Consider the following 144,179-nt stretch of genomic DNA (forward strand, 5'->3'; position numbering starts at 1 on the left):
TTGAAGTACTTTTTTATGTCAATCTCGACTATTCAGATGCAGAGGGGGGGGAAAGATGCTGGGCGGGGAGCTGGGAGCCAGGAGGAAATAGTCCATTTTCCTCCTGTGAAACAGAAGCAAAACAAACCAGCCAGCTAAAACCCAAATTGAAATAAGCTAGAAACTGACTTAGCAAGATGAATTTATATGTGGTGACGGGGGAATCTTTAGGGTGAATCATTTAACTACAGGACTTTATTTTTTATTTTAATCTAACATTAGAAAGCAAAACACACACACTGTAGAATAAAAATATTATTTATTAACTACTTAAAATTAATTCCACTAGACTTCTTTTGGCTTATGTGGGAATCTCCTTGTCTGTGGCATGTTGGCCCAAGTCTCTTAGTTTCAATTTTGAACTCAAGACTCCATCTTAATTTGCATAAAATTGCTGGTTCATAACTTCTGCTGCTGAAGGAGAACAGCTCTTCCATGAACTGTCCTGCTTGTGAATAGAGGTCTGCTGGGAAGGCCCTTTGGGTGTACCAACACCTAGTGAAGTTCAGAAGGTCATTACTACAACAGGGCCTTTTCAGTGGTGGCCCCCAATTTCATGGGAAGCTGTCATATATATATACTTCTATTTATTTGTATGTTGCCTTTCTGCAGTTAAAACCACGCTCAAGGCAGTTTACAACAGGAAAAGGGGTTACACAATTCAAAACAATTAGTAATAAACAATAAATAGAACATCAAAAATTATACAACCAAATTGAACAGTTCTTTCATAAATCACTGTAAAGAAAATAATAACAATAACAATAACAATAACAATAACAACAACAATAATATCAATATCAATAACAGCAAAAAACCCATCAACAAAACCAATACCCCAGCCCAAGAGTTTGTTCAGCAGTCTCAGCATTTGTAGCTGAAGTCAGTCAGGACTCAGTTTTCCCAGGTCAGGTGGAAAAACAGCTTGCAAGGCATTGTCCATCATGTTCAGTGCAGTCGTACCTTGGTTTTCGAACAGCTTAGTTCTTGAACGTTTTGGCTCCTGAACGCCACAAACCAGGAAGTGAGTGTTCTGGTTTGTGAACTATTTTTGGAAGCCGAACATCCGATGGGGCTTCCATGGCTTCCGATTGGCTGCAGGACCTTCCTGCAGCCAATCTGAAGCTGTGCTTTGATTTCCAAATGTTTTGGAAGTCAAACGGACTTCCGGAACGGATTCTGTTCGACTTCCAAGGTATGGATGTATTGTCCAACCTCAGTAACTATGCATAGTTCAAATGGGGGACTTTCGCAACTTTACCTGAAGACACCAAAGACATAAAAAGTATTTGCTCTCCACAAAGCTATGACTCTTCTCTCAATTAGGTTTTCTTTGCCGGACAAAAATGCTTCTTCTCCCCCACCACCAGGCCTTTTTTTTAAAAAAAAAAGATGGATGGGGAATGTTTGTTTGTTTATTTCATGACATTTAGGTACCACTTGATTGTAAGAAGCCTCAAAGTTTTCACAGATGAAGAGAAGGAAAACCATTAATACAATCTTAACAGCAACAACTTTATTTTTAAGGCATCTTGTCTACCATGACTGGTATCTCTTCACTCAGAAAGCACTCATAAGCACCAGAATTTCCTTGTTAGGATACAGAACGACCACAATACACAAATTAGCCCATCCGTTTTTCAGTATGTGATCTCGGAGTTGAAAGTGGTCTTTTTCAAAGGCTAAAGAAAGACACCCTCCCAACCTGGGCAAATATACACACATATATAGATGAAGTTTGACAAATTTCTCAATATTATCTGTCTGGAGCACAGAACTCTTAACACCCTCACCAGCTCGGACTCTCATGTCGCAGGCCACCATGTGTAGATATGAAAGTATAGTAAACTGTTGTCAACAACCTAGAAAACAGCCCCCACCCCACCCTGGCCTCCGTTTTTATGAGAACGAAGTTTCACGGCAGTGTCTAAGTATGCAGACAGATTCATTCATGTGCATTTAACCTTGTGCCAAACCAACATTCCAGAGCAAGCCTTCAGTTAATCACAGCAACATCTGCCAAACTTTCAAGTAGCTTCATCGTGAATGATTTATTTGCTCTTGTTCGGTATCCTCCACCTGTGGTCTCCTGAAACTAGGAAGTATGATAAGCAAGGCCAACCATTTATGCTGTCAGCTGCTAGGCACCTCATGATGGTATTTGGAATTGTTTCCAGTGTAGCATTAAAGGATGGGGAGTACTGAAAAGCCACAGTGAGAGGAAGATAGGGCAAAACTCCACAACACAATGTCCTCTTGAGAAATCCCCAAGATGTCCATTGACAGGGCCGGCTCAAGACATTTAGGCACCTGAAATGAACCACAAAATGGCGCCCGCGCCAGACGGGGAAGAAGGGCCGAGTGAAGATCTACACTATTACAGTCTTGCAGATGATGCTTCCCTCTTCACAACTGGGAAATACCACTAAACTTTACAGGTGCTGATGTATTTTGAAGCATCCCTCAAAAACAGGGCTGGTGCTATGCAGCCCAAGTGAATTCTTGTTGGAATGTATTAATGGTGAATTAAGAACTATTTAAACTAACTTTCATCAACAAACCAGAAACCTTCCTTTTAGGAATGATGGTGGCAAATATGAGGAAGGTATCCATGTATGCAACCACTGCCGTGAGAATGCTGATAGCCAAATGGCGGAAGGGAGACAAAATACCAACTAAAATGGAGTGGCAGGCAAAATTATTTGATCAAGTATAATTGGCAAAGATGACAGGAACCAGACAAACCAAAAGTTTAACAAAGAATGGGATATATACATATTATGTTTAAAGAACAATGCTCCCATATGAAATCTTTGACATGCTTTGATTAACTTCTGCAATGTTATATGCTACAAAGATTATAGATAATTTATGATTAGTTAAAGGTCATACAATATGCAGCCAACAAGGAAACAAAGAATCCATACTGAGGATGTCAGAAATCTCAACGTATCGAAGAACTTTATTTTATATATAACATTTTTTTTTTTTAATTTGATGTGATTTGTTTTTTTCTTTGCTTCTTTTGTGGTGAATGGATTCAATATTTAAAATCAATAAACATTGAATTGCAAAAAAGAAGAAGAGTGAATTAAGAACATGGGGTGGCAGGAGTTGCAGTTTTGCTTTTCTCTTATGAGGTGAGAAATGGTTGTTGAGATGTGAGGTATTTATCCACTTGTATTCTGCAGATGGATTCTTGAGTGGCATTAAAAAGATGCCTCAGAATCTCTTCTTGTCTCCAGTGCAACACATTCCAGACTGACAAAATAGGTTAAAGATATTTTATACCTATAGCTACAACTGGAGAGGCAGCTCTTGTGTAGCCTATAGCTATCTATATCTATTCATCTATCTTTATAGATATAGATACACACACACACACACACACACACACACACACACACGTAACTAAAGGTACCAACATACAACAGGTAGCAGAATCATCCCCAAACTCAACAAACAAATTAGGGTACATGAAATTGGTCTGCCACCAAAGAGTAAACATGAGGAACTGCTGACAAATTTTAGACACTTTAATCCAAAATGGGCCCAAGGGAGGGGGCACATCTCAGTGTTGTGCTTCGAATATAGTAAATCTCAGATCTAATTGTTGGGATCCAATGCCGGATTTACGTATAAGCTAAACAAGCTATAGTTTAGGGCCAAAAATTTTAAAGGAAAAGAAACACTGGATGTACATTTCCAAAATATAAGATAAAAAACAAATAAAATAATACCTTCATACAACAACTGTGTTTTGTGTTGTGTAGGCTCCTATGATGTAAATAATGGGCCCCGCCTGCTAGCCTGCTCCCTAAAATATCACAATAGATAACTATTAGGTCCATAAATTACCATATAGCATATATTCAACCCCCAAAAAGGTGACAATTTGTTGTTGACAAAGGACAGCTGGACATATAAAGGGCCCCATTCCCTTCAGTAGCTTAGGGCCTCATCAAACTTAAATACGGCCCTGCTTGGATCTCTAGATTTTTTGCTTTTAGATGGTCTTGGGTTGGGAGATTGAGGAAGACCTATCCGCTTGCCTACCTTCCAACATTTCTCTGATGAAAATAGGGACATCCCATTCAATAATGATAATTTTACTCTTTATACAATACACATCATATTGGTTGCCCCAGCACTCTGGGCAGCTTCCAACAAATATAAAAAACATAATAAAACATTAAGCATTAAAAAAAACCCTTCCCTATACAGAATTGCCTTCTGATGGATCAGGGGTTGGATAAGTAATGTGTACCCATCATTCAAAATTTGCCCTTATCTGAATTTTGCAATGCTGTTCTCCAGCTAAATAATGTGTACCCCCCCAAAAAAATCATATATTCCCTATATGGATTGGTGTTTTTTTTAGGGAATTCCTTTTGGGAATTATAGGGACAGAACTACCCAAACTTTCAAAATTATGCCAGCTGAAGAAGTACTTCCTTTTGTTTGGCCTGAATCTCTTGAACTCCATAGTGAAAAGGAAAAGCTTGATATTCTGAACCCAATTATGAGGGGTTTGCCCAGCACTATTTCCTACCCAGTGGCGAGTGGTAGGAAAATTCAGACTTGTAGGGCAGAATGCAGGGAGACCAAGAGTAGGTGGGGCCGGAGCCAAGGATAGGTGGAGCCAACTAATTCTCAATTTGTCACCATCTTCTTCAAACCTGCTGAGATCTACAAGCGCAGCACTGAAATTAAGGAGGCGCAAACTGACAGCCCGTGGGCTGGTTGCAAGTAAGAGGGCAGGCAGATGGAGACTGTCTGAGTGCAGACTGGGATTGGGGGAATCATAGCATAGCATTGTAGAGGTGGAAGGAACCAGGGCTGTCTTTAGCATATGTGCCGCTGTGGTGCAAATATCTGCTCAGTGCCCCCAAATTCAGTTTAGCCGCCTCCTAATTAACTTTTATTGAGCTTTTTGGGGGGGGAGGGAGGAAGCCAAAGTTGTTAAGTTGTTGACCTTTTTTTAGGGGAGGTGAACTCATAGTTCTTGACCTTTTTGGGCAGATCATGAAGCTGAGGCTCTAATACTTTGGCCACCTCATGAGAAGAGAAGACTCCCTTGAAAAGAACCTGATGTTCTCAAAGCTACAGTGTTCTCAAAGCTACCAGCATGAGTTTGACCAAACTGCAGGAGGCAGTGCAAGACAGGAGTGCCTGGTGTGCTCTGGTCCATGGGGTCACAAAGAGTCGGACATAACTAAACGACTAAACAACAACAACAAAACGATGCAGCAGAAATAACTGCTTTTGTTTCCTGACTTGTCAGTGATATCTGATGCTACGGAGTAACAGAGTGACGGAGGAGGGGTGGGGACTTTCACAATATTGCTTTTCACTGCCGCCGATCGAGAGGGACCGGTATACAGTAGGTATACATTTGGTGCCCCCCAGAATTTGGCGCCCCTTGCACCCCCGGGTAAAGATGGCCCTGGAAGGAACCCTGACTGTCCTTTAGTCCAACTTCCTGCAATGCAGGAATCTCAGCTTAAGCATCCATGACAGATGGTCCTCCAACCTCTGCTTAAACCCCACCCATACTGTTCTCCCTTGACCCAAAGGTACCTGCCTCCACTGTTCCACCTGCATTTCTTTGAGAGATAAATCTTGCCATACGGTGTTACTGGAGGGTGAAAAACCAAGACCATTGTATTGAATGAGGTGCCCAAGATATCCTGGTGAACCTCTGTTCTTTTTCTAGGAGGGAGCACTATTATGCAGCAAACATTCCTCCTTTCCTGAAGCAGCTCTGTTGGCCCCGATAATCTCACGTGGTGAATATCCGGCATAACATTAATTATTATCATTATTTCCCTTGTAAGGCTTTATAAAACATTGCTAACCTGAGAAGCTGAATGGGGAATGCTTTTTGCCAGCAATCTAAGTTACGAGCAGAAAGAGCCTCTTGGAAGGGAACAGTATATCAAGCTCACAAGTGCAAGACACATATTTATTATATGATTCGCTTCAGCCTTGTAGAATGAAAGTGGGAGTAATAAAATGTGTGCAGGAGAGTGTGCAAACTGTTGCATCCTCTGAATTCATTGAAGATGACGTGAAAAAGTTGTTTGGATGCTTTATTATGTGTGGGGATCCTATTAAAAAAAAAAAAAAACCCAGCTTGGCTGCTTCCTGGAAAGAAAAGTGGTCAAAGATAAAGATGAACCTGATGGGGTTGACACCGCAATTAAACTTGAAAACATTTTTTTTTATGTGCGCATTAAAAATCATGTTCAAACCAATAAACAAAATGAATAAACACAATATCATTGTACGGGGATTATGTATCTATAAAAACAGAACACAAGGCTCCCGCTCTCCCTTGCTCTCTCCCTCCTGTCCTGTGTCAGCTGTGCTCAGTTTACTGCAAAAGATATGTGAGTTTATTGCAGGAGGACTTTGGGAAAAGGGATCCCTGAGCTTTGTATGAGCCAGTAAAAAAGTCTGTCAATCTGCTAACGCCAACTGTCAATCCACGCTCTGATTTAGCACTAGGAAGGCTCCATGAAAGACCAAAGGACCCATACTTAACGGAGAATCCATAATGGATGTCATAATGTAAAGGTAAAAAGATAAAGGTAAAGGACCCCTGGACAGTTAAGTCCAGTCAAAGGTGACTATGGGGTGTGGCGCTCATCTCGCTTTTAGGCCGAGGGAGCCAGCGTTTGTCCATAGACAGCTTTCCAGGTCATGTGGCCAGCATGACTAAACCGCTTCTGGCGCAATGGAACAACATGATGGAAACCAGAGCGCACGGAAACATCATTTACCTTTTTTCCCAAAACAGCCATTTATCTACTTGCACTGGCGTGCTTTCGAACTGCTAGGTTGGCAGGAGCTGGGACAGAGCAACGGGAGCTCAGTCCATCACGGGGATTCAAATCACTAACCTTCTGATCAGCAAGCCCAAGAAGAGGCTCAGTGGTTTAGATCACAGTGCCACCCGGTTCATATGCATTTCTTACCAGTTATGGAAGGAGGGGTGTGGAATGAAACGGAAATTCATGCATTCAAAACCCACGACCACGTCTCCATTGACATTCTGGAGCCTTTCTCTCCAGAGGTACAATGTTTATTTGAGTAGTTATCTATTTAAGATATTTTTAAGCTGCCTTTTAAGTCAACAGCTGTCACAAGGAGAAGCCCATTTAAAAAATGCAATAGTCATCATCAGACATAAAACATTTGGAACCAGCATTTAAGCCTACAATCCTATTCTTGTAGGATGATAGGAAGCTGCTTATACTGAGTTGGACACATTGGTCCATCCTGCTCACTATGTCCTGCACTGACAAGCAGCAGGAGATCTCCAGGGGTTCAGAGCTACCCGGGGATGCCAATGATTGATCCCGAGTCCTTCTGACACTGACCTATGACCCCTTTACCTAGGAGGGAATCATAGAGACCATAAGATACTTTGGAGCTTGCTCTCTAACCCTGACACCCTACCAGTGTTGGAGCTCAGGTACTGGTAGAGCCAGAGAGGGGCATATGGAGGGCAGTTTAAAGGTGTGTTGGGGAAGAGAGGGAAACATATTAGAGCCAACGAATCCAGAGTCCTTTCAACTCCTGTTCTCTTCCAAACCAGGGGGAGGCTTAGAGTACCTCAGGGGACTACCTGATCAAAATCTCTCTTCTTTTACTCTGTTGGCTTCAGCAGTGAAGGAATATGGGCCCTCAAATTTCAGCAGCACCCTGTGCAATTCTAAAATATGGTGCCCCCAGCCTCTTGCACTTCATTCTACAGTGTTGTTTCGATGTGCCTTGCACCTCTGACTCCAGAACCCATTACCCCCCCCCCCGACATGCCAGAGGAACAAAAAGGTTTGGGATCCTGCACCTGCCACACACCCCAGCAAGCTCCTTACTGCAAACAGGAGATTTCTGCAGGTGTATTGGGAGGAATTAGGTAGCATCTCATTAAATTAGGTAGTATCCCATTAAAATGCAAACGAAATCAAATGCCTCCCCACAACAGTCAAACACACCAGGAACAGATTAAGAAGACACACACACAAAGAGAAAGCAAGAAAGTGTGTGTGTGTGTGTGTGGTGTATTATTTCTCTGTTCCTGAATTATACACACATATAGTTTGCCATGCTCATGAAAAGCTGCCCAACAGAAGTCAGATAAAATAACTAGAGAGTTTAATATGATTTCCGCTGGAAGAAAAACTGGACCAGATTTTTTAAAAATCCATATCTTAATGATAGGTAAATAATCCTTTAGTATCTCAGATGTACATGCTACAGGCAGGAACTTTCTATTCATGAACACTCTTTTATTCTTGTATGCTATTACCACCCAAGATATTGCCATATTGGAAGATACATTCTTACACTGATAAATAGACTGCATAAACAATATGTGCCCCCACCTCCTTAAGCAAGATAATGCTAGCACATTTCAACAATAATGGCTCCCCTGCAGCAGACTAACCCCCCCTTTTTCTAAATGCTAAGAAGTACAGCTCTGAGGTTGCCCACGTAATGAAAAACAGGGGTAAAATAACCGCAGTGCATTGAATTTCCCATGCCTCGCCTCTTCCATCTTGGGCGATAATGCGGCTGATTTCTTTATCCCCATGTATTCGGATGGAAAAACGTCTGTGTGCTTATTTCTGCTAAACATCTTCCGCTTTCTCTCTCTCTATTTAAATAATTCTCAGTCAGGTGTCAATAAAGTTTTTGAGAGCCATGCATATATTGGCGGGCTACTCCATTTCAAAGGTTGAAAGGAGACTGCAATCCCACAGTCAGTAGTGCCACAAGTCCCTGCATGGCGCACTGTAGAGTAAGCCGCTAAGAATAACTTGCAGCTCTGCATGGGGCCACCACATTCTCTTTGCTAAGTTGACCCGAGAAAGCTGAACATAAATATGTCCATTATTGTCAGGAGTGGCTGAAGGCTGAGGGCAGAAGGGCTGAGTGGCTAAAGGCTGTCTCTGACTTCCCTTGCCTGCCTAGAATGTGTCACTGAACTGTCATAATGCCTCTTGGGGTGCATTCTGACATGGGGAATATTGTGCTATCTTTCCTGATAATAATGCTAGTGCTTCTGACTCATTTTCTAATGTTCCTCTTACACTCCAGTACCTGTTGTGTTGTTGATCGAATATATCAGCACGTCATGCATGCCCTCCAACATGTCTAGGCCCCGAACCAGGATGTGTGCATTTTGGGCTGAGCTCCTGGGCAAGTCGCTTGACCTGTGTGCCATTGTAACCCCTGAAAAAGTCGGGTTTTTTCGGGGTGAGATCACGGTGACCAAAATGGCTGCCATGCTCTCACACAAAAAAACAGGATGTCACAGTTTTCCCAGGACAGTTGAGGGACATGTGTCACATCACCCCCTGGGCTGGTTGTAAGTAAGAAGGTAGGCAGGCGGAGCCTGGCTGAGAGCAGACTGAATCTTGTGGGGCAGTGTCCCATTTGTCATAATGGACCAGCCCCCACTGATTTCAATCTACCTCCTTCCAGCTAAACAGTTGCATGTGAGTTTAAAAATTGAAGCTTTTGGTAAAAGGACAATAGCGGCCTTCAAGGACACATAAACACATATTTTGCAGAATAGCTACTTACCTGGTCTTAACTTTATTTTTTTTCTTCAAAAAAGTTAATCCCCAAGATTTTCTTGGAGAAAATCTAATTCTGGATAAAGCCTAGTCGCTTACCAGATGAAGCGGATTTGTTCAGCTCTAGTTGTTAGTCTAGAAAGCCATGAGGCCTTGGAGAACAATACCGTGATCTCCTATCAATGATCAGCATCTTTTGCTCTTAAATTCCAGTCTGTTTATTTTTAAATAATCTAAGGAGCCCAGTAATCACATGGCATCCTGGAGACCGTAGGAACACAGAAAGCTGCGTTGGTCCATAGAAAGCATTGGTCCATCTGTGTATGCCACCTGACAGTGGATTTCAAAGGTTTAAGATGCTCCCAAACCTACCTGGAGATGCCAGGAATTGAACCTGAGAACTTCTGCATGCAAGGCAGATTCTCTACCACTGAGCTACGGAAGCACCAGAGCTGCCGTTCTGCAGGCGTAGAGAGAAATCTCTGATGTCAGAGAGGGGAGTCAGGTGCCCCATCCTTGTCGCCGCAGACACCTCTGGGTCCCTGGCTGTATGAATCTTGGAGCTCTGAATAGTGTGTGCACTGTGGGCTGCTTGGGTGCAGATCAAGGGAAGCCATTGGATCCAAAGGATCCTTCCCGAGCTCCCCGGCACACCACCAAACCTGAGATCAAACTGCCAACCCAGGAACTGACATAGTTCAATCTTACTTATTTCTCTTCCATTTTTCCAAATGGTAGGGAAATTGTTTACTTTAAGAAGGAAATAGAAACGGATGGAGGAGAGAAGAGCACTTTTCTGCCCTTGCTAGTGAGAGCCTGGGAAAGCCACTGGAAGCAGAAATTTTAGCCACCTGCGGTTCTCCTCCCACAGTGCCTTTGGGGAAGGTCTTCAGTTCAGTGGTCGAGCATTTGCTTTGTACCCAGAAAGTCCTGGGCTCCAATCCCCAGCATCTTCAGTTGGCGTGGGACAGACCCCCTCCCTCCACGCCTGTAAAGCTGGAGAGCTGCTGGCAGTCAGTGTAGACAATACTGAGTTAGATGGTCTGGTTCAGTATAACGCAACTTCCTATGGATTTCATCTGAAAGGACTACAGTGGTACCTCAGGTTACATACGCTTCAGGTTACAGACTCCGCTAACCTATAAATCATCATCATCAACCTTTATTACGGTCCTGAGACCCAACAAATCGTTACAGCAATACATAATTCACACAGCCTACCTCCAGGTTAAACAAGCATTTCATTCAGAATATAAGGATCATTGGTTCTTGCAACCACCGATAAAAACTTGGCCACTGCTAATGTTCTAGCATTTGTCCGGTCTTCCAATAGGAACCTGACATAGTGAGCCTCTGATTTTCCCGGGAAAGTTATCAGCAAGGGTAATATCAGTTCAGCCCTGGCTTGCTCATATTTTGCACAGTGCAACAAAATATGTTTTATGGAATCAATGTCCTGAGCACACGAGCAAAGTCTGTCCTGGTAGGGAACTCCTCTCAACCTGCCATCCAACACTGCAGAAGGAAAGACGTTTAGTCTGGCTTTGGTGAAAAGCCTTCGATAATTTGGTACTGTCAGGTTTTTAATGTAAGATGTTAATTTAAAGACATGCCCATATTGTAGTCCTACTGCCAGTGGACTACAGACTACGTGTGAAATATTACCTTGGGTTAAGAACTTTGCTTCAGGATGAGAACAGAATCGCATAGCAGCGACGTGGTGGCAGCGGGAGGCCCCATTAGCTAAAGTGGTGCTTCAGGTTAAGAACTGTTTCAGATTAAGAACAGACTTCCAAAACAAATTAAGTTCTTAACCCAAGGTACCACTGTATTAAGAAACGCTTTATGGTATAATCTGGAAACGTGGTTGCAATGGCCTTCTCTTGAAAGACTCAGGTGCATGATGGTTTTACCCCAGGTACCTCGCCACTGCAGCTTTTGATCAGGTGTGGGCCACAGGCAGGTTGCAGGGACCCCTCCATGCAGAAATGATGTCAGGGGTTGAAATGGGAAAGGAGATTGCATGGAAACGGTGAGTGGGGTGTTTGCTTCCACACCTTTGCCCCAGGGACCACTTTCACCTCCCAATCTCATTTTCGGCAGCTCCCAACACCTCCTCATGCTTTCATCTCATCAGGCTTCCTTCCGTCCTTCTTTTCCCTTCCCTCATTTCCCCCCCTGGGTTTAAAAATATCTCTTTCTCTCTCTGACCCCACCCCACCCCTCTTCATCCATTTAGTTCAGAACAATGGGAAGTGTCAGTATATTGACTGATTGATGTTGTTTACAACCCGAAGTGTTTGTAACCTGAAGTATCTGTAACCCAAGGTACCACTGTAATCTGAAGTAGCTATGGTGAAAATTGAAGCAAAGTGGTCTCTATTCCTGATTGAAGCAGAACACTGTAGTCTTTGGCTCCACCCACTGATTGCATGTGGTCCCAAAGGATTACCCCCAAGGGAATGCAGCCCTCCAACAGAAGATAGTCTGTCCACCCCTGAACTAGTTGGTGACTGGGTATAAGAAGCTGTGCATGCTGACTTATGAAAAGAACTGAACACCTTGAGTTATAAGAGAACAGGACTGTATACTGATCAGGGTTTTAACCAGCCAATTACAAGGTGGCACAAGGGACTATTGTGGGGAAGATGATCAGCTGTGACATCTGTCCCTTCTATTAGCATAGGACATATTTCATTTAGGCCAATTACTAGCATCTGCTAAGAGCTGATTGGCACAACCCAGTAGGAAAGACTTTAGCTTGGGGACATGCTTTTCATGTAGAAAGCCTGAGATGGTCCCTGGCATTTCCAGCAAAAAGGGTCAATCAAAGTGAAAGAACTATGCCTTAAGGGAGCCCCTGCAAGTCAGAGCAGCCAACACTAGTCTAGATGTGCAAATAGGCAGGCATGTTAGGTGGGCACCATTGCCATTATAAGAGAACAAGGGAGGTGTTCATAGTGAGTTGCACTGTTTAGAAGCATTTGTTATGTGCCCTTTGCAAAAAGTCCAACGGCAAGATGCAACAGAAATACAATCGTATCTAAAATCAGGGGTGGGGAACAATTGGTCCTCAGGGTGCTGCTGAACTATAGCTCCCATCAGCCTTAGGAAACAAGGTGAGTTGTAGTTCAGCAGCATTTGGAGGGTCAACCGTTCCCCACACCTAAAGTACAGCTTCTGATACAAAAGGGGAAACTCACATTCAGCCATGGCTGAAAGCCTTGCTGAAAAGGTGCACCGTGGTGAAAGGGTGCAAAATAGACACCAACTGCACATCCAGGGACAGGGATTTAGAGCTTGGGGGCCACCACAGAGAAGTCTCTTCCATATGCTGCCACATCCCTCTCCAAGGATGGAGGAACTGCTAACAGAGGCAGCTTCCAATCTTCTTAATTTTGAATTGAAATTCAGTTCTAAATAGTGGATTAAAATGTTAGCATGAGGCTGATTCTAGCTGTTGGTGACCTAGACATGGGAAGCGGATACCACCCACAGCCAGTTTGGTATGTGTCGAGGACTGTGCCTCAAGGTCAAATCTAAAGTGGACATCAAAAGCCCCAGAGAAAAAGAGGGTCATGTGGATTAGCCTCCAAGCTATCACCATCAGAGGAATAATCTAGCAGGCTGTTAATGACTCAGGAAAATACTGCCTTTTTCCATTTTTTAAAATCAAGGTTTTTATTAATGTAAAATCAACGGCACAAAAGAAAAATCAAAGTTACAAAACATAGGAGCAGTACAGAGGTTTTATTTTTCTAAAAAAAGGTAGAAAGCAGATAATGTAGAAAAATAAAGGAAGAAAAACACACCATGAAAGCCACATTTCCTTATTGGATGAAGGGAAGAAAGTTTTGCATATCTGAATTTGACGTATGAGGAATGAAATGCCACCAAATGATGAAGAAACGTTCCAGGTTTTCCTTACCCTTAGAAACATGTACATTGTGAGTTGCTTTCTCTGCAATAGCCACATATTCCTGTAGCACAACAAGAGGTTTAAGTCACACAGGGCCTTCCATTTCTGGATCAAATAAGTTATCGAAAGCCAGCATCCATGTAAGAAGCTCCTTTGATCAGAAAGTTGCTGCTTGTCCTTTTTTTCTGATGAAATTGGCTGGTGGGCTTGTTGTTTTATGGCTTTTCACATAATGCTTTTGTCCATCTCTTCTCAGCAGACCACCCACCATTGACACTGTTGACATGCTATACATGTCATCCAGGAGGGAAAGTGGCAACTGGACTGGAAATGGTTCCTTATCCCTGCTCTGTATACATTGGTAAGGTAAAGGACCCCTGGATGGTTAGGTCCAGTCAAAGGCGCCTATGGGGCGTGGCACACATCTCGCTTTTCAGACCGAGGAAGCCAACATTTGTCCACAAACAGCTTTCCAGGTCATGTGGCCAGCATGACTAAACCGCTTCTGGCCAGCCTAGCAGTTCAAAAGCACACCAGTGCAAGTAGATAAATAGGTACCACTGCGGCGGGAAGGTAAATGGTGTTTCCATGCACACTTCTGTCACGGTGTTCCATTGTGCCATAAAATCATATCCTAGAGCTTTAAACAGTGTGAATGTGGCCATTGTCCCTTCCATTTAGCCAGGGCATCTGAATAGGGCTATTTGTGCTAAGTATGTGGTCTGGGGTGCACTCCATTGTTCCTCAAGACAAACAGGTGTCAACAAGCATAGCGTCCACCTCTCTTTTACTCAGAGTGCATCTGATGAAATGAAGGACTTAGCCGAGTCATGCTCATTCATTTTCAATGGGTCTACTCTGAGCAAAAACTAGCCCAAATTGTCAAGAGACCACAACTGAAACACGACACATCCAATTTTTCCTCTGGTCCTCAGCGGCTCCTGCTCGCTCCATCTCATGTGGCTGGAGAGGGGATTTTGAGAACTGAGCTCTCTAGTGTTTTTCAAGAGGAATAGATTTCTGATGGATTTTTGCTTCTCAGTAACTGAAAACATCTCAGGGCTCCCATTTACCTGTACTGTGACACTCCCCCCCCCGCCTTCCTCTGTACCAGCAGGTGGAGAGAAACAGCAACAGAGCCAGGAAAGAGTTGTTCCTTGCTAAAGTAATTGAGGGCAGCAGGTACAAGAGCCTGCGAGTGTTCAAATGTTAACAAGAATGTATGAGGAATATAGAGAACACTCCGGGAGCTACGGAAAAGAGAGGGGAGGGGAGGATGAGCTTTTTCTTCTGAGTACTTTAATATACTCCGGGAGATCTAGTGATCTATATTAAACAATTCTTTCTCAGCATTCATTAGGAAACATGACATCCTTTTTTTCCTATTTGAAAATGATTGAATTGGAGTACAGATTTGTAGCCAAGATGAAGGACTCTGTGGAGTTGATTGTAAACAGAGTTTAACAAGAACCCAGGAATTATATATCTTCGGGTGATGGTGGGGGAAAGGAGGTTTCAACAGGTCTGAGACATAATTGAAGTCGTAAAAGAGATGTATTATTATTGATCAGCGGATGTTGGTGCATTAGGGGAAATGGTGCTGCCCCACAAACCTCAGTTTGCCCCCCAGCCCCCCCAAGTGCCTTATAATTTATATCCAATTTAGGGGGTGGCACTAGCTCTTAACCTCCTCCTCCCTAGTCTCTGTTTTATTCCTAAGGAACTCAGCAGGGTGGAAGATGGGGATAAAACTAGACTTAGGGTTCATCTATACTTTCATTTGTCCCCGTTTTCTCCTGGGGAAACTTGCTCTTTACCAATGAATCGGAGCAAACGTCAATCAGATTTCCGATGGGTTGGTGTTTGCACTGATTCAGTGCTAAATAGAAGGTTTTCCCAGGGAAAGTGGTGGCGCAAATGGAAAACCACTTGGACCCATGCATAGAAATCATGGGGGCAAGCAGAAAATTGCTCAGACCCACACATTCTCTGCAAGGGGAGGGAAATAGTGAATGCCAAAAAAGTGGGGGGGGCAGTTAGGGGAAAAGAAAAGAGTAAAAGAGAGAGGAAGTTCTGCCGAGTGATCAGCAGCCCCGACTATTGCTACCGCTCCGAAAAATTAAAGGAGAAGCCTCCAAATTTGCTGCCTGCAAACTGGGCCCCCAAGACCACTGCTCTCAAAGGCCTCCTGTGTTTATATCATCCTCTTACCAGGAATGGGCTTAGTGGTACAGTGAAGGCTGGTCCACTCTAATGAACAGGGATTGGACCCACCAATCTCAGCCAGCTCCCACCTTCCTGCCTTATTACAACCAGACCAGAGATGCCTCTCTTGGCTGTCAGTCCTTTCCCCTCAGTCTTAGTTTTGCCCTTGCAGAACTCAACAGGGAGGAGGGGTGTGTGTGACAAACCTAGAACCATCTGCCTCCACCTACTGTTGGCCTCATCCCCTGCTGCCCCACCAGACCCAGGAGACACCAGCCACCACTGGGTACAGTACATTTTGCATGCAAAGGTCCCACATTCAATTACTGGCATCTTCCCACATGGGAAGACTCCTGTCCGAAGCCCCAAAGGGCTGCTACAGATCAATGGAGCAAGATAGACTAACGGCAGCTTGCTCTGTTGCCCCATCAGAAGTCTTCAGAAGTCTTTTTATCATCTAGTCCAGCATCCTGATCTCACAGTGGCCAGCCAGAAGCCTGTGGGAAATCAGCAAACATCACAACAGTACTTTCCCCTGCTGTGGTTTCCAGCAACTGGTATTCAGAAGGATGTATTACCTCTGATTGTGGAAGTTTCGCCTAAATGGCCAGTTGGGGAGATATTGCAGACCTACCTTGTCCTGTGAACTGGAGGTTCCCTACCAATGTTTTCAGAAGAACATATCATTTTATCCCAATGAAATGTTTGCAAAACCTTTTGCTCCACATTGAGAAGCAAAAGCCAATGAAAGGGAAAGAAATGGAGTCAAAGAGCAAAGGGAGCTTGTGCCAGGCGAGAAAAGACAAAAGGAAACCAGCAGGAGGGGAGGGTTTTGCTTCCATATTACATGCTCATCACACCTTTAACTTGAGTATTACTGATCCAACGTAACTTACCACAGGCAACCACAGCAATAGGTTGTGCATACAGTTAGCCTAATATAAGCACAGAGTGTACTTTGAGCCTTCTTTAATGAAGGCAATTTGTCGAATGTGCAAAACATTATTAAAATGGTTTTGAGTTCAGTTTTTTTAAAATGTTTCTTAAAGGAAAGAGGAGCAAGAGAAGGAAAGACATCAATTAACAGACTTGGTTCCAAAGGCCAGAGGCTGGGGGAAAGGGAGAAATTTGCGAAATCATTTTTTGACATGGTGGTGACGTACCGAGGCCACCACAAACTGACATTGCCAAGCATAGCAGCCTGCCATCACGGCTCAACACATTCTTCTTCAATCCAGATTTCAAAACATTTTCCAGGATGTGATGAACAGTGATCATGGGGAACACATTGTTGGGCATTCGCGAGACTCTTCATCACACTGAGAAATGAAAACTTCACCATACGCACACACAAAATGCCACATGGTAATTGTCATCATCATTGGCATGGACCCAAGTGGTCCCAGAAGCCAGGGATCAGAAGCCTCATGGCTGGGCATTGACTTTGGTCCTCCAGAATTCTCTATCTAAGCATTGGGTCTCTGCATCTGCAGATCACACCCCTCAACAGCACTGCTCCAGGCTGTCTCTGACTTCCCTTGCCTGCCTAGAATGTGTCACTGAACTGTCATAATGCCTCTTGGGGTGCATTCCGACGTGGGGAATATTGTGCTATCTTTCCTTATTATAATGCTAGTGCTCCTGACTCATTTTCTAATGTTCCTCTCACACTCCAGTACCTGTAGTGTTGTTGATCTAATATATCAGCACGTCACGCATGCCCTCCAACCTGTCCAGGCCCCGAACCAGGATGTGTGTGTTTCGGGCTGCGCTCCTGGATGAGTCGCTTGACCCGTGTGCCATTGTAACCCCTGAAAAAGTCGTTGTTTTGGGGGGTGAGATTATGGCGCCCAAAATGGCTGCCATGCTCTCACGTGAAAAAACAGGATGTCACAGTTTTCCCGGGACAGTTGAGGGACATGTGTCACATCGCCCCTTGGGCTGGTTGTAAGTAAGAAGGCAGGCAGGTGGAGCCTAGCTGAGAGCAGGCTGAATCTTTTGGGGGCAGTGCCCCATTTGTCATAATGGACCAGCCCCCACTGATTTCAATCTACCTCCTTCCAACTAAACAGTAGCACATGAGTTTAAAAATTGAAGCTTTTGGTAAAAGGACAAGAGCGGCCTTCAAGGACTCATAAACACATATTTTGCAAGGAGCTACTTACCTGGTCTTAACTTTATTTTTTTCTTCAAAAAAAATTAATCCCCAAGATTTTCTTGGAGAAAATCTAATTCTGGATAAGGCCTAGTCACTTACCAGATGAAGCTGATTTTGACTAAACGATTATCTTATGTATGATATAAGACCCTTCTAGTCTGCATTTGAGCAAGTTCATAAGCTTTCAATTATATCCCCGGGTGAATAATATAAATCTGTCTCCTGATCAAGTTCAGTGAAGAATGTATTTTTTTTAAAAAAGGATTTTGCAAACAAGGAAACTCATCACTTCAAGATTACCCTATGTCATTAGAAATATCAACTGTTTTCATTCATTATTAAGCCGAATGTACGAACAATTTGTAACAAAGAGAGAAGAAAGTAGATGGAGAGAGAAGCTGGGGATGATTTGTTTATATTAGACGAATCTGTCTCTTGCGCTTTCCTTTATGCATGGAAAGAATGAAAATTATTTTCACCATTTATATGCAATTATGCAGGCAGTGGTCTTTCCTCTCTCTTAAGCACTAAAATAGTGTTAATGATTTCTAAATGCTGTATTAGGCGTACACTATTATCAGCCCAATGGTAATTTGAAGTGGTGGGGGAACAACCCAAACCTGCATTGTGCAAAATATATCAAGTGTTTTAAAATAAATCTTCTCTGTAACATACCACAGGGAATGCTGAATCCCAGGTGGGTTAATAACATGTGAATGTGCAAGAGTTGGAGTGAACAATTATTAGAATGGAGCACTTGGATTTTAAGGATACAAGCTGTGGACAGTGTTATGAGCTCAAAAAGCAAATGAAAAACAAAGTCCTCTGGAGCTACTGTGCTGCTGCAAACCGTGTCTTTTCTGGACAGTGAATATATTGCAGGTTTATAACAGTGCAATGGGTGTGGGACACATATATGCAAATGTTTGGAAACAGACACTGGGAACAGCAAATGGCTGATGCTGCTGTGCTGGGTGAACTGAACCCATCGTAATTCGTAAGTCGCTCGGTGAATTGCAAATTCAACAGTATAAACTCAGAGGAAAGTTTTCTATCCTTGCAAGGTTTCAAAGTGTCTTTGAATTTTTGCACATGTGCGCCACAAAAGCACATCATGAGAAGGTGGTGTGTGTTCTTTTTGGCCTGTGAACCAAAAACACAGAATGGTGTGTGTGTGTGTGTGTGTGTGTGTAAGCACTGGTGATGCTCCTTGAGGAATGAAGATTCTCTTTAGCCATTATCACTCACATGTCTCCAGTCATTGAGGGGGGCACTAAAGAAGTGACTACTGGCTCTGTCCCTCTGTGACATTCATCATAACCCATCTTGCAGCCTCCTATGTGTTCAAGAGGCATTTCTGCAACAGGGAGACAGCTTTACTCATCCGGGCTTGCTGCATAATGGGCAGCCCTGTTAAATAGTGCAGGAAGCCAAGATGAGCACTGTTGGCTTCCACTAAAGATTTTTAAGCATCCCACAGAGAGGACTGTAAAGACAGGTTGTGTCAGGAATGCAGTGGAGGGAGAGGGGCCAATGTTTATGTCCCCCCTCAAGTGATTGGAATCACATATGTCCTTATTTTCCAGGGACAGCCCTGGCTTTGCAGAAGCCACCCCAATTTCTGATTTGATCCCAGAATGTCCCGCTTTTCCTCACGATGTCCCTATTTTCGCCGGAGAAATGTTGGAGAGTATGGAGTTATGCAACCCCTGAGCCAAGGAGATAAGTAATGATGCAACCTTTACAAGACAACTGAAGGCAGCCCTGTATATGGATTTTTTTTAAAAAAAAGTTCAACATTTTGTTATGTTTTTATATATGTTGGAAGTTGCCCAGAGTGTCTGGGGCAATCCAGTCCGATGGGAGGTATATAAAATCATCATCATCATCATCATGGAATAGGACATCCCTATTTTCAGTGGAGAAATATTGGAAAGTATGGAATCACCGGACAGGGAATGAATAGATATGGTTTTGTTGTGAAGAAAAGTGCAGTATTCTCCCAGCATGACTAGGGTAACAAGGAAACAACTGCAGGAATCCTAAGGTAGATTCAAGCCAGGCAAGAAGTACTTTTTCACAGAAAACAAACTATGAAATTCACTGCTAGAAGTTGTGTTGATGGCCACCAACTAGGGCTGCTTTAAAAGGGGTTCAGAAAAATTCACGGAGATAAGGCAATCAACTAGTTGTGACGACTGCAATACTACTTCCAGGATCAGAGTCAGTGTGCCTCTGAATACCAGTCAATGGGGAACAACGTGAGGCAGGAGCTATTGCATTTTTGGCCTGCTTGGCAGCTTCTGATGGGTATCTGGCTGGAGACCTTTGGGTCTTCTTAGGTTAAGGGTCCCTTAAGTAGAAGCACAGCATGTCAACAAAGTGATTCAAGGTTTCAACTTCCAGTCTGTGGCCTGAGAGCAGAATGTGGAAGATGCTCGTATCCAACTGGACACTTTCAGAATCTTGTGATAAACTATAACGGCAAATATATTCTGACAAGGAAGGAGGAAGGAAGGGCCTTTGACGAACGGAGGTAAATTAATATGCTCGCAGCTCCCTTTTGCATTGTGGTACCAGCCTCGCATAGAAAAGAGCAAGTGAGTTGAACGAGGCCCTGTTAAATTCCCCCACTAATCTGATGAGAAGAGGGAGAGACAGACAGCGAGAGTTCACTTGGCTAATTTTCTAGCCAGAAGCTACAACAATGTTTCTATTAGGAGATATGAAAAGAGACAAAGAGATATAATAACTATAGATTGGCATTGCTGGCCAGAAGACGAGCTCACTCTGCTTTAGGGTGGGAGGCCAAGCTCCTGAGGGGGAATTTTGTGTTTTAATACATTCTTTTTGGGGCTATTTCTATCTGCACATTAGATTAACACTGAATGAAAATAAAGGTTTTTTTAAAAAAAGAAAGAAAGAAAACCATGGAAAATTGTCTGTTCAGTTAGCTTGCATAAAAGTGAGACAAAAATGCATTGACCTTGCATTGTCCTCCCCTCTGAGGATGTGTGAAATTCAAAATCATATTATTCGGCTCACAGAGACAGGTTTCTTGCTTTTCCCCTTTTCATCTATTGTTTATTTTGCATCTATTCTAAGGGGAATATGAGCATCTGATGATCTGGGATACAAAACTCTTGGACCTTTTACATTTTTTATATATTTCACATGTACTCCTTAAACCAGTTGTTCTCTGCCTCTGCACTGAGTGGGCACACTAGGAAAGGATTCACTCAAACAATGAAAGACTCCCATGAAGTTGGAGGACTTTGTAGGTCAGCCTTCCCCAAACTGCTTCCCTTCAGATGTTGTGGGACTACAGCTGCCATCAGCCCCATCCAGCATGGCCGTTGTTTGGGGACAGCGAGAGTTGTACTCCAAAACATATGGAGGACAACAGGTTGGGGAAGCCTGTGGTAAACAAATTACAGTAGTACCTCGGGTTACATACGCTTCAGGTTACATACACTTCAGGTTACAGACTCCGCTAACCCAGAAATAGTGCTTCAGGTTAAGAACTTTGCTTCAGGATGAGAAGAGAAATTGTGCAGCGGCAGTGCAGTGGCAGTGGGAGGCCCCATTAGCTAAAGTGGTGCTTCAGGTTAAGAACAGTTTCAGGTTAAGAACGGACCTCCGGAACGAATTAAGTACTTAACCCGAGGTACCACTGTAATGGAAGGAAAGGTCTGTCAATAGCTCCTAGGCAAATACTGGTTGCTGGAGAAGGTCTACCAACTTCTTGTGGGCTTCCTGGAAGTGCCAAGATGGCCACACTGTAGCAGAAGGACTAATGGTCTTATTCAGCTGGATTCCTCCTCCTCCTCCTCCTCTTCTTCTTCTTCATCATCATTTATTTATACCCTGCATTTCCTCCTGACAGGACTCGAGGCAAGTTTATAGATCAAAACATAGAAAAATCAATCATAAAAAACAACTGAACATATGTAAGATTGAAACTATATACATATATAAAATTTGTTTGGAAACATAGAGATAATCACAATAAAAATAGTTTGGCGCCAGCCTTTTCATTAAAAGCAGTCAGTTTTGAAAAGCATGTTGGAAGAAGAAGTTTTTCACCTACTGGTAGAAAGAAGAGCAATCCAACCCCCTTTTCCAGACTGGACTGAGCACACGTGCCTCTCTGTCCAGTTCTGCTGGCCAAGCCAGCTTCCCACCACCAATACCTATGCAGAGCTTTGCCTTCTGCCCACCAAATGTGTGGTGCTGGGAGCGTCCACACAAGTGCAGGCCCTGAAACAGGATGTCCCAGGCAGAGGTGTATCCTAGTGATTGGCGAAACTGGTCCCCACTTGGGGTGCAGGCCCAGTGTGTGTGTGTGTGTTCGCGTGCACACGCGTGCACACAGAAATCAGCTACAAGACTACAGAGTGCATGACACAGAGGTGTGTTGTGACACAGGAGAAGCTTCCCATCCTTCTTGCACTGTGGCACAAAGGAGTGCACATTTTTGACTCTTGCCCTCCTCACTCTGGACCTTCAGTATTCCTAAAGGAGAGTCTCCACCCCCATCCTTCTGCCCGGACACTGAGGTCCAGCTCTGAGGGCCTTATGGCAGTTCCCTCCTGCAAGAAACCAAGTTACAGGGAACCAGGCAGGGGGCCTTCTTGGTAGTGGCACCAGCCCTGTGGAATGCCCTCCCACCAGATGTCAAGGAAATAAACAACTATCTGACTTTTGGAAGGCATCTGAAGGCAGCCCTGTGTAGCGAAGCTTTTAATGTTTGATGTTTTATCATGTTTTTAATATTCTGTTGGGAGCCTCCCAGAGTGGCTGGGGAAACCCAGCCAGATGGGTGGGGTAAATAATAATAATAATGTCTAATATGGCTATTGTGATTTTTTCATAGAGAGGGCAGCTCATTGTCAAAGGCTTATAAGCCGCCTTGAGCATGGTTTTTTTAACTATGGAAAGGTGGCATACAAATTAAAAATGATGATGATGATGATGATCCTAGGTACGCCTCTGACAGGGAGGAGCTGAGCCTTCCCGGGATTTATGGGATCCTGAGATGATCCCAGTCCCTGCATCAATACTAGACTGGTGCAGAGATTGTCCTGCCCCTGCTATGTGTGACTGAGGTGCGGATGAGTCCTTGGCACTACCACGTCAGTGCCAGGCGTTTGAATTGTCCTCCAATGCTGCAATCCTAAAACACTTTCTAGGGATTAACCCCCATTGAATACAATGGACCTTACTTCTACGTAAACTTGCATAGGACTATGCGCTTGTATTCTGGAAGAGACTTTTTAACACCCACCCACAGTCGTAGCTGGGTTCACTGAGAGTTGGAAAGACCAGATGCTGAAAAATCAAGACTATTTCTTGGGGAGAATTAAGTATTCCTTATCACTGCCAATTATTACCTGCATGCGACCTCTGCCCCACCCCACTCCCCGCATTACTGTGTCACAAAGGAAGCCTGGGATTGAGAACTCCAAGTTTCCCTTATATCTTCTCTTTCTGTCCTTAGAATATGTTTTTTTTCCCCCTTCCCTCACGCCCCACCTGCCACAAATATTTCCCTTCCATTAATTCACTCGGAGCAGGGATCAAACATGGCTTGAGTGTCTGATTGGACTCAACACTCGAATTCCTCACAAAGCACAAGTTGTGTGGAGGACAGCATTGTCACATTTCACAACAATGTTAACTTCAATATCATGTCTTCTTCCCCCCTCCCCACAATATCTCTCTCTCTCTCTCTCTCTCTCTCTCTCTCTCTCTCTCTCTCTCTCTCTCCTGAAAGAGAGAGAGACTTATTTCCCATCCTGCCTCTCCAGAGCACTTGCCTCGATCAAAACAACAGTGCCTGAAGCAACTCCTTTTATAACCTCGGTTTATCAGGACAGCTATGCTGGCACTCATACATGAGGGAACACATTTTGAGGAAAGGGCGTGCAACTGGAATGAACTAGGCAGAACTGGAAGCTGTTCAGGAAAAAACTTGTTTTCTGGAGATAGCCACACTTGATTCCAAGACAAAAGTCGCCCTCTTCACTCAAGGAAATGTCTCGCCTTTTGTGAGACCATCAGTGCAAATCCATGGCTGTTTCTACAAGTCCAAAGGAGTGTTTCAGAGGCCTTAGATTCTGTATTTTGGCTTGGATTCCAGCTTTGTGTGCCACACCAAGAAAGCATTGTGTTTCTTTTGGCTTTGGCTGTTTCCACAGTTATGAAAATTAGATCATTATACCTACCTGAGAGGAAGGAAACGAGGCCAAATACTCAATGTTGCACTTTTGTTAGTGTCAGAATCGCAGAGCAATTTCACACATTGTGTGTGGAGGGTGGGATAGGATGAAACACAATTAAATGATGCTTCCTGCTTTTGCCAGGCCAGTGTAACATTAGACGAGGAAATGACATGGTGGAGAAAGCTTATTCCCCATACAAAATCCCCTTCAAACCTTATGCAAGCTATGCAGAAATTAAAAGCTGCACTCTCCTGTCTTTAGACTCACAGAGTTGGAAGCTCAAAGATCCTATAGTCTAGCCCCCTAAGCAATGTAGAAATTGCTAAAGCATCACAGATAACGTGGACATCCCAGCATCCCATCTATAACAAAAGAGAGTCTACCTTTCTGCTGTTGTCAATATCAACCAGCTCATACTGTGCTCCTGATGTTTAGCTGAAACCCCCTTTCTTGCAATTTGACCATTGGGTCAGGCCCTACTCTCTGGAACATCAGAAGAGACAGTTTCTCTGTCATCTACATTGCAGCTGATCAAGTATTTGAAGATGACTATCATATCACCTTTTGATAATCCCTTCACCAGCATATCCAACTTCTTCATAGGACTTGTTATCTAAGTCCCTCAACATCTTCCAAAATAGAGTGGAACCATTACTTCTCATGATCTGGACATTACTTCTGTTGATGCAGCCTAGAATTGCTCTGTTTTTGAGTTTTCATTTTGTAAATCGCCCTGTGATCCTTGGATGAAGGGTGGCATAGAAATTTAATGAATTATAATATTAACTAATAATAATAATTGCATTAGTCTGTTCAGCCACTGCATTGCACTGCTGTCTCATGCTTAGCTTGTGGTCTACAAAGACCCTTAGATCCTTTTCATACAGTACAGCTTTCAAGTTAGGTGACACCCCATGCTATGTTTCTGAATCTGACTTTGCCTATCAATTGGAAAACTTTGCCAAAATCTCTTTTGAAATTTGTTCAGTTAGTTTTGACCCAGTTCTACATTCTGTCAAGATCACCTTGAATCCTGTTCCTTGTCTTCTAAAGTACCCCACCCAGTTTGGTGTCATCGGCAAATGTGATGAGCATCCTCTCTGCTCCTTTTGTCCAAATCATTTACAAAGATGTGGAACAACAATGGGCCCAGGAGAGACCCCTGCAGCTCTCCACTTGTCACTGCTCTCCATGCTGATGTGGAGCCATTAATGAACACTCTTTAGGTATGGCTCATTAACCAACTGCAGATCCAAATATCAGGTGCATCGTCTAGCCCACAAGTTTACCACCTTGTCAACAAGATAATTGTGTGGGACTGTCTTGGCACTCCAGCTTGCGCCATGTAGCACCATGTAGAGATGGGAAAGGAGATCTAGCCCAAACGGGAGTGTCCCTCTCTGTTTGCCCATGCTTCTCAGTAGACTCTTGCTGCCGCTAGGGGAATGAGTTGTTTACTTCTGACTGCTTTCCACTAACAAGCCTAAAACTTACTAGTACTTTGTGTCTCATTGAGAACCTGCAATACAGCCAGCGGCAGAGTCTGCCTGCCTCCTCCCACTCAGCCACCGTACAGTTCGGCGGGAGGCAGTGAGTAGACTGTTTGGGCAGAGCAGAGAGACGCATGGCTTGGGCGTGCTGCAGGTCCTGTGGTGAGTGCCGCCTGGCATTTTGTCACCCCCTCCCAGTGGTGACACCAGGGGCAACCCTCTCTCAACGCACCCGCCTTCCTCCGCCACTGAATACAGCGCAGAACTTGACATCTGGACAGGGGTGGCATATGAAAAGATACCACAGTGTGGTGTAGTGGTTAAGAGCGATAGACTCGTAATCTGGGGAACCGGGATTGCGTCCTTGCTCCTCCACATGCAGCTGCTGGGTGACCTTGGGCCAGTCACACTTCTCTGAAGTCTCTCAGCCTCACTCACTTCACAGAGTGTTTGTTGTGGGGGAGGAAGGGAAAGGAGAATGTTAGCCGCTTTGAGACTCCTTCGGGTAGTGATAAAGCGGGATATCAAATCCAAACCCTTCTTCTTCTTCTTCACAAAAGTTTTAAGAAACAAGATTAAAAGTTTACAAAAAGAATAAAACAGTAGTTCCGGGGGGGGGGGGATGATTTCACGTAAGAATGGCTACACACACAGCATAAGGACACAACAAGAACAAGCTGGATCAGGCCTCTGGCAGATAGAATCATAGAATCATAGAGTTGGAAGAGACCACAAGGGCCATCGAGTCCAACCCCCTGCCAAGCAGGAAACACCATCAGAGCACTCCTGACATACGGTTGTCAAGACCTCCAAAGAAGGAGACTCCACCACACTCCTTGGCAGCAAATTCCACTGTCAAACAGTTCTTACTGTCAGGAAGTTCTTCCTAATGTTTGGGTGGAATCTTCTTTCTTGTAGTTTGGATCCATTGCTCCGTGTCCGCTTCTCTGGAGCAGCAGAAAACAACCTTTCTCCCTCCTCTATGTGACATCCTTTTATATATTTGAATGTGGCTATCATATCACCCCTTAACCTCCTCTTCTCCGGGCTAAACATGCCCAGCTCCCTTAGCCGTTCCTCATAAGGCATCGTTTCCAGGCCTTTGACCATTTTGGTTGCCCTCCTCTGGACACGTTCCAGTTTGTCAATGTCCTTCTTGAACTGTGGTGCTCAGAACTGGACACAGTACTCCAGGTGAGGTCTGACCAGAGCAGAATACAGTGGCACTATTACTTCCCTTGATCTAGATGCTATACTCCTACTGATGCAGCCCAGAATTGCATTGGCTTTTTTAGCTGCCGCGTCACACTGTTGGCTCATGTCAAGTTTGTGGTCAACCAAGACTCCTAGATCCTTTTCACATGTACTGCTCTCAAGCCAGGTGTCACCCATCTTGTATTTGTGCCTCTCTAGATCTAGTCCAGCATCCTGTTCTCACTTTGACCAACTACAGATGCCTGTAGAAAACCTTCAAGCAAGACCTGAGCACAAGGGCACTTTCTCCTGCTGCCATTTCCAGCAACTGGTGTACAGAACAGCCCCTCTACTGCCTCACCTGCAGATGTAAAGGAGAAATAGAGTTGTGGGTAAGGTCACCAGCATATTGCTGACAAAGTAATCCAAAACTGTGAATGACCCCATGCAGTGGTTTCAGGTAGATGTTAAACAGCATGGGGGATAAGATCAGACCCTGAGGAACCCCACTTTGAAAACTCAATGGGTGCTGAAAAACACTCCCTCTGGAAACAATTGTCCAAGGAGGAACTACCACAAACCACCAGAAGGATATCATGGTTGCTGGTATCAAGACCTGCTGAGACTGAGGTAGAGATGAATTGACAGGGACACATTTCCCTTGTCTTTCTCCCGACAGAGTCATCATACAGGGTGACCAAAGTAGTTTCTGTGCCAAAACCCCAGCTGAAATGGATCTAGAAAATCAGGTTCCTCCAAGAGTGATTCGATAACACTCACAGAGAGAAACTGATTTGAGCTTGGAACATATGAAGCTGAGTCGGACCATTGGCCCATCTAGGGCCACATTCAGACCATACCAGTGCAGCACTCAGATACCACTTTTAAAAGTCATGGCTTTGCCCAGAGAATTGTGGGAACTGTAGTTTGTTAAGGATGCTGAGAGTTTGCAGGAGACCCCTATTCCCCTCCCAGAGTCCATTCCTCTTCCAAGGGAACTCTGGGAACTGTAACTCTGTGAAGGGAATAGGGGTCTCCTAACAACTCTCAGCACCTTTAACAAACTACAGATCCCATGATTCTTTGAGGGAGGCAATGGTAAGATTACCAGATTTTTTTTCCCAATGAATCCAGGGACGCTTTTCAACTTCCTACTAAATAGATTGTTTTATCAGGGGACTGATTCGTAAATCCGGGGATTGTCCCCAGGAAACAGGGACGTCTGGTAACCTTAGGCTATGGTATCCTCATGTTTTAAATGTGTGGTCTGGATGTGCTCTAGCTCAGCGCTGTCTAGTACAGTGGTACCTCGCAAAACGAAATTAATTCATTCTGCGAGTTTTTTCGTCTTGCGAATTTTTCGTCTTGCGAAGCACGGATTCCCATAGGAATGCATTGGGTATTAACGGTTTTAAGAAAAAGGAAACGTTTTCATCTTGCGAAGCAAGCCCATAGGGAAATTCGTCTTGCGAAGCAACTCAAAAAACAAAAAACTCTTTCGTCTTGTGAGTTTTTCGTCTTACGAGGCATTCGTCTAGCGAGGTACCACTGTATTCTGCTTCTGACAGTTGTGGGGGGGATATAGTCCTTATTTTCAGTTTCTTGTGGCCTGCATTTGCCGTCCGTTTCTCCCACCTTCCTTTGGGGTAGGAAGTCTGCAGAGCTCAGCTAGCACAGGCATGACATTTCCACCCGTTTATCCCAACAGAATCGCTGGTCCTCTGCGCTCTATTAAAATAACACCAATTAAATGTTCAAAACTGCTTGGGCATGAACGTTACTCTGGGTCACTTGAAGAGGCATGTCGCCGTGTCCGGCTTACTGTCAGCCACGAGAGCAGGAGAAGTTAAGAGCTGCAAGTTACAACAGAAGCAAAAACGAAGTCTTCCTCTCCTCCTCTCTCCACTTTTAACTTTGTGCTTTATTTTACTCTCTCTCCCCCCCCCCTTTCTTGAAACGCAAACGCATTTGCTTGAGCTTTTGAGATCTTTTTGGCTGGAAACAGGGACAAGGAAAAGGAAACTTACCTCTTTAATTGCTAGCCTATTGTTGGTAGAATTTATAAATTATGATATTGTTACCTCAGGGCTCACTGACAGACTGCATCGGTACTCTTCAGTCTGGCTCTAATCCCAGCCTCGATTCCACCCCCCCCCCCAAAAAAAACCCACACACCTCCTTTTGAATTCTGGAATGCAGACCAGTGGGGTGGGGTGAGGGTTTTCATTCAATAAGCTAAATTGTCTGAACCCAGGTTACTGTACTGTGTGTAACTACTGAAAAAGAAAGAATTGACATCAATCTTCATCTGCTTTCAAGCGATACTATAAAATATTATAAAGTGGGGGGGGAAGGTTCCTCCACAGAAGCAAAGGCCAGTTTGTTGTTATTATTTTTCTCCAACCCCCCCCCCCCAAAAAAAAATTCCTGAGCTGAAGCTGTGATGGACTTGCGAGAACGTCGAGAAAGGATCTTCGAAAACACCATCCTTTTGGATGGATAAGCCTTTGCGGACTATAGGCAAACACATTAGTCGCCTTATGGGGGAAAGTATTTGTTCTGTCTGGACACTCACAAATAAGAGCCCAATTCGTACAAATCAATCTGTTTCAGGTCACAGTGGAGGCACTGGCATTTTCCACATGAGATGGTGGGAGTTGTAGTATAACCCCCATAAGAGCATGGAAAGAGCCTGCTAGATCATGGGTAGGCAAAGTAAGGCCCAGGGGCCGGATCCAGCCCAATCGCCTTCTAAATATGGCCCGTGGATGGTCCAGGAATCAGCGTGTTTTTAACATGAGTAGAATGTGTGTTTTTATTTAAAATGCATCTCTGGGGTATTTGTGGGGCCTAGGAATTCGTTCATTCCCCTCTCCCCCCAAAAATATAGTCCGGCCCCCCACAAGGTCTGAGGGACAGTGGACCGGCCCCCTGCTGAAAAAGTTTGCTGACCCCTGTGCTAGATCATCCATTCCTGCATCCTCTTCCCACAGTGGCCAACCAGATGCTGATAGGAAGCCCACAAGTGAAAAATGGGGGGGGGCAGCAGCACTCTCCCCATTTGTGATTCCCAGTATTCCCAGGCATGCTGCCTCCAACAACAGAGGAGGAACATAGCTATGAGCCATTGATATTCTTGCCTTCCATGAATTTGTCCAATCCTCTTTTAAAGCCATCCAAGTTCGTGGCCACCTCTGCCTCTTGTGGGAGTGAGTTCCATAGGGTCACTAACTTTATTCTGTCTGTCCTGAATTATCCAACTTTCAGCTTCAGTGGATGTCCCTGATCTCAAGTGGAAAAAAGATCCTGCATTGTCTTCCTCAAGTTTCAAGAATATTGGGAGAAAGGAGGAGACGACCACTGGTCTACTCAACTTGGATGCAGAAGCTATTGCATTCTGGCCCTTGAAGATAAACTCCCCCCCCCATGAGGATTCAGGGAGGCCTGTTGGATGGTGGTGTGCAGGATCACTCCCCTTCAAGTGTTCTTCCCTCTTCCAGCCCCTCCCCTTGTCAATGGCAAAACGACAGCAAAGAAAAGAGTTCCCCGGTGCATGTGCAGAGGGCATTTCCTCATTACTGATAAAAATTTAGGTGGGTCCCCCATATCCATAATTGGAAGGTAGAATTCCTAAGCCAGAAGAGATTGGTAACCAAAAGGACTCCTTTATTTATAAATTAAGTGCGGGGGTCTGTCAGAGATGCCCAAGTTGGCCTAAAGTGCCCTGATAATTTATGATATAAATTATTGAACGTGTGTGTGTTTTATTTAAAGCAGATTAAAATGAACAATTGCAGCAACATTGAAAATCAGTAGAAAACTCTAGTGGAATAATGCAGAGTAAATTAACTCTGTGATGTAAATGAATGTACTCATTTAAACAGAGCAGATCTTGATCAAATAGAACAGATCTGCACAAGGCAGTCCCAAGAGAAAAAAGAGAGTCCCCAGCTATGTAAAAAATAGGGGCTTCAGAAGCTGTTTGTACCTAGTGTGTGGTTTCCCGTTTGCTTTCATGGTGGCACATATTCTGAACTGCAGCTCACGGAAAGTTGGGTGACTCGAAATTCCCTAGGCTGTCGTGAAACTGAAAAGTACCCATATCCCTATAATGCAGTTATCTGGTAGAAATGTACCAACCTCCCACTAAGAAAATTAGCTCTTTAATCATTTGAATCCAAGTAAAGAACTGCTATATCCTAAAGGCATGGAAGTTCTGCACTTCTGAAAGCGCAGAATATTTTCACAAACACAGTTAGAGGCATGGGGCTGTCAGGGAGAACTCTCCTCGTTAATTTTCTGTAATTAAAGAACAATCCAGGTAGGAGCCTAAGCTGTGTTTGTGCAATGCTGTTCTCTAGGTATCAAAGGGATCTGCCTTCCGCTCCTCTCATTGTAAGGTATAAAAATTGCGAGTTCAAAAAGAAAGGGCCAACGTGGGAGGCAGCAGTTACGAGCTATAAGTTCAACTGGATTGGCATACAGTACCAGTGCTACGGGTTGCCTTCATTGATAGGAGAGATCAGCATGTCCCACTGGTCAGCTACTGCCTGCCTTAAGCCAGGCAGCCCCATGTCAATATCCACAGCAGTGACCAGAGGTGGAACAACTACTGGGAGGTGCGCCCAGAGGCATAAAACCACCATGTTGAATCTGCAGCAGCGGAACAGGACACCTTCATCTGCCCCAACTGCAACACACAAGTAATTCACACAATAACCCTCTCTAACCAGGATTCCTGACTGTGCAAAACATCATGGGTGCTCAGCGGTAGGCATGCATAAAGAGGCCTCTTTAAAAACTTTTGCAAAGTGAATAGAGATTTGGAGGGAGGGTTGGACAGGCAGGTACTATCCCATTCCCTGAACATACAGAATAATAATAATAATAATAATAATAATAATAATAATAATAATAATAATAATAATTTATTATTTATACCCCACCCATCTGGCTGGGTCCCCCCAGCCACTCTGGGCGGCTTCCAATAAAACACTAAAATACAGTAACCTATTAAACATTAAAAGCTTCCCTAAAGAGGGCTGCCTTTAGATGTCTTCTAAAAGTTTGGTAGTTATCTTTCTCTTTGACATCTGGTGGGAGGGTGTTCCGCAGGGCAGGCACCACTACTGAGAAGGCCCTCTGCCTGGTTCCCTGTAACTTGGCTTCTTGCAGCGAGGGAACTGCCAGAAGGCCCTCAGCGCTGGACCTCAGTGTCCAGGCAGAACGATGGAGGTGGAGACGCTCCTTCAGGTATACTGGACCGAGGCCGTTTAGCGCTATGGCAATCATTCCAACACCACTAGCTTTTCCGCTCACCAGACAGAACAATTCCCCCCTCTCCTCTCCCCACATGCTGTTTTGGGAGTCCTCCCACCCTCCCCGAACCAATCATGGAAAGCATGCAAGGGGAGGAAAGGAGTGGAAGCTCTGATCCTCTAGCAGATATCCTTGCACAGACTTCCACTAGTAGGACTAATTAGTTGAGTCTTGCCCTTTGTCATTTTACTACTTGGCCATTATAGGGGAGAAACAGACAACAGAGCTGCAACAAAACTAGACAGAGACCCTGAGCGTTTAACTGGCCTCTCACAAAATCTGCCTGCGGCTGAAGTTCTTCTCCATGTGCTGCCTTCTTCTGAGCTTAGGTGGGTGACTCTTGGAGAACACAGGAATCTTTTCTGCGGTGGCACCTAAGGGAAGGCTCGTAGCTCAGGGTTAACAGAAAGTGATTTGCATGCAGAAGATACCAGATTCAATTCTAGGCACCTCCTGGAAGGCCAGGAAAAACTCCTGTCTGAGATCCAGCCATTGTTGGTCAGTGGAGCTAGATGGAACACTGCAGTACAAAGCAACTTCCATATCTGCTCACTCTTCCCATTAATATGTTTGCCTAGCACCTGTTTTGTTACCTTTCAAGTGTTCTCTATTCCATTCATTCAGGTTTTTAATTTTAATCAATGGGATTTGAACCGGAGACGTCTTAGTTTGTAACGTATGCTTTTCTTAGCAACTGCTCTGTGTGAGGAACAAGGGAAAGCAATGTCCTGAAATCTTCCTGATGCTACGCTGATAGTCATCCAAGTTCAAACAAATGACAGTGTCTCCCCGCACAATGATTGATGGGGCATTTGGGGGGTGAGCTTCTCCGAGTTGCAGTGTATGCTTGGATTTCCCTCCAACAACCTGAGTCAAATGTCTCCCTCATTCCTAGTTAGAATCTGCTGACCGAGGCCATAAATTAGACATGCAAAAATGAGCTGTAAAAGGGAAGAGGCTTGCAAGTCCTTAAGTGACCCCCCAAACACCCCAAAATGCCTCCCAGATGATTCCACAGTCAAATCATCTCCACATCATCCCTCTTCCAATAGCACCCCAATTACAAGTACGATTCCAAAGGGAGTCTTCATTGTCCTGATTGAGTGGTATGAAATCCATAAAATGGCAATTGTCTTCTTTTGATGGGTCCCTCACAAGTTGATGTGGGGATGGATGTCATCACAGGCTACTACTTTTAGCAGTTTGCTCCCCAACTTAAGATTGTACTTCCTTGGAGTAATGCTCAAGGACTTAAACTTTATGTCTGCGTTGCACCTACGAGCTGGACTAATAACTCCTTAATATGGTCTCTTTTATTTCATCTGTAATGAGTCACTCATTTCCCATGCTTCAAATGTCTCTATCCATCAGAAGCAGTCTCATTATTCTGGGTCCTGTCCCTGGTAAATCATGCTCTCTCTTTTTGTATTTTTGGAAAATATTTTTAGGGTGGTGTAGGGGGTGCTGGGAGCTATAGATGAGGCTCTTCAACACCTAATTATAACTGTTCCATGATAAGTGAAGTCAGTTATGCTGTGAGCATTAAAACCACCTATTAAACATTCCTATGTTTTATAATGATGTTTTAAAAATGTAAGCTACCTTGAATCCCAACTTGGGGGAAAGTGGGATATAAATACAGTGGTACCTCTAGTTGCGGACTTAATCCATTTTGGGGTGCTAATATCACCCTGAAAAGTACACAACTAGAGCGCCTCTTTCGTGCATGGGCGGAGCACGATCGAGCGTTTCTGCGCATGCACGAAGCGCACAGATCGCTTTTGTGCATTCATGCAGATCACTTCTGCGCATGTGCACGGGGTGAACCCGGGAGTAAACACTTCTGGGTTTGCTGCGTTCATAAGCTGAAAGTCCGTAACAAGAGCGGAATGCAACTAGAGGTACCACTGTATACTTAATTTTTGTTTTTAAAAAAGTTTCTTTTAATAAAGGAGATTGTTAGATCTGTTTACTAACACTTTTTTTTTTTTTTGCTTTAGAAGGCAGAATAGACCAAATGAGTGCAGATTGCAGTAAGCACAGAATAACCCTCCATGTGCAATAGTGTACACCTTCCAAGTGTCCCGGTTTTCGGGGACAGTCCCGGATTTAAAGAATTTGTCCCAGTTTCAGATCTGAATCTGGAATGTCCTGCTTTTCCTTAGGACATCCCTATTTTCATCAGAGAAATGTTGAAGGGTATGGAGTTATGTGCCCCTGAGCCAAGGAGATAAGTAACTATACAACCTTTAGAAGACATCTAAACTTGCAGCTCTATGCATAGGCTCCCATGCTTGAACAACTCCAAATATAAGACTATAAAGGAAGAATTCCAACCCAGCACCTGAGGCAAACCTCAAAATAGTGCCCTCTCCCTGCCAGTGAAAAAGTGAGGAGTGAAGATCTACACCAGAAACAAGGGGAGACCAAAGATCTACACTGGGATCTTCTGTCCTTGTGGATCATTCGACCAGAGGCAGTCACCTCGACCCATGGGTGATGAGTTGGCCATGCAACATGGCTCTCATTAGCCTCCCACATTGGGGTGAAATCAAAGAGTAAATCTTTTTGCCAAAAGGCCATGCCTTAATGCCTTCAGAAGCTGAAAAGAATCCACACATGATATTCCTGTACAGTACTTAATTTCCTGACTGAATTCGCTGTCCCTTTCCTATGGGTCCCTCCACCACCATGCCAAAACTATGCTGTTGTTATTATGGTGATTATTTCATCAACATCATTTTCTTCTTCCAAAATCAGAACCCATTTTAGTGGGGGGGGGGGGGGAATCAAAATCTGGGTTTAGTTAAACTTCCTCCACTGCTTCTGGCACTTGTCCTCAAAAAAAATAAAATAAAAGAATTGAATACGGGGTGGAAATGCTAATTAGCCCCTGTCACAATTCCTGCTGCTGATGAAAGAATTCGCCGTATGCAAATCAGGCTGCAGCTACCCTGAGCATGTCAGGCCTTGCCTCCCCTGATAGAAATTGACAATCGCCGGGTTAAAAGGTAAAAGATGATCTCTCCCCTTTCTTTTTCACAACACTGTTTTCTTTCCGCTCGGACCAGCCTAAGGTGCGCGTGTTAATAAAAGAAATGAGAAAGGCAGGCGGATTCTTCTCTATTAATCACACACACTTTGCTCTGCAGACTAGTCCCTACACTGAGGCTAAAATGGGGATTAGTGGCTTTCAAGCATACATACAACTTGTACTGGGCGAGAGTCTTTTCAAATGCATTTTAAAGGGGAAAAGAGGAGGGGCTGTATATTCAAAACAATCGTGCCAGCTGCTGTAAAATATATGAAAAGGAACAATGAATGGCTGATTCAGATATTGTGGGCTACTCTGAGCCTACGCATATGAGTGCAATGCATCTATATCTAGATATCTATATAATATTTATTAAATTTATATACCATCCGAGGATCACAGTGCGGTTTACAGTATAAAAACGCAAAAATACATAACATAATAACAACATCACCCTGTGGCATCAAATTCACAATTTAACTACCTGCTATGTAAAGAAGTAGGAACGCGGGTGGCGCTGTGGGTTAAACCACAGAGCCTAGGGCTTGCCGATCAGAAGGTCGGCGGTTCAAATCCCCGCGACGGGGTGAGCTCCCATTGCTCGGTCCCTGCTCCTGTCAACCTAGCAGTTTGAAAGCACGTCAAAGTGCAAATAGATAAATAGAATAGGTACTGCTCCGGCGGGAAGGTAAACTGTGTTTCCGTGCACTGCTCTGGTTCACCAGAAGCAGCTTAGTCCTCCTGGCCACATGACTGTACGCCGGCTCCCTCGGCCAATAAAGCGAGATGAGCGCCACAACCCCAGAGTCGGTCACGACTGGACCTAATGGTCAGGGGGTCCCTTTACCCTTTTTTAATGTAAAGAAGTACTTTCTTTGGTCTGTCCTGAATCTTCCAATATTCACTTTCACTGGAAGGGTTAGAAAAGGATGGAGGAGGAACCTGCAGGTCATGAAGAAAGTGTCATAGCCTGTGCTATGGTTTTGGTTTTTTTCCTCAACTGAGAGCGAACTAGCAGCGAATTACCGTAAGAGATTCCAACTTGAATAGACTATTGTGTGGGAGAGGGCAGGTAAGTCCTGCCCCACATAACTGATCACAAGATGCACTGCAAGCACAACAATTGAATGGCAATGTCCATCAACTTTGGGGGCCCAGTCCCCTCAAATATTTTATTGGGGTGGGGACAAGGGGACTAGGAGTTGGATTCTATGATCACCAGTGAACTTAGCAGAATCAGGGCTGAAGGGCTGAGCAAGAAGGGGCTCGGGGACAGAGGAGAACTGTAGCAGCTATAGATCGCTTTTGGAGTTCCTTGCTGGCTAGGACAAGCACAGGCCAAAGTTTGATGAGGCAGCTGGAAAAGATATACCGTAATTTTCAGGATCATCCAATGGCCCTGGCACAGGTCACTGAGTTAAGATTCACAACAGTGCCGGGGCCACTGGGTTGCCCTGTTAGTTATTGTATGGCACAGAACAGCTGTTGACTCCTATGGAGGAACCAACACCAAAAGAAGTTGTAAGCAAGGGAGCAAAGCTCATTCGGTTTGTGAGTGTGGGTGTCTGGTGGGATGCACAGTTGGAAAATCTTTTTTTAACCCCCCCCCCCAAAAAAAAAAACCTGACCCATCCAGCATGGCCAATGATGAAGGGAGTTGGAGTCCTACAACATCTGGAGCATATATGGTCAACATGGAATCCTCCAGATGTTTTTACATTCCCCATCATCCCTGATGATGGACCATACTGACTGATAGGCATTGCAATGCAGAAGATCTGGAGGGTCATCACATTGTCTCCCCGGATTAGAGCCACCTGGAAGAGGTCTTGCTCTGTGCAGATAAATCATGTGGCCTATCTATTCCCATTTATGGTTGACTCTCTCCCCCCCCCGTCTGCATTCTTGCTCCCCCTTCTGGATTAGTTCACAATTTAAGACTAATCTGAAGAGTCAAAAGTGCGTATGGAAAATATGTTATAATAATTACTGCACACAAGCTATAAGAGGCACAAAGTGTTCATAAAAGATCAAGATAGATGAATTTTCTTAATAAGTGGCTAAAACAGCCTCAGAATTTCCGGAGCTATTTTGCTGCTCAAGGGTTTCCAATGCAACGCTCTGATGATAGAAGAACCACTTCTATCAAATATTAAGCTACTGTAAATTTACTATAATTGAATAATTTGCCTCTTAGCTTTGGTTCACTAAAACTGTAGCAAGGTTCTCATCACTAAGTGATCGTTCTGCAGTCTGTTTCAATATATGTCATGTCAGACAAGGCTCATATATAGTACCATTTAAGATTTAGTAATTCCAAAGCCAAGGGACCTTGTAAAAGATCTGGATGATTGACCATAAAGTATGCACGTATTTAGTCATATTAAATTACGATTAGAGCTGTGAGCTTCAGATTTAAATACAAAATTGATAAATCTTTCCTACTTTAGAAAAGTACAATCTCATGCAACTCAGACTGAAAATGAGAAGGGATTCGTAGGAAAAAAGAGTGAGCAAACGCCATACAATTTCTGTAGATTTTATAGATTTGTTTGGCTAGGCTTGCTCCCACTCTGGGAAGGTTCTGAAATGCAGAGCTTTAGAATGGGATACTTTACACAATGAACTTGATCAAGCCTGGCCATATAGCATCCAGGATAACACACGGTGGGATGAAATATTTGAGCCAGTGTATTATTCCTTGATTTGACCCAGCAGCTAAAAAGAGAACCCATGGCAGCAGGAATCACATCTAAGAGTGATCTCTATGCATATTAAGTTCCTCTATAAGCCCCTCCCTGTCTCATCAAGGAATTGCTAGAAAGTAAGGATTGGTAGGATTATAACTCCATGAGGGGTAAACTACGTTGCCCAGGATTTTTTTTTGTGGGGGGAAATACGCTTTGAATGGGCTTTAAAAGTAGAGTCAGTACGCAACCATAGAACAGTAGAATCGCAGAGGACCAACAGAAGCATGGGGTTTTCTAATCCTTGTGCCAGTTCATTAATTTATGTAAGTACAGCAAGGAAGCTTGAACATTCATGCCCTTCTGCCACATGCACAAATTAGCATGTGACACTGTCATGTCCCAGTGCTGGCATGAGGAGGAGTGGTTCAGATGATAAACCAGTCATTCCACCCTTTCTGCACTGCTTCCATTTGAACTATCCTTGGGAGTCTGAAGACGTTCCCCTGACCCACCAGCATGCAGCACCATGTGACTACAGAACAGGTGATAGGTCCTCTAAATACTGATAACAGAAGTTCCAGAGAGATGGAATTGTGGGAAGGTCAAGCCCTGCCAGTCTTTTTAAGGGTTCAGTGGGCTAAACATCTGCTGAGACAACATACTCCAAAACCCAGTAAACGGAGCCCACTGAGAGCATCCCAGGACTTTGGAAAGCCCTTGAAGGACAGGTGCAGCCATGGCCAATGACAATGCATGCAACCCACCATTTTTTCATAGGAAAGGGCCTCATACCAATTGTCTGCATGCATGGCCTTACTGGAAATTATATTGCAGAAGTGTAGGAAGAATGCAAGCAACTGTTTTTACTATTCACATTTAAGAGGACAAAAGGGAAAGCCAGCATCACATTACAATTGGCTTCTTAAAACAGAAAGGGCAAAGCACAAATGAGGAAGGCTAATTTTGAGTTTTTTCTAACATTAGAGGAAACACCCAACTCATCATATTCTACCTACCTTCTAAAAGCCACCAATATAACCTTCAGAGGTGTTTCTCCATTGACCCAGCTAATTGGAATTGCATATTAACTTTCAATGTTGCCTGTAAACCACTTTGAGCATCTTCTTTTAGTTAGAAATGTAGGTATGGAAAAGAGCGGAATTGTACCTGAAGAGAGCGCATCGCTGATCAATCGGCAGATATGCCTGACAAACCAGATATGGCTGAAATCAAGAAATTTGACAAGTCTAAGTTGAAGAAGATGGAAACACAAGCGAAAAACCCACTGCCTTCAAAAGAAACAATTGAACAGGAGAAGGAAGCGGGTGAATCGTAATGAAACCGGCCCTTCCAAATTATGCACTGTACATTTCACAAGCATTGCCTTCTTATTTTACTTCTTTTAGCTGTTTTAACTTTGTAAGATGCAAAGAGGTTGGATAAAGTTTGAATGACTGTACTGCCCCTTTCACATCCAAAAAACCTTAAAGAATAGAGAGAACTACTGATGCTGTGAACGAAGGTGCTGCCCTTTCCATCTGCCTGTCCAGCTTGGTCCTGGTGGCACGAAAGAGCTTGCATGTGTCTTGAAAGACGATCCTGGGAAGGGACTACAGTAATCTAGTAACACCCGAATATACGCAAAGCTATACCAAGGTCCTGCAAGCTGTAAAATGCAGTTAACTGAGTGCCATTTTTTTTGGTTCAAATTATTTTTTTAATATTCAAAAATAAAATGTTTTAAAATCTAAAATAAGATAAAATGCAGGTATGAATGAGCTTGGCTCTGTATGTCTGGTGGACATCTCAATACTAGCAAAGCTTGAGGTCCAACCCAAAGCAAGACACATGTACATATAAAGGCTCTTCCACAGCCTTTACCAACGTGGTACCTTCCATATGTCGTTGGACTACAACTCTCATTATTCCTGACCATTGGCCATGCTGGTTGGGGCTGATGGACACTTGAGTACAAAACCTTTGAGGGGAACCAGTTTGGGGAAGGCTGATTGACTGCATCACTTAAGGCAGATTCCAATGAGTCCTCCAATTGGTTCCAATGAAAAATCCACCAAGACGGGAACCGCAGATTCACCGCTGAATTGCAGTAATTCCATCAGACTGTGGAAGGGGGAGACACAGGAAAGTGCTGCTGACAGGCTGGCTTCTCTTTCTGAACTGGTCAATCTCTAACTTTTAAGAACCGGTGCATGAGATTGCTTTTCTCCTCCTCGCCATCTCTTTTCCCTTTTGTGTTGTGTCTTAGGTTGTAAACCTGTCTTCAATTTCGTCTTTAAGTTCTCTGGTATCTTTTCTGATGGAAGAGCTGATGAGAGTCGGAATCCAGCCTGTTTTCTGACCCCAACATTAAACAAACAAACAAACAAACCCACCTCCCTCATGCCTCTGAATACCAGTTGCTAGCATGGCCGTTGCCATGTCCTGTTTTGGGGGCCACCTGGCTCTTCCTGTGTTCTTACCACAGCTATTGCTGGCATTAACAACCTCCAACCATCCCTTGTTTTCAATTTCTTCCCCCTTTCTTTCTGCTGCTCTGTAGCATAAACAGTGTTTTCCAAGAAAATAAAATCATAATGCTACCCTCTTAGAAGCCTGAGTGCAGCCAAGGGTGTTAGAGCACTTTTTGATTACATCAAAATTGCCTAAGACAAGACTGACTGCTTCATTGAGTTAATGCAGCTGTGGGATCTGAAAGACACTGATGGAAATAACATTGGCGCTTTCAAGACGGTTCTTTAAGACGAATGTAATGCCAACCTTGGCTGTGTTTAAAGATGAAAAATAGGCCCATGAAGGGTGAGAAATGGCAGTAAATGGCAAGCATGATTTTAATGGGAAAGCATCAAAAGAGTTTATTTTCCATAGCAAAAGAAAACTTGATAACCATTTAGCCCTACTGAACTCAATGCAGAAAATGCTAATAACTGTCTAATGAAAAGGCAGCTGGTACCTGGGATTTCAACATAAACATACAAATGAGCTGTTGCCAGAAAGCTTGCCACCTGGCACATGTCCAGCGTAACCTGTTATTACCGAACACAAAGTCTTCTAAAGGTTTCTGAAAACACCCAAGCCCCTGTCAGAAATTACCCTCCAAGGATGCATGGAGTGGGAGGTGGGGGGGCTCTGCCCCATGTCCTTATCTCCATTGTCTCTGCCCCAGACCCTTCTCAAATGGACAGAAGGTCTGAAGGGGGGGACCTCTTGAAAAGGTAAAAATCTGAAAGATTGAGAAATCTTTGACACACCCGGAAATGCCTACGACCACCACCACAGAGCAGTGATTAGCTCTCTGCTCTAAGTCTGTTGTTCATGTGAGTATCATAGAGAAGACTATTCCATCTGAAGAAGTATGTCCTTCTTCATGACTCTCTCTTGATAGCCTGGGCCAGGGCTGGATTTAGGTTTGATAAGGCCCTAAGCTACTGAAGGTAATGGGGCCCTTTATATGTGATATTTTAGGGAGCAAGCTAGCAGTCGGGGCCCATTACTTACATCATAGGAGCCTACACAACACAAAACACTGTTGCTGTATGTAGGTTTTATTTTATTTGTTTTTTATCTAATATTTTGGAAATGTACATCCAGGTTTTTTTTCCCTTTAATTTTTTTGGGGGGCCCCAAGAGAGTGGGGCCCTAAGCTATAGCTTGTTTAGCTTATATTTAAATCCAGCACTGGCCTGGCGTGGGGATGGTCTGATCAGTCTCTTACCATTCCATGCCAACCTCACATACATATATCTCTGATGGTGCCTACTATGTGGAATGCCCCCCCCCCTTTCCGGAGATCAGGTGGGCACCAGCTGCTGAATTCTTCTGTTGGCAGCTATAGACTTCTTCACTCAAGCTGACTGTCAAGATCAGCTTGTGACATTTCTGGCTACTGTAATTGTAACTGAAGTCTTACTATTGTTCTACGGAGAGCCCTTCCAGACGACCTGTTCATTGAGCATTCATCCCAATTTGATCGCACAAAGCTTACTCAGGGATTAGACAATGGTCTTCATTGAGCGGTTGTCCTGATTTGTTTGTGGGGAGGTTATACAACAAGAACCATTCATCCTGAAATCATCCTGATTTGATTCTGTGGTTGATAAATGCCTTCTGATGAATCACTGATTCATCAATTTAAGAAGGATGTTGACAAGCTGGATCGTGTGCAGAGGAGGGCAGCCAAGATGATCAAGGGTATGGAAACTAAGCCTTATGAGGAGCGCTTGAAGGAGCTGGGTATGTTTAGCCTGGAAAAGAGGAGACTTAGAGGAGATAGGATAGCCATCTTCAAATATCTTAAGGGCTGTCACATGGAAGAGGGAACCTGCTTGCTTTCTCCTGCTCTGGAGGGTAGGAATTGAACCAATGGCTTCAAGTTGCAAGAAAGACGATTCCGACTAAACATTTGGAAAACCTTTCTGACAGTAAGAGCTGTTCAGCAGTGGAACAGACTCCCATGAGAGGTGGTGGGTTCTCCTTCCTTGGGGGATTCTAAGCAGATGTTGGATGGCCATCTGTCATGGATGCTTTAGCCGAGATCCCTGCATTGCAAGTGGTTGGACTAGAATCTAGTCTGGACTAGATGACCCTTGAGGTTCTTTCCAACTCTCAAATTCTATGATCCCACACTTTTCAGAGTGTTTACCCATCACTTTCCTAACCACAAAGTCTTTTTTTTTTTTAGTGGATTTCTCACACTAGAGCAGACATGCACAGCTGGTCAGCCGTGATCGACAGGTAGGTCCCTGGGTGACACCCCCCTATAAAAAAACTCTGTTCACTTCTTCCCCCAAAAAGAAAAAAGCTCAGCAAGTCTGGCAATGACAATGGGTAGATCACTGCCAGTTTTATTTTATTCAGCAATTTAAATTTCTGGTATAAACTTCATGTCAATAGGCAAGGAGTTCCAATGTACACATTGCTAGAAGTAAATTTACACATGCACATATTTCAGTGCACTGTATTAATTTGCTTAAAAATGCACAACAACAACATTTTTATTATTTATACCCCACCCATCTGTCTGGTTTCCCCAGCCACTCTGGGTGGCTTCCAGCACATATAAAAACATAATAAAACATCAAACATTAAAAACATACTGAAAGAAATTATCTACCCCTAGTTTGGGGCAAATAGTTGAACATTCTGCAGTAAATCTTTGGAGATCAAGCTTGGCTATTGCCATTCCAGAAGCAACAATAATCCAACCCTGATCACTTGAAGGATCTTCCAATATTCTCATTATCTACAGGCTTGGAGAAGAAAAATAATTTCCACTCATCATCTATTTATATATTGATCATAATAATGACTGCAATCAACAATTAGAGTTGGTGCTAAATGTCACTGACATTACACATTTCCCCTCCCCCTTTAAAAGACATGACAATCACAGAAGTGTTATGCATGCAATATTTTGCTTTGACATTTTAATATTTTGCTTTGACATCCAGTAACATTTTTGGCCAACAAAGTCAAACAGCGATATGGAAATTCCTTTACATCTATTTGCAAAACTATCAATCTTAGAATGCAGTTCTTGAATCCTCAGATAAAACACTCATGAAATATTTTCTTAAGCGGAATATAAAGCTTGATGTGATGATGGTATCCCTCTCTACCGTTTGTATGGAATTCCCTAATCACCAATGATAGAATATGATATGAGTCTAGCATGTGCAAGATATGCAGCTGGAATTAATAAGCTGGGAGTGGGGTGGTAGATCCTATTCAATCTATCTGCCAGGGAGAGTGCACATATTGAAACTGTTAATGAACAAAGCAGTGGTCTGCAACCAATCAATAAAGTCCAATAGAGCAACAGCAAGAACCCTAACAGGGGAGCTGACTTGGGCCCCAGGTTATGGGTGCCCAGCCCACACGACAGCATGATGTCATGTTGCAACGTGATGTCATGACATCACGTGCAGGTCCTCCCCCCCGGCCATGGAACTTCCAGTGCCACCAGAAGTCAAGTTCTGAGGTCTCACAAGGCCTCAGACAGCATCCCCACAGGGAGCCCTGTGGTGTGGGTGCTGAGCACCCACAACAATATTGTTTGGGGTGCTCGGACACCCAGAGCCCCCTATAGTTGGCACCCCTGAACCCAAAAATTAGCAAAGAAAAGTTAGAAAGTCAGGGAGTGGGGACACTTCCCTTGTCACCCAAAGGATTTTCAAGGGTCTGCCAGTTGAGCATCTCTAGAGGGAATTCTCTAAGCATGTTCCTTCAATGAAGGAAGTCCTCTCCATAGTGGCAACCTACTTAGATTCAGATGTCAAGGACAGTGGGAGGAGGGCACCAGTTCAACGTATGAGTACTGGTTTACGAAGCTCTGAGTGGTTTGAGACCCAAAAGATTGCCTCCCCTGATATTAACCATCTTGAGACTTAAGATCAGCCCAGACAAGGGGCTGTTGATGGTACTGCCACTGAGTGCTGGCACTGATCTGTGACAGGACATTCTTCGTAGTAGTTCCTCCCTGGAGAGTTATGTCTGTCTCCATCAAAATTACCAAGTAACCAATTCCCCCTAATATAATACACTTTGTATGTTATTCTCACTAATATATGGGTGGTGTGTTGTTGTTGTTTTTGCTTTTATTTATTTATGGTTTTCAATTTTATACATTTCAATCATTATAAGATTTCAAAACATGACTTCCTTCCCCCACTTTCTGTTGTTCCTTAAATTTATTTTTAATATTTTCTGCATATCCAAATGAACTTAATTTGCTCATTTATGCATCTACTTTAAATATATACTCTTATAAAACTGCAGGTTGTTACAATAATCCTGCCAATGTTCTTAGTTGTTTACAGTTTATTTGTAAATATTCAATAAACCATTTCCATTCTTTTTAAAAAAGTTTGTTATCTTGATTTCTGGTAAGTTTTGCCATTTTTGCATATTCTGTAAGTTTTTATTTTTGGACTAGTAACATTCTTGCCGCTGTAGTCACATACATGAATAAATTTCTATACAACTTGGGTATTTCTGTCCCTTCAATTCCCAAAAGGAATTCCCTATTTAAAAAATCCATATAGAGAATATATGGATTTTTTTGGGGGGGGGGTACGCATTATTTAGCTGGAGAACAGCATTGCAAAATTCAGATAAGGGCAAATTTTGAACGATGGCTGTGTTTCATTTCTCATGTAGTTTCGGAACGTGTGAATTTGATGGGTTCCCCTTCAAATGTAAACCAAATGAAAGTTCTCTCCCACCTCCAGTCTAAATGGACCTTATAGTTGTTGAGACCATTATCTGAATGTATGGAAGTGGGCACTATCCTGCTTCCATCTCCTTTGCACACATTCACCCAACACACGTACTCTAGGAATATTGCTGTGCCAAGATCTCTTCCTAACTTTCTCCAAGAGGATACCATATTTTTCACTCTATAAGACGCACCAGACCACAAGACGCACGTAATTTTTAGAGGAGGAAAACAAGAAAAAAAATATTCTGAATCTCAGAAGCCAGAACAGCAAGAGGGATTGCAGTGAAAGCAGCCATCCCTCTTGCTGTTCTGGCTTCTGGGATAGCTGCACAGCCTGCATTCGCTCCGTAAGACGCACACACATTTCCCCTTACTTTTTAGGAAGGAAAAAGTGAGTCTTATAGAGCGAAAAAGACAGTATTCACTGTTCATTTCCACAACTCAACATGGAGAACCAATGCAATTCTGGGCTGCATCAATAGGAGTAGAGCATCTAGATCAAGGGAAGTAATAGTGCCACTGTATTCTGCTCTGGTCAGACCTCACCTGGAGTACTGTGTCCAGTTCTGGGCACCACAGTTCAAGAAGGACACTGACAAACTGGAACGTGTCCAGAGGAGGGCAACCAAAATGGTCAAAGGCCTGGAAACGATGCCTTATGAGGAACGGCTAAGCGAGCTGGGCATGTTTAGCCTGGAGAAGAGGAGGTTAAGGGGTGATATGATAGCCATGTTCAAATATATAAAAGGATGTCACATAGAGGAGGGAGAAAGGTTGTTTTCTGCTGCTCCAGAGAAGCAGACACGGAGCAATGGTTCCAAACTACAAGAAAGAAGATTCCACCTAAATATTAGGAAGAACTTCCTGACAGTAAGAGCTGTTCAACAGTGGAATTTGCTGCCAAGGAGTGTGGTGGAGTCTCCTTCTTTGGAGGTCTTTAAGCAGAGGCTTGACAACCATATGTCAGGAGTGCTCTGATGGTGTTTCCTGCTTGGCAGGGGGTTGGACTCGATGGCCCTTGTGGTCTCTTCCAACTCTATGATTCTATAATTCTATAACCTTGCTCACTTGATTCACTCTATTTTTTCAAACACCAGTGGCTTCTAAAGCATTTCTTTCTAAAGGAGAATTCAAAACTTCAGGAAATCATGCTCTGTCACCCTGCAACTCCTTAGAAAGTATCCTCAGAAAAAAAGAAAGGAAAAGAAAAAGAAAGGAAAAGATGTGAGCATGAACAGAGGGCTAATTCTCAACTCCCATTAGCCTCTACAGTTTCTTACCAAAAAGGGTTAATTGCCTATTTAATAAAGCCTTGGGAGGACACCATTCTTCTGTGTCAAATACTATTTTCATCCTGCTCAGGCTCATTATAATGACACACAACTGGACAAATGGGGAAAAACACCCATGGCACAATTTCTGCCAATGAATATTTCAGTAGGTGCCTCTTGGCTAAAAGTCTAGATAAAAGCCTTGCTCCAGGCAAATTAAGAATGGGAGAAAATACTTCTAAGTGCCTAAAGCTTATGAGAAAAGAAGTGGCATAGACCCCTCAACATGATCTCTTCAACTGAAAAACCAAGAGATCACAGCAAACGGCAATTACATTGGCTCATCCCTTGTGTTTCGAGCCTGTATTCTGCTGACATATACATCAGAGCGTTCCAACTACCAACTGTGCTCAGATGCATACATTCGAGTTGCTTGTTATTTGTTGCAAACATCATCACTACTTCTCTTCTTTTCCAGAGTATAGTTAGGGTGCTTTGCTAAACTCAAAATGACTGGTACCCTTTCAAAAGCGGTGACTAACTTCTAACACCCATTCTCCCTGACAATTAGACATATTGTCAGGGGCTGATAAGACTTGAAACTCAACAACATCTGGAATATCACAGGTGAGCTACCCCTGGCTTAAAGATAAATTGATGTTCCTGCATGGCTGCAGCTTCTTCTCATTTAGTTGGCTTGGAATTATGATGAAATGACCACATGAAGAGGAAAGTGATTTTTTTAAAAACATGGTCTTCAACTTGTGCAACAAGCAGAGAATTTGGGGTGGGTGCTGCTACAGTGTAATACTTTGGACTCCACTCCTATGACCCCCGACCACTAGAGTCAACAACATCTGGAGGACCACTGGTTCCCCATCTCTTGGTTTTACTGCTAGACCTCCCATAACAATATGAACAATTTACTGAGAGCTGAGATATCATTAAGACACACATTTGCCTGGCCTCATACTGGACCAAAGCTGCTGTATAGTGATGTCCTGTCACAGGTTTAGAAAGCCATATACTGTATATATATATATATATGTGTGTGTGTGTGTGTGTGTGTGTGTGTATATGTGTGTGTGACCTACATTGGCTCCCAGTACGTTTCCAAGCACAATTCAAAGTGCTGGTGCTGACCTTTAAAGCCCTAAACGGCCTGAGACCAGTATACCTGAGGGAGCGTCTCCATCCCCATCGTTCAGCCTTGATACTGAGGTCCAGCTCCGAGGGCCTTCTGGCCGTTCCTTCTCTGCGATAAGTGAGATTACAGGGAACCAGGCAGAGTGCCTTCTTGGTGGTGGGGCCCTCCCTGTGGAACACCCTCCCATAAGATGTCAAGGAAATAAACAACTATGTGACTTTTAGAAGACATCGGAAGGCATGCCTGTTTAGGGAAGTTTTAAATGATGTTTTATCGTGTTTTTAATATTCTGTTGGTAGCTGCCCAGCGTGGCTGGGAAAACCAAGCCAGATCGGCGGGGTATGTAGAAAGAAAGAAAGAAAGAAAGAAAGAAAGAAAGAAAGAAAGAAAGAAAGAAAGAAAGAAAGAAAGAAAGAAAATTACAACGACACTTCAGAAGAAACACTGTGGGTATTATCACAGAAGTTTGTTCTGCAGTCTAGCTGTGCTGGCTAAATATGGCTTATAGCTCCATGTGTGGAATAGTGGTTAGAGTGTTTGATTCACATCCGGGAGACCAGGGTTTGAATTCTCACTGGGCCATGAAGCTCACTGGAATGTCCTTGGGTCAGGAACTGCCTCTCAGACTTACCTACTTCACAGGGTTGTCATTGTGGGGATTAAATGAGGCAGTGGAGAACCATATATGGCACTTAGAGCTCCTTAGGAGAAAACGTAGAATATAAATGCAATTAAATATAAATATGGGTTGGTAGCTAACAGCACAATGTTAACCATGACTACTCAGAAGTAAGTCCTATGGAATTCATTGGGGCTTACTCCTAGATAAGTGGAGTTAGGAATGCGACCTAATTCAAATAATGGTTTCACAATCTTCTGAAAACTTGAATTAAAGAAGCCTTTCCATGATGGATGCGGAATTCACAGATGACTTCTGTGCTATTTGTAAATCTTTATAGTTATGTATCTTCATATTTATTGCTTTGAAAGCTGGTTCACTTTGTGTATGATTAAAAAAGGAACCTATTCATTTCCATTCATCACCCAGAGTCAAAAGCCTTAAATAAGCAATACTTCTCAAAATCCACAGTGTTTTACAACACAAGCCTACTAATGTCTACTCAGAAGTAAGTCCCACTGGTTTCAATGAGGCTTACCTCCAGCTAAGATAGTGTAGGATTGAAGCCTTGGTTTCTGAAGAGGAAGCTAAATTAGCCATTTGTGCTTTGATGGTTAAGTTCACCTATGGAGGAAATTTAATTTTTATGGGAGCTAATAAAAATGATTACATTTAGATGGACTTTTAATGTAACATTGCTCTCAGAGCCAAAATACTTTAAAGTATTTTATTTTTAACACAAGTTGGGATTGCTAATGAATAGTTCACCATGAAACCACCTTTGGGAAGCTTCAATAGATTAGCTGTCCTTGCATTTTATGTTATTTTCAATTTTTTAAGGCCATGGTTAAAACCCATTTTAAACAGAGAATTTATTAATAATTAAAAATTAAAAATATATCCACAGTCTCCAGATATATGGGCAATAGTAAAAACAGTCATAGATTTGAAAGTAAGGATGGTGCAGCTCGGACTTTATATATTATTGGTGAACATACTTGTTTGACTTGGTAAAGTTGTGCCATGATGACCCTGTCAGTGAGCCAGTGTGGTGTAGTGGTTAAGAGTGGTAGACTCGTAATCTGGGGAACCGGGTTCGCGTCTCCGCTCCTCCACATGCAGCTGCTGGGTGACCTTGGGCCAGTCACACTTCTCTGAAGTCTCTCAGCCCCACTCACATCACAGAGTGTTTGTTGTGGGGGAGGAAGGGAAAGGAGAATGTGAGCCGCTTTGAGACTCCTTAGGGTAGTGATAAAGCGGGATATCAAATCCAAACTCTTCTTCATCTTCTTCTACCCTAGTGTATTTAATTACATTTCTGTGGTCTGTTTTAATATATGGAGAGAGAGAGAGAGGGAGAGAGAGAGAGAGAGAGAGAGAGAGAGAGAGAGAGAGAGAGAGAGAGAGAGAGATGTGCATGTGCATATGTATGGACAAGATGTACTCCCCCTGCACATAAAATTCTATTTGCAAGCAGTTTGTATTCAATTGTATCTTCCAGCTGACAGCTGGCCTTCAAAAGGGCTTAGCTTCAATATGTCACCTGATGCCTTAAAGATGTCAGGTGATTGACAGTTGAGTGACCCCACCTACTGGTCAAAATTAGCCCAAAGGGTGGGTAGGGGAAGGAAGTATTTGGACAGCCAATCAGATCAAGTTCCCCATTCTTGCCTTATGGAGAAGGCTCTGGAGAAATATCTAGCTGTACATCTGGTAGCTCAGAGATGAGGAACAAATGGATTCAATCTCCCAGCCATCATGGCAAATGGGCAGGGATGATGGAATGATGGGAGTCTAACAACATCTGGAGGGCCACTGGTTCCCCGTCACTGTAATTGCCAATGGAAAAGCCTTATCCCCAGGCTATATATCGGGAAATGGATGTGACATAGAGAATTCAGGGCCACCTTAGGTGTTAGGAGCTAATGCAGTTCTTCAGAGAATGAGTGGAGAAATCTAAAAAGCAACACTTACAGTGTCATATCAAACACCTGATCTGGCACGGAGGTGGGTGCACATGGAGGGGTTGGCAACAAACATGGGAAACCATAAGAATAGAGCATGAGACTCTTAATCTCAGGGTTGTGGGTTTGAGTCCCACATTGGGCAAAAGGTTCCTACATTGCAGGTGGTTGGACCAGATGGTTCTTGTGGTCTCTTCCAACTCTACAATTCAATGATTCTATAAATAGGGCAAATGAGTGAGACCTGCATTCTAAATAGAGCCTTCTTCAGAAAATTGGTGAGCTTTTGGGTATTCCCTGGGTCATAGGTGAGTCATCGAGCTGAATAGCTAAATAGACCCTCCAAATCTAGTGGCAGTATACCTTTACACACCTACTGTACGGGGTGAATCAATCAAGCGGCGGAAGGGCCTTGTTTCATGACTTGCTTGTAAACTTCAAAGAGGCCAATACAGGAAAGAGAATGGGGATTTAGCTTGATCTTCGTTAGTCTAATCCAGCAGACATTTCATGTGCTTACAGTGGCCCGGAATGTTCAACAAACATCTTGTTTTTGCTGCTTGGAACTATAAACAACAACAACATGGCAGAGTATTGTCAAAGATCAGCACACCACAGTGCATGGTTTCTGGGTGACACTCAGCTTGATGGCTCACAAGTTGTTCAAGCTTGACCGAAGCCCATTTAATCATGGACTCCTTACTTTGTTCACACTCTCTGAAAAACTGGCAAAAAACAAAGGACCCTGCTTCTGAGCCCAGTGCACACATACATAAACACATGCAGTATATGTCATCTGGAACAATATAAACTTTTGAAGTTCAGCCCCTAATTACCCGATTGTATTTCATGCACTGCTGTGAACATCTAATCTCTTAACGATTAAATGAAGCTTCCCTTACAAACGCAACAGCTATATTTATTTTTGAGACATTATTGCTGTTGTGTTTACCCTTTGCCAGGCTCCCTAGTACAATTAAGTTGCTAGAGATATTGCCTGTCATTTCCTGCACAGCACATTAGTCGCCAATGGTTTCCCAACCACATTAAATGCTAGTATTATTAACACACTTGACGTTGTGCTTGCAGCTCCCCTGACTATCTAAGGTCTCCTTTGAAACTGGACTGCATACACTGCCCATTTCCATCAGCACTGCAACGTGCCTTGTATGGTATGTGTGGCAGCAAAGCACATGAAACTGACTACTACAATAGTCAGTTTCAAGTCCTGCTGTATGAAGAGCTGCCTTTGAAGACTATCTGGTAGCTTCTTCTGGTACAAAATCCAGTAATTTGACCCTTCATTGGAATGACGGAGCATTTCTTCCCAGGGTTATAACCAGGGCTGAGTGAAATCCCTCTTTCTCCCTCTGCCCATTTCACAAGCCCATTCGAGGGACCATTGTTTCTCAAGCCTCTCATTGGCCAAATGGGGAACCTGTGGCCTTCCAGATATTGTTGGACTGTTAGCACCTCTCTGTCTCAAAAGACAATGGAGTGTGCCTCTGGGGGTGAAGTTAAATCACTGCATTAGCAGCACCCAAGTCATAACCATTGGCGGTATGTGTGGAGGTCCTGGGCTGCCCAGACAACAAGACTCCCTCTTGGCCTTGCTGATGTGGCCCAAAGGAAAACAGAGCAATACATTTGGCACCAGCTTGGCTGCAGGCCCTATCTAACCATCTTAGGGACAGCACTCCAGGGTTTACTCCTTGGCCTCTTCTTCTTCTGAAGATATCCTACAAGGCAGTGGAGTTTTCCTTCTCCTATATAGGCTATCTTCCCAGGTTGACAGGCACCTAAATCATCAAGGGTTTGAGACCCATCAACTACCCTCACTTGGTTTAGCCTGCCAGTCAAATCCATTTGTGTGGCTGCTGTCACATGCTGACAGCTTCTAGGAGCCACAGTGAGATCTGTGTGCAGGGTGAGGACCAAAGGTGGACATACTACCCCAGAAGGAGCACGGTGTGTCCCCCACCAGAGGTACTACCCCCAAGACATTCCTTAATCTATGTCCATTGGCCATGTTACAAGGGGCTGATGGAAGATGATGTATTACAACATCTGGAGGGCCACCGTTCCCCACACATGCTGTAAAAAGTTCTGCTGACAGATGCCCTGCTGGTCCCACCCTGCACCCCTCCATAAGAAGGTCTGTAGAGAAGAGTCAATGACCACATTCATGCCAACATTTAAAGCACTATGATGCCATTTTGTATGGCCACAACCTCCCCCATAAGAATTCTGGGGGCTGCAGTTTGTTAAAGATGCTGAGAGTTGTCGAGGCATCTTCCACTCCCAGAATTAGTTCCTAGAGTTTCCTGGGAAGAGGGGTTGATTGTTAAACCACTCTGCAATCATAGCTCTGTGAATGAAAAAGGGGTCTCCTAGCAACTCTCAGCACAAACTACAGCTCCCAGAATTCTTTGGGGGGTGGGGAGGCCAGGACCGTATATAGTGGCATCATAGTGCTTTCAATGTATGGTGTGAATGTGGCCAAAGTTAGACTCCTTGCATGCAATGGAACTCTGGTTCCCCAGGATTCTAAATCGCGTGGGAAGCAGCTCATGTCCCCGCTTCAGAACTTCCACCTGAAGAATGGTGGGCGGGGCTTGCAGGAGATGTATGGTAGCACGGGTGTGACCACCAAGCTGAGCCCCAATCTACCCCGATGGGATTCTAATTGCAAGAAAGAGCAACTGAATAGGGCTGTACAAACCAACGGTCCCCTTACTTTGGCAACTAATATCAGTGGTGAAAGGGAGACTTTCAGCAAACAGGGTCTTCTCTCATTCCAGTACTGTGGCAGAAGAAACTTCATAGTTTCAGCACAGTCTCTGCTAGACTGAAATCCAGAACACTGGAAGGGTGCTTTTTTGTTTTGTTTTTTGTTAACACTCTTTCGTGATGAGGCGATATTAGCAAAAGCATTGCACAGTGTTAGTTATGTTACATAGCCGGACAAATTTCCTTTATTAGATAATTTAATTATTCCCCAAACATTATTTAATTATCAGGTATATGGACATTTTGTATTCCTTTAAAAAAAAAAGATATTGAAAATTAATTGAAAAAAAGAAAGCTTTTAAAGAAAGATAATTAAACAAATTTGCTAGGAAACAAGGGCATGTGCTGTTTCATTTTATGTGTAAATTATACGTGAGCCCAAAGGGGATGCAGTCTTATTATACAGTTTACTCTCCCATTAGCATTTCAATGGAAAAGAGATTTCCTCCCGATTCTTGGTGCAAAATACTGAAAAACTAAGTGGCCCTTGACAGAAATGCATATAGAAAAAGGAAGTGAGAAAGAGAACAATGCATTTCTTTTAGTGACATTCAGAGAAATCTCCTTTGGAAATCTGAGGCCACAACTGCAACCTTGCAGTACAAGTTGTTGTATTTATTGTGCAGTTTTGTGTATGATTATTTGGAAGGAAGCCACACTGTCTCCAACAGGGTGTACTCCCTAGTACAGCCAACCTGGTGCCCTCCAGATATTGTTGGACTACAACTCCCATGAGCAGCATGGCTGGAACTCATGGGGGTTGTGGTCCAAAATGTCAGGAGGATCCCAAATTAGCAAAGGCTGCCCTGCTAAGTGTTTAGGGTTGCAGCTTTAACCATCCTGCCTACCACTCACCTGAGCATCCTCATTAGTTGGCCATGAGGGAGACAGATCAGGTCACGCCGCACACCCAAGAGTTGGGTAATACCTTATCCAGTGTCGAAGCAGAAGATGGCGGCTTCCTGGGAAGCATAGTTCTCCTGCTTTGCCAATGTCCCTCAATGGCCTTCTATTGTTCCTTAATGTAAGGTTATTCATTTCAATGAATCCAGGGACACTTTTCAACGTCAATGGATTTTGTATGGGGACTGATTTGTAAATCCGGGGACTGTCCCCGGGAAACGGGGACGTCTGGTAACCTTACCTTAATGGCCCTAGCTTTGTTGTTTAGTCGTCTAGTCGTGTCCGACTCTTCGTGACCCCATGGACCAGAGCACGCCAGGCACTCCTGTCTTCCACTGCCTCCTGCAGTTTGGACAAACTCATGCTGGTAGCTTCGAGAACAGTATCCAACCATCTCATCCTCTGTTGTCCCCTTCTGCTTGTGTCCTCCATCTTTCCCAACATCAGGGTCTTTTCCAGGGAGTCTTCTCTTCTCATGAGTATTGGAGCCTCAGCTTCACGATCTGTCCTTCCAGTGAGCACTCAGGGCTGATTTCCATCAGAATGGATAGGTTTGATCTTCTTGCAGTCCATGGGACTCTCAAGAGTCTCCTCCAGCACCATAATTCAAAAGCATCAATTCTTCGGCGATCAGCCTTCTTTATGGTCCAGCTTTCACTTCCATACATCACTACTGGGAAAGGCCCTAGCTTAGCCAGGTCATTTTAGCATAAGCTAGCCCAGGAATTCCTCTGCAGCTTTTATTTCCCCCTTCACATCCCAAATAATCAAAACCCTAGCATTTATTAATTTTGAGGGTTTAGGAGATACCCCCCCCCAAACATAGTCTGTAGCAATACCAGTCAGGTTCAATCCCAGACATCTCCACAGAGAACTGGGAAAGTTGTGTGTCGGAAACCCTCAAGAGATGCTGCCAGCCAGTGTAGACAGTATTGAGCCAGGTGGACCAATGGTCTGACCAATGGTATAAGGCAGCTTCGTATGAGCCATGGAAATAAAAAATTAAACATGATGAGAAATGGACGTGATTGACAGTTCTTCGATATGTTGACGATCTTTGCTCTTTCTACATTGCCGAACCAAGGTGGTGTCGTGTAAAGTATGCAGAGCGGAAAGTTATATTTTTGAGCCACTCTGAAACCTTTGAATCTTTTCTAGGCTCCAAAATATCCTAAGATGATTTACGGTTTACGTGGCGCTTTGCAGGGATACCCCGGTATGCTTTAGTTTGTCATTTGAAGTACTTATGTAATAACATAAACTGCACTGAAATGGGGTAATATATCATAATGTTCTGGGGTGGTGGTGGTGGGGAGAGGAAGCAGCAATAACAAGGTGATGATAATAATGATGCTGAAGGCCCCCCCTGTGTTTATTACAGAGATTGGCAAGGGGAAGTAGATCTGATGCGAGAGACTCGGGCTCAACAGGGCCTACTGCAAACGTGCAAATCCTCTTTCTCAATTGAAAAGAAAGACCACATATTTTCCCAGCAAGCAGGCAACACCTTTGTGTTTATATTGCTGCCTCGTAGATTTGTGGAAACTTACGCTTGAATGAAACACCGAGAATAGCGTCAAGCACATCTAGCCCATAACCCCTGAAGCTCTAGGGCAGGTGTGGGGACCTGTAGCCATCCAGATGTGGCCAAAGTACAGCTCCCATCAGCCCTGGAAAGCAAGTGGCCGGTGATAATGGGAGTTGTAGTTCAGCAACTCCAATGCATTTCCCATGCCTCTTCTAGGGACCTGCAGCAGATTGGTTGGGCAGGAAACCTGTAATGCAAACAGCCAGCTGTATATTGTCATCCCATGTGGACTCTTCTCCTCTTTGCTTCTGTGGCCAGCGATCTCATAGCAGCAGCAGCATAATTGTTTTGTACCCTGCCCATCTGACTGGGTTGCCCCAGCCACTCTGGAAGACTTCCAACAGGGTATACAAAAACTTCTTCAGAATTTCTGAAGCAGGGAAAGAAGAAGAAGAAGAAGAAGAAGAAGAGGAGGAGGAGGAGGAGGAGGAAGAGGAGTTTGGATTTGATATCCCGCTTTATCACTACCCTAAGGAGTCTCAAAGTGGCCAACAATCTCCTTTCCCTTCCTCCCCCACAACAAACACTCTGGGAGGTGAGTGGGGCTGAGAGACTTCAGAGAAGTGTGACTAGCCCAAGGTCACCCAGCAGCTGCATGTGGAGGAGCAGGGAATCGAATCCGGTTCACCAGATTACGAGCCCACCACTCTTAACCAGGTTTAAAGACTGTCTCAAGGCAAATCTAAAAAAATGTAGTATAAACACTGACAACTCCTGCCCAGAAACCAATGTCCCCACTGTGGAAGGATGTGTGGATCCAGAATTGGCCTCCACAGTCACTTACAGACTCACTGTTAAGACTGAGTTCATGGAAGACAATCTTACTTGGCTACGAGTGATCGCCAGAGAAAGAAGAAGATGTCTGTTAATCCTTCCTTCTTGGAAGGATTCTGCAGTTCTGACAAAAGTCCTCCCCCTCCCCCCAACCCCATGCAGACAGCCAAATATAAAAATTGTTGGAAACATAGTGTATAGGAAAGGGTTAAACCCCAATTCTGATTTGAGGCTGATAGCAGCAGATGTTATTTTACTTTTTTTAAAAAAAGAGAAGATACAACTTCACCTTGTATAGGTTAGGAGCAAACTTTGTTGAACTCAACAGGATTTACTTCTGAGTAGCCATGTATTGAATTGCCCTGCCAATGTCAACTGTAGTTTGGCCCTAAATTACTTCCCCACAAAGACCAACATTTAGGGGACACTGAATCCCAGACTTTTCATAAATCAGTTTGGAATGAAGAGAAAATATCCTGATTTTCAACTTGACCTACCAAATGCGAATTTGATCTCTAAGTCCAGCTTAATTGGAGTTCATTCTCTCTGTAGCTCTCTAATGGAATACATTTTGGTTTCATCTTATAGATTTTTCCCCTTTTTGTCAGGAAGCAAAGTTTTTTATTTGATGCCCTTTGAAAGGAGCATTAATTGTGACAGCTTAGCCGTTTGAGCGTTGGGACAGGCTAAAGGTTGATTTAAGGAAATATAATTAGAGAATCTTCAGAAAGTAAGTCAGGCGCAGGAGAGATACTAGCAGATAGAAAGCATCTTCGGAAATATTAGGTGCTCTGCTAAAAACCAGAGATTGACAGAGCAAGATCTTATGAGGGCAAGATTTAGCAGAGGTACTGGCGTCTTTTATTTTTGCAATGTTAGTTATATCAAAGTTGAATCTCCACAGTGCCAAAAAAAGGAGTGCAAATGCATCACTAGAAATGGAGGCTGAAAGAGGACACCAATTTGCATATGCTAATTTATGTGACTAGATGCCACTTTAGAAATAATTATCATAATTTAAGGGGGGAGAACCCAATACATTTCACCACACTGGGGAAGAATGTCCTGATTAAACTTCTTAAAAGCCGGCTTTCCCCAGAGAATCCTGGGAACTGAGGTTTGTTAACGGTACTTGGAATTTTATCTCTTTGAGGAGTAAACCACAGTTCCCAGGATGCTTGGGGGGGAGCAATGCTCTTAAAGTGCATGGTGTGGCGGGTCCCACTTATCTATGTACCAGTGATTTCATTCCATGTCAGTGCTTGGCTGTCCCTGCATGTCCACATCACAGCTGCTGACCCTCCAAGTGTCTCTATTTTGCAGGTACAGTCCAGGATTTGCAGAAGCTATTCCCATTTCTGATTTGATCCTGGATTGTCCTGCTTTACCTTAGGACATCCCTATTTTCATAGGAGAAGTGTTGGAGGGTATGGAGTTATGCATCCCCCAAGCCAAGGCAATAAAAAACTATACCACACCTGAAGGCAGCTGTTGTTTAGTCATTTAGTCGTGTTGTTGTTGTTGTTTAGTCATTTAGTCGTGTCCGACTCTTTGTGACCCCATGGACCAGAGCACGCCAGACACTTCTGTCTTCCACTGCCTCCCGCAGTTTGGTCAAACTCATGCTGGTAGCTTCGGGACCACTGTCCAACCATCTCATCCCCTGACATCCCCTTCTCCTTGTGCCCTCCATCTTTCCCAACATCAGGGTCTTTTCCAGGGAGTCTTCTCTTCTCATGAGGTGGCCAAAGTATTGGAGCCTGAGTTTCAGGATTTGTCCTTCCAGTGAGCACTCAGGGCTGATTTCCTTCAGAATAGATAGGTTTGATCTTCTTGCAGTCCATGGGACTCTCAAGAGTCTCCTCCAGCACCATAAAAGCATCAGTTCTTCGGCAATTAGCCTTCTTTATGCTCCAGCTCTCACTTCCGTACATCACTACTGGGAAAACCATAGCTTTAACTATACGGACCTTTGTTGGCAAGGTGATGTCTCTGCTTTTTAAAATGCTGTCTAGGTTTGGTCTGTATAGCGAAGCTCTGTATAGGGAAGCTTTTTAATTTTATTGTTTTATTATGGTTTTATATATGTTGGAAACCACCCTGAGCGGCTGGGGCAACCCAGTCAGATGGGTGGAATATAAATAATAAAAGGATGATGATGATGATGATGATGATTGCGGAATAGGACATCCCTATTTTCATCAGAGAAATGTTGGAGGGCATGCAACTGGTGGAGCCAGAGAAACCAGCATGGGGCACACAACCTCTGTGGCTGGCAATGCATTTAGGCTGCCAGGAAAGGTACCAACTTCCTCAATATACTTGCACTTCAAATGGGAAGAATTCATATTAATGAAATTCATTTCAAGGTTTTACAAGCAAGCAAAGTCCATCCGGCTGAGCATATTCTCATTCTCTCTCCCTCCCTCCCTCCCTCCCTCCCTTTTATGCCTCCTCCCCTCCCTCTCGCTTTTTTCCCAAGCAGGGATGAAAAGCGCAACTTTGTACCTTTGTGATTATTAGCAACGAGGAGTTCATCCTTATTAGTCCTAGAGGCAAAGGGTTAATGAGTTAAGTGCGCCAATTCAATTAAGCCACCTCTTTCCTTTAGTGAACATAAATTTTAACCTGATCACTTCAACATCTCTTTTAAATACATTACCTTTGGCACTATTTAGTAATAGAATAAATTGGATCTTGAGGAGGGGGGGGGGGGAGATGTGAAATGAATGCCTTCTTGGGGCTTAAGCACTTGTGTACTTCATTTGCCCCCTAGTAAAATAAACAACAGGAGAGTTGAGGGGAAGAAATATAATTCTGGAGTCACTTGGCTAGAGTTCACAATTTTCTCTGCAACTGCCTCCATGGATTCATTTCAGTCCCAGGCTGCGTACACACAATACAGTTAAGGCACATTGACATCTCATCCAGCTCTTAGAGGATCACAAGATTGTAGCTCTGTAAATTATTTGGGGGCAAAATGTGTTTTAAATGGGTGGCTGTGCGCGCAGCCCCAGTAAGCCTGAAGACTTACTCAGGAAAAAAATATGAAAGACCAACAGTTTGTCTGTTTATTTTGGGATGAGAAAGTTCTGCAGTTTTATTTAATGTTGAGCTGGCCATGCCCCTCCCCAAATCCAACACTTCTTTGGTGGTGAATTAGGGGAGGCACTTATATTTTATTTATTTTGCAGGATTTTTATTGCAGTTAATAAAAAAGGAAGCTTGTTTACATAAGCTAATATAAAATATTCATTAAAAACAGACATTGAAAATAGTAAACTATATACACACATACAGCTGGGCAGGGTTGTCTAAACAAAACAAAAAAGCTTTCAACGGGTGCCAGAAACAGTGCAATGAAGGTGTCTTGCTGCCTAATATTAATAGAGAGTTAGAAATTATTCTGCTTTCTCAGATGACTCACTTGAAGAAGAACCTCAAAATTCTAGTTAGGGTGGGAACACTGTGGTCCTTCACTACAACTCCCATCATCCCTGGCCACTGGCCATGCTGACTGGGGCTGATGGGAGTTGGAGTCTAACAACATTTAGAGTTCCACAGCTTCTCCTCAGCCCTGCTTTAACACGAAACCTTAGGCAACCATCTTGTCACCTCATTGGAAAATGCTGACAATCAACTGAAAGTCTCTTTGTTCCCCTCATGATCTCCAGGTGTTTCACCTAGCAAGGAAGCCCCACATTTGCTTAGAATTTTTACTTGCATTGAGTCATTATTGTGTGCCCTGGTTCGGTTGGACTGAAGGCTACTATTAACTTTAAATGTAGTTACAAAATGGAGGGGATGGCGATTGAAAAGCTTCCGTTCAAAACAACGAGGGCGCCTAGAAATACATTTGTGGGACGGAGGCACAGAATGTGAGAATTATTATTTTTCATTAATAACACTGCAATATGGGCCACATTATTACAATATCAAATTATACCAAATCACAATTAATTTCAATTATACATTTCCAAAATTAATAAAAAATATTAAAAAAGAAAGGATGTGAGAACTAAATTCTGATTAGCGGGATGGGGGGAGCTCTGTCTCCCATATTACACTTTTACCAATCAAAACATTTCTATATTTCATATCAACGCTATGTTATTAACCACATTCCTTCATCCTGAAATGCGTAAGACTGATTTCAACAGAATTACCCCCCAAGAAAGTATAGGATTACAGCATAATTAAAATTTTAACTCAATATTCTTTTCCCCCTCAATTGTTATTGCACCTATTAGCTTTGGTGTGAAAATTCTCCTAATTCCCTCTAAAATGAAAGGAGTCCTATACTGAAATGGTGCCTGTCAAACAGCAGTGCCCCTGTGTGTTTACAACTTAAACTTCCTTCTAAAGAATGGCAGAATGACTAACAATGACAGGCTGAGGTGCTGTGGTGTCATGGGATGTTCATAAATATCACGACTTCTGGGGGAGAAGGATTGGTCATGGAATATTAAATATCAGTGTGGCTGTTTCAGGAGAAGTGGCTATTAGTAGTTTGGCTATGTGAAAAAAGTTTGTGCTGGAGTCATCTAAAAACTGGAGTTTATATTATGTGGGTGTGCAACATCCATTCTGCTCCCCACAACTAGATCTGAACAATCAAGACATGTCTAAATCTTCTGGCTAAATGAAAGAATTCTCCCGAGCGGAGCCCATACAGATTTTCATTTTTAATGTTTTAAAGTAAAAATGTGGCATTATTTATTTAGGGCTTTAATATTCAATTGTGCTGAGTAAATCCTACAACAAAACTATTTATACTTTGAGTCTGGCATGTTAGAAAGACAGTCATCTGTGGCCAGTGTCAGTAAGTGTGTTAATAGGGTGTTTGACAGCTCCTCTGGAAGATTTTCAGGGCAGCTGCATGATTGGTTCATGAAGCATTTCATCGGATATTATGAGTGACAAGGAACCTGGAAGTGGTGCAGGGAAAGTACTTCCAATCTATAAAGACAGCTCACGTTTCTCCTCTCCCCAACACAAGACCCCTATGCAGTCAAGCAGGGCTGCGTACACAGGCTTAGTTTGATGTCACATTTTGTTCCCCTGCAATGCAGGCCAATTTCAGATGCCACTCCTGATCTCTAAAACAAACTGACAACCACTGTCGCTGGCTTGGATGCTTTTGTAACATGTCACAGGCTATCTAGTGGAGAAGGGGGGCACCGATAATGAGTCCAGTTGCCCCCTTTCTCCAGCTCCTGGCCCATCCTATCGCCTAGCATCCTTCCTTTCTGGACCCCTCTCTCTCTTTCCTCCCGCCAGCTGTGCTTCTTCACTTGTAAAGGCAGAATTCCGCAGACGAACCCAGCCTCGAGCTTCATTATGTCTTTGTCCGCACAAAGGAAATGATCGGGAACATTTAATACATTATGAAAAAGCACAAACAGCGCAGCAGGGCCTTCCTCTGCCCCCTGAGGGTCAGTAATGACTTCAAAGAGCTACTCAGATGCCTTTATGTGGGAAAGAGGTATGCGCATACCTGGACGGAGATGAATTGCTGTGGGATTAGCTTACCCTCAAATAATACACAGTGCTGAAACCACCAGAGGAGACCTGGTAATATGCAGTGTCCAGAGGGCACCACAGCAGAGGACTTGGTGAAAGAGCTGCACATTCCATGCTCCAGCCACTTAATGAACAGGAAAGGGACCCAGCCTCTGAAGTGAGCAACTTGGATTTCCTCTCCCCACTGAATGACCAGCGTCTTCCGTTTAGCAAGGCTATTCACTGGGTGTGGATTTCAAAACAAAATATCTGGTTGTGGGAAGCGTGGGGACAGAGGTGTTTTCATTGGGGTGCTTTCCAATTTGGGGGTGTATGCAATCCCTCCCCTACCCATTGGGCTGGGTCTGCCAGCTGCCATTTTATATATCCTACAGTTCCCAGAGGAGTGGGGTACCGGGGGGCGCTTAACAGGGCAGCTCATACCTGCCTGCCAGAGAAATCCATATGCAGGGGCCGACCTGTTTAAGATAGGGTGTGCCAGAGGATACTTTGCCCTGCATAAAAGTAGCTAAGAGTGTGAAGGAATCAGCACTGTCTTTAGCATATGTGCCACCGGGGTGCAAAGATGCCCCCCCAGTTTTGCGTGCATGGCGCTGTTGTGAATGACAAGCGCCGTTGTTGAGTCAGACAAGTGCCACCATTGTCAATGAGAAGCACCACTGCTGGCACGGCACATCTTTGGTAAATGAGCGCACAAAGTCGAAAGTCCTTTAGTGAAACAGTAGGTATACATTTTGATAATACCTAGGTACAGTGTTACCTCGGGTTAAGTACTTAATTCGTTCTGGAGGTCCGTTCTTAACCTGAAACTGTTCGTAACCTGAAGCACCACTTTAGCTAATGAGGCCTCCTGCTGCCGCCGCCCCGCCGGAACATGATTTCTGTTCTCACCCTGAAGCAAAGTTTTTAACCCGAGGTACTATTTCTGGGTTAGCGGAGTCTGTAACCTGAAGCGTATGTAACCTGAGGTACCACTGTATATATGCATTTTGTTCTTCTAGCTTGATCAAAATTATTTATTATTTCATAACAGGTAGATAGTTAAGAGCTTAGGAGGCTTCAGCAGTGAGTGCCTAGCGCCCCTTAGAATCTGGCGCCCGGGTGTCCCACACCCCTTGCCCCCTGGGTAAAGACGGTTCTGGAAGGAACCACAACATAGGCAAGCCACAATTATTTTTGTCTCTGCCTCTACTCTCTCACCTCGAAGATGGGGAAGATAAACTGGTTTACCTTACACAGTTGTACAGATTGCTGATAGGGAAGCACATTTAAAGTTCAGGATAGGTGCTATGCAAATGCTAAGTATTCTTAGGGTATAGAACCTAGAGTTAGAAAGGACCATAATGTCCAAGCCCCTGCAATTCAGAAATCTTTTGCCCAATGTGAGTCTCAGACCCTGAGATTAAGAGTCTCATGCTCTGCCAACTGAGTCAAGTTATATTATTGTCATAACCAGCTGGTTGCTGGTTATAAAATCTGACTCCTCTGGAAATGTTTATCATATCTGATTCTGGTTTATATATTTTAATGAACTGATATCAATTGATGTGTTTTAATGATTGATGGTCTATTCTCAACCAGTCTCTTTATGGTGCAGTCATGGACCTGAACAATTTAATATTCTTTTAGAATGCTTTCATGTCCATATTACCAAAATGAGTTCTTTATCTGGATCGTCATATTAGGAATTAGCATTAGACTGCAGTTGTAATTATCCATTTATTACGGTTGTGTTGTGAGCTGCTTCTTTCAGTGGGGTGCGGGTTGGAAAAGTGGCACACAAATGGAAATAATAATTAATGAGAATAAATAAGTCTGGTCTAGAAGAGCACTGGAGGAACAACTTTTTGCTGTCAGTCCAAACTGGGAGCGGGGGCGTTTGTGCTGAAAACACAGTGCAAAAGGCAAGGTGATACAGAATAAAAGGTAGTCTGAAACACCAGCAACTTTTCAGAGGAGAAAATGCATGTTTTCACCTGGAAAACTCTCCCCCTTTCCAGGGGCAACAGTCACCTCAGCCACCTTCGCTATCACGGTGGCATTTCGGAGCATTTTCTGAGAACAGAAATGCAGTAAATACTGAGGCTAGTCAAGTCTCTCTCCCCCCCCTTCATTGTGCATTAACGACATTACTTTCAATACAAATAAGGACAGCAAGGAAATAAGCTCTGAAATATAACCTTCCTTTGTATGGTAAAGGTCAGCTCTCAGGGCACACATTATCTATTTTATTTAAGCGGATGTAATCTACAGCTTCTGATGGTATTTATTTGCCTTTTCCCTCTCTCTTCCTCTCTCTTCCTCTCTTTCTCTCTTTGTCACCTTTACTGAGGGACTTTAGTAACCTTCTTTTCCTCATCCTCCTAGTCCAAAAGAAAAATACTGGAAAGTGGCAAATGTCTGCTGAAACATTCTGTAGGCACTCCTCAGTGCTTTACAGCAGGAAAACAAGTTCCAAATAATCTTTAAGACACTTCCATGGTTCCCACCCACAGGAGATGTAACAACACTCCTTTCCCCCACGCCATGCCAACCATTTTTATCTTAGTCATGTTGGCTGAATTAGATATATAAATGGGGGCACCAAAATCCTTTAAGCGCTTAAGGCCTGTAAAGGTCTTAATCTGGCCCTGTCCTCTACAATATTTAAAACATGCTGGTGATGTTCAGCACAAGGTGGCTCATAAAGAATAAGAAAGTCACTAGCTCAAATAAATACAACAACCCAGTTGCCTTCTGGAAGGCAGCAAGAAGCCGAATGAAACTAGATCTGGGTGGTGCATCAATGTGATGCTTTTGAACACCAGTTGCTGAAAACTTTGGAAGGGGAGAGTGCTCTTGTGCTTGGGTCCTGCTTGCAGGTTTCGCAGAGGCATTCAGCTGGCCACAGCAACAACAGGATGCTCGGTTAGATGGACCATTGGCCTGGTCCACCAGGATCTTTTTATGGTCTTCCTTATAACTGGTAACTGCAGTTGTAGAGCACATGCTTTGCTTGTATGAGGTTACAGGTCCAATTCCTACTTCTTCTAGTTGAAAGGACTTGAATCTCAGGGTCATGTGTTTGAGCCCCACGCTGGGCAAAAAGGATTCCTGTATTGCAGGGGTATGGACTAGATGCCCCCCACGGTTCCTTCCAACTCTATGGTCCAATTTTTTTTTAGAGGCATGGGAGTGCCTGTCATGTGACTACTTCTCGCACTGCTCAAAAGACACCAGACATCCATGACAAGAATACAGTGGGACCTCGTGTTATATACTGCCCTCCTTACGAATGCTTCGGATTACGAGCTCCGCTAAGTGGATGCCGCTTTTTGCGAACTTTGCCCTGGGATGTGAGCAGAAGTCGTGCACTGGCGGTGCAGCAGCAACGGGAGGCACCATTAGTGAAAGCGTGCCTCATGTTAAGAACGGTTTCGGGTTACAAACAGACCTCCGGAGCGAATTAAGTTCATACCACTGTAATCAAAAGTGTCCAGGCTGATGTAGAAAGTGGAGTACCCCCCACAACATGGACTTCCACCACTGTTACAATAAGTTGGAAAGAGTTATGTTGACACTATGCCTGTGCCACTATAAGTAACATCCAAAGGAGCATTTCAGGCAGATCTTGTTGGACTCCAACTACCATCAACCCCGACCAGCACAGCCAATAGTCAGGGATGATGGGAGTTGTAGTCATCCAACAAAACATCTGGAGACAGCTTCCCCATTCCTGCTTTAAATTGAGTGTATGACACACAGTATGATCATTTCTCATGTTACCCTGCCATTTTTTGATGCTGGAATTGCAATTGACTGGCTCACCATTCCACTGAACAGGTGGTTCAGCAATCCATTCCTTAGGCATCCAGGCCCCTTAAAGCAAGACTGGGCCAACTCATGGTCTGCAGTCTCCATCCACAATGACTGGCTCATGGTGAGTTGCCCTGTGGTGGCTGTAGGAAAGGCCTTGACGTCTTGGATGCAGTGTGTGGTCCATCTGTTACTCTTAGTCCTAGCATAGATGGAAGAAGCAGTAACTGTTCCATTGATTCCATATTGGATTTCCTTACCCTCTCTGCCCGCCCTCCTATAAGGCCCAGCTCCAGGAATCCATGGGCCTTGAGGAAAAGACCTTCAAAATTTCAGCCTCTGTTGCCAGTGGGGTCCAAGATTTGGAACGGCATCAGAGATTCAGGGCACGCTGATAATTTACTTTTGTTCTTGCATTTGGCTTTGGGAGCTGCTGTGTCGTTCACATTCATCCTGACAGAAGGAGCTGTGTCAGGGCCCATGCAGAAAGATGCCTGTGGGCCCCTGGCAGTGCCAGGGCCCTGGGCAGCTGCCCAGATTGCTTGGGTGGAGTTGCCAAAGCTGCCTTCTATGTTGCTTTGCTTATTTCTTCGACTTTTCCAGGGTAGGTACCAAGGACAGAGAGACATGGCAATGCTTACCTGTCCATCTTTCTTCTCCCTATGTTGACACGGTCTGATTTCCTCCCTCAGTATCACAGGGAGAGATAAAACACATATTATACATGGGAACACAAGAAGAGATCTCTGATGAAGATGAAACAAAGCAAAGCCACACATGCTAGTCCTCTACTTACACATGGAATGATCTCTGCTGTTGCATTTCCAACACAAATTAGGTTAGGTCATTGAAAAATGTGGAACTATACAAAATTCTTCTCTATCCTTAAACTCTGCCCCTTTCATTACAAATGTGAAAAAGGAGATTATTTCCCTCAAGAAAAATAAAAATGTGAGAAGGAGTTGAGCCTCTTTCAGTCTTGTATATTTTATTTTCAAGGATTCATAACCAGTATGGTTTCTTTCAAGAGTTCAGCGCTTACACATATGTGAGCCAGATTTCCATGGTACTAATTAGATGCTTACTGTTTTGCTCTGTGTCAAATGATGGTCAAGGCATGAAATGTTACTCATTTGAGTAACATTACTCACCTGAGACGGTTTCCTTCCAGCCAGAGATTAGCCAGAGGGATAAATTGTTTTAGTCTCAATGAAATTAGCTCCTGGTTTTTGCATCTTTAATAATAAGAAACAGACATCTACTATTTAGAGGCAGATCTTTTCCCTGTTTCCTTTCCTTTCCATTTTTTTTTTATGTCTAAGGAAATACCTATGCAATTTTCACTTCAGAAATCTCTTGACTGAAACAACGACTACCCTTTTGGGGTGGAAGGGAACCAACTGGCCAGCATGGTTCTGAGGATTTATGAGGAGAAGAAGAAGAAGAAGAAGAAGAAGAAGAAGAAGAAGAAGAAGAAGAAGAGGAGGAGTTTGGATTTGATATCCCACCTTTCACTCCCTTTTAAGGAGTCTCAAAGCGGCTCACATTCTCCTTTCCCTTCCTCCCCCACAACAAACACTCTATGAGGTGAGTGAGGCTGAGAGACCCAAGGTCACCCAGCAGCTGCAAGCGGAGGAGCAGAGACGTGAACCCGGTTCCCCAGATTACAAATCCACCGCTCTGAACCACTATACCACACTGGCTCTCAGAGTCCCCCTGCCTCCAATTTCAAGACTTAATTATACTCTTAGCATTCCTTCTGACTTTTGGCCTTTCTCCACTGCCTCAGTTCTCCATCTTGGTTTAAAATCCATCTTCCTTTCAGTCACCATTCCAAACGGTAGAGAAATAATGTGTTGAGGGGGTATGCAGGTGGTGAGAGCTTTCTTACAGAGCAGGTGTGGGGAACCTTTGGCCCTCCAGTTATCAATGAACTACAACTGCCACCATCCCTGACTTACTGGGGTTGAGGGGAGTTAGAATTCAGCAACTTCTACAGAGTCTGCTATAGAGCCAAACCACATGTGGCTGAATGACAAAATACTCTTTTGGTTCCTTTTCGTCTGGCAATAGGGGTGGCCCACAAGAATGCAGAAGTTGGGCATCCCTGGTTTAGAATGTGACTGCCATGTTGGTTCCAGAGAACATGAGTAACTAAACGGAGAATGGGAAACACATTTCTCTTGCTGAAGGAGCATTCAAACTTCACGGTGTTCTTTCAGAAGAAAAAGGTTTCATAAAGTTGGGAACGAGTTCAACAAAAGCAATTGTGAGAACAAGATGCTGGGCTACAGTGGCTTTTGGCTTTATAAAGAAGGCTGATCGCCGAAGAATTGATGCTTTTGAATTATGGTGCTGGAGGAGACTCTTGAGAGTCCCATGGGACTGCAAGAAGATCAAACCTATCCATTGTTAAGGAAATCAGCCCTGAGTGCTCACTGGAAGGACAGATCCTGAAGCTGAGGCTCCAATACTTTGGCCACCTCATGAAAAGAGAAGACTCCCTGGAAAAGACCCTGATGTCGGGAAAGATGGAGGGCACAAGGAGAAGGGGACAACAGAGGACGAGATGGTTGGATAGTGTTCTCGACGCTACCAGCATGAGTTTGACCAAACTGCGGGAGGCAGTGGAAGACAGAAGTGCCTGGCGTGCTCTGGTCCATGGGGTCATGAAGAGTTGGACACGACTAAATGACTAAACAACAACAGAAACACCAAGACTTTTCTTACATTCAGCTACTTTATTTTGTCCCCATTAGTGTCCTTGGTTTCCTTGCCTCTAGATGCCTCTAGGAATATTTCATTAGCTTAGGTCAATTCATTTTGCCCATGTTTTTCAGATTATGTATACAGGTTATGTAAAGTGTGTCTATGTTCAATTAATGGATTGGAGGAAGAATACATATGGTCTGGGGGGGAACGGAGAAGAGAATTTTCTAATGTCCCAAGTGGGCAGTGTTTTACTTGCTCTTTCAGAGTTAACTGGCAGTATGGGGCTAACTCTGTTCAGAATAAACGGGCAATGTAAAATATACATGATCAGTTAGTTTCTCTCTGCAGCAATTTCTTTGATGTTTGCCAGAGTGTCTATTTATAAAATTTGTGCTCAGAGGCGGGATTGCATGTGATCCTTCATTTCCTCCCAGCATTTCAAGTATTTCATTTCCTTGTTAAATTTTCTTTAAAATTAGGAAAAGTACAAGGAGGAAAACTCAACCCCTTGGGGGTCCCAGTAACAAACATCCTTTGTGCTTGTCTCTTTCTTGCTGCAGGTTGATGATACAGCTACGGTTTCTGTTCAGAACAGCGATGTGAAGACTTCATAACAAGGGAGATGCAAGGTTACACTGTATGTCAGCTTTCCAGGTCAAAACAGCGGCAGCAGCAACAACAAAATGAGCTTCTTTAATTTTATTTGTAGCCCCACAAGTCTGCAACCTGTCCTGTAGGGCGCTATTGTTTGCTGACACAAAGGATGGGAGGCAGATCAACACTCAATCTGCTGGTCTAAGGAAGCAGGAAAGTATTGGGGTGGCGTGACAAGACCCTGCTTAACTTTAAATATCTACTAGCGCTATGGGGGCTACATCATACTGCTTTAAAGAGGACAACCCTCTATTCTGAAAGGATGACAGAGGACAGTGCTCTGAAGGTGTACTCTATTTAAAGGGGGTAAAAGATAAAGAACTCCACAAACACAAACACACACACACACACACACACACAAAGGAGCGCAGGGACCTTGACGTTGCTCACCTACAGATCACCTGCTCACAGTATTCTCTTCTAGGGTAGCACGCACTATCTATGTCCTTAAATTATAGGAATTATTTCTCCATTGGCATCTATAAATATAAATCACCATTTGTGAATTCTGTGCCTATCAGTGTCCTCTGATCTCCTCTTTTTGGGGTGATGCATTTTATTTTTTCCCGAGAGTGAGTGCAAAATTGACAACCCTAACTAGTACGTTGAAGCCAACTTGGAAGCTAAAGAATGGAGCCTTGCATATTATTTCTCAAACTTCTCCAGAAGTAAAGGTAGCCCATAACTGCTCAAAAAAGATCACAAAGCTAGTCACTGGGACACAGGCTTGCAAATGCTCCAATCAGCTGAGTTCAAGGAATATCCCCCCCCCCCAAGAGTGATCTAAGCCTACTTCCTCACTCACACAGCAAATATTGAAACGTATCCATCAAAAATGGACAAGCAGGTGGTTGTAATTTTGTTTTGTTTTTTCAGGATTATTTGAATGCTTTGCACTAAGAGGAACATTCAAGTTTGTGCTGAAATTTGCTTCAGGCAAACCTGGCAACTAACCAGGGATGGGGTGTATCCCTCCCCTCCCCTCAAATTCCCCCAAACCCCCACACTGTTTATGATTCCTATCAAAACTCATTTGGCCTACTTTGAAAATTGCCAAATGTTTTGTCCATGGAGGATAAGGTTATCAGACGTCCCCGTTTCCCAGGGATAGTCCACAGATTTACAAATCAGTCCCCTGACAAAATCCATCTATTTAGTAGGAAATTGAAAAGTGTCCTCAGATTCATTGAAAAAATAATCTGGTAACTTTAATGGAAAGGCTACCAAATTTCCTTGCAATTTTCCAATTGCCTGGAAATACAGGAAACAAGCTTGAGAAATTTTGCTGGCCTTATTGAAACTATATAACCGAGATGCTTTGCCTGTGGAAGAATTTCTGTAGTAACTTTGAAATTCAGTTCAGGCAAAGCTCGGTGGCCACATAAGCCAGAGAGATGGATCTAGATCAGTGTTTCCCAAACTTGGGTCTCCAGCTGTTTTCAGACTACAATTCCCATCAACCCTCAGCACTGGTCTTGCTAGCTAGGAATGATGGGAGTTGTAGTCCAAAAAACAGCTGGAGACCCAAGTTTGGGAAACACTGCTCTAGATGCTGCTAGACTTCAACTCCCATCATCCCTGAGGTTGGCTGGCTGAGGCTGATGGAAGCTCCAGGTCAAAAGTTCCCCAACACTGTTGCAGGCACTCATGGGTGCAAGGTTACCACTTGGCAGCACTTAGACACATGAATATCCTGAGACTTTTGCAAGAACATTCCCTCCGCACAAACATTTTCCCTTCAGATTCTTAATACGTTTCACATGTTTAATTGAATTGAGGAAAAACTCCAGTGTCAATCTAACATGCCCTATATTAAATGTGCATGGTTTGAAAACCAAGTAAACAAGGAGAAAACAAGAAGATGACAATGCAGTTAGAATTCAAAGGACATTTAATTTGGAGACGCTTGTAGCCGCTTGTGCTGTACTGTCATGTTCTAAGAAGTTTCACATTGACATTAACACACAGGTCACTCAAAAACCCTACTGATTTTAAGCACTCTCTTCTTGAAACTAACTCCGAGAGGGCAAGCTCTGCAGCAAGGAGATAAAAGAAAGAAAGGAAGGATCTGGTAAGGTGTGTGAGCAGGGATTCCGAAGGAAAGCTAAAAAAAAATTACAATCCCCTGCATTCCTTTCAGTGTCTCCGGGAAAGTTCGGATAGCAGGAGCGAGAAAGGGAATAAGGAGGATTAACAACAATATCACTGTAGCAAGGCACACACTCAAGAATACTTAAAGCTTGGATCTATCGTTCTGCTGGGAAATTACATATTAGAGTTGGTGCTGATAATGCCCTCTCCTGGCGATGCTATTGCAGCTCCTAAGTCTAGGTGTCAGTTATTCCAGAGACCTGCATACATACAAGGCAGGCAGGATAAAATGTACTGTAGTCACAGGCAGCGATCGGTGCGAAATGTCACACGGCTCCCTCTCCTCCCCCACCTCGCTGTAGGTAAATTATTTTAATAAGGTAAGAGATACCACAGCACAATGTGTGTGTGCGCGCATGTGTGTGTGTGCATGTGTGTGTGTTTTACCCCCTAAATAATGTTCTCTGTGTCATCTGTATATTTATGATAGCTCAAAGACATGGGTGTGTGGATCTAATTAAAAATGTGAAAGGGTTTAGCAGCCTGCTGCTTCCCTTTGAGTCTCCTGTTGCCAACTCTTGGCAGCTCTGCTGTCAGCGAGCCAAATGTTTAGTCTTCAGCTGAACTACTGCCAGGGTGTCGCACGGCATTCTGGGACGGTAGAGCCTGGAGGTACTATGTTAAAACTATCTCACAGAAGGAGGATGTGTTGTTTGTAGGGCTCCGCCATTCAAATTGGCCACCGGTAAGTTGTGGCGGGGGAAGCAGTGGAGGAAACTCACTCCTGCCCGGTGAGCCTTAGGGCCTTGCCAATGACAGAAAAGCCCCAGACTTTTCCCTTAGTGCAATACTTAGTGCAAGCCTAAACCAGCGACAAAAGTGCAGTAAACTTCCTCTGCAATTAAGGGCTGATGGAGGAAAGTAGTGTTTGTGTCACGGGAAAATAGTTCTGCTCCTGTTTGTAAACCGGCTTGCAGCTCTCCACTTTGGGAGAGAAGGGCCGTGGATTAAATTGAGGAAAACAAACCGAAAGGTCCATACATGACAAATTATTGTTGCTTAGGGCAGTGTATAATTTGGCGTTGTGTTCAACATGAATTTTTTTCCAGCTGTGTGTGTATGTGTGAACATGCCAATTACAGTTTCTTGGGGTTTCTCCCCCCCATCTGAAGTTCAGTTCCACATCAGCTTGTGATTTTTTTATTATTTTTGTAAGTCCTCATGAAAATTCATCAAAATGTTCTAGTGCTGTGGGGATCCTTTTTCTATTTGTGGAAGCACCCTGTGCAATTCAGAACCCTTCTTTTCCAGGACTCTTAATTGTGCAGGGAGCCTGCATGGGTCGCAGAAATTGAAGCTAAATGGGTAGGGCTGTCACAGTGTAGGCACACACTGCTCTTTCTATATTGCCCCTTTCCAGCAGTAATGACTTTGGTACTGGCCCAAGAAATCTTGCTGCCTGAATTGTCCTTATTGCCGGTTTAAATGCTTCAGATACCAATCCTTCACCTCATCTATTCCTCATGCCCCCAAACCCCATGCAAGCTGTGACCAGTTGCTCTTGTGCTTAGATTGTCCTTGTAGCCTTCGCACAAGCATCTGGCTGGTCATAGTGAGAACAGGATGCTGGTCTAGATGGGCCATTGGCCTGATCCAGCAGGCTCTCCTTATGGTTTTACTCAGCAGCATGGCAGGGTGGGCCTTTCATCATCATCATCATCATCATCATCTGTTGAAATTATATATCGCCCTATACCCGGAGGTCCCTGGGCGCTTCACAGCACAAAATCAAAATATAAAACCACAAAATATATAATCAAAATGAAAAAACAACAACCCGATAACTCCCCCAACCCCCACACTTTAAAAGGGTACAGGATGGAAATCAAATCAAACCAAGGCCTGGTTAAAAAGGAAAGTCTTTGCCTGGTGCCTAAAGGTGTATAATGAAGGCGCCAGGTGAACATCCCTGGGGAGAGCATTCCACAGACAGGGAGCTGCTGCAGAGAAGGCCTGTTCTCGTGTTGCCACCCTCTGGACCTCTTGTGGAGGAGGCACATGAAGAAGGGCCTCAGAAGATGATCTCAGGGTCCGGGTAGGTTCACATGGAAAGAGGCGGTCCTTGAGGTGTTGCGGTCCTGAGCCATTTAAGGCTTTATAGGTCAAAACCAGCAGTTTGAATTGGGCCCGGAAACTAATTGGTAGCCAGTGCAGTCAGACCAGGATCGGTGTAATATGCTTAAACCGTCTTGCTCTGGTGAGCAACCTGGCCACTGAATTCTGCACTAGCTGAAGTTTACGAACTGTCTTCAGAGGCAGCCCTACGTATAATGCATTATGGTAATCTAACCTTAAGGTTACCAGAGCATAGACAACAGTAGTTAGGCTATCCCTGTCCACCTGGGCCACCAGCCGAAGCTGATGCCACCTGAGCCTCGAGCGATAGCAAAGGATCAAGGAGTACTCCCAAGCTACAAACCTGCTCCTTCAGAGGAAATGTAACCTCATCAAGAGCAGGCGATCTCCCACCCATCTGGTCCAGGGAAACAACCACCAACAATGCCTCAGCCTTATGTGAACTGAGTTTCAGTTTGTTGGCTCTCATCCAGTTCATAACCGAGGCAAGAGGTCCCGCACTTCCACTGCCTCACCTGCGGATATAAAGGATAAATAGAGTTGAGTGTTATCAGCATACTGCTGACAACGAACCTCCGGATAACCCCAACCAGCGGTGGGGATAGGCTTGAGCCCTGCGGAACCCCACACTGAAGGTTCCACGGGGTTGAAAAGCATTCCCCAAGCAACACCCTCTGGGAGCAACCATACAAGTAGGACTGGAACTACAGCAAAGTGGTGCCACCCAACCCTAGTTCGCTCCAGAAGGATACCATGGTCAATGGTATTGAAAGCTGCTGAGAGGTCGAGAAGAATTAACAGGGTCATGTTTCCCTTGTCTCGCTCTCAACAGAGGTCATCATGCATGGCGACCAAAACAGTTTCTGTGCCAAAACTTGGCCTAAACCCCAACTGAAATGGATCCAGAAAATCAGTTTCTTCCAAAAGCACATGGATCCGGTCTGTGACCACACGCTCCAGAAACTTGCTCAGGAAAGGGAGATTAGCAACTGGCCAGTAGTTTGGTTTTCCAAATCCACCAGTAGGGAACTGGTAGCACTAGACTATAATTCCCATCAGCCCGATCTAGCATGATGTTGTTGCCCAAAACCATCTGAAATGCCTCTGGTGCTCCATCCCTGCTTAAAAGAAGTAACTATCACCGGTGCTACCAAATGGTACAGGGGAGCAGGAGAGTGTCGCTCATCATTAAGAACATCATAGTTCATTACCTGAAGACTACGTAGGTTTCTGCGAGGCGGGACACAGTGATAACAAGAGACTTTATTGACCTGATTGCGAACAGAACAGGACTGCCAAACAGGGGCAAAACAACTTCTTATATGCATTTCTGAAAGCCTGGGCCGCTCCCACTCTCAACGTGATTGGCTGTCTAAACCCCCAAGCTATGAATTGTAACCCAGAGTTTAAGAGCCAATGCCAGTAGCCCAAACCCTGACAATACTATGTGATTGGATATCATGTATCAAATCAAAACACATGGCTCTGGATCCTAGTCCAGACTCGAGCTCAGGCGAACACAGACCACTGCACACATAACATAACCAATACAGAGAGATATGTCAAACATTCTGTGCTATTTCTGCTGATACCTCTACACAAGTAGAAAGTGATATATGTGCTTGGGACCTTTATTCACAAAAGCAGATATATAATAGTTACGAGGGTGGGATTATTATTATTTCTTTAAATGGTTAATTTGCTGCTAGAAACAACCGTGCGCCATTTCCCCTTCAAAGTGCTGACTGGTTTGTTATTGCATGTGGTGCCGAGGTGTAGCAAAAGAAAAGAAAAGAAACGGGGATAGAGAAAAGAAAAGAGAGCCTTCCCCCTTTCTGTGAAATTGGCTTAATTGAGCAACATCTGTGCAGCAAGCCTATACCTTTCCATCCGGCCCCCACTCACCCTGGCCTGCAATAACTTTTCAGAAAGCCATTTCTTTATTTGGGAAGTGTGTCCATAGCTGAGAATATGCCATTTTCATTTCAGAAACCAGGCACTGTGGATATTTATTGCACCCTTAATCCAATAGGGTCCTGTAACACATGTCGAACACATTCCAGAAACATTCACGATCGCAGTGGATGTTATTGGAAAACATGCATTTTCTCAGCAACAAAATTTTGGTATTTTACCACTGGGGTGGGGGTGGGGGGGATGCGACAAACCTGGAATGAGACAGAAGCACTCTCTCCGAGGAACGAAATCTATGCAACAAATAAGTAATGGCTATGCATTTTGTGCAAGATTGACAGCCTCTGTCCAGAAATATAGATAATAGGATGCTCACAAAAGACTCATCATTGTAAGGTATCATGGGCTCAAGGGCTGTCACATGGAAGTTAGAGCAAGCTTATTTTCTCCTACTCTGGGAGGTAGGATCCCTACCAATGGCTTCAAGTTACAGGAAAGGAGATTCTGACAAAACACCAGGAAGGACTTTCTGACAGTAAGAGCTGCTGGACGATGGAACAGACTCCTTTGGAGCTAGGAATCCTTTTTCCTTTTAAGCAGAGTGTGCTGGTCCCATGGGTTTCCGTGAGGCATGGTCTGAGTCCAGTCGGAGGTAGAGAGTGCAGTATCGAGGCCGTCCATCAAAGCTGAAGCTGGGTCCAAGGCAGGGAGTCAGGAGAGGTCAGAAGATCTGGCAAGACAGGGTGCAGGCAGGAACTGGCTACCAACAACGTTGCTCCCGGAACTTGGGACTAGGGCTGGCTGGCTTTTATCTGCATAGGGCATAGGGCAGCCCCAGTCCACAGGTGACTCGCCTCTCCTGGCCTGGAGGTGAGCACTCCTCCTGTGAGAACTTAGTTCCCTCCGCCTCTCTGCCCTGAGCCTCTGCAGCTCAGGAGAGGCTGAAGGGTTACTGGACGCAGAGGCAACCTCAGCTTCCCCTGAGGGGCCTGAGAGTGGAACACCTGCAGGCAATGGGTCCTCCATCACCTCAGGGGCCAGAGCAGACTCAGCTGGTGCCTGCACCTGAGGATCCAGCACAGGTGAGGACCCTTCAGGCTCAAGCCCCAGCTCAGCTGGTTCTGGAGGTGGGGAATCCTGTGCAGGCTGGGATTCCTCAGGCTCAGCCTCCGAGTCTGAATCCCAGGCCATCACACAGAGTTTGGATGGCCGTTTGTCATGGATGCTTTAATTGAGATTCCTGCATTGCAGAAGGTTGGACTAGATGAACCTCAGGGTCCCTTCCAACCCTGCAACTCGATGGTTATATGATTCTCTGAGCTGGTTTCTTTGGGAAAACTGGAGTGTACAGTGGTACCTCGAGTTACAAACGCCTCTGGTTACAAATGCTTCAAGTTACAAACTCCGCTAACCTGGAAGAATTACCTCGAGTTGAGAACTTTGCCCCAGGATGAGAACAGAAATCGTGTGCCGGTGGCGCAGCGGCCCCATTAGCGAAAGCACGCCTCTAGTTAAGAGCAGTTTCAGGTTAAGAACGGACCTCCGGAACGAAAAGCAGTGTTTAATGTCTGGACAAAATACAAAGACTTATTGGAAAATAAAACTCCAAGGTGGCTTTCACCTTTGGAAGCTAAGGCCTGGAAAAGACCCAATATGGAAGCCTACTGGCCAAAATATTGGGAACTGTTAGAAAAAGACGGAGATAATTGGAAATTGCAGAGTATGGAGAAAATGAAGGATAAAGTGCGAGACTGGTTACACTACGCTCAGATTAAGGAAATTTTTAAAAGTGACAAAAAGTAAGGATTCCAGGTGGAGAAATCGAAGTTGGAAACAGAACTGTTAGAACCTAAGACTAAGGTACTTTCAAGAATGTATAATTTGCTGTTGAAATGGAATACACAAGACGAAATGGTTAAGTCGGCTATGATAAAATGGGCACAGGACATTGGGCATAACATTATGTTTGAGGACTGGGAAAGGTTGTGGACCACTGGGTTGAATTTTACTGCATGTAATGCTTTGAAAGAAAATGTAATGAAAATGATATACAGATGGTACATGACCCCAGTTAAACTTGCCAAAATATACCATTCGTCTGATAATAAATGCTGGAAATGTAAAGAAAATGAAGGAACATTCTTCCACCTCTGGTGGACTTGCCCCAAAGTGAAGGCCTTCTGGGAAATGATATATAACGAGCTGAAAAAGGTATTTAAGTATACCTTTACTAAGAAACCAGAGGCCTTTCTTCTGGGCATTGTCAACCAGAAGGTGTTAAAGAAAGATAGAACATTTTTCATGTATGCAACAACAGCAGCAAGGATACTACTCGCTAAGAACTGGAAAACTCAAGATCTACCCACACTGGAAGAATGGCAGATGCAACTGATGGACTATATGCAACTGGCGGAGATGACTGGCAGAATCCGAGACCTGGGAGAAGAAAGGATTGAAGAAGATTGGAAGAAATTCAAGATTTACTTGCAGAAATATTGTGATTTAGTGGAATGTTAAGAAGGATGCTTGGTTATAAATAATTGGCCATCACTAAAATAGATCAAGAATTGATGATAAGAGAGATTAAGAGAAACAAATTTGCAGGAGAATTATTTTATTGTATTTAAGTAAGTGGTTATAGATTTGGAAATAAGATGATAATTTGCTTGACAAAAATTTATTAATGATGTAAATGGGAGCGGGAAACGTGAGGAAGTTCAAGGATATTATGAAATTTTGTTAAAACAAAGCAATAATGTTTATTATCATTGTATTCTTTTTTCTAAAAACTCTAATAAATATTTATATATATATATATAAAAAAAAGAACGGACCTCCGGAACGAATTAAGTTCATAACTAGAGGTACCACTTTATATGCTTATAATATCTGACAATTTTTATGTGCATTATAATGCATATTAGATGTGAGAATTGTTTGTATTTTTAGCATAACTGGTAAAATGTAACACACTTCTTGTTGAGATCAAGGAGCAAAGTGGTATTTGGTGGCAGGGAATCTGCATTAATAAGCTCCGCATTGTGCTTTTTAGAAAAATCCATTCCTAGTCAGTCCTCAACACTATTTGAGGGGCTGTTTTTAAAAAGTTTTGCAGCGGGTCCTCACTTTAATGTTAGTATTTGCAATTTTAATGGAGAATTGTCATATATATTACTACTGCTTTGGATTGAAAGCCCCCTTGCTGAATTTCTTTGCAGATTAGATGAGGTACACATTATTAAAATAAATAAAAAATAATTAAGGTAGAGTCTGTGCCTGAGAGAGTCCTTGCATTTATTTGCAAGGAGCCTGGTATGAGCAGAATCCCACTGTCAGTGGTGAAGAAGAAGGCTTGCTGTGGCCAATAATACTGCCATCCTCAGCAATATTGTGGTCATTTTTTCTTTTTCCATAGGAGAAAGATCACCCAGCAGATCACTGGGTATGGGAGTAAACCTAGTGAGAACTGGAAGAAAAGGGGAAAGAACTCCAGATGCACCACACGCAATTCTCCCCCCCCCCCAAGGCCCAACACATTTTGGAACAAATACTTCGACAGGAATAGACATAAATAATATGCAACTATGATGCAGACATAAAAAGTGGGTGAAGCTTTACACACTCACACAACTTCAACAAAAACAGTACTTCATAGTTACTCAATTAGAAACCTCAAAGGACAGGAAGTCAAACTGGAATAATTAATCTGGGCAGCTAGATTGGACTGGAGTCCATCGGCTTTAAGCCGCCAATGTCCATAAAATAAATTTCTATAGTAATCTCTTCACCTGGTGGCCTTTTGCTCTGCATCATGGATTCTTCTCCATTGTCATGTGTTTGTACTTTATGCTAATCCAACAATTCAGAGATTAGACCAGCCTTTCTCAACCTTGGGTCCCCAGGTGTTCTTGAACTACAAATCCCATCACCCTTGATCATTGGTTATGCTGGCTAGGAACGATGGGAGCTGTAGCCCATCTCAACATTGAGAAAGGCTGGATTAGACCTTCTAGTTATCAGCACAAAATCATCGTGATCATGAACTGTCAATTACACAATAGGACACTGGGCTACCTTGCCTCACCCAAGCAATTATCACTTTGTTGCTCCAAGTCTTATTAGCAAGACTGGGATACTTCTTGAGCGTTGACTACTATCCTTTAACCGGTCACGTATTTGTAGAAATAAGCACGGCACTTCTGCTGGCAAGTCAGGCATAAGGAAAATCCACTTGGGGAATCCACTTGACACTCGGTGGAAGGTTAGATCTCCTGGGGCCTGGGTGAATTTCCCATTGTTAGTTGTATGACTCTGCAAAACTGCTAGATCCAAAGCAGCTGAGACAATACAGTTACACACTGAACACACCGATCAACTATAGTCAAACATCTCCTGTGCACTGAAGGTGTTATAAGTGAGCTGAATCCATTGGTCTTCAGCTGCATTCCTGACACGGCGGTAGCCTTTGTGCTGCAGTTGAAGTGGCCCCATCCACCACTGCGTTAAAGAAAAAAGAAAGAACGGCTGATGGGAGGAGAGGAAGTATCAGCAGTGGAACCTGCTATCGCTTCCAATTTCTGGAAGGGTATTGAAAGGAACAGAGCTCTGGCGCGGGTGCATCACACACCTGAACTTTGCCTCTTTGATCTTTCCTCCGGGGTCCTTTTTGTTTCCCCCAGCCTGCTGCGGTGGAGAGGTAGGCCTCAGAAGCCTTCTGGCATCTAGCCCAGGCTTTGTGGGCCACTGGAGAGATGCATAGCTAGGTGCAGCAGTGCCCTGCGGCAGGTGTTAAAATGTTGTTCCTGGTTCCTTGGTGGTAATCACTGCAAAACAACCCTGTCTGCTCTCGTCGTATCAACAAGCAGCTTTCGCCCGGCTTGTTGCTAAGAGACGGGACGGTTGCTTACAAGTTGTTTGGTGCCTCTGACTTCCATAATTTATAATTTGTTATCTCAGCATCAAAATTGGTGTTCCATTCCCCCCACCCACCTTTGCTTAAATTTAATTTTATTTTGCCACAGACCTGATAATTGTTAAAAGGTTGTGCCTCGGACAGCCTTTCTGTTGCTCTTATTATACGCTTGCTTTTGTAAGGTTCGGAGGCTTGGTGGAGAAGGGACGGCAGGGAGAAGAATAAGAAAATGCTATTATAAACTGCAGATGAATATCATTTTTGCCCATTAACTTTTTGCATTATATGACTGGCTGGGTCAATGGATTCCCTCAAGATTTCCTCCCTATTGAAAAACATGCTTCTGTCCAACCAAGAAGGAAATGAATTGAAATGATTTCAATTTAAACAAGAAACAAGCCGTCTCTCGCAGCTCTACACTTCAGCACCTAATGGCTGAACTCATCAATCCTACTCTTGCGAAGTTCAGCACTATAGGCATTTAACCAGTGCCAGAAATTACCCATGTGCATTAATCTAGTTCTTGTGACTACACAAAGCTTACCTCGCTAAAGTGTTTTATACTTAACACTAGTTAAATCAGCCCTGCGAGGGGGGCGGCGGGTGGCGGGGGTAACGCCGGAGTGGAAATGAGAATAATTTGTAGAGTTGTTAAGTTGCAAAATAATTCTGTCACAGTTCACTGGTTAAAGGGGAGGGGGGGCTGACAAACTTATTACTATGGTCCCTGGTGGAAATTAAGAATACCAACCTGGAGTTAGGATTTAGTTGGCTGCTTAACAACATATTTATACACGAAGCGAGCCGGGCTGCATTGAGGGACATAGATTTGAATATTACAATGTCACCACCAGTGGGGCTGTAGTACTCTGCCACGGATGGAGCAATCCTGTCTGCTGTGCTAGGTTTGGATTTGGGTGTGTGGAGTCCCTGCTGTCTAGCTATGTCTGGCACTGCTAGCCTCTGCCAGTGAGGAAGAGCCAAAAGGGATCTGCGCCCAGCTGTGGCAGAGGCGACTGCCATTGTAAACTTCAGCAACAAGGCATTTCAGGATGGGGGGAGAGGGGAGCTGGGCTGGCAGAGAATCCAGTGCATCCTGGCATAGGCCACATTCGGACCGTACATTTAGAGCGCTGTGATGCCACTGCAAAGAATCCTGGGAACTGTAGTTTGTTAAGGGTGCTGAGAGTTGTTGGGAGACCCCTGTTCCCCTGAGAGAAATACAATTCCCAGGATGGTTCAACAACCAATCCCTCTTCACAGGGAACTCTGTGAAAGGAACAGGAACTTCCAAACACCTCTCAGCTCCTTTAACAAACTACAGCTCCCAGAATTTTTTTGGGGAAACTATGGCTGCTTAAAATGGTATCATAGTTCTTTGAATTTATGTTGTGAACGTGGCCTTAGTCCTCTTGCCACCGCACAGTGTAGGAAAGAAAGTCACGTTAACCACAATCTCTACATGTATTGTATTAAATAAATAAATAAATCTCTAGCTTTGAAAATGTCCTCTATGGACAGCTGTTGGATTCCTAAAAACTACTTTGATTTCACCCAAACACAATTTTTTGATTAAAGCAGCCTCACTGGTTCCCTATTTGAGTGCTGTGTTATTTGGTGCTACAGAGCACAGATTAACCATTTCCAGCATGAAGCAGAGGAAGGGAGAAACTGGTCCAACTGGGGAGCAATTTCATCTGTATGTGCAAACAAAACAAAGCAAAGTAATTACTCCAGAAATTGCCACAGGAATAGAATCAGATGCGTTTGCTTTGGGATGAAGAGAAATTAAATATGCAATGGGGCATTGCACCCCCTCCCCACTTGGGTGGTGTAGGGAAGGGAGGCAAGGGAAGGAGGAGAGAGAGAGAGAGAGAGAGAGAGAGAGAGAGAGAGAGAGAGAGAGAGAGAGATCACTAAGGATCAGATCAGTTTGGGAATGGCTAGGAAGAACAAGGAAAAGCTGGCTTAGAGAGTAAGGCCAGCGTAAACCCTATGCACTAGTAGTGAGACCATTCTTTGAATATGATACTGTCCACACACAAGATGGAGGTATCAGCAAACTCAGGGGAACCTTAATGCTTCCATAGATGATAAGTAAAAGGTACAGTGTTACCTCGGGTTAAGTACTTAATTTGTTCCAGAGGTCCGTTCTTAACCTGAAACTGTTCTTAACCTGAAGACCACTTTAGCTAATGGGGCCTCCTGCTGCTGCCGCACAGCCGCCATGCATTTTCTGTTCTCATCCTGAAGCAAAGTTCTTAACCCGAGGTACTATTTATGGGTTAGCGGAGTCTGTAACCTGAAGCATATGTAACACCTGAAGCATATGTAACCTGAGGTACCACTGTAAAGGTAAAGGACCCCTGGATGGTTAAGTCCAGTCAAAGGCGATTATGGAGTTGCAGCGCTCATCTCACTTTCAGGCCAGGGGAGCCGGTGTTTGTCCACAGACAACTTTCTGGGTCATGCAGACAGCATGACTAAACCACTTCTGGTGCAATGGAACATGGTGACAGAAACCAGAGCACACAGAAACACCCTTTACCTTCCTGCTGCAGTGGGACCTATTTATCTACAGTGGTGCCTCGCTAGACGAAAAGAATTCATTCTGCGATTCTCTTCGTCTAGAGGTTTTTTCGTCTTGCGAAGCAAGCCCATTGGCAGCTTAGCGGATTAGCGCTACAGCTGTCAAGCGGCTTCCAGCGATCAGCTGTCAAGCGGCTTATCAGCGGAACAGCTGATAAGCGGCTTAGCGGCTTAAGAAAAGGGCAAAAAAGCGAAAAAACCTGCGGGGGGATGCAAGATTTTTTTTCGTCTTGCGAAGCAACCCCATAGGGAAATTCGTTTTGCGAAGCGCCTTTCGTCTAGCGGGTTTTTCATCTTGCGAGGCGTTCGTCTTGCGGGGCACCACTGTACTTGCACTAGGGTGCTTTTGAACTGCTAGGTTGGCAGGAGCTGGGACAGAGCAACAGGAGCTCACCCTGTTGAAGGGATTCGAACTGCCGACCTTCTGATCGGCAAGCCTAAGAGGCTCAGTGGTTTAGACCACAGTGTCACCCACATCCCACATGATAGATAGATGATAGATAGATAGATGATAGATGATAGCTGATAGATAGATAGATAGATAGATAGATAGATAGATAGATAGATGATAGATAGATAGATAGATAGATAGATAGATAGATGATAGATAGATAGATGATAGATAGATGATAGATATAGATAGATAGATAGATAGATAGATAGATGATAGATGATAGATAGATAGATGATAGATAGATAGATGATAGATATAGATGATAGATAGATAGATGATAGATAGATAGATAGATAGATAGATAGATAGATAGATGATAGATATAGATGATAGATGATAGATGATAGATAGATAGATGATAGATAGATAGATGATAGATATAGATGATAGATAGATAGATAGATAGATAGATAGATGATAGATAGATAGATAGATAGATAGATAGATAGATGATAGATAGATAGATAGATAGATAGATAGATAGATAGATAGATAGAGATAGATGATAGATAGATGATAGATAGATGATAGATAGATAGATAGATCAGAGAAAACCCTAAGGGGGGAACATCTACCAACAAGTGGGAACTGAGCATGCCAAGTAGACAACAGAATGCTGGCTTCCTATTCGTCTGGAAGACAACAATGAGGGGAAAGGGGATGGAATGGTGTATGCAGGAAAAGGGCATGGAATAAGAGCACTGCATACTGCCACATTATGTTACTGGCCCCACTTGTGCAAATGTACTAGTAGGGACCCTGCGGGATCCATGTGAAAGTGATTGCAGCAGGAGGAGGACATGACAGAGGCATGTGAAATTATGCACAATGCTTAATAAGGTTGAGAAGAAACTATTTATTTCCACAATTTATATACTGCTTAATCACACATATGTTGGGGGGGGGGAGGCATATGGTCGACTAACAATGAGCTTAAGTGAATTAGAAATGAATTTAAACCATAAAATCAGAGTCAAGTTAAAAACCTGCTTCCATTAAAAAAAAAAGCATTCATGAAGCGCTGGAAGGTCAACAGGGAGCGGGGGCCCATCTGACCTCAGCCAGAAGGGAGTTTCACAAAATTGGGTGCAAAATACTGAATGCGCTGAATATTGAATCAAGATTTACTGGCAGATTACCTGGGTGAGCTCCAGTAGATCTGTAAGGGCTTATGATTCCCAGGTGTCTAACAAAGTCAATCTCATCCTCCCAAATTAGGTTGCTGAGATGAAGAAAACTAACCAGGAGTAGACTTTTGTGTGAAATCCCAGTGAGATCAGTTTGGGGCTCATCCAGCCTTCCTTTTGCGCCATGTTTCTAGGCACAGGTCCGGGCTTTAAAGCTCTGTGTCTGAGAGTTTTGTTGTTTTTGTTGGGGGCTTTTTGTCCTAGTGCTTTCACTGGAGAAACCCTGAGTTTCACCTCTGAATCAGAGCAAACAGCAATAAGGTTTTCTGCAGATTGACATTTGCTCTGATTCCTACGATGCCTGACAGTCTTGACAGACGGCACAAGGTAAGCCTTTCCTCTTTTTGATAATTTTCATTTTTCAGTTTAACAACAATAATAATCAATTACGTTTACATATATACTTGTATTGACTTCCCTCCTCTCCTTCCTTGGTTTCTTGTAAAAACTGCATCTCCCCCTTAACTCCTTTTGTTTGTTACTCTCTACAATTCTTCCAAAGTCACCTTTTAACTGCTTGATATTAAATTCATCCTGCTGATGTGTTTAATTGTGTGCAATAATTTTTAGATAGACCACATATCTCCCCTATTCTTTGTCAAACCTTCTTTCTTCTTGATTTTGCCATTTCTTCATAGTCCATTAACTTTGCTTGCCATTCCTCCTTCACTGGGACAGTGTCCTCTTTCCATCTCTGAGGCAAGCCTATACTGACCCAGTCTGATGCCACAAGTGCCTTGCCAGGATACTCCAAGACAGCCTTTCTCAGCCTCATGCCCTCCAGAGGTTTTGGCCAATGGTCAGGGATGTAGGGCTTGTATTCCAGCAACATCTTGTGAGCACCACTTACAGCCCTTAACTTTCCCATCCTACCACCCCCTCAAAAAAAAAAACACCACAAAAATTAAAAACCAGTCCTTGCTTCAAATAGGCTACCTATTGTGTATTTTAGGTACTGAGTTTATTGTGCACCAATAAGTTATGGCATTCTGAAGTTTTCTACAAATAATAATATTAAATAATAATATAAGTGTAGGAAATTATGCATTGAGCGGCCCAGGGAAAGTTTTGCTCCTTCTCTCATAACACTAAAAACTCATGGGCATCTAATGAAGCAGATTGCCAGAAGATTCGGGACAGAGAAAAGAAAGTACCTATTCGCACAGCACAGAGATGAATTTTGCAGCTCCTTTCTACAGGAAGTGGTGACAGGCACTAAAGTGGATGGCTGTAAAAGAGGAATAGACAAATTCATGGAGGTAAAGGTAAGGTAAAGGTAAAGGACCCCTGGACGGTTAAGTCCAGTCAAAGGTGACTATGGGATTGCGGCACTCAACTCGCTTTCAGGCCCAGGGAGCCGGTGTTTGTCACAGACAGATTTCCAGGTCATGTGGCCAGCATGACTAAACCGCTTCTGGTGCAACAGAACACTGTGACAGAAACCAGAGTGCATGGAAACACCACTTACCTCTCCACCACAGTGGTACCTATTTATCTACTTGCACTGGTGTGCTTTCAAATTGCTAGGTTGGCAGGAGTTGGGACAGAGCAATGGGAACGCACCCCATCGCGGGGATTCAAACTGCTGACCTTCCGATCGACAAGCCCAAGAGGCTCAGTGGTTTAGACCACAGCACCACCCATGTCGTGGTGATAAAGGCTATGAATGGCTGCTAGCTATGATAGCTATTCTCTGCCTTCACGCTTGGAGGCAGTATGCTTCTGAATACCAGTTGCTAGAACCCATAGGAAAGAAGAGTGTTGTTGCCCTCAGGTCCTGTTTGCAGGCTTCCTTTCAGGTTCTGGAGGGTCAATGTGAGAACAGGATGCTGGACTAGATGGGACACTGACCTGATCCATGAGGCTGCGTCCCCACAGTGTGGGCAGACAATAGGAGGGAGAAGAAGGAAGGATAAAAAAAGAGAGAAAGAAGGGAGGTGTGTGTGTTTTTTAACAGAGGTGGACCACCTCTAACACCCCAGATGTTGATGAACACTGATTTTCATCAGCCCCAACCAGGGATGATGAGTGTGATAGTTCCACAACTTCTGGATGACACTAGATTTATCACTCAGGTGCAGAAAAACAAAAGTAAATTTGAGGGGCAGAGCATTCTGTTTTAATTGGGGGTGAGAACTGAGGGGTTTAGCCAAAATCTGCATGGAATTCAATACATTCTCACTGGATACATTTCACTTAAAAAAAAAAAAATAAACCACCTTGTCGTTAGCTTTAAGTAATTGTGCCCAATTATTTCCACATCTCTTTGCTGGCCTTCTAGAATTCCAGACCCTTTGGAATACTCTATACTCTCTCATTCTCCTCTGTGTGTGTGTGTTTGCGCGCGCGCGCACACACACACACACACACACACACACACACTTTGGTTGAGCCAGAAGGGGAAAAGGAATCAGAGGTGAGTTCCCATTACTAATTTAGCTGAAGCCCACCTGTGAAAACATGAGAAAGGTATCCAGGGGGCTGTCTTCGGTTGTGCACTCAGGTGCGTCCACAGTCTAATCAGCCGCTTCGTCTCTGGGCCTCTGCCAAAAAACTGATGAGTTATTCTACCATGCAAAATCAATGTCTGCTCAGCAGGCCAAATCCTAGGCTGGCGGGGGTTGGGGGGTGGGAGGAAGACGGTAATGCTGGTGGGCCATTATCCGTATATATCGTTCCAGAATTCAAATTTGATTGTTGTTGTTTTAAACTTCTTTTTCTTTTACAAGTACGCCCTCTTCTCTGAACTGCCGTCGCATTCGATGTGTTCTGAAGGAGAGAAAAAACTTAGCGTTCGCGAAGGGCCAGGCAAGTTTTGAGAAAGGTTTGGAAGGCTTCTCTTTCATGACTGATTTAAACCTCAGCACAGACAAGGGAGGAATGTGGCACGGAGGGGAAAAAACATCCCCTGCAACTTGTAAATATAGGACGAACAATTGTTTCAAATGTTCTAACATGCTCTCCTTTCTTCGGCTGCAAACATTGTCTCCCAGACTATAATTATAATCAATCTTTCTCCTTCTCTTTTCCTACTAGTTAACTGGGATTAAGATGCCAGATCAAACTGCTGTGTATTAGCGATGTGCAGAGACAACAAGATTTGCCTTGTTATCCGTATCTGTAGCATCTGGAAGCAACCTGATCTGTTTTGAACACACTTGGGCCACATCTTCACTATACAGTCGTTCCTCGGAAGTCGAACACCTTGCGAGTCGAACGTTTTGGCTCCTGAATGCCGCAAACCCGGAAGTGAGTTTTTGCGAACGTTCTTTGGAATCCAAACGTCAGACGTGGCTTACGCGGCTTCCGATTGCCTGCAGGAGCTTCCTGCAGCCAATCGGAAGCCATGCCTTGGTTTCTGAACATTTTGGAAGTCGAACGGACTTCTGGAATGGATTCTGTTCAACTTCTGAGGTACGACTGTACCTTTAAAGCAGTGTAATACCACTTTAAACAGCCATGGCTTCCGCAAAGAGTCCTGGGGACAGTATTTTCTTAAAGGGTCTGAGAGTTGTTAGGAGACCCCTGTTCAGAGCTGCAAATTCCCACAGTTCCCTGGGAAGAGGGATTGATGGTTAAACCACTCTAGGAACCAAGGCAAACAAGGCAGACACAGCTCCTTCCAATGACCAGGAGACAGCAGTGGGGTCAAGGACAATGCCACAACTCCAGCCATGGAAGGAGCAATGGGTTTGGTGCCAACAATCTGCCCTGCATCAACAGCATTGGTGCTCTCTATCCTTCACCCCACCTTTTTTCACAGAAAATTTTCAGAGCCTAAGACATGGTCATGGGACTAAATCAAAGGTGCTCATGGCAATGATGGTGCAAATCCCTTTCTGTTTTGCACCACTATGATAGGGAGGCCATTGGTTTTTTTGTGCGTTTTCTTGGGTTCGGTGCCCTCCAATGCCCATCTCAAATCCTATCTGCTTACCAAGGTGCAAGGCAACACTATCAAGGCATTGACCAAAATCAAGACTCTATTATACCAACCACTCAATATTCTCAATGGAGAGGGTACATTAAGTAATATGTTTGAATGTTGAATGTGTAAATTTATATCTTGAGTCAATGGATAAAACAATTGCCATTAGATGTGCTGCTGTATAAGTGTTTAATGGTTCTTGTATTTGGAAGAGGAAGAGGAGGAGGAGAAGGAGGAAGAAGAAGAGGAGGAAGAGGAAGAAGAAGAAGTTCTCTGTGTCTAAGTCTGCATTCACATGGCTTATGATCCCATTCCCCCAACATTTCCCTGTTAATTTCACTTTATATTTGAGTTTTGCGCAATTTGAAAGCCATTTCTGGAAAACTAACGGAATATAGCACATGTTTAGTGCTTATTCCCATGTTACATGATTCCAGAAAATATCTGTTTACAGCCCCATATACCTGGAAAAGTGACGGAATTTGGGGTGGTATACTGCTTTCCTATTGTTTTAGTGAGTGAACTGAAGAAGTGATGAGTCCCAACAACGTTCAGCGTTGTGTCATACCACGGCCACTTGTGCGAATGAAATTTAGCGTGCCATGCTGGTATACCTGGAAAAAAAGCCACAACCCCATAATGCAACAGGTGACGCAGTGTGAAAGGAACATTAGGAAATGAGACAGAAGTAGCAGCAGTACAATCTGGAAAACCAACCCAATATTACCCACTTCTGAATGCACCTCGAAAGTGGTATGTGTAATGGTGAATTTGGAGTGTGTAAAACAGGAAAAGAGGAATGGATGCAGAAAAGAACTACATAACCATTAAAGCAACAGCACTACAACCCACATTCACGAATATTTGACTCTTACTTGTTTAATATATTCCTAAATTTTCTATACGTTCCAAACCACATTATGTTTACAAAGGCAAGCAGGAAGAAAGGAGCGCAATGCATTAAAGCGCGATGGCGAATATGGACTAATAGGATAGCTACAGATACCTCACTATTTCCCCTAATAGTTTCTAAAACTCTTTTGCCACCGGAGCACGGCGTAATTGCTAATCCATATGCATCACTGCTGCGTTTACGTCTAAACAGAAGGTAAAATGCATCTACCTTCCACGGCGTATCCTTTTGAATGTCTTAAGCCTGCAAGAAATGCACATGAATAGTAATGTCTTCCCTCAGGATGGTTTTGAACCGGCACTCTTGAGAGGAAACTTACAGCGGAGGAAGCCTGACGTGCCACCCAAGTCTCTCTTAATTAGCGCACACATGTGTCCCCTCTCCATATCCCCTGTCCCGCTTCAAAGGTATGGTTAAAATGTCTGCCATTTCATTTTAGCATCAGCCCATGCTCCGTGCTGATGTTCGTCAGGCTAAACTCAAAACACCATTTTCTTTTTCTCTCTTCCCCCCGCCCCTCCGCTTTTTATGCTGTTCCCACATGCAGAGTGGCGCTTTTTGTTGGCTGCCGAAGAACTAAGTGTTTTTTGGCAGTGTGTTGGTCCTGGACCGAAGCCACGCAAGCAACTCTTCCAGAGTCAGAAAGGCCCAGAGGATTAGAGATCAATGGATTTAGTTATCTGGTGAAGTCCCCCTGCCTCTCTGGTGCCATTAATAGGATTTTGCTATTGTGAAAGGCACCTGAACCTTCCCCCTTTGCATGCTAATCTGAGCAAACTGGGGCTTAATGCTGGATTGCTTATTGTCAGCAAGATTATTATTTATTTTTTTACTCTTACTGTATCTCTGGAAAACTTTATTTTACACAGTAGTCCGAGGGATTGAAAATCTCTTGTGCGGTGGGATGGAGAGGCAAGCTTTGTAAACCCACAAATTCTTTCCCTCCTTGGATTAACATCTGAGCCAGAGAAGAATTGCTGACACTTAATCCCCAAATGCAGTTAGATCAACATGTTGCTTATATGGCTAAAACTGGGGTGGGGAGATAAAAGCCCACACCTAGTGAAGGGACCATTGCATTTACTAGATCCTATATTTTTAATGGAACTAAATTATTTCATTAGGATGCACGGGCATGTGTAGAAAGAAGGTGCAAGTGGAAATCTGAGGGTAGGAAGACACCCCCCCCCCGAAGTTCAACAGGAGGTGGGTTCTTTCCTTCTAACCTTGGGTCTTGCCCTTGAAAACTGAATCAAACCGTCCCCAACTCAATGCAGCAGCATCACCCCAGAGAAAGGAGCTCCAGATTCAGGGTGTGTTCACATTACTGTCTTAAGCATAGTGAAGTTGTTGTTTTTCTGGGGTGTTTTGCAGCTCTCTTTCTCTCTCCCCCCCCCCACTCTTCCACCAGCTGTTCCCACCAGTTTAGCTTCAATTGATCAGAGAGTGCTGACAGGGAGGGGACATATTTTCTATGGAAAGGTGTTCACACCTTGGCTAGAGATGAATTAGGAAGGGTGTAAGGACTCGGATTAAAAACCCAGCACTGGAAATACAATGAGTGCAAACACAGCCGAAGTGCAGATGGGAAGATGTTTCTGAACCTTTGGACTGGCTCAGAAAAGTTATCCAACTTGTGATGATTTCCCCCCTCCAGATTAACCTGACACAAGCTTTCGAGTGCCTTATTGTATCCATCCTTTACATATTGTTTTCCCTGGTTTTCCCAGTAGTGATGTATGGAAGTGAGAGCTGGACCATAAAGAAGGCTGATCACCGAAGAATCAATGCTTTTGAATTATGGTGCTGGAGGAGACTCCTGAGAGTCCCACGGACTGCAAGAAGATCAAACCTATCCATTCTGAAGGAAATCAGCCCTGAGTGCTCACTGGAAGGACAGATCCTGAAGCTGAGGCTCTAATACTTGGACCACCTCATGAGAAGAGAAGACTCCCTGGAAAAGACCCTGATGCTGGGAAAGATTGAGGGCACAAGGAGAAGGGGACAACAGAGGATGAGATGGCTGGACAGTGTTCTTGAAGCTACTAACATGAGTTTGACCAAACTGCGGGAGGCAGTGGAAGACAGGAGTGCCTGGTGTGCTTTGGTCCATGGGGTCATGAAGAGTAGGACACAACTAAACAACAAAATTCCTAAACGAAACAGTATTGTGGCCCTTTAATTGTGCAAGCTGAGTTTGCTGATATGTGACTCAGTCTCACCCCAAAACAGCAACACTGTGGAAGTGCCCTCAGACCCAGAAGAAACACCGATGATGAGAATTGTAGAATAATAGAATAGTAGAGTTGGAAGGGATGATGAGGGTCATCTAGTCTAACCCCCTGCAATGCAGGGATTTTTTGCCCAATGTGGGGCTCAGGCCCATGACCCTGTGATTAAGAGTCTTGTGCTCTTCTGGTGGAGCATGGCCAATCTTTTCTCAATCGTCCTGTGGTTGTCAGGAAGGAGAATCTTGCAGAACATCTAAGACTGACAGCGGGAAGGGAAAATAATGAAGACCATTAACTCTGATGCTTAACTCTTTACCTGTCCCCTGTTTTTCTCCTGTCCCCATCTAGGGATAGATGTGTCGGTTTTGGTTTCTCTTAGTTTCTTATTTTTCCAATCTTATATTTATTTCTGTATCACTATGCCTTTATTATTATTATTTAAAAGCTCTAAAACCGTTAGCCCTGTTGGTGTGCATTTCTCCTATTATATGGATCGCATATTATTTTTAAAGCAATGCATTTTTTGGGTTGCGGAACTGTGGTGCAAAATTGGGAGACATATGCATTTCTTACAGATTAGCTACATTTAGTTTCATGTTTTGGACTGGCACGCCTGAACTGCATTTCCATTAAAATGCAAAATTAACCAAATTTGTGTCCTATACTTCCCCTCCAGCCATACAATGGCAGCACCAGGAAAAAGAACAATTGGGGAAGTACAGAAGGGGCAAATTATATTTCTAGATGGGCAAGCACATGTTAATGACAGCAGTTCAGAAATGGGGGGCAAGCGCCTTGCATGGACACTTGCCCTCTTGGATGCCCCTTTGCAGCCATAGCAAAGTTCTCTCTGGGAACGCAAACTAAAAAAGGGCATTTGGGGAAGGCAAGCACACAGAGAGGCAGCTGTTGGACCTCCCCTGCTCACTGCTTCTACCCGCTAGATCACATCACTTTTCAGACGTTTGGCAGAAAGCCTTGTTAGTTTGTCCTTAAATGAAACCACAGCATTCTTTTGGGGAAAGCCTTTCTGGTTACGAAATAAGCATCAAAAACAAACAATTGAATAACTTTAGTTTCTGCAGACTTGCAAATTTGGGTTTCCCAAATGCACTTGGTGGAGGGCGGCGGGGGGGGGGGAATCTATCAGTTGCCAAAGCAAAAGATTACCTAGAATGTTCCTTTTATTGCTGGTCTTCTTCTTAAAGTATGGCAGAGAGGAGATGGTCAATCTTCCGGCTTCCTGTCTTGCTCCTGTTGCGTTTCTCAAGTGAAACTGTGTAGAAAGAAAAAAGAAAAGGAAGGAAGGAGGGAGAGAGGGAGGGAGGGAGGGAGGGAAGAAAGACTCCTGCGCTTGGTCTTATCTATTATGTGTTAATTGAAAACATCTGCAGGTACCCTTTGTTTGTTTTATTCTCAACCTATGTAAGCATAAACCCTCTATTCCATATGGCAAGCATGATTAAATGGTTTAGTTTAGCATTCACTGGCTTCACCCCCGCACCCTCAAAACAGCACTCGTTCTCTATGTCACTGCATACTTAATCCAGCCGCTGCTAAGCAAAGAGATCTAAGCGAAGTGGTTCTAAGGAACAACGCCAAATGGTGAGCCAGAGTAGGGCAGAGCACAGGAATATGCTACTGCTCTAGCAAGGGAGATGATAAGAAAGGTGTAGCTAGTGCTGAGTCCACGTTCCCGAGACTTTCTCCTTCTCATGACAGCTCTGAGTAGATTGGTGAGGTCATCTTCTATCCAATTGAAGGGCAACAGGTGAGGGACTCATAGGACATGTTTGTTCTACATTGCCGACCACTGACGAAGAATGAGGCTGTGAATAAGGACTAGATCCACTCACTGCGCATTTGGGTTTAGATGCACTCATTGAGGCATGTATAAAACCCACAAGGTACATCATTCAGACTATGTTGGTCTCTCGGATGCAAGATCAGGTCTGGTGGGGATGGGTAATCAGACCTGGATGGGTTGGGTAGTCTACATAGCAGACTGCATTATTATTATTATTATTATTATTATTATTATTATTATTATTATTAGTAGTAGTAGTAGTAGTAGTACACCACCCAGCTGTCCTGGATGCATAAGGGCCTGAGATCCTATGGGAAACTTCAAATGGTACATGAAGTCCTCTCTGCTTTCCCTACTTGCTTTTGAGAAACAATGTGAAGAAGAGATGCCTGAAGGGACTCATTTGCAGCCCAAATTTCCAAATCCATTTCAGACCTTGACTGCATACACACTATACATGTAAAACACATTTCTCCCTCCACCCAAGAAAATCTTGGGAACTATAGGGTGCTGGCAGTAATAGGGTGCTGGGAGCCAGTGCAGCTAGTATAGCACTGGGTAAATGTGGTCACACGGCGAGGACCCCATAAGGAGTCTCGCCGCAGCATTCTAGACCCGCTGGAGTCTCAAGGGCAGCCCCACGTAGAGTGAGTTACACCTGGAGGTGATCGTCTCGTAGATCACAGTGACTAGGTCAGGGCGAGTGAGGTAAGGAGCTGCTTAGCTTGGCGGAGATGAAAAAATGCCGCCTTTTTTATAGCTGCGGTAAACTACAAATCCCATGCTCCCCCCCGAAGAGGATATATGCTTCAAATGTATGGTGTGTACACAGCCTTGGACTGTGTTTAGATTTAGAGGTGGGCCATCTTTCCTCGAGAGAGGACCACATTTCCTCATGGGAAATGAGGAAATGGAGGTTGTCCACTTGCTAGCAGTGGGTAGGGCAAGAGCCGGAAATAGGCAAGTAGCAGAGCCAAGGATGAGTGGTTCTACCCCTTCCCTCTCTCTTTCCACCACTACCCCTTGTCTCTTCCACAACCCCTTTTCTGCCACTTCTCCCCTCCTTGCCATCCCCATGAAACTAGACTCTAGGCCCACAAGTTGCGTCCCCTAACCCTCAGCGGCATGGAGCACGATCCATATGGGCTGTGATCCAAAAGCAATTGTGTGTGGGGTCCAGAAACCCTGTACGCTACTCCCTCATTGCTTAGCCCTGTGTGAAGGAAGGAGGTGCTGGTGGGGGGAATATAATCCCTAATGAGATCCATTTCTAAGAATAGATCAAATGTGACACAGCTGCGACTGATTAAATGTGAAGGGCTTCTTCAATGCGCTAATAAATTACAGCAACTTTCCGGGCATGTTTTCCTTTCTTATACTCTCTCCCCCGTTCTATCGGCAGCGCTTAATTCGGGATATCTGTCAACAGCTCCCTCACGCCAGGCAGCAAATACGGAAACCTTCTCCCCTTTACCTGCTTCTTCCCATCCTCGGTCTGCCTCGCTGCTAGCATTATCTCCAGGCCTGTGTTTGTTAAGTTAATGCAGTCGTACCTGGGTCCTTCCCCTCATTTCAAAGCATGTCTTCCTTCGCTATTCCTTCTAGTAGCACTCCCCAATGGGTTGCTCGTATCAGTCCACAGTGACTGATTTACACACTATATAGACTCGGGAAGCATAAAGATGCATCATGCATAGCTGTGCCTTAGCAAGGAACAGGGACATGCACAAATTAATTCCCATGATATTTATGAGGGACTTCCACATGGAGGGACTGATATATATATATATATATATATATATATATATATATATATATATATATATATATCCTTAGCAGAGTCAGACTCTATTGGCAGAAAAGTACCAGCATAGATGAAAATCTACAAAAGTGTGTGAGGAGTTCGAAAACTCAGGCTGCGATCCATATGCCAAGTTCTTGATCTGATCCTCTGCTCTGAAGGTGCCAGGCCAATCTGTGGCCATGCGTGACTCAGCCAGACCTCCCACAGCCGAGCCTTTTTTCTTTTCTTTTCTGGAAGGTTCTGCCTATGGATTCCTTGGTCTAGCCTTCACTTTCTCCGCCTGGTTCCTATTAACTCTGTGGCTTTTCCGGCTTTCAAGGCAATCCTCTGACTGAAAATTACTGCTGTCCAAGATGGCCTGACTTGCCAGTGGTGCTCGATGGAAACATGAAAAGAAAGGGGAAAAGAAAAAGAGATACTTTTCCAAGCCACTTCTTTCTGAGGGCACGAGAGATGGTTTCACTTTGCTTTTTCATAAAACGTACATTTGTGAAGCTGAAACAGTATCCGTATACCCCCTTCGCCAGTCCTCTCTCAGTTAATTGTGAGGGTTTGGAGGGAAAAAGACGAAGGGTTGTATTCAGCACGAGAAGAGCGGCCTTTACAAGCACACCAGGACTTGCCCTTCCTCTCCTTTTCCCACATGCCTCTAAAATCTGCTGTGATGGATCCTCCAACCCTCAGGAGCAGATTTTGATGTGATGTGAGGGTGGGGGGCTGCAGAGGAGAGCAGGGGTGAGTTCCAGTACACAAGTGGAAGTCTATTGCGCCAATAGAAAGGCAGTGCTGGATACAACACAAATTTGCCACGTGATGATAGATCGTGCTATTTTTCTAGAAAAAGAGGTACCGGAACTCACCATGAATGCCTCCCTTGTTCTCTTATAATGGAGATGGTATCCACCTAAGAGGTGCCAGAACTCAGTTCTGGTGAGTTCCATCTACCTGTCTTTCACCCTAAGGTCACTGGGTGGGACACAACAATTTCAAATACAATATTCAAAACAGTTTAAAACTTGCACTTAAAAATTGCAATGCCAAAAATAAAGAACCCAAGGAGTTTCAGTAAGGTGTGTGCGCTAATTATTTCGTATTTAAAGACTCTCTCTCTCTCTCTGTCTGTCTCTCTCTCTCTATCTCTCTCTATCTGTGCCCCACATTCCCCACCCACCCCACATTCAATCTCTTAGGCCACAGGTTTTCAACCATTTTGAGTCCTCAGCTCCTTTGAGCAACTACATTCTTTCTGCGGCACCCCTGTGGGGCTGAGGAGCCCAGTTATGTCACTCCTTGCCTGCAGAGCTGGCAGCCCCTCATCCCTTTTCAAACACACTATACCTTGTGAAGGGGACACAGGTGGCGCTGTGGGTTAAAGCCTCAGCGCCTAGGACTTGCTGATCGAAAGGTCGGCGGTTCGAATCCCTGCTGCGGGGTGCGCTCCCGCTGCTCGGTCCCAGCGCCTGCCAACCCAGCAGTTCGAAAGCACCTCCGGGTGCAAGTAGATAAATAGGGACCGCTTACCAGCGGAAAGGTAAACAGCGTTTCCGTGTGCAGCTCTGGCTCGCCAGAGCAGCGATGTCACACTGGCCATGTGACCCGGAAGTGTCTCCGGACAGCGCTGGCCCCTGGCCTCTTAAGTGAGATGGGCGCACAACCCCAGAGTCTGTCAAGACTGGCCCGTACGGGCAGGGGTACCTTTACCTTTACCTTATACCTTGTGAAGTGTTCCCTCAGCCTCCTCTCTTCTCCCCTCTCCTTGGGACTCCTCTGGGCAGCCACAAGTGCTGCTCCTGGTCTCTGAGCTGCCCCCTCTGCCCCAAAGAGAAGTGACTTCTCACACTGCCCCACAGGGGCCTAGGAAGCACCCGCTGGCCTGCCCTAGAGGCACCATTCACCTGCGGAGCTTGTAGCCAGGGCTTCAACAAACAGCTGTGCAAGCGTTTGGGAGGCAGAGATGTGAGGGGGCATCAGAGGAGGGAGGGAGGGAGGGAAAGAGGGGCACAGGCCAGTGTTGCCCGTGGCACCCCAACCATCATTCAAGGCACCCCAGGGTGCCACAACACACTGGTTGAAAACCACTGTCTTAGGTTATGTACACACTGAGGGGGGAGAAATGCACTTCAAAGGTGTAGTGCGTGTGCAGTCACATGTGGCTAATGCCATCTGTACATAGCGCCAAACACCACATAGGAGCCGAAGTAAAGGGTAGTGTGTACACAGCCAAAATCTTTTCCAGATTGTCTACAACTCTACGTGAAACAGGGAGAGTCAGGGTGGGGATGGGGAAGAGGGAGACGTGTCTTCTGAATCAGCTCGGAAAAATTCGGACTGTTCTGAACTTGTGTCCACTGCCAGCTTCCCATGTGTGGGAGGCACATTTTAGTACCCGCAGATCATCGTCACCACCAACTTCAATCACGTTGCGTTAGCAAAGTAACCCTGAGGAAGATTACCTCAGAATTAAGATGCCCTCTCCAGCCTCCAAAAGCCACACCCGTCACTCACTCCCTGACTGGTTTCACAACACTTTGGGCAGCTGCTTCAGTGAAAAAAGCTAAACGTATTTATTTTATCTAGGACAAAGCTGCAACTTGCCAGATGCCAACACTCAGCTTATCCTTTGGGAAAGGCAGCCCCTTAAGGAAATACACACGGCCGCTGTTTTCCTGTCAGCAAGCAAGTGATGTACACTCCCTGTTTTGTGATATATTATGTACTCGGTGTATAGAGGCATGAGTCCACTGTCCCCAGAAGTAAATGAATGTCACTCAGGCCACATTTAAAGGACTCTTGTACCGCTTCAGCAATCATGGCTACCCCGCCGCACAAAGAATCATGGGAACTGTAGTTTGCTAAGGATGCTGAAAGTTGTTAGGAAACCCCTATTCTCCTCACAGAGCTTTGATTCCCAGAGTTCCTTGGGAAGGCTGGATTGATTGTTAATATATTCTGGGAATTGGATTGGGGGGGTATCTAGTCAGGAATGCCATAGCTGAATCCTGCACTATACATCTTACAATGAAGAAAGGTGGGGAATAAATGACATCGAAGTTCCCTTCCATTTCCAGAATTCTATGATTGTCATGTTTCCTGCCTCTGAACCTGAAGGTTCCACATAAACACTGGCGAGACTTTGGTAGTCTCATTACTTTGTCAGAAGCTTTTTAAAATGCCTACTTTGATAGTGGCAAAAATCCCATGCTGTGAACCAGCAGGGTGTAGTGGTGAGATGTTGGACTAGGACCTGGGAGACCTGGGTTCAAATCCCTGCTCAGCCATGAAGTTCATTGGGTGACCTTGGGCCAGTCACAGTCTCTCAGCCTAAGATACCTCACATGGTTGTTGTGTGGAGGAAATGGGGAGGCGGAGAACAATACACCTCTGAACCTGAAATTTCCTTGTAGCCATGATCAATAATAGATCTGGTAAAGCCCTGTGGAAGGAGTTACCTCAAGATTTCCCTCACAGAGCTATGATTTCCAGAGTTCCCGGGGAACAGGGATTGATAATTGGAGTGAAACAGCACACAGAGGGCCAAAACTTCCTTATGCCTGACTCTAAGGAGAACTCCCAGCATGGCAGAAAATTGCAAAGATTCACACTGTTGATGGTTTGCGATCTAGAGAACCCATAGCATGTGCACACAGCACCTTCCAACCATCCTCACAAGGGTCTCTCAACCTTTGGGTGCATTCACTCATTCACCTGAACACTTGAAGGCTCAAAGGGTGGGCAGGCATGCACCCCATCCTGATCTGGTTCCAGAGTGTTTATACAGTGGTACCTTGGTTCTCAAACTCAATCCATTCTGGAAGTCCGTTCGACTTCCAAAACGTTCGAAAACCAAGACGCAGCTTCTGATTGGCTGGCCCCGGAAACAATGCCAACAGCCGAAATGCACGTTCGGCTTCCGAAAAACGTTCACAAATTGGAACACTTACTTCTGGGTTTGCGGTGTTCGGGAGCTGATTTGTTTGTCAGCTAAGCAGTTCGGGAACCAAGGCAGCACTGTACACCTTCATGTTAAATCATTCATTCGCCCCACATTTTACAGTCCATCTTCTCATCTCTATCCTAGTTTCTTAATTTCAAAGTGGATTGTTGCAGCCAGTGCTATTTTTCTAGAAAAAGAGGTACTGGATCTTACCATGAATGCCTCCCTTGTTCTATTTTAATGGCAATCATGCCCCCCCCCAGAGGTGCCGAAACTGAGTTCCAGCAAGTTCCAACTAAAAAACAACAACGCCCTGGTTGCAGCAGGGCACCAAAGCACTTTAATCTAACCTAAATTTCTGGCATACACTTGAATCCTTCCTGCACAAGAGCGGCACTATGAGAGCACCCATTTTCTTGTTAACATAACATGGGCAGTAGTGTCAAAGAATGGTGACAATTTTGCCAATCCTGTTCTTTAAACACGAACACTCTCTGTGTGTATGCTTAAAAAAAAAAAAAAAAAAACTTAAAAGAAGATCAGCAAGTGAGGTTTTTATCTCAGTGCCATGTCCGAAGGCCAGCTGAGTGCCATTTATTCATATCATTGTGGGGAGTGATGAACAGTCATGTGACAGAAGATGTAGCAAGAGAAGCCTTTCCTTATGCTAAACACCTCCAGGGGAAAGCCAAATAATTAGGAAATGGTGCCATAGAGACTGGTCTCAGTAATGTAGATGAAGATATCCTAATGAAAAGTCTGAGATGACTAATTCTGAAGTATCAAATGCATTCATGGAAACTCTCTGACTTGCCAACATTTCGCAAGCGGGGTGGGGGGTGGAGAAAGAAAGACATTTTTTGCTCAGTTTTTATAGGGCAAATTGATAAATGGATACCTTTCTTTCTGGACTAAAGTACAAAGTTTATCACACAAAACAAAGCTTTGAAATTCTAGAATGATGATGGTGATGATAATCAGTGCTTTTTTTAAAAAAAGAAAAAAGGTGTCAGTACTCACCATGAAGTTGTTACAGTAAGTGGCACACTTTTAACATTTGAAAAAAAAAGAGGTGCTGGTATTGGATACCTTTAAGTACCCCCAGAAAAAAGCACTGTGTAGAAGGAGTGGGGAAACAGATGTTGCTGAACTGCAACTCCCAAAATCCTTGGCCATTCGCATGGCATTGGGTCAGGTTCGGTTATCCCATAAAACTTCTGATCTGAAGCCTGATATACCATCCCAGCACACCTATTGGGGAATGTTATGGGAGTTGAGAAACATATGAGGCCCAACACACCATGCAACTGGAATCCCACCAGTGACTTGAGTTGAGTGGAGCTGGACCCTGACCTGGGCCAGGAGCTGTTGCACCTCCTCAAGACCCTTTAAGAGGGTCCCCATTACGCTCAGATCCCACCCAATGTCATTTGCTTCCAAGCTGTGACAAATAGCTCTGTAGTATACCCCTCACAGTCACCAGTTAACCGCTGAGAAAAAGGCAAAAACCTTCCACTCAAAGACCAGGTGTGGTCAAGAGCAAAATTCCTTCCCAGCCCTGTAAACCAGTGGCCACCAGCTCCATCAGTGGAAGACTCTAGAGAGAGGGCTGGGAAATCCAGCCACAAGGCAAGAGAGACCGAGTCTGGGGCTGTACAGCCCTTTTAAAGGGCCTGCCTTCCCACTTCTCCCCAGAAGCTCACTGGGCCATGCAACAGAAGGAAGCCCCACAAGATTCCAGGGGAAATGGATCCCTCCCATGGTCATGGCAGTGACCACCCCACAAGCTGGCTCCAAATCTGGTCCCCCTCTGGGCCAAAGTTTCTCCTAGAGAATCCGTGTCCATTTTAGAACTGTGGCAAATCAAGATTCTAACATTAATGAGTACTAAATTCTCCCTTAGTGATGTATGAAAGTGAGAGCTGGACCATAAAGAAGGCTGATCACTGAAGAATTGATGCTTTTGTATTATGGTGCTGGAGGAGACTCTTGAGAGTCCCATGGACGGCAAGAAGATCAAACCTATCCATTTTGCAGGAAATCAGCCCTGAGTGCTCACTGGAAGGACAGATTGTGAAGCCAAGGCTCCAATACTTTGGCCACCTGATGAGAAGAGAAGACTCTCTGGAAAAGACCCTGATGTTGGGAAAGATGGAGGGCACAAGGAGAAGGGGGCGACAGAGGACGAGATGGTTGGACAGTGTTCTCGAAGCTACGAACATGAGTTTGACCAAGCTGCGGGAAGCAGTGGAAGACAGGAATGCCTGGCGTTCTCTGGTCCATGGGGTCACGAAGAGTCGGACACAACTAAACGGCTAAACAACAACAACCACCCATGGACAGTGGCAAGAATAGTGATGGGATGTGGTTGGCACATTCATCTCTGTGACCCCCCCTCCCCTCGTATTTTTCACCTGTCTCTCACTTCCCTGTAAAGTGCTTTGAATATTCAGATGAGCAACATAAACATTCCCCAAATTTCTGTTAAACTATCATGCAGGTAAGAAACAAAATCTAGCATAGAGCGTAGCAGACAGAGGCTGGGATGGCTGCCAGGGTCTCCCTCTGGAGGAAAGCGCAAGAACTGCAAATCAAGTGCAAGAAGGGTGCGCCAAGTCTGGAAGAACAAATCTGGCCCTGGCCTTTTCTCTTCATGTGGCGATGGCCTCATTCAGTGATAGATTGGCAGGGAGCAGGGAGAAAGCAAGGCAATAGAGTTGGTGAAAGGACAAGAACTTTCCATCCCTCAACATCAACCGCCCTCCATGAAAATGGATAGGCTTTTAGATAATAAGAATAATGACACCGCAAATCTGTTGGGTAAGATTTGGAAAGTGTTTTTTCTTCTTTTTTAAAGAAAGTTCTTTTGAACACATGTAAACGTGATGTGTGTCGGCAACTGTTTAACTCGCCTCTTTATTAACTTCTACAAATTATATTATGAAATCAGACATCTGTGGCTTCTTAAGAACGTCAAATCAATGCATTGCTTCAAAACAGATAATTGCAGGGAACTGCTCTGCTTCTCGGCTTCTATAGTTTTGATTGTTCCATTTTCAGCCTGAAAATGATCAGACGCTTCAGTTGTTTTAGCAGGTCATTTACATAATACAGGTAGTTTAGGAAACATCACCTGCAGCCCCAAATGGAGTGTTAAGATTCCTGCACTCTGTTGAAAAGGGGAGGTGGGGGGGGGGAGAGGCAGCAAGTCTGTTGAGTCAATGCAAGAAGAAGAAGAGGACACAGACAAGTATATTGCTTTCATTCCCTGCCCTTTGATCACAAGGACCTACATTTTAATCCATCCCAGGCAGAATCATGGAAAATGTATTTGATCTGATAGCTGTATCAGCGCTGCTTTAATACTTTTCTCGCCGAGAACCAGGATTGAAGCATCTAGATTTAAAATGTCCTTCTTGTGCCAAGAGAGATTGAATTTGCCAGATTAGGATTTATGAGTACCGGTAACATGTAGCAGGGGTCATCTGATATGGTCACTCCTATATTGTTCCTATGAGAGAGCATCACAGCGGCTTGGAAGCAGGGAGATGGTAGATAGAGCGGGTGCCTCCATATCACTCACACAATTAGGATTTTATTATGAGATGCTTCTATTAGCATCGTGTTAGGGCCAACGTCCTCATACAAAGTCAACCAGCCTATTACGAGCTCTTCCATCATGCATGATCCCTCGCACATCCGCCCATGAACTCCGCGGAACAATATATGGCCAGACAGATTTTACCTTGAGAGTCTGTCCTCTCCTTAATACTTAGGCATGCGGAGTTTATTCTTTCATTGAGAGGAACGGAAGCGGCATGCAAACAAGGTCGACGAAACAGTCCGTTTGTTAAACATGGAAATGAGGAAGGAGAAGGAGTCAATTTAAGACTCCTCTGTGGAGGGAGGACTAGGCTGAGACAGGATCCTTTGGCACACAGAAACAGTCTTAGCTCTTTCCTTAGACTTTTTTCCTCACAACTTCAGATATTCTTAAACTCAGTCCATGAAAGGGGCATGGGCATAGCCCCCAACATACCGAAGCCAAAATGCAGGATTCCATCTTCCCGGGTGCCACCTTCCCGTTTTGTATCGCGAAAGAACGGTGGCCATTTACATTTCTGAGCACAATTCAAAGTGTTGGTGCTGACCTTTAAAGCCCTAAATGGCCTCGGCTCAGTATACCTGAAGGAGCGTCTCCACCCCCATCATTCAGCCCAGAGACCGAGGTCCAGCGCTGAGGGCCTTCTGGCGGTTCCCTCCCTGCAAGAAGTGAGGATACAGGGAAACAGGCAGAGGGCCTTCTCGGTGGTGGCACCCTCCCATCAGATGTCAGGGAGATAAACAACTATCTGACTTTTAGAAGACATCTGAAGGTAGCCCAGTTTAGGGAAGTTTTTAATGTCTGATGTTTTATCGCATTTTTAACATTCTGTTGGGAGCCACCCAGAGTGGCTGGGGAAACCAAGCCAGATGGGCGGCATATAAATAAATACATTAATTATTATTATTATTAGGGTTGCTGTGATCCTGCGTGATTCCTCTCCCGCAGAAAAAAGTGGGAATAGGGGCACTGTATGACAATGGTTCCAATCATACTTTCCTGAGAGTAAGAAAGGGAAAGTGCCCTTTGGTCCTCTGGCAGCTACATTATAGCGGGTCGCAGGGGATCATCTTCTCTCTGGTACTATTGAATACCTACAAGAAGCCATTAGGAGTTTCGGGGTGAGATGCCATTGCCTGGATGCAGTGGTGAAATGAATGGAGAAAAACAAGCTGAGCTTGAACCTTGGCAAGCATCATGGGGCTACTTGCCCAGCCTGGATGGCGTTGCCCTCTCCCTGAAGGAGCAGGTTCACGGTGCGAAAGTACTTCCACATCCAGTTCTGTCCTTGCAGGCTCAAGTAGCCTCAGTGGCTAGAACTGCCTTTTACCAACTGCAGCTAGTTTGACAGGTACAGCCTTTCCTGGACCAGGGAAGCCCTGACACAGTAGTTCATGCACTGATTCCTTCAAGACAGGACTCTTGCAATGTGGGTTCCCTTGCACATGTTCTGGAAGCTGCAGTTAGTGCAGAATGTCGCAGCACGATTGACGGCAGGAGCGAGGCCTTGCCTGCATGTAACACCTGTGCTCAGAGATCCACACTGGTTACCGATTTGCTATTGGGCCAAGTTCAAGGTGTTACTAAGGGCATATGGAACCAGTTTACCTACAAGATCACCTTACCCCACTTGACCACTTCAGTTGGTGGAACTGACACCGCTACAGGCATCATATAATACCCATTGCATTTGTAAGAACTTGATTGTTTAGTGTGGCAGCACCTGCGCTTTGGAACTCCCTGCCTATTGATATCAGGCAAGGCTCCTTCACTGCACTCTTTTCAGCGCCTGCTAAAAATATTCCTGTTTAGACAAGCCTCCCAAATGCTTCGGTATGTTTTAAAGTATGGCTGTGAATTTTTCTCAGTTTTCTTGCTTTATCTTTTGGTAAATCATTTTGAGTTTTTTAAAAAGCAATCAAGTAGTGTATAAATTTTATGGAAAAAAGAATAAGAAAAATAAATGTGCACTGAATATGCATTAAATGTATAACGTGTGTATCCCTCTGTGGTTATGATGAAACACAGAAAATAACCACCACCAATGTTCTCAATATGTACTGCACTTTGGCAATGTAATATTTACTAAATGACGGAGTGGCCTTTTAATCTGGCTGGGATTTTTCTGAAACACACAAACTCACTGTGAAAATTCTCCCCCATTGTACTCAATACCAAAACGTAAAATTGCATCCTTATTCCTGTTTTTTGAACCAACTTACTTATTCTTTACACTTGTAACTATTGACTATAAGCAGTTACAGGAGCCTATGTACTAGGTATGCATGTTAAAGGCACAAATCCTTTTGCTCCCAAAAAGGGATTCTTTTGAGTGATGTTGCCTAATTAATTGTGAGATGCTTAAAAAAATATAACCATAACAGATGCTCTTAGCATACAACATGTTCTTTTGCATTTTGATCTTTAATATATTGAACAACAGGCTTTAAACCTGTTTGCAAGTCATCCCCCTGCCACCCTGAAATATTTTCCTCCACACACTGAACTCTGAAATTAGGACTGCTTGCCTTACTCCTCCATATGCATTCACAATTTGCCATTATTTCATATTTATCTGCCTCTATTCTATCAACAACTGCAGCACAAGGCTACATATGTCTGCTCAGAAGTAAGTCCCATTGAGTTCAATGAGATTTAGGGCTGATCCATGCTCCTGTTTGTGATTTCTAGGCTTGGATCCAATAGGTTCTTCCTTCATCATGCCGCTTTTCCAGGGAAAACCTGCTGTTTACCACTGAATCAGAACAAACGCCATTCAGGTTTTCTGCAGGTTGATGTTTGTCCTGATTCAGCAGTAAACCACAGGTTTCCCCTGGGGAAAGCGGTGGGACAAAACAAAAAGCTAGAAATCCCAAGACAAATGGATGAAACCAAGGGAAGTGTGCATGAACCCTTAATCTCAAAAGGGCATTGGCCTGCAGCCTTACAGCACAGTCTTGTGCATGTCTACTCAGATGTCAGCTTCACTGAGTTCCCTGGGATTTGCTCCCATGTGAGTGCATATAGGACTGCAATCAACAGCGAGCAGCCCTGCCTCCGATCTGGGTAGTTTCGCTCAGCCAAAAGCCCCCGCAAACGGCTGCCTGCAATAGCTGTGCCGTTCCAGTCTCCAATTACCATTGTGACACACGTTTGCAAAAGACACACACAGCACTACTAGCTCTGACCGGCACCACCTTAGACTGGCCGGGACTTGACTTTAATTGTGGGAAATTCCCTTTGGAATGATACTCAGAATTCAAAGCTCCTGGAGAGTGGGAGGCACCAAGGAGCCTCCATACGGCTTCCTGCTATAAAGTAACATTCATAACATTATTATTATCTTATATAATCCAGCTGCTAAAAGAAACAACAAATGTGATAAAGCAGTATTTGTGCTGTGGGCTAATCCACAGAGCCTAGGACTTGACGATCAGAAGGTCGGTAGTTCGAATCCCCGTGATGGGGTGAGCTCCCATTGCTCGGTCCCTGCTCCTGCCAACCTAGCAGTTCGAAAGCACGTCAAAGTGCAAGTAGATAAATAGGTACCACTCCGGCAGGAAGGTAAACTGAGTTTCCATGTACTGCTCTGGTTAGCCAGAAGCGGATTAGTCATGCTGGCCACATGACCTGGAGGCTGTACGCCAGTTCCCTCGGCCAATGGAGCGAGATGAGCGCCGCAACCCCAGAGTCGGTCACAACTGGACCTAATGGTCAGGGGTCCCTTACCTTTACCTTTTAACCCACTGGATGAGATCCAGATTCCATAACCACCTCAACATGTGATAATGGCCAGAAACTTAGATGGATTTAAAGGAGAATTAAACAGATCCATGGAGGAGGATTTGTCTATTAGTCATGAAGGCTCCATGAAATCTCCATATAGATCAGGGTCATGGACTGGCTGGATGAGGAAGAGTGGGGGGAGCCACTCATCTAAGAGCCCCCCTCCCCAGGGAGGACACAGAAGACGGCAATTTAGCCCTCGGATTGTGGATTTGAGACACTGAGGAGCAATCTGGGGAAGAGACAAGCTGGGAGATGCTACACCCTTGTGCAAATTAATTGAAACAAAGCATGTTTTCTATCTTACTCGTAATCCTGTACTCAAAACAAACACAAAAAGTCAGTTGATCATTATGGTGTCGGAAGCCTGCAGCCAATAGAAGGAATGATGTGCTCACCGCAATATATTGAGGTTCTACGAAAGAGGGTTATTCCAGAGCTGGAAAAGAGGAATCCTGACAGTACTGGATTGTTGCAGCAGGACCTAGCCCCCTGTGACACAACGAAAGTGGTGAAGAAATTCATGACAGAGCAGCAAATACAGGTACTTGATTGACCATGGAATTCCCTGGACGTAAATCCCATTGAGAATTTGTGGTCTAAATGCAAAAGTCGCCTCCATGCTGTAAACTATACGACCATGGAGAAGCTCATTCAGGCACTGATTCAAGTGTGGTCCAGGGATCTGAAAATCAACAGTGATTGCTCGAAACTAGTAGACTCCATGCCAAACCATGTTCAAATGCTGCTTAAAAAAAGCAGAGGTCATATCTGTTACTAATGTACGTAGATGTGAGTTTTGTACATGTATATGTGAGTTTTGTACAGCAAACTACATTGGTTGTTTCAATTAATTTGCACAAGGGTGTAGAAGCAGAGGGGTTGAGTGATCAAGGGGGGGGGGTCAGGCGAAGGAGGCTCTTCCAGGACAGGGTTTGAGACTGAGAGCCACAGTGTGAGAGCAGACCCAGACAGGGAGGAGTCAGAGATTGCCCTTGCTACACAGCAGCAGGAGAGTGCCAGTCTTGCTGGCTCCTCCTACTCTGACACCCTCCTTGAGGAGAGTCCTGCACATTGCTGAGCAATGGACTAGACCGGTCCAGAGGAGGGGCCCACCCACTTGATGCAGCATTTGTCTGCTTGGGAGGGATTCAGAGGGAGACGCTAGAGGTAGAAGGGCGGGGCCAGTGGTCAGTTTCAGCAATGCTTTGAGCTGATTGAGTCGAGTCTGTGTAACTCTGCTGAGTTATTATTTTCTATTAATAAAACACTGGTTGCATTCTGTGCCTCCTGTGCTTTCCTGCCCTATGGATGACCTGGGCTCATCTGACAGCTCCTTGACATCAGCACTGTTTGCAATGACTGGTTACAGCTCTATAGAGGTTCAGACAGGCGGTCTCTTCCAGCCCAACCTAGAGAAGCAGGGGATTGAACCTGGGACCTTTTGTATGCAAAGCAGCTACCCTACCACCGAGCTATGGCCTTTCCAGTAGGCTCTTCTTATGTTCTTAAATGTTTCTACATTGTGAACTCTGACTCTAAAAGCCACATCAGACAAAGGGTTGCTTCTCCACTTCTGCACTCCTAGCAGCTTGTCCCAACCTAGAAACAGAAGCTAAGATATTTCATGACTCTTATTTTGACTCCTTTGGGTTCTCTTGGATTTCCTCAGATAGTTGGCCTGAGGAGCAACCTTGAAACTCTCTTTGGATTTTCACTTTAGATGAAATTACAGAGGCAACACAAGTTGCCATGGACTGCTGTGACGGATGGAATTCAGTCCAGAAATGTGTGGTTTCATCCATGAGAAAGAGGGTCCCCACAACCGGTAATGTAACTGGACAGCTCCATACCTTGTTCTGTTTCCTGCAATTAATGATGGTGGGAAACAGGACAGTGCAGCTCTGTGGGTCTCTCGTGTTATACGAGACCCCCCATTCCACCTTGCCAAGGCATCAGGATAAATCTCTTCACTTCACTTCTCCCTTCATTGGATATGAAATTTGAAGGGAATTTGGAGGCTCTTTCTCAGCTAAAACATCTGCATGGATTTTGAAGACACAAAAAATGTTGCTACCATCAGCAAAATTATGAACATGGGTGAGTGAGGAGGAGGAGGGAAGGCCTCACTGAATTATTTCCAAGTGAATTGCTGGAAGTCTGAAGAACAAAAACGACATTTTGATGAACATCTCATGGTAGGTGTGTGTGCAAGCCATTTCTATCTCCACCCAAATGGGTGATAAAACAATGCAGGAAAGTGTTGGTGCTGACCTTTAAAGCCCTGAACAGCCTCAGCCTTGTCTACCCAAAGGAGCATCTCCACCCCCCAGAGTCTAGCCCAGACACTGAGGTGCAGCTCTGAGGGCCTTCTGGCAGTTCCCTCATTGTGAGAAGTGAGGTTATAGGAAACCAGGCAGAGGTAGTGAAGCTCTTCTTTGTGTGCCTCCTCCATGAGAGGTCCACAGGGTGGCCACATGAGAACGGGCCTTCTCTGCTGTGGCTCCTCATTTGTGAAATGCTCTCCCCATGGAGGTTTGCCTGGTGCCTTTATTATACACCTTTAGGTGCCAGGCAAAAATGTTCCTCTTCAACCAGGCCTTTGGTTGATTGACATCCAAAGCCCTTTTAAAATGTGTTGGGAGAAGGAGAGTTATTAGGTTGTTTTTGTTTTTATTTTGATTAGGTATTTTGTGTTTTTATATTGTGATTTTATCCTGTGAACCACCCTGAGGCCTGCGGGTATAGGGCAGTATATTACTACTACTACTACTACCACTACTACTAATAGTGAAGCCCACCCCTGTGAAGCTCCCTCCCATCAGATGTCAAACAGATAGACAACTATTTGACTTTTAGAAGACACCTGAAGCAGCTCTGCACAGGGAAGTTTTTAATGTTTGAGGTTTTAGTGTATATGCTGGAAGTCACCCAGAGTGGCTGAGGCAACTCAGTCAGATAGAAATTATTATTTCTATTATTATTAAAGCAGCAGTGAGGAACCTCTGGCCATCCAGATCTTGGGTGACAACTCCCACCTTCTCTCACCGCTGACCATGTTGGCTGGAGGTGATAGGAGGCAGTATCCAACAACATCTGCTCCCTCATCCCTGCATTAGAGGAAGCATGTCCGAATCAACTGGTTTGCTGGAGGGATGGAGCTCTGTTGAACTTGCATGGGTCTGTACTTGTCATTGGCCAGAACAAAAATAAAATAGACAGCAAAGCAGAATAACTTCCTGTTGATTCTCATACAAGAAAAACTGGAAGGCAAAGGGAGGTCACAGCTGCCCATCCCACAGAAGTGAATGGGGAATGTTTTATGAACAAGAGCCTTCTTGTTGCATAATGGTGCACGTTGAACTCTGTGTAGGATTATTATGCTTGACCACTACAGTAGCTGGTAGAATCTATGAGAGAAACACAGACCCTACCCAACACATGGGCTCTGCTTTTGAGCTCCCTGTCCCACTTCATTGAGAGCCATTGTGGTTTCCCATGCAAATAAGCCTTTTTTGAAATGTGATCATTGCCAGTTTATCCGACAGAGTGTAATGACAGTGATGGAGAGTTAATACAGATACAACGAAGCTCATTCTCCCTGCAGTTCACACACACACACACACACACACACACACAGAGACGTGTACGTGTGTGTATAGTGTTGTGGTTCGGTTCTGCTAGAGTGGTGTGTTTCTCAGTTCTTAATGTGATCATATTCCAAGTGGCCATATTAAAATCATATGCAAAGCTCCGAACAAGAGCACATTGGAGAAAGAGAGACAAAGGAATGTGTACGTATGTATATATGAATATTTAAGCACAGACTGTACCTGCATATAAAGCATGTACCAAGAAATGAAGATGGTGATATCTTGGTATAAACTGAATACACATGTATGCAGGGGGCCTGTGTAGTGTACTTGGTGTGCCGTGAGGCAGTTTGGTTCAGAAATAAAGACATTTATTCACCCTCACTTTGAGAAAATGCATAAATATGCAGTCATTTTCTTGGCCACGACTACTGCATGCTTGACAGTTATGGTCACCTCATACCAGACCTCACCTAGACCTGGGGCAAAGACAAATCCAGTTTGATTGATTGGGACATTGTGTATTCATCATTAGTCCAGGCTCTGGCAGACAAGACCTGGCAGGTATCTTCTTGTATGCAGACGGCTTTCCTGGTGTGGTCTTGGCTTTTCTGGCAGCTAAGCTGTGAAATTTTATACACTTCTGCGGTGGGGATTAAGGCTATCAAGCCTCCAAGATTTCTCATCTCTCCGACAGCATATGGCAAGTCAACCCTGCTGTAATGTCTCCCTCCTCCCCCTCTCCTCTCCCCCCCAAAAGGAACGAAAAAGGAATGCAAGAGAAGCCTTGACGCTGGGCCTCTCTTGTCACTGGGTGGGCCTTGGGTCTATCAATCAATGTTTCCTTTGAGACAAGGAGCAGCTGGAATAAGCCATGAGTGTAACACAAAAGTTCTCAAGGACCCCCCAACCCATACTGGGTTTTCAGCTTCTCTCCGGGGATCGAGGTAAAATGACAAGAAGACCTAAAGGAGAGATGCAGAGAGACAGAAACTGAATCTGTATGTTTGTCGATTAATGTGAATTGTACCTAGAAGGCATGAGCTGTTAATCCCTGTTCGGGCATTCAGGACCTACAGCTGCCCATGTTTTCTCCATAGCCAATGCATGACCAGCTTCAGGCTGAAGGTGGCTGCCTTCTACATTCATAGGACGCAGGTGGCGCTGTGGTCTAAACCACCGAGCCTCTTGGGCTTGCTGATCAGAAGGTCGGCGATTCGAATCCCCATGATGGGGTGAGCTCCCATTGCTCTGTCCCAGCTCCTGCCAACCTAGCAGTTCGAAAGCACCCTAGTGCAAGTAGATAACTAGGTACCACTGTGGTGGGAAGGTAAACAGTGTTTCCATGTGCTCTGGTTTTCGTCACTGTGTCCCATTGCACTAGAAGCGGTTTAGTCATGCTGGCCACATGACCTGGGAAGCTGTCTGTGACAAACACTGGCTCCCTCGGCCTGAAAGCGAGATTTGCGTCACAACCCCATAGTTGCCTTTGACTGGACTTAACCGTCCAGGGGTCCTTTATCTTTACCTTCATAAGGTTTTAAAAATGGGGATGGAATCCTGATCAATCAGGCCATGCACCCTGGAAATAGAAAACAAGCACGCCCACACCCTGGCTGCAGGTTTTTTTTTAAAAAAATATTTTTGTTTTTGCTTTTTTTTAAAAGTAACCAAAAGTGGTTTGTGCCACACACAATCCAGAGCAGAGCTGGAGTGGTACAAAGTGGTAACTTTGATGCACACAAACAAGCTTAATTCTCCTGCTAGCTTAGCACTTTTGTCATGAATGCAGTTGTTTCTTCAAACCGGTTGTGTACCGAGCACAGGCAACTGCTTTGCCATGTGCCAAATGCTGCAAAGATAAAGTCTTGTCAATTCATATGCGTAACGAGCCAATTGTGTTGAATGAGATCCACTGCACATGTTACCAGAAAGGTGCAGCTACCGTACTTCTTCCCCATGGCTGGATCCACTCCGCCTTGTTCTGGTCATATCTGAATGGCAGAGATATGTCAGAAACCTGTTTACTGAGTCAGAGCATTGGTCCATTTAGATTGTTCTTATCTACATCGGTCGGCAGTGGCTCTCTAGCGTCTCAGACCTACCCAGAGATGCTCAGGACTAAACCTGGGATCTTTTTTTTGCACTCAAAGCCTGCGCTCCACCACTTTGCCCTTCTCTTAATTCTTGCCTCGTGAGCCAATTGCACAAGTGCTGCAATGGCAGATGATCCTGATGGGGCGATCACATGTGATTTCACTCAAAACTCTATAGCAAAGCAGCAGAAACATCATTCCATGTGTGTAGAAATGCAGCCTTGGTTGTGCACAGTCAGGTTGAGATTTAAACCATATAATCATGTTGGCCTGCTCTGGTTGGCAGGAAGGTTATTTGAATATTGCCCCCTAAGAAAATTAATGACCTGAGTGCAGAAAACTGGCATATAAACAGGGAAGGAATCTAACTTAGCCCTGACATGCTACTTTTCTGTGTGCAGGGAGGTGGTGTGTGTGTGTGTGTGTGTGTTTGCATGATGAAGCATGCAGCCAGCAACCTGCTTTCTGTATAGGTGCAATCCAAAAAGAGCAGCCTGGAACAGGAATCTGAAGTTAGTACAGAATGCTGCAGCACAATTGCTGACAGGAGACAGACCCTGTCTATACATAACACTGTCTGTACATAACAGAGACCTGCACTGGTTGCCAGTTTGCTACCAGGCCAAGTTTAACATGATTAGCTTCTAATGCTCTAACCAGCTTGGGACCAGCTTACTTGTGAGGTCTCCTTACCCCACCGGGCGACTTTGATCTGCCAAACTGGCACCGCTAGAGGTGTTGTATAATACTCTCTCCATCTTTTAGTGTGGCAGCACCTGCGTTTGGAGCTCCCTGACTATTGCTATCAGGGATGTACTCTTTTCAGTGCCTGCTAAAAACATTTTTTGTTTAGACAAGCCCATTCAGAAATGTAGAATGTTGACATGTCTTTTAATCTGGGGTGTTTTTTCCCCCCAATCTTATTGCCAGATTTTATTATTTTTGAATAAATACAGTGGTACCTCGGGTTACATACGCTTCAGGTTACAGACTCCGCTAACCCAGAAATAGTGCTTCAGGTTAAGAATTTTGCTTCAGGATGAGAACAGAAATTGTGCTCCGGCGGCGCAGCAGCAGCAGGAAGCCCCATTAGCTAGAGTGGTGCTTCAGGTTAAGAGCAGTTTCAGGTTAAGTACAGACCTCCGGAACAAATTAAGTACTTAACCCGAGGTACCACTGTAGTTGTTTTTAACTTGGTTTAATTTTATCGCTTTATTCTTTTTTTGTAAACTGCTATGAGGTTTTATTTTGACCAAGCAGCATATAAATCTTGCAAAAGGAATCAATGAATGAATGGATCCATCCGTCCATCCATCCGGCCTCCTTGATTTGTGCATATAGAATCATAGAATTGTAGACTTGGAAGGGACCCTGAGGATCATCCAGTCCAACCCCCTGCAGTGTAGGAATATGCAGCTGTCCCATATGGGAATCGAACCTGCAACCTTGGAACTATGCATTATAGACCCATGAATCTTTAGAGCCTGCTTTGAAACTTGTATGTTGTGCTTCGAAGCCCACACATGTTGTAAGACTGACATCACTCACTCACTCAGTCTCACATAGACATATATGCAATATTAGGATTGTGGAGGGACCTCTTACTCCTTAGTGACTTTGTGGGAGCTTGAGATTTAGCTCAGCAGACAGTCCTTATGACACGTATTACGCAACACAACTTTATTCTGCTCCCTCCCATGGGAGTTTCTAGACCTTATGAAAGATCGTAATATGTCCCGCCCCCCTCGAAAAGAAAAGAGAATCCCTACCTGTTGTGAGTAAAAAGGGCTTTCCATTGATTCCAGATGCTGGGAAATTTCACTGTTGGAAAGGACAAGCCATGTCTACTTGGGAGAAGGCTATTTTTACAGTAGTAAAAAGTAGCAAGTTATTTTTAGGAAGCCACAGCACACACCAAATATTTGCTTGAACGATTTATATCCTTCTGCTGAGGCTCCCCCAGGGGTGCAGTGCGTGAGCAAAGGAAGTGAAATGCTTTTCTTAAACAAAAAAACAAACCATAAACTAAACTAAACCTCTTGTTTTGATAGTATCAATTAGAAAAGAACAAAAGAGGGGGAAAGAAACAAAGAGAAACAATAAAACCTATTATGAAACCATTTTCCCTGGCAAGGAAACTTCTTCAGGTGTTACGTTTTTAGGTATATGTCCAAGTTTAATTAAAGAGCACTCCTGAATGTGCCATGAGGGGATGGGACATAAACAGTGTGCAGTACACAGATGTACGAATTGTCAGGAGTGCATGCAGGAGCCTGGCCCTGTGACCAGTAGGACTTTGCAGGACTGGGTCCTTCCTAAGTTTGTTCTGAAGAGGCAAGGCGCGGCCGCACAGGTGAGGCCGATTGGTAACTCACAGCACCTGGTAGCAAGAGACAGGAAGGGATATAAGGTCAGCATTTCCCTTTGGCTCTTTACCACAGCAACATGTTCCCTGCCTTGCTGTGTTTGGCTCCTTGACTCCTTGCTTCTTGATCCTCAGACACCTGGCTTCGTGACTCCTTGCTTCCTGACCCTTGGCTTCTTGACTCCCAGCTCTCTAACCCTCCGACTCTTGGCTTCCTGACTCCTAGCTTCTGGACTCCCATTCCTGCTCCCACCCCACCATCTTGCACCCGGTCCCAACGTCCCCAGCCAGGACTTCGTTTGCCCGTGAACCCGACCATGACAAGACTCATAGAAATGTAGAGTCAGAAGGGACTCCAAGTTTCATCTAGTCCAACCCCCTGTAGTGAAGGAATGATAGTAAAGCATCCATGACAGGTGGCCATCCAACCTCTGCTTAAAAACCTCCAAGGAAGGAGAGAGCATCACTTTCCACAGTAGTCCATTCCACTGTTGAACAGCTCTTACTGTCAGAAAGTTCTTCCTAATGTAGACTCAGATTCTCCTTTCTTGTCACTTGAATCCATTGGTTTGAATCCTACCCTCCGGAGCAGGAGAAAACAAGCTTGCTCCATCTTCCATGTGACAGCCCTTCAGATATTTGAAGATAGCTATCATGAATCAGACATACAGGATTTATTGCAACTCCTGTTGAGTGTATTGTCAGTGGCAAATTTGATTCCATTTGCTGGGGAATGTGTGAAATGGCGTAAAGAATTCAAGAGAGGGTTTCGTTTTGCTCTTCCTTCCCGATGCCAGCATGCTGCTGCTCTGATATATAACAGAAGGGCTTGTGTAGGCAGCCTTTGTTCAAAGTTTACTCATTTGCAATTTTTCATGAAATGTTTCTGTAATGATCCCCTGACCATTGTTTCAGAGAGGTTTACATTCATCATCACAATGAGAGCATCTGAGCAAGTGATGTGTCAAAAATTATCCTGCATTTCTTTTCTTTTTTTTCTTTTTTAAAACATTCTCCAATCTCTCCTTTAAAAAAAAGAAGAATTAATGAGTACGGGGGATGCATTCAAAAATTAGAAAAAGCAAATGGTGATTCAGTAAAATTCTCATGGGTGAGGTGCAGGCTTTTTGTTGCCTTTAACTTTGATTCTCAGGTGGCTTATGGGTCTTTGTGAGTGTCCTTTCTCTCACTCTCTAAACCATCTCACCAGGGCTCTGCACTCTGCAGCCTCCCTGGGTGCCCATGCTTCAAGCAAAGTCTATAGGAACTCATCTTGAAGTAGTTCCTTCCACGGAGCTGTCATAGATCAAGAAGCTTAGATACCCAAAGCGACACACACCACTCAACAAAATTCTAAAGAAATCCTACAGTGCCTTGAGAATGAGGCAAAAAACACAAAACAACCCATGGAAGCCTCTTTCACAGTAAAATAAAACTTTCTAGAAAGTGGAGGGCAGATTTTGGCGCTGCACCAATCCAGGCATCCACCAACCCAAATGTTACAGAATTGCTTGTTAGTTATTTGCACAAGGCGTAGCTTAATTGATTGATTTTACCATTTCTCTGTTTATTTACTATTACATTCATATCCCACCTTTACTCCAAGTAGCTCAAGGTGGTGTGTGTTGCTCTCCCCCTCCCCATTCCATCCTCACAACAACCCTGTGAGGTAGGTTAGGCTGAGAGACTGTGACTGGCCCAAGGTCATCCATGAGCTTCATGGCTGAGCAAGGATTTGAACCCGGGTCTCCCGGGGCCTAGGCCAACCTCTAACCACTACACCCTACTGGTTCTCAATGTGGGATTATGGCCACAATCAGAGTTGGCTTTTTGAAAGGCTCCTGACAAAGTCATGGAGGATAGGTCTACAAAAGACTTTCCAATGATGACTACAAGGGGCCTTCAGTTTCAGAAGCAGGAAACAAGACAAATTCCACAGTAGTTTATCAATCAATTCCCCTTCCCAGGGAATTATGGAAACTGCAGTGGAATAGGGGTAATAGGGGTCTCCTAACAACTATCTGCACCCTTAAAAATCTACTGTTCCCAAGATTCTTTGGGGAAAGCCACGACTATTTAAAGTGGTTTGACGCTGCTTTCAATGTGGTTTCTCTTTTGTCCTGTGACTTTCCCCAGGAAAACCCACTGTCTACCTCTGAATCGGAATGAACACCAATCTGTAGAAAACCCGATTGACGTTTGTTCCGATTCAGCAGTAAACGGCGGATTTTCCTGGGGGAAATGGAAGGGTGAAAAGAAAAACCTCTTGGACCAATGTCCAGAAAACATGGCGCAAATGGAAGTCTGGGTGAATCCTTAGTCCGTTTCAGATGGGGCAAAATAATGGAGACGGTCTCTGCAACATACTAAGCCCAAGCAGATAAGCCTTTTTGCGGGAACAGATTTGGTCTCCTTAGACAGAGATGAAGCATGTGGAATTTCTAGGCGGATCACACATACAATCTTTAGGCTTATGCACAACATTGAAACTCAGCCTTTCCAAGCAGCTAAAAAACAAAATCCAAACAGTTGGACTGTCCTCATGTTTACCAATAGATAGCATCTGATCTGATTTTTGCTTCGTGGCAACTCCTCTGCTGTTGTTTTTAACATTATATTTTGAGCTTGGTAAGTAAAAGCTGCTACTGATGTCCTCAAAGTACCTTCAAAGTGACAAAACTGAGAACTAACCAGGTTTAGCCACAGAAGGCTGAAATCAGGGAAACCTTGGCAAATTGGGTCCTCCCTTAAAGAGGGCATGTATTGCGGTGAGACCTGGAAAACCAACACCCTCTCCCTATGTGAAGGGTATTCCATTAAAGGAATCCAGGGACTCGATGGTTTCGTCAACCCCTGAGAGGGGGTTGTGCCCATGCCTGAGTCCAGGGGGACATTAGGGTGGTAGAGTTAGCCTGTTCCTGGCTTTCCGCTTATCCAGGTGTTCACCCTTGGCTGACCTATGGTGGAACCCTGGGTCAGCACTACCTGCATGTCAGGGAGCTAGTCGAACCAGAGCCTATCCAACCAGTCACTTTCTGGACAGGGTTATTGATGGCCACTAGCCATGATGACAATGCTCTGCACTCACTGTCTCAGGTAGCAATGCTTCTGCATACCAGTTGCTGAAAACTGCAGGAGGGGAGAGGGATCCTGTGCTCAAATCCTGCTTGCAGGTTTCCCACAAGCATCTAGTTGGCCATGGTGAGAACAGGATGCTAGACCAGATGGACCACTGCCTTAATGCAGAGGACCCTCTTTATGTTCCTCTATTCTTCAAAATCTGCTGGAGCCACAGAGAATGCAGTGAGTAGAGCCAGGAGGGTGAAAAAACACGGTAGAGAACTAGAAGGACTCTCAAATCTGGAGAAATTATTTGGATCAGATTAAGGATGCGCAGGTGGCGCTGAGGTCTAAACCACAGAGCCTAGGACTTGCCGATCAGAAGGTTGGCGGTTCGAATCCCCGCGACGGGGTGAGCTCCTGTTGCTTGGTCCCTGCTCCTGCCCACCTAGCAGTTCAAAAGCACATCAAAGTGCAAGTAGATAAATAGGTACCACTCTGGTGGGAAGATAAACAGCATCTCCGTGACCTGCTCTGGTTCGCCAGAAGTGGTTTAGTCATGCTGGCCACATGACCTGGAAGCTGCCTGCGGACAAATGCTGGCTCCCTCGGCCATTAAAGCAAGATGAGCCCCGCAACCCCAGAGTCGTCCGGGACTGGACTTAACTGTCAGGGGTCCCTTTACCCTTTACCTTAAGGATTTGAGAGAGGAAGAAGCATAATTTTGTGAGTTTCATCAAAATCCTTTCAGATTTCCTTAGAATTTCTACATGACCCCCCTGCCCTTGAGTAAGCTCTTCCAAATTTCCCTTGGATTTCTCTTTATAGAAATAAATTCAGCAGGCAACTTAGAGAAACACCCCTGAGAGATTTTGCTGAAATCCCTTTAAACACCCTGCAAAAGGCAGAGAAGAGAACCACCACTCAGTGTTAGAATGCATTGCTTGGCCCACAGAAGGTCCCAGATTCAATGCTAGACTCTCCAGGTCAAGCCCTTGTCTCTCCAGGTTGCAGGTGAGGGGGCAAGACCTCCACCTGAGACCACAGAGAGCTTCTGCCATTCAGAGCGGACAGCACTAACCTGGATGGCCAAAACCGCCCATCTGGTACAAGACAAACTGCCTACTTATATTTGCTTTCATCCCCAATGTGTCAAGCAATTGTCTTGAGTCTAGCCTAGTGAAAAGAAAAACTAACAGTACACATGTTCATGAAATTACAAGCAATATCTCTGTGCTGTACAGTATCTGAAAAGACACCCACACTAATTAGAGTTGAGAGCTGTCTGTCAGGCAGGCAATACCATAGCTGACTTTGAGAGAGAGAGAGAGAGAGAGAGAGAGAGAGAGAGAGAGAGAGAGAGAGAGAAGAAATGTGTTTGATTAGCTTTACAAATGGAAAAACACAGCGAGATCTGCATGAAGCCAGACCCTGATACTTTCTTCCTTGCCCTACCATCATTTATTAATTTGATGTTTTAGCTCCAGTGGGAAATAGACACTAAAACATGTACCCTGCTAATGTCAGAAGCTAAGTGCAAAGAAGGGGAGGAGGAAATAACCCAACCTTTGCAAGTATCTGACTTTTCTCTCTCTCTCTTTCTATAAGCAACAAGGAAAGCAGAAGCAAATTCTATCATTGCACTGACCTTAACGATAAAAATGCCAGTATATTAGTGAGCTGCTTGCTTATAATAAATAGCCGAGAATCCTGCTCTAAACAGATAAAGAGGTAATGGTTAGGACTGTCTCTAGAAAGCCATATGTTATACAAACATCATCATAAAATAAGGTTGGAGGCTTTATTTTAATCATGTATAACAGCGAGACATATGCACTCTTCAGTCTTCCTTTATCAAGACTTCACTCCTTTGTTGCCTGCACTTTCCCCCAGATGACAGAACAGCAACCAAACCTCACAGCCCCGCATTAAGGCATAGCATAGCACTGCTTTGTTTCTGAATAATAATAATAATAATAATAATAATAATAATAATAATAATAATAATAATAATTTTACCCTGCCCAACTAACTGACTGGGTTGCCCCAGCCACCCTGGGTGGCTTTCAACAAATATAAAAGCATAATAAAACATCAAATATTTAAAAAAACTTGCCTACACAGGGCTGCCTTCAGATTTCTTCTAAAGACATGGCTAAATGATGGCTGGGATCCCAAAAAGAACTTGCATGCACCCAAAGGGAATTTTGGGGGAGGCTTTGCAAATGTTGACAAGAGGTGGTGGACTCTCCTTACTTGGAGATAATAATAATAATAATAAGTTTATTTTAAGCAGAGGTTGGATGGACATCTGTCATGGATGCATTGCAGGGGCTTAGACTACACGACCCTTGGGGTCCTTTTCAACTCTATAATTCTATTATTCTTTCACTTTTTTAAAAATTTCAAAAACAAAAAAGAATAACAAACATCAAATTCAAAATCCATAGTTGACTAAATTAAAATATACCAAATTGCTATAAACTTCCCTTTGCTGTATATAAATGAAACACAATTAGAAATATTATATTAGAATTTTTTTATAAATTCCCCTATACCCCCCACTCCCCTTCACCTATGTGTGATCTCAATATATATTTTTTACTTCTTCCATTTTGTTGTGTTGTTGTAATTTAATAATTTTATTATTTCCTTGCTTACCCCTGCATGTTTTACACATTATCTATTAATATTCTAGTTCCGGAACCATATGATTCTATGATTCTATGACATCCTTTTGGTTTGGTGGTGTAGGGCAAAGATAAAGGACTCCTGGATGGTTAAGTCCCGTCAAAGGCGACCATGGGATTGTGGCGCTCTTCTCACTTTCAGGCCACAGGAGCCGCATTTTGTCCACAGACTGTTTTCCAGGTCATGTGACCAGCATGACTAAACTGCTACTGGCGCACGGAGGACCGTGATGAGTGCCAGAGCGCACGGAAACGCCGTTTTCTTTCCCGCCGCAGTGGCACCTATTTATCTACTTGCACTGGCGTGCTTTCGAACTGCTAGGCTGGCAGGAGCAGGGACCGAGCAACGGGAGCTAACTCCGTTGTGGGGATTTGAACCGCCGACCTTCTGATCAGCAAGCCCAAGAGGCTCAGTGGTTTAGACCACAACATGTTGGACAAAGCAGCCCAACTCCCTGATCTGCCACATAGGAGAAGGCATGCGTAGGTGTCCCTCTGTTCAGCTCTGCTTGGCTGTGCTGCTCTCCAGGGAGGACTCCATCAGGGAACTCCAGACTGCAACTGCCTAAACTGTGAGTGGGCAAAAGCTACAAGTGAGAGCCTCCCTTTCAGAGATAACCAGCATATACCAAATCTCACAGGCCTTCATTAAGAAGAGATGAAGAAGAGGAGTTTGGATTTGATATCCCGCTTTATCACTACCCAAAGGAGTCTCAAAGCGGCTAACATTCTCCTTTCCCTTCCTCCCCCACAACAAAGACTCTGTGAGGTAAGTGGGGCTGAGAGACTTCAGAGAAGTGTGACTGGCCCAAGGTCACCCAGCAGCTGCATGTGGAGGAGTGGAGATGCGAACCCGGTCCCCCAGATTACGAGTCTACCGCTCTTAACCACTACACCACACTGGCTCTCCATTAAGGCACAGTGCCAATTGGTTTTCACATTAGAATAATGGATGGGATCCATTATGTCTCATATTGGGAGTAGGGAGAGGGTGGGAAAGGGGGCAGAGCTGGGACAGCCAATTGTTCTAAACAAGACAAGTCGCAGATGGAGGATTCAACTATGGTGCACCTGGAGGTGGTGTTAGCAAAAATGCATGGTTTCCAGGTGCCCTCCATGTTGCACCTGATTTGTGCAATCAGCAGGGCATTTGCTGTTTTGGTGGTTTTTTTATTGCTCCCTACAAAATTTCGAGGGAGGCAATGTGTGTCTAGATTAGCTCAGCAAAATGGCAACTAAGCAAAATATAACCTGACTTGCTATTGCACCATTTTCTAAGCTGTGTTTGCAAGAACCAGAGAGAGGGTCTTTTCCGTGGCAGCCCCACAAAAGTGGAATATTCTCCCCAGATAGCTTTACATCCCCACTGCTACCCCTAATTGATTTCTTCTTTACTTCTATGTAAAAACTTTCCTGTTTAGGCAGAGGGGTTTCTGGCTTGAAAAATTATTAGCTTTTATTCTGACATGCTGTTCTCTCTACAGTTTTGCATTGTTTTATTAATAATGTACCTGCTCTTCTGTAATGCTTTAACCCTGCTTGTTTGTTTATTGGTTTTTATTGCTGCTGTTTGTAATTGTTCAATGGCTTCATTGACATTTCTGTATATATTATTGATGATGGCTGCCTTGGGCATGATTCATGGAAGGGCATGATTAGAAATATTTTAAATCAACAAACAAACTAGAAAGATGCATCGCTTGTAGCGGACGCAGAGGAACTTTGAAAAGACAAGGGTGGGGGAGACTCCCCACTAACATCCTGGTGGAACAGAACTATCTAGTCCAGCCTTGGGTTTCCATTTTCCAGTCTGATGCCTCTCAAAAGACCAAAAAAGTAGGACACGCAGGCAACAACCCTCTCCGATTGCTATTCTCCCAGTAATTGGTATTCAAGGGCATGTGGTGAACAGTTAAACTTGGGAACTCACTCCCAGAGAGGGCAGGGATGGCCTCCAACTTGGCTGGCTTTAAAAAGGATTAGACAAATTGATAAAGCTATCAATGGCTACCAGCCATGATGACTATGCTCTGTCTCCACAGTCAAAGGCAGTAATGTTTATGAATACCAGCTGCTGGGAGCCATGGGAGTGGTGGGCAGAACGCTCTTGTGCTCAGGTCCTGCTTGAGAATTTCCTGCAGACATCTGGTCAGCCGCTGTGAGAACAGGGCCTTTTCTATGGTGGCTCCCTGTTTGCGGAATGCTCATTCCCAGGAGGCTCACCTGGCTCCTTCGTTACATATCTATAGCATTTTTAACTGTGTGTTTCGGGCTGGGGATTATTGGTTTTGTTTGTTATGCATGTTGTTTTTTTATATTGTAAACTGCCCTGTTTCCAATATAAACAGGGTGAAGGGTGGTAGAGAAAGTTAAATAAAATAAATAATAATAATAATAATAATAATAATAATAATAATAACAGCAGGATGCTGGACTAGAAGGGCCATTGGCCTGATCCAGTAGGCTCTTCTTATGTTCTTATTTAGCCATTATGACTAATAACCAGCCTTATTCTCCATGAATGGTTAAGGGGTTATGAGGTTAAGGGGTGATATGGTAGCCATGTTCAAATATATAAAAGGATGTCACATAGAGGAGGGAGAAAGGTTGTTTTCTGCTGCTCCAGAGAAGCGGACACGGAGCAATGGATCCAAACTACAAGAAAGAAGATTCCACCTAAATATTAGGAAGAACTTCCTGACAGTAAGAGCTGTTCGACAGTGGAATTTGCTGCCAAGGAGTGTGGTGGAGTCTCCTTCTTTGGAGGTCTTTAAGCAGAGGCTTGACAACCATATGTCAGGAGTGCTCTGATGGTGTTTCCTGCTTGGCAGGGGGTTGGACTCGATGGCCCTTGTGGTCTCTTCCAACTCTATGATTCTATGATTCTATGAATGTTGTGGCTTGCAAGACATGGTAAGCCAAACCATGGTTTACTGGGACTGTGAAAATGTGTTGGCTCCCAGAGAAGAACTCAGTTCAGAGGGCCGGGATTCTTCAAAATCAAAACAGGGACCGAGACTATGGTTCTTAAATGAAGAGGTTTATTTTAGAGTACTTTCCTTGCTGACAGCTACAGTACATACAGATGAGCACTCTTTTTTCCATAATCTTTTTTGAGAGTCCTGGGGTCCAGCATTCTGGAACCCTGGGCTACATTCACAACATTTAAAGCACCATGATACCACTTTTTTATGCAATCATGGCTTCGCCCTAAGAATTCTGGGAGCTGTGGTTTATTAAGGGTGCTGAGAGTTGTTAAGAGGCCCCTGTTCCCCTCACAGAGCTACAATTCCCAGAGTTCCCTGTGAAGAGGGTTTGATTGTTAAACCCAGCGCTTTTTTCTTAAAGAATGCTTAGGGGTACTCTCATTTTCCTACTCATATTGAGATACTGCCCTTCAATGAGGCCAAACTTAGATTCACAAAATATTTAGGGGTATGTGTACCCCACCCCCACCCCCGAAAAAAAAAAGCACTGGTTAAACCATTCTGGGAATGGAAAGCATGAAGCTTTGGTTTTCCTGAACTTGTGTCCTGGTTCAGACTCAAGGTAAACTATGAAGCCTCCTGACTCTGGCCAGTATCCAAAGCACCAAATTGGGATCCTAAATGAATCTTTTGTCCGGTACTTACTATGCCCAAAGTTATCAAATAATGCAAAAAAATGCCCATTTTCCCCACCACATGAGGTGTCCACACAAGTTTACCTAGTAAATGAAGTCTTCTCACAACCAGCACAGCGACATCTCTGAGGGTAAAACTGTTTTTAGCTTTCTATTCCCTCTCAGGGATTCATGGGAACTGTAGTTTCAGAAGATGCCTAGGCATCTCTGAAAAATCTCAGCACCACACTGAAATACCCGTGATAAAGCCAGTATATATTTGTAGCATGAACAAAGAGGCTTGCTTAAGGAAAGGAGGCTAAAATGATGACCTGTGTCTCCTAACATTAGGAATCTCAGAAACAGACCACTGATCTGTCTGATATGGTTCTCACATTATATGTTCCCCTAGATTATCTGCAAAAATTGGGGTTAAATACATCCTGTGTGAAATTGGACCTAAGTAGGAAAGAAATTGCTTTCAGCTGTTTCATTGTGTATGAATGGGGATTTTTCCCCCCTCCCTCTCTTGCAGTAACTCAATGTCACCTAATGAAACTGATAAGCGTAGGACTGACACACAAAAAATACTTATATGTACAGCAAATTATGAACCTACTGTATTCATACAGTATTTATAAGATATAGTGAAAGCTAATCACTTAGGTGCTTCATGGATTAATGAATTGTTAGTTGCTTTTAGTCACGATAACAAAATACAATGTCCATGTTTTAGATGCAGTGTACTTGTGTGAACCCTATGTCCCCTGTCGGTTTACTGCAGACATCAGTGAGAAGACAAAATATTTGACTAGATCAGGGCTCACTAAGAAGAAGAAGAAGAGTTTGGATTTGATATCCCGCTTTATCACTACCCGAAGGAGTCTCAAAGCAGCTAACATTCTCCTTTCCCTTCCTCCCCCACAACAAACACTCTGTGAGGTGAGTGGGGCTGAGAGACTTCAAAGAAGTGTGACTAGCCTGAGGTCACCCAGCAGCTGCATGTCGAGGAGCGGAGACGCGAACCCGGTTCCCCAGATTACGAGACTACCGCTCTTAACCACTACACCACACTAACCTGTGGCTCTCTGAGGTTGTTGGACTACAACAGGCATAGGCAAACTCGGCTCCCCAGACATTTTGGGACTACAACTCCCATCATCCTGAGCTAACAGGACCAGTGGTCAGGGATGATGGGAACTGTAGTCTCAAAGCATCTGGAGGGCCGAGTTTGCCTATGCCTGGACTACAACTTCAATCTTCCTAAGGCTGATGGGAGATGGACTCCAAGAACACCACAGGTTAGCCATCCCTGGGCCAGATGGTCTGAAGCAGCAGAGCATTTCTGTTCTCCCACCCACTGTTGGAGGAAGAGGTGTGCGGGGGGAGCGCACCGCCCCTGGCAGCGCGATCCCGGCAGGGAGCCATCGCGGCTGCCCCCCCCACCCCTATGCTGGCCGCCTCGCCCCCATGACGTGCACCCTGCCCCCGCCTGCTCTCCGCCCCCCCGGTACCGGAGCATGAAGCTCCGCCACTACTCCAACCCTGTCAAACAAAAGTTATCTTGGATGCATTGATAAGTATTTGAGATTGTGACACTGAAGCTCCCTCTTATCTGACCTGAACTCTGTTATGCTACAAATACTTTCCCGTAAACATTAATATACAGATTTTAGAAAAGGAAAAACAACAACCTCAGATATTAAATCCTGCTGCCAAGCCAGATTTAAAAAGTATTCCCTATCCATCTTAGTCCAGCTCTATTTATGCCCTTGCAAATTTAGCAAATGGCACCCTTAGCCCAGTGCATTACAAGCAGGATGTTTGACCCTGAAAATACAAAGACATTAAGATGTGTTTATTCCATAAGTTTGTTGAAAGTGTGACCCCTCTTCCTTCTCTGTACGAAGTCTGGAATGCCTGCCGTATAGCCAAACCAATGCTATTGTGTAACACTATATACAGTGGCACCTCAGGTTACGTACGCTTCAGGATACATACGCTTCAGGTTACAGACTCTGCTAACCCAGAAATATTACCTCGGGTTATGAACTTTGCTTCAGGATAGGAACAGAAATTGTGTTCCGGCGGTGTGGCGGCAGCAGGAGGCCCCATTAGCTAAAGTGGTGCTTCAGGTTAAGAACAATTTCAGGTTAAGAACGGACCTCCGGAATGAATTAAGTTCTTAACCCGAGGTACCACTGTATATTAAAGATATATTTACACAGCCCTGAATCGTGTTGTATTACACACAAGGAGTGCAGCTGTACCAGTTTTCTCACTTTTGCCAAACTTTGCTCAGAGAGCGAGAGAGAGAGAGATAGAGACAGTCTTAGTTCTTCTGCACATTTCCCCCTTGGCCTCTGTGCTGAGCCTGCCAGCAAAGCTGACAATAGAGTCCCATTGTGGTGGACATCTGAAGCTGGCCAGCAGTTTAATTGGTGCTTAATAGATCTGGACTTGGAAGTCTGGGAACTTTGTGGTCTTGTAGCTCTCCCTGCCATTTCAGTGGGTTGTTTCATCAGGGGAAGCAATTATATAAGCCGATAGCAGCTTTCTCTCTCTCCACCCCCCTTCTCTAAACCACTGGCAGGAAGCCAGCATCATGCTGCAGAGGTGCAGGGTGTGCAGCAAGTGGTTGCGCCGAGTGACGCTCCGTAATGATATGATGTGGCTGTGTGATTAAGAACTGGCTTCCTGCCGAACCATTTCTGCCTGGGAAACAACAGCCGCTGCACTTTGGCTCCTCGCTGCTCAACACCGGCACGTCATGGAAGGTGCTGCTTCCTGGAGTCCCGTGATCACAAGAGGTGAAGGCTTTGCTAGGGGAGGGGGAAGAACTCCTGAAGTCCTTGTCCCCCTAGCTCACACTTCGGCGCTTTTCTCTCTCTCTACCATCTCCGGCCAAATCCCATCAAAGCCAGGCATCCGAAAGACTTTGCCTTGAGAAAGCAAGCGAGCTTGGCTTTAAGCCATGTGGCACCAATTATAGCTTGCAGCCATGCAGCCATTTATTTTATAGCTCCACTGAAGACAGAATGATACCAAGTGATACCTTCTCCACCCCTACCCCCCTTCTCCTCTCCAGATTGTGCAGATCAGGTGCGGCAAAACTCATCGTGACACATGGCGCCCACCTTCTGCAGACACATCACTGTGCATTTATTTTACATTGACCGTCCACTCCAGGATATTCAGAGCAGCAAACATGGCCTCTTTGAATGGGACATAAATGTTTAGATTGGGTGGAAGAATGGACTACTGTTCATTCTCTGCACCTCCAGAGCTGAGCAACAGAGCTTTAAATGTACGTAGAAGGTCACTGGTTCAATATCTGGCCTCCCGCTGCCACCGTGCTGCCACCGCACAATTTCTGTTCTCATCCTGAAGCAAAATTCTTAACCTGGGGTACTATTTCTGGGTTAGTGGAGTCTGTAACCTGAAGTGTCAGTAACCTGAAGCATCTCAACCCCAGATACCACTGCATTTGGAAATCTGGCCCCACTTGCAGATTTCTTGTTCCAGTTCTGATTCAAAATGCACCTCACAGATTCTGTTGCAGCTTTCACCCTAGGAAGGAGGCCTCCCTTGCCTCCCACAAGAGGCAGTGATGGCCGCCAACTCAGATGGCTTTAGAAGAGGATGGGATAAATTCATGAAGGAGAAGGCTATCAAAGGCCACTAGCCATGATAGCTAGGTTCTGCCACCACAGTTGGATGCAGTAATGCTTCTGAATACTGATTGCTGGAAACCTCAGGAGGACAGAGTGTTCTTGGGCTTGCATCCTGCCTGCACATTTCCCAGAGACATCTGGTTGGCCAGTGTGAGAGCAGGATGCTAGACTAGATGGGCCAATGGCCTGGCTATTTTGTTAACCCACTTCTAAATTCTGGCCAAAGGTTAAAGGAAGTCCTGTTTGGGAGTTGCCTGGCATCTTTCCATGCCCCTTCTTCTTCCCACCTCACTTCCAAGGCACAATGCCTTGTGGCTCCAAAGCACATTTGCATCTTCTCTCCAACCCTCTCCACACACACAAACACACTCATTTCACACCCCTCTTTTCATTTCTCACACAAACACGCCTGATATCTTGCTGCTCTTGCAGAAAGACACAGTGGGTGAGTGAGTTTCTGTGGCAGCACGGTAGCCACCAAATAACCACCTCCCTGTGGTCAGTTCATAGGTTGGTTTCGTAAGATATGAAAAATCTGCAGTTGCATCATTCTCGAGTCATTAGGTGGGGTGAATGCACTGGTAGAGGAAGGAACAGCATGATGGGGGGGGGGATTCCCCATATGACTGAAGCTTCCATATATTACCTAAGAAGAATGTAGGGCACTTTGCTTATGTACTTATGATCTGGCTTTTTTTAAAAGTGTTTTTCCGCATTGCTCCCCTTTTATTATTATGCATTAATTTTCATTGATGCTTTTAGGAATTTGGGCATGTTGCACAATTGAAAGGCGATATAAAATAGATAGATGGGTTTTGGAGGGTGAGAAGTGAATATCTTGTGCTCTGGTAGGAGGCAACATCCCTGGGTGCAAAGACTTCTCTTTCATCAAACCCTTGTGTATTTAGCACAAAGGTCTGAAGAGGGTTTCTAAGTGAAATGGCACTATAACTGGGAACGCTGATTGGATGTGTGAAGGTTGAAAGAGAAACCCGCATGCCCCATAGGTGGGGGTTGTTTGAATGCACCTGCCCCATCTACAGATAAAGTGAAGTATGTTTCTTGGTGAAGTACGGCTGAGGAATGGTGTTGAATGTTGCTATCAGGGCAGTGGTTGGTGGGCATGTGGTTATGTAAGAGCAGGTAGCATTCAATACTTTGGTTCAGGAATTCCTCTACACACAAAAAAACTAGTCTGCTGGGTCATCAGGCCAAGGGCCCATCAGCTCCATCATCCTGTTCTCACAGCGATTAACCAGATGCCTCCAAGGCAAACCCTTAAGAAGGACAAGAGTATTCCCTCCCCTCTCCCTTGGTTTCCAGAAGCTGGTATTGAGAAACATTATTGCCTCCAACTGTGGAGACACAGCACAACCACCATGGCTAGTAGCCATTGATAAGCTTTATCTTCCTTCCAAATATCTTCAATGTCCTTCCACTGGTGAGATCCCCTGTAAATATATGGAATGCTTCCTTGTTTGGGGTTTTGAGTTCCTTCCGTTGCCAGTGACAAAAAGGAAATGGAAACCACCCAAACCCAATAGCTAAGCTATGACAGAAAAACAAAGCAAGGTAGGCTAGACGGTAGAGGAGGCTACGTCTTGGAGCTCTGGGAGATGTTTCGTTTGCCTCGAGCTTACCTCTTATAATTCTCATCTGTCTGCTCACAAGGCTGCTTACCACAGGTATGTGACACTAAATGAGCCAAAGAGCACTTCATCTCTTAGAACAACAACCAGCACCACCTACTGGCGACCGCTTGCAGCCAGGGCTGTATGAATTCTGCACTTGTTCAAGAACAGAAAAGAGCAGAAATGTAGCACAGAATTCAGCTTCCCAAGGGAGGAAGGGCCTTAGCCCAGTGGCACAGCACATAAATGCATAAGATCCCAGGTTCACTCCTTGATAGGTCAGGTAGCAAGTGATGGGAAGAATCTCTGGTGGCCATCCTGGGAGCCACCAGAGCAGACAATTTGAGGTGTACTTACACTCTGACTGGTATAATGCAGTTTCTGGCATTATACCAAAACCCACAAAACCAGCAATCATAAAAGACTGAATGAAGCCAGGATAAATACACCATACCAGCACCCCACCTCTTCCTTTTCCCGCTTGCAACCTTCTGTTCATTTGGTCTGTCCCATTAGACCGAATCTGCTCCACTGCTCTGAGGAAGAAAACAATACTAATTGTTAGCTACTGTTACTGGGATTGCACCATGTGCCTGACCTCCAGCTGACTGACTCATGGCAAGATAAAGAGGTGGGACGGGGCACAGTGATGGCGAGGTTGGCACACTGCTGGTGGAGCCAGTCTGGCACGCCTGCTGGTGTATTTGCACCAGTGCCTTGAATCTCCCCCTCCCCTTTCTGACACAGTGTACACTGGGTGGAGTACATTGGAATGGGCTGGATCGATGTAGTTTCAGTGCTAGCAAGACTGACACGATATGGCATTGGCTGCTCAGCTTAGCCTTAGCAACAGCAAGGAGAGAGTGTAGTGACAAGGCCATGGATCTCTGGGTGTTGGCAGCCAGCTCCACCCTGGTGCTGATGCTACAGTGATAACAGAGCAGCCATGGTGTATTAGATGACTTCCAGGAAATGCTCCTTCCCACTCCACAATGGTGCACATTACCAGCAACGATAACAGCTCCTCCTTCCAGATTTATCTCGTAATCACAGAATTATCAGTTGCCCTCAGATGCCCATGATATATACATTTGTATATACACTGCATTTTTGTCGCCTTACAAATCAGCGGGTTCTGTGTTTTCAGTTAAGCCCTTGTTTCTCTGTCCAGGACTTTGTAAAACAGGCACAGGCATTCAGCCCAGTGTTTGTGCAGGAGGGTTGATTTTTAATCCGCATATACAGGTAAGGAAGCTTCTCAGCAACAGGCCACCTAGGGATGTTGTGGGAGCTACTTTCCGAGAGATTATTTTCAAGAAATACGCAGAACGAATTCACTGGGGATGCTGAAAGATACTGGGTAAGTAGCTTTATGGCAGAGGGTTGAATTGATGACTTGTTAGCTCCCTTCGCCTGCCTCTGTTTTCTTTGTTTGCCTCTATTCTCTTTGTCTCTCCACCCCCTCTGTGTGCAGACCAAGGAGCTCTTGTGGCAGGAAGGGGGTTTATGGCCATGCTTCCTAAAATCGTAAAATAACAGGGCCCACATTCAAAGTCCCTGTGTGATCAATGAAATCTTTCCCAGATGTGCCCAGGCGACATGCGCTTTCAATATATGTCCAGGTAGGTTGGAAACACAATGCACCCACTGCTCACATCTTAAGCTTTGTAACCAATCCCTGTGACGCCAGCGGGCATGCATAAACTCCCAGTATCTGCAGAATAGGAACAGAATCACTTGGGGAATATCAGAGGCAGAAACCCCACCAAGCAACTGCGTCGTCTGCCCACCGCCTGTAATATGCACAAAACAACTCTCAATCAATAGTATATAACACTATCTTTTTTAAGATATTGGACCCTTGGAGAACAGATTTATATGGACAAATATGAATCCCAGTCCACAACATAGACTAAGTTAGGTATCAGGGGGCAACTGCGGGATGTGATGGTACACAGCCTTCCGTACTGGGTCCTATTATTCATGCGCGCCTTCGAGAATTATTGGACTAGTACATATTGATTTTATTTTTATTTTTACTTAGGAACTTTTTTTTTTTGCAGTCAGCAGGACACTCTGAGAAAAATTCCAAAGTATCAGTAAAAAAGCAAAGCCTAGCCTAGCTTTTTCATGAGACTGTAAGTTTGTTTAAAGCTTTGTGTTGGGGAGGTGTGGGGAGTGCCCTTGTTCAGCTAGTGTAGAATCAGCAAATGACACAGTGAGCAAATGTAGGTACTGGTCTCCCAGTCCACAAGTTCATTTTGAATGCTGGATAAGGGCTCATTTTTCAAATATTGTGTATATTTGTGGGTGCGGGGAATGGGGAGGGGGAAGAGAGATAATACAAATTCTGGCATGATTATGGGACATTCAGAACAAACAACAATTATTAAAACCTATTCTGTCCAACCAGGTAAATCAAAGCTACCTAATGATGCAAAACCTGGCAGTGGTTGCAGATGATGCCAAGTCAGGGATGAGAAACCTGCTGTCCTCCCAGTGTTGTTGGACTGTAATTCCCATCATCCCTGACCACTGGCCATCAGGCTGTGGTTGATGAGAGTTGGAGTCCGATAACACCTGGAGGGCCATAGGTCCCCAAGCCTGCACTAAATCATAGGGTGATATGAATGGGAAGAAACACACGGCAGTGAGACTCAAGCTTGCACACTCCGAAGAAGAAGAAGAAGAAGAAGAAGAAGAAGAAGAAGAAGAAGAAGAAGAAGAAGAAGAAGAAGGGGAGGAGGAGGAGTTTGGATTTGATACCCCACTTTATCACTACCCAAAGGAGTCTCAAAGCAGCTAACAATCTCCTTTCCCTTCCTCTCCCCACAACAAACAGTCTGTGAGATGAGTGGGGCTGAGAGACTTCAGAGAAGTGTGACTGGCCCAAGGTCACCCAGCAGCTGCATGTGCAGGAGCGGGGAAGAGAACCCAGTTCACCAGATTACGAGTCTACCGCTCTTAACCACTACACCACACTGGCTCCCTTACTCCTGTCTCTTCCTCCTGCACAGTTGGGAGGAGTTTGGAAGCTTCGGCATCTGATTAACCACAGTGTGCTGAGCTGTCTGAACCCAGAATTGTGGATAATCTTAATCAAGGGGCACTTTAGACAAGCCAGCTTTGTAAACCACTGTTTGAAGTTGTCTAGTTGGCCAAATGTAGCTGATCACAGTTTGTCTGTCCATAGAACACAACAAACCGTGGTTGAGAAAAAGTGGAAGCAGCTGTTCAGGAGTTGGAGGAGAGGGGAGGGTGTGAATCCAAATTTTTCTGCTGTTCATTCTTGCTTACTCATGCTGTGCCAGTCCAGATAACACGATGTGTGAATGCTGTCCATGTTTCTTCCTTTCCTGAGATTTTTCCGATTTTCCATCTATTTCTGGCACCACACGCACTGTACACTTATCTGCAAAATCTGATGCAAGGCCTGAATTGCTGCATAATTGGACTGGGGTACTGTTTTGGGGTGTTCTGTTTGGGAGGATTATTGCTCTGATGATGATGATGATTTCTGTGGAAATTGTTTGATTTGGTTGAGTATTTTTCATGTTTTATTTATTGTTTATTACTAATTTTGTTGTGATTATGTATTTATTTTTTTCTTCATGTTGTAAGGTGCCTTGAGCATGATTTGAACTATGGAAAGGCGGCAATCAAATAAACTTATGTATACAAGTATGCATAATTCTCTGCAGTATTGTTATGCGCAGTTGGCTGAATTGTACATCATGTTCCCTATCTGAATGCCCACCAGGCATCTCTCACAGCAGTACCATGCAGATTTGAATGCTAGTTGTACACCACATTCATATAATGCCCACCCTCCAAAACCCATCATCTGTATTTCATTGCAGTGCACATCCAATTACCTGCTTTTCTTCCTACAGAGCCAAAGATAATTTTCTACCTCTTTGCACCACACATCCTTACCAAAATAATGGGCCATTTGTGCATCAGAAGTGGGAAAGTATATCACATAATATTACACCACCCTACAGCTAGCCACTTGAGGTGGAATTATATAGGTGTGGAATTTGGCATATCTTCAAAGGCACCAGAGTCCCACAAATGTGGGGCAACCACTGAAGCTGTTATGTTTTACACACCCTCAATATTGCAACACATTTCACAGACAACATTGTTATGAATGCACCCTAATTTGATCTCAAAGATAACCATGGAACACAAAGCTAGAGACATCCCCTTAGGTATTCCAGACCCAGTTAGATATAGGTCCACTCCCAGAGCCAACAAAATACAACTTTCCACCACCTTGGTATTTGCATCGTGGGTTTAGGGTGAGAAAACAATGGGTTGGGTGGAGAATGGAGTTTGCACAGTCTAACAAATTCACTTAAAGTTCTTAATAATCCCCAATGATTTACATTGAAACATTATTCACATAGGCCAAGATATATTTAATAGCAATCATCTCACTGAAACCACCAATCAGTAGAACAGTACAAACCATGATCAACAGTAGCTATATTTGGTCGCTTAGAACCCAAATCAATAAGATAAAATTGCATCAATGCATTTTAAAGTTTCAGCAAATAAAAAAGGCCCTTACCCGGCACTGAAAAGATCAGCAGCAATACTGGGAGAGCTTGTCTACTGATGGAATTCCAGAGAAGGGGTGCCATCACTGGAAAGGCCCTGAGCTACCAATGAGAAATAAGAGGCCTGCTTCCAGGCACAGTGGTTTGCCACCGGGAGAAGAGGTCGCTGGAACAGAAGGACTCTTGGCCTGATCCAGCAAGGCTCTTATGCACACATGTAAAGAACTCATAATTATTTCATATTATTCACTTGTGTTCATGTGAATGTAATGCAATTCTAGCGTGTCAATCCTCCACACTCAAATGATAATGTAAGAAAAGCTCTCTTGAAGGCCCATCTCTGTTCAGTATCCTGCTTTCTGCAGGGACCAGCTAGATGCCTCCAGGAAGCCCACCAGCATGGCTTGAAGGCAGCAGGATTCTCCTGCTATGGTGGATATTCAGAGACATTTTGCCTCTGGACTTGGAGGCTTCATAAATCCATCATGGCAAGTGTCCATGGACTGATCGCTCCTCCCCAACGAATTTGTCGAATCCCGTTTTAAAGCCATCCAAACGATGCCATCAAAGGGGTGGAAGGACCAACTCCCTGCCCTATGGCTGGTTCCTCAGCGCATCCTGACCTGCTAAAACCATCGCGTCTCTGCGTAGGCTGGCACCGTAACAAAGAGGCCAGCAAAACAGATCACTTCACCGGATGATTCAAGCACATTGGCAGATCAATGTTAGCCTGAGGCTCAGCGCCCGAACCCTGGAGTGCCAAGTATTCAGAGGGATTTGTGGGTGGGGGAATCCGAAACTGTGCCTTCCTTCCCTGAGAGAAAGCCTTTGGGAAAGTGGGGCAATGTTCCTTAAATGCAGGTGTTGGAAACAGGCACTCCTTAAGATGATCAGGAAGGAATTCCTTCTTTATTGGTTTCAGCATTGGAAGGACTGGTCTCTCTCTCTCTCTCTCTCTCTCTCTCTCTCTCTCTCTCTCTCTTTCACACACACACAAAAGGAGGGATTTATTGTTCCTCTTTGGCATTGTATCTTATGAAATGAAGGTATTAATCAAAATCAGATAAACAAAGCAAGGACGAGAGAGGAGGAGGAGGCAGAGGAGACGGAGGAGGCAAAGAGGCTCAACCCTACCCTTCTGCCTCAGTAATTATTGTCAGCGGCTTCTGGTCTGTTCACCCCTGTGCCAAGTTAGTAATGTATCCCCGTTTGGTCGATTCCAGATCTCCAGCAACACCTGTGGGAAAGGCTTTAATTAATCCTCTGTTACTGTTGTAATTGCACTATCCTAAGGGGAAAGTCCTACTAGCCAGGAATATTATTTTAAACATATACTGTAAACAACATTTGTCCTCGGGAGGGTTCTGTTAATACTATGGCTTTGACCCTTTCATTGCTGCGTGCTTAAAGGAGCTCGGTTTTCTAAATTACTAATAAAACAAAACCAAAAAGGGGATCTCCCCCTTTTCAATGGAAACATCTCTCAGCTGCCTCCATGTGAGCGGGTGGAACATCAGAACCAGCCCACTGAGCCCAGATGTATCCATGTTTATTTGGAACAACCCCCCGCTGATTCCAAAGCCATAGGGGTGAGGAACTGGATCCTGAGTGCTGGCCAGATCCTTATCTCATTCGCACACATACTGCGGCTAGCTTTGACAGGTGGGAGGGGCTACTCACCTGTCGGTTGCCTGCTGTCATGATGACATCCAGGGAGGATGACATTTGGTGACTCCACTTTGTGCCAGCAATCAGCTGATTGTTGGCCCTTGCAATGTGTCCTTTGCTTTTCAACCACCAATGATCAGCTGATCATCAGTTCTTGCAAGCCTGGTGCCTGCCAACATCTGGCATGGTGAGCTTGGCTTGGCCAAAGCAGCTGGGTGGGCTGAATGGGGGAGCCTGGAGGTTCTTTACTGCTGCCACAGAGCATGTCAGTCATTAAGTCAGTGAGCATTGGACTGAAGCTTGAGCTGCCTTGTGTTCATGGGCAATATGACATTATTAAATGGCCACACACAAACGGGCAAGCCTGTGTGGATTTCAACCCTTTCCTTTCTTGTTGGACTGAGTTAAAAATACAGTGGTGCCTCGCAAGACGAAATTAATTCGTTCCGCAAGTCTCTTCGTCTTGCGAGTTTTTCGTCTTGCGATGCACGGTTTTCCATAGGAATGCATTGAAAATCAATTAATGCGTTCCTATGGAAAACGCCTTCCCCCGACCTCTTCTGGCGGGCGGCATTTTAAAATCGCCCGGGACAGCGGAGGACTTCTCCGCTGTCCGGGGCGATTTAAAAGCCCCTGGGAAGGCAGGCAGGGGGGACAAAGGCTTTCTCGCCCCGCCGCTCGGCTTCGGGACATCGTTCCGATGCCGGGCGGCTGGGGGAGGCGTTCCTGCCCCACCGCCCGGCATCGGGACGATGCCCCGAAGCCGGGCGGCTGGGGGAGGCGTTCCTGCCCCACCGCCCGGCATCGGGACGATGCCCCGAAGCCGGGCGGCGGGGGGAGGCGTTCCTGCTCCACCGCCCGGCATCGGGATGATGCCCCGAAGCCGGGCGGCGGGGGGAGGCTTTCCCGCCCGGCCGCCCGGCTTCGGGACATCGTTCCGATGCCGGGCGGCTGGGGGAGGCGTTCCTGCCCCACCGCCCGGCATCGGGACGATGCCCCGAAGCCGGGCGGCTGGGGGAGGCGTTCTTGCCCCACCGCCCGGCATCGGGACGATGCCCCGATGCCGGGCGGCGGGGGGAGGCGTTCCTGCCCCACCGCCCGGCATCGGGACGATGCCCCGAAGCCGGGCGGCTGGGGGAGGCTTTCCCGCCCGGCCGCCCGGCTTCGGGACATCGTTCCGATGCCGGGCGGCTGGGGGAGGCGTTCCTGCCCCACCGCCCGGCATCGGGACGATGCCCCGAAGCCGGGCGGCTGGGGGAGGCGTTCCTGCCCCACCGCCCGGCATCGGGACGATGCCCCGAAGCCGGGCGGCGGGGGGAGGCGTTCCTGCCCCACCGCCCGGCATCGGGACGATGCCCCGAAGCCGGGCGGCGGGGGGAGGCTTCAAAAGCCGTCCGGGGGCTTTTAAATCGCCCCGGACAGTCCCGGGGTGATTTAAAAGCCCCCGGTTAGGCAGGCAGGGGGGGCAAAAGTCTTTGCCCCCCCTGCCTGCCTTCAAAAGCCGTCCGGGATAGCGGGAAGCGCTTCCCTGCTATCCCGGACCGCTTTTAAAATGCTGGCGGTGGGGAGCAAAGCCTTTCGCCCCCGCCGGCCTTCCTGGACCTCTTCTGAAGTCCGGAGGGGGGGAGAAGGCTTTGCTCCCCACCGCCAGCATTTAAAAAAAGGTCCCCGAGATTTCCCTATGGGCTTTCGTCTTGCGATGCAAGCCCATAGGGAAAATCGTCTAGCGAAGCGTCGCAAAAACCGAAAAACCCTTTCGTCTTGCGGGTTTTTCGTCTTGCGAGGCATTCGTCTAGCGGGGCACCACTGTAAGAGCATTGCTTCATTTATCTAATCGGCTCACTGGATACTGAGAATCGCCAGAAGATTCAGATCCCACCACAGTAATCTAGATTCATGACTGAATAGGAGGAGCAGGGGGTTCATCTGAATGAAAGACGGTGAAATGAGAAAGGCTGAGAAAATCTGGAAGGGTGGGAAGAGTGATATGATTTTAATATGTCTGTGGTGGACCACAAGTTGTGTAATGCAAAATTCAGCCAGAGGACCTGATATGCTTCAAATGTGCATTTTCCAAGTAAATTGCAAGCATCAACACGGACTATTCCATTCTTATGTTCGTCAGTGCATTTATTTGCTTATATGTTTTCTGGATTCCAATATACTCTAGCTTACGCAGGCACACTTCTTTTATTTTTTTTAAAGTGAATTGTGTTTGCAGGTAAACACAATGAACCAGATCTACTTATCGGTCCACCTTGATTAAATTGCAGCTTGCAAATAAACTCTATAAATGTGTACACACAGCATGACACCAACTCATTTTCTACAATGAGAGGATTTGAGGTTTTTAGAGACTAGGCTACGCTTTTTTACAAACTTAAAATGGTATCCAAAGATAGCCATACTTAGCACATTTGAGGAGTGTTTGCAGGGGGTAGGGGGGAAAGGAAAAGGGAAGTCTTGTTACCCTAGCAAAACTTATTACACTCGCTTCTGTTCATGCAAAAACATATGTGAATCTGGCCCTTTAAATTTTGGCACAGTTTATAAATAAGTTCAGGCCTGTCCTGAAGCAGCAACTCCTTTACTGTTCCCAAAACTTACCTCCCAGAAGCAGGGAAGTGCATGCAGAAAGGGAAAGGTTGTCCTTCAGGTCTTCTTTAGGCTCGTAAGCCTCACCAGCAGGAACTTTTCTGTTCAAAAATCCCTGGGAGTTACTGGCCAGTGGCATAGCGTGGGTTGTCAGCACCCGGGGCAAGGCAAGTAACCTGTGGATTTGCGCCCCTTAACCCTAACCCCCAGATGTTGCGCCCGGTGCGGCCTGCACCCCCTACGCTATGCCACTGTTACTGGCATTTGTGTGGATTTGGAATACCTGTCAAGCTCCTGGGATCTTTAGAATGGCAAGTTCTGTCAGGAGGGCTTTGGGCGTCTAACAGAGAAGCAGCCTTCTCTTTTGTCCACCTTGTTGCTGCTGCTGGAACATAGTTTTGCCCTCATGGTATTCTCAATGACCTCACCTGTAGCACAACTGGTTACAAAATTTAAAATTTTGACCTGATTCAAAAATGTGGACCTTGTTGTTGTTTTTTGGTTTTTTTAGGAGAACACGTTTCAAACTTTGTATCTGAAATCCGTATGGTTGCTTTCTATCCAAAGAAACACTGAAAAATCTTTGGCTTACAATCCACTGTAAATGTACCATGATTTTCTTGACTTGTTCAGGTGTAACTAATTTGTAAAAGCAAAGAGCTAGAAAACCATTGCTGAAACCAAAAAGTTGGGAGAAGATCAGGGCTTTGTTTTTCTTCTAGAAAAAGATATGAAGCTTTAAGAGAGGGAGGGGGTGAGGGAATGGCCAAATTGATCCCTTCTGTAGCTGCTGTTGCTCTGTCTGTGGTGAATTATCTCAAACTTCATAAGTGTAAGTAAAATGGGGATCCTTGAAGTCTGAGTCACTTTATTTCCACAGAATGTAACCATATTTCAATTTGCACTTGAATTAATGGGTGACTACAAAGCTTTGAAAGCCTTAAAGAGCATGTCTCACCTATTATAACACATTTTATTAATCAGCATCTTGCATTAAGAGAGACCATCCAGTTAAGCGTCGCTATCTTTACCAGAGGGAAAGGGTGCGGTGAGCGGTGGGGAAGAAGAAGGAACTTTGCATACAGTGATCACAGACCAAATTGGTTAAAGCAGACACATTTGGAAATTCGTCAGTGCAGCTTAGAAAATCTGCTTTCAGTTTGAACCATTTCTGATAGCTAAAATTAGGGCTAGATGTACTTTTCTTTATACAGAACAGTAATTCTTTTAAATCAAATATTTGTGTCCTCTGGTTTATTCCCCCCACCCCACCCAATGTCTGGCGACACCAGAGTAAAGAGATGGTGCAATCTATCCCAGAATTAACATGTTACCATCCTGGTCATTTGGTCATCCTGATGAACCATCTACACCAGGGGTGGGGAACTGTTCACAGTCAGTGTTTTTGGTGCAAATGCAGAGCAGCCTTCTTCAAACTGGTTTCCGCCAGATGGTTTGGACCGTAACTCCCATCATCCCTTATCACTGGCCATGCTGAGTGCAGTTGGTGCAAGTTGTAGTCTAACAATCTGGAGAGCACCAGATTGGGGAAGTCTGGCTCAGATATTTTCATCTTTCTATGTTACCAGAAGCGTAACTGGACTCGGTATACTAAACATCGGATCAAACTGGGCAAGTTTAGCCAGCATGGTGTATTTTGGGCTATGACTCTGTATGATGACCTATGTCAGGAGAGAGGGTAAATGTGTCCTTGTTGATTCTCATTGACCTCTCAGGAGCTTTTGATATCATCAGCCATGGTATCCTTCTGGAGTGGCTGTCCTAGGGGTGGGTGGCACCACTTTGTGGTGGTTCTGGTCCTACTTGGATTATTGTTTCCAGAGGGTGATGCTTGGGCAGTGCTTTTCAGCCCCTTTAAGCTCCTTTACATCTGCAGGTGTGGCAGTGCACGTACTGGGCTGTTGTTTTATGGGACTGTTGCTGTTTGACCAATGTGCTGCCATGCCATGCCAGAGGTGCCAGTGGGTATGGTGTGGCACAACACATGCACATGTGCACTTCTGTTTCCCCATAATAGCAGCAAGAAAGAACTCTATTCTGGTATGCCACCTCAAGTTTCGTTGTTTTACTCCTGCAAATGTCTGGGTTAAGGGGGTTGCAAACAGATTTTCCCTATAATCAAAGAGCACGTAAATCAGCAGTAAACATGTATTACATCCCATTACCTTTCTGGAAGTGTTTTTTTTTACGCAATGCAAAAGCTCAAATATAAAGTGAAAATTAACTCTTGGAGAAATGGGATAAACTGCCACCTTCAAACCCACTAAGGAGCAGCACAACCATGGGAGAGGGGTGCAGGATCTCATGCCAAGAATATTTCATACACTCCAACATTTCTCCAATGAAAATTGAGATGTCCTGTTCAACAGCAATAATAAAATTTATACCCTGTCCATCTGACTGGATTTCCCCAGCCACTCTGGGTGGCTTCCAACATATATAAAAACATAATAAAACATTAAACATTAAAAAAGAAAAACTTCCCTATGCATGGCTGCCTTCAGATGTCTTCTAAAGGTTGTATAGTTACTTATCTCCTTGGTTCCTCAATCACATAACTCCATACCCTCCAAAATTTCTCAGATGAAAATAGAGACGTCTGAATTAAAAGTGGGACATTTCGGGATTAAATCAGAAACTGGGATGGCTTCTGTAAATCCAGGACTGCTCCTGGAAAATAAGGATTCTTTAAGGGTCTCATATTTTAAGACCTAGGGGCGCGGGTGGCGCTGTGGGTAAAACCTCAGCGCCTAGGACTTGCCGATCTCAAGTTCGAAAGCATCTCCAGGTGCAAGTAGATAAATAGGGAGCGCTTACCAGCGGGAATGTAAACGGTGTTCCGTGTGCTGCGCTGGCTCACCAGATGCAGCTTGTCACACTGGCCACGTGACCCGGAAGTGTCTGCGGACAGCGCTGGCTCCTGGCCTATAGAGTGAGATGAGCGCACAACCCTAGAGTCTGGCAAGACTGGCCCGTATGGGCAGGGGCACCTTTACCTTTATTTTAAGATCAGAAACAGAGGCTGTGTGTGCAGAGCCTTGTGGAGTGGCACAATGGACACCACAACTACGAGGTGGGGAGGTGTGAAATATTTGCGTCACAGAAGGCACCGCTGAAATTTTTGACCCCCAAGTCCACCACTGTCAGAAAAGAAGGCTAGAGTCTAAATGCTCATTTGAAGCCCTCCCCGTTCCTTCTCACTGCATTTTGGGTCAGTGCCATTTCTCTCAAATGGACTACACAATTTGCCCGAGATGATGTGTTGAGGCCCATGTGTGAGGCCCAGGACAATTTCCCCTGTTGCTCCCCGCTTAGGTCTGGCTGAAGGAGAGAGAAATTGACTCACTCACACCACCCAGGGAGGCTATAGCTGAGCTGGGATGTGACCCCAGGGCAACCCCACTGTAGTTGGAGAACCAAACTCTTTAAAGGCAACCTTACTGAATCCCCCAATCCCCCCAATCTTTCTGAACACAGAATATTAGGTGAACTAGAACAATCGAAATTAGTGGCAGTAGTTGTTTTACATTTTATTTTTTTTATTTGGGGAACCTTCAGATATAATCTGTGTTCAGAGCTTCAAATTAAATTACATCCCTTAAGCTTTCCAGATACCCCATCAGAAGCATATCACTAGGTAGTATAACTTTTCTGCAGCATCTTCAACTGAAGCAGAGAGAGAGCAGAGAGAGAGAGAGAGAGGGAAGGAGGGAGGGAGAGAGAGAGGGAGAGAGGGAGAGGGAGAGAGAGTCTTGTCAACCATCGACTAGTAGTTGAAGCCTCTTCTGTCGGGCAAATGGACTTCATTAGATGAGCAGTCCATCAGCGCAAACCTTTTGGGATGACAAAAATTCCCACTGAATTCCCAATTTAGCTTTCCACCAACGTTGCCAACTCTCGCTCGCATGGTTTTGGCAGGCTTACTGACAAAATTTGTGTTGGTAGAGACAGAAAATTGAAACCCAAGTCCAGCCCCTGCCAATCCAACACACCCGCAAAACAGTTCGGCTTCCAACATCTGATCAGTGTTTTGAAGGGACAGCTAAAAGGCTACATGTGAAAGGGATTCATGCTGTTGTTTTCTGCCAAACTGCAGTCCACCCTGGAACGGGGAGGGCAATATCAGTTAGATATACTTTGCACATTTATTTTGGAATGGATTGTGTTAGTTAGGACAAAAAAAAAAAAAAAGCAAATGCAACAATTCACATTGATAAATGCCCTTGAGAAGTTTGAATGTCCTTGAAACTTCTATGTTCAGAATCAGCAGGCTGTGTATGTGTGTGTTTTGTGTGTATATTAAACTTTTCACATAAGATCTTGGATCAGGTGATTAAACATCCTTAGGATCTCCCACCACCACCTTTAGGATTATTTTTGCTCATGATGGTATCTTCTAACCAAAACACTAGGAGCCCAACTCAGATGCACAGAAATACTCTTATTTGCAAACATATTTTTGCCTGTGATGGTATCTTGGTGGTTAGCGATCAATGTTTATTCTTTCTAAGCAAAATGTTTCAGACAAAATGGAATGGAATGGACACAAGCTTAGCAATGTCCACTTTTTTTGTAGTGTAAAGTTTCTATCAGAAGAAACTACTTTTTTTTTATTTGCTGTCATGTTTAGGGAATGCACTGGTCTTTTTAAAACAAAAATTAAAACCAGGAAGGTATATTCCTCACAGGATTGCAAAAGAAGAAGGCCCTCCCAGATCCTCAAGATGCTGCCACGAGTACCCAGGTGGGCAGAGCTGGGTGAGACCAACTTCACCCTGCTCACCCATCCAGGTCTCAGTGGTACAGATTTGCCTCCTCATACACAGTCAGATCGTGGATGCATGAGGTCTTACTCTGAGCCAACCTAGCATTCAGCAAAAGCAGCCACAGAACCATGGTGACTTTCTGATTTGAGGGGTAATAGCTCAAAGTCAAACAAATTAGTAAGCACACACTAGGTTGAGAGTTCGTCCCACAATGTATTCAGCAGGTTGCACCACAATAAGTACCTGAGAAGAACCTGGAAATCTACCTGAAGGAATGTCTCCACCCCCATCGTTCAGCCTGGACACTGAGGTCTAGCTCTGAGGGCCTTCTGGCGGTTCCCTCACTGCGAGAGGTGAAACTAAAGAGAACCAGGCAGAGGGCATTCTCGGTAGTGGCGCCCGCCATGTGGAATGCCCTCCCACCAGATGTCAAGGAAAGAAGTATCTGACTTTTAGAAGACATCTGAAGGCAGCCCTGTTTAAGGAAGTTTTTAATGTTTGATATTTTATTGCTTTATTATTATTATTATTATTATTAATAATAATAATAATAATAATAATAACATTCTGTTGGGAGCCACCCAGAGTGCCTGGGGAAATCCAGCCAGATGGGTGTGGTTTAAATAAATTATTATTATTATTATTATTATTATTATTATTATTATTATTATTATTTGGAAAGCTTATAATGAATCAAAGTGGATCATTTTTTTGTTAGGGCAGAAAACTTTCCCATTGACTGAAAAGGAAAAAGAAAAGCAGATGAGATGAGATGATATCTCTCTTAAGATGACAAGAGGGGTAGCTCAATTAAAGCTAGGATTCCTCACCTCTCCACCTTTGAAGGCTCTGATCTCAGGGCTCAGACTCCCATTCTCCTTTGTCCTCCAGGCTTTAAACTCATGGCAGCTAGTTAACCAGTGAAAAGGGGCTGTAGGGAGAGACAGAGGGCATTAGGAGCTTGGAAGGTGAAAGCAGCAAAGGACAGTAAACAGAAGGAGAGACCAGTGTATCAAGTTTGCCCCTAAAAGCTGTTTGCCTCCAGATGAGAGGTAAGACTTGCTTCACATTGTTTAAAGCTCAAGTGAAAGAGAGCTGCAGGTAACTTGCCATCTATCTGGTTGATAGATCACAGGGGCTCAGTTGACTCAGATGTTTGGTTTGCAGGGGGTGGGAGAAGGATTAATGTATTTTTCAATCTTCATAATATGTTGGAAGGTGTGCTGGAGTCTTACTGATCTGAGATAGTGTAAAAAATAAGTAAAAATCGCTTTCTTTTTAGCTATCCATAGGGGAGGGAGGGGGCAGGAGGAAAAATAGGACACACATAAAATCTCAGGTTTTCGACTTTTTAAAGTACTTTCTATCTAAATGCAGATTTCTGGAAAACGTCCTAGAAAAATTTACACCCAGCATGCAAATCAGGACTGCATGGAGAATTTCCACTAGGAGCTCCCTTTAAGGCAGTGGGAGGAAGATGGAGGCAGGCATTAGGTTTTGATTTTCAGTTCTCAGAGAAATATCCAAATATCTCGGGTTACCCAGATCTTGGTTTTCTGCTTCCCTTCCCATAATAAAATGCTCTGTCTTTCAGCACATGTATAAACAGGAGTTGCGGGACAGAAACTGGATTCAGTTCACATTTGTAGGTGGATCTACCTAGCTCTCACTTTCCCAAACAATGTTCAGTGGTGGGAGGTGGGGGATTGTGGCCAGCCTTCAAAA

The 144,179-nt window shown here is 44.5% G+C and overlaps 2 long non-coding RNA genes and 1 pseudogene across 3 annotated transcripts; 2 read left to right on the top strand and 1 right to left on the bottom strand.

Moving 5' to 3' along the window:
• Nucleotides 1-6,542: 6,542 nt before the first annotated feature.
• LOC309373117 lies at nucleotides 6,543-14,658 on the top strand. Its single transcript, XR_014169786.1, has 2 exons — nucleotides 6,543-6,632; nucleotides 13,808-14,658. It is a non-coding gene; the product is annotated as an uncharacterized lncRNA (long non-coding RNA).
• Nucleotides 14,659-27,047: 12,389 nt separating this feature from the next.
• On the bottom strand, nucleotides 27,048-92,465 carry LOC309373395. The gene is made up of 3 exons (XR_014170014.1): nucleotides 92,365-92,465; nucleotides 50,478-50,666; nucleotides 27,048-27,180 (listed from the first exon to the last, which is right to left on the bottom strand). It is a non-coding gene; the product is annotated as an uncharacterized lncRNA (long non-coding RNA).
• Nucleotides 39,016-39,491, top strand: LOC309365353 (thymosin beta-4 pseudogene; annotated as a pseudogene). The gene has a single exon. The product of its transcript is annotated as a thymosin beta-4 pseudogene (transcript).
• Nucleotides 92,466-144,179: the final 51,714 nt, after the last annotated feature.

Source organism: Podarcis melisellensis, assembly GCF_964234715.1.
Source record: "Podarcis melisellensis genome assembly, chromosome: 1".
Lineage (NCBI taxonomy): Eukaryota > Metazoa > Chordata > Lepidosauria > Squamata > Lacertidae > Podarcis > Podarcis melisellensis.